Here is a 144,179-nt window from a genome sequence, read left to right as displayed (position 1 = left end):
AAAAATAAAAGGCCAAGAGATACTTCCAGGTCTATATGTCCACTGTAATAACATAGGGATCAATGAGAGCGTGTAGGGTATCAACATGAATGGAATTTTTTTTATTGGAAAGTAATTTTGTCTCTATGAGTGTCGCCTAAACCAGCACTCCCATGTGTCTATCTCTCCTCCTCAAAATAAGGGGGAAGAAGTATCTTTTCATATAGGTAGGAGAGAGATAGACTCATAGGAGTTTCAAACGGAGTTCTTTTTTTTCTATTTCATAGGAGGTAAGGTGGTAATTTTGCAAGCTGGGGAGCATATAAGTACATAAACTATGCAATCAAGCAACATTCTAAAAAAATAAAGGAAAATGTTCTCTGTGCCGTAGTGCAGGCTGTGCCCAAGCATATGGGCAGCCTGTGTAGGGTGACAGGGTGGTCATTGCGTCCACCCCATGTCCTTGGGTGCATCCTATATTCCTATGCTGCGGCACAGAGATCAGCACCAGCACCCCCAATAAATAAATAAATATATAAATGTAGTAGTTGGTTTGAGTTGCAAAGAGGGGGAACATGAGAATGGTTTTTTTTTTTTTTTTTTTTTTTCTTGACCATTGGAAACTTTGGAATAGACTAGGAGAAGACAAGTGAGTTATGATGAAAGTAAAGTCTTTTCTCTCTTTGTTGGGTGATGGGTGTCAACATAGACGAGATTTGGGGAATCCATTGGCATGGTCTTATTGAAAGTGAAAGGCTCTTTTGGCATTTATATATATAGCTTCTTCTCATGATAATAAAAGGGGCTTAAGGTGTTTAATTCTAAGCATTCTGAATTGACTACTCCAAACGCTAATCCCTCGACAGGTGGTCAATATCTAAAGGTTGATGCTGCTTTTGATTGCTCCATCTCACAAATTTCTGTACGTTGGATTTGAAATACCATATCATTTCTACGTGGCTTTATGTAAATGCCCACAACTGTCCGTTCCTATTTCGAACAATTTAGAAACCCTCGATACTAATGAGGTGTCATTTATTCGATTCTATCGATGCTACGATATTGTTCGCTTTGACAGTTAGTCGTATAATTTTAAAATGTATCATACAAATAAAGGAGGTCAACCATTGGCTCTGCGCTAAATTAGGGCCCCCAATATTTGTTGCTTGTCATTTGGTGAATAGGCAGATCTCTAAGTTTCCTACCTATATGTTAAGGTAGTGTCTGATATGCATTATTAAAATGCATTCTAAGTCAATTTTGTATTCTTGGATGATAAAAATAGTTGTTTTTATCGCCTGAGAATGCAAAATCGACCTAGAATACATACCAAACATAACCTAAGTTTCAATCGAAAGAGAGTTAAGTTTAGTGGGTACAACATAAAATACATAGATATATGAACATAAATGGAAATTGTTTAGTCTTATATGTGGATTTGTTTAGTCTTATAAGATCATTGTTCTCAGATCTCCATATCCCTTATTTTCATGTTATTAACTTATTATTTGTATTCGATTTATGAATAATAAAGTTTGTCGGCATTGTAACTATCGAAAACAACCCCATCATGAATAGCTGATGATCTATTTCATTTTCTTTTGATGACATAAATTAAGCAATGGTGTCTTTCTAATGAACCTTATCAGTTTAGGAATATTGTTATCAAAAAGGAAACAGACTCTCCTTTGTTTTTTTGTTATGAAGCCACCATCACAAGTAGGGGTGTCAAAATCTAGTCCTAATCAGTAAAATTAATGTCAATAGATTGAAAAAACCCGGATCAAATTGAATTGGTTTTTTTATAGGAACTCTTTTCCTATTTATAGGATTTTACCAAAGGTTTGGCCTTATCAGTGCATGCAGTGATAGATGATATTAAGCATCTTGTTTCCTATTTTGATGTTTGCAAATTTGCATGTATTCCAAGGGGTTCTAATGAAATGGCAGATATCTTGGCAAGGAGGGCTCAGTCCGTAGCGGGTAGGATTGTGTGGCCTAATTCCAATCCTTGTTTCTCTGAAACTCCGTTTTTGGGACACAAGAGTTTTACCCGTTTTAATCAATAGACTTTCTTCCTACCAAAAAAAAAAAAGGTTTTGTACTAGGGTATGATGGGACCCGTTGAAAACTAGACCACACTAAATCGATCGATATTCAAACCTAAAACCAAATGAAACTAATAAAAAATAATTGAGTTTGAAGTTATGAACATGTGAATTGATTATCCATTGATTTCTATATTAGTGCGAAGATTTTTTGTTATAAGGGGAATTGTTACAAATAGATAAGTGTGCGGTTATATGAATGATTTGATAGTAGGGTTAATTTTGTGATTTTAATTTCAATATTATTTATCTTCCGAGTGATTAGTTATCCATTGATTTCAATATTAGTTATCTTCCCCTAACAATGATAAACAATGAATTTGCTTCAAACTCTATTTATGCACTGAGTTTAATACTAGTTATTTTCAACTTACAGTTTATTCATCTTTGTTCTAATTATAACATGAACACATCAAATCAATTTCTCTATTTTTGGTTATTATTACCAAATCTTTCGTCACAACAAGTTATGAATGTAAGCTTTTATTGTGGTTCAAGCCTGCATACAAAGTGATCTAAATTAGTATTAACCTGATATTGAAAAAATCGAAATAAACCAGAATCATATTGTATCGAACCCAGAACCGCCTGAAAAATCGAAGTCCTTCAATGATTTAGTTTTGGTCTCACTCATTTCAGACTGAAACGATTCAACCTGACTGAAACCGAACCAAACCAACCTTTTTTGATATCTAATCACAAGGAGTGGAAAGGATTTTGAATTCCTCGTCCAAACAAGTTTATTTATCGTTTAGCTCTTATGTCTGCTTATCTTTTTGAAGCTTTCAGCCGAGAGAGAGAGAGAGAAAGAGACTTGGTGGTGGTCATTGGGGTGGTATTTCTGCCATTCAGGGGGTGGGATGGTCATTTCGCCACCCCCATGTATCTGGCACAACCTCCGCCCTCGGCACAGAGAACATTTTCGTATTATTGCCTTCGCAAATCACAAAGGATAGAGACATCCTTTGCAAATTGATAATTTAGGTTGCAAGTGTAATAACATATCCCTAGAAATTTTAGAACTTCTGTGAAAACACATAAGTTAGAAAACATGTTTTTGATTCGAATGAATCATCTGAAATGAGTGAAAAAAAGGGAAAAGGCTGGACACATCTGTGTATCGTAAACTAGCACCCATTGTTTCTATCTCTCTCTTTGCCCTTTTGATATGGTCCTTTTGCCTCTCTTGTATGATACCCCATCTTGTACCACCATAGGTGTCGCTTGTTAAGTTACCACACATAGGCAATGTGCCTATCCCTCTCCCCCACCTCTAAAAAAAACTAGAAACTTGATTAGGAGTCATGTAAAACTTAACCAAGTTTAAGAGATGACTAAATCAGATCCAAGTTTGTTCGAATTTTTATTGACTCGGTGTTTTTGTTCCAATCATATGAAAGTCAATGATTCTATCTTCTTCTTTTTTATAATTAGGTCATATATTATTCTTAGACCATAAATTTGATCTACAACTAAACAAAAAGCAGTAGAATTTTTGTTTGTTGTCTTCAATATTAGCTCAGTTTTTTTCTTTTCACCTTTGAAGAAATCATAGCCTCAGTCCTCTTCACTCGAAGAAGGAGAAGAAGGAATATATAAAAAAAAAGGGTAAAAGATTTGCACAGTACTAGCTTAATTTCAAAATTGCATGCGGGCACCCCTCATCAGATAGTTTACTGTATTACCAACCCCTATAAAATGTCTAATATATCCCCCTATTTTTAATGTTTTCCTATAATACCCCTCCTTCAAGGCATGAAACTGCACACTGTCAGTGTAGGGAAACCTCTCCCATAAAAAAACAAAGGAAAAAACATGACCCGCTTGAGTCCAAAAACTTGGTTTTCCAACTATGGTAAAAATAGTAATATTTAAAGGAGATGGTTTCATACACTAGAGTGCCATTTTACACTAATAGGAGGGAAGGGTGATGAATCGTCTAATAGGGATGATTATTTAATGACGAGAGAGGGTGTTAAACCCATGTGGAATAGTCGAAAACTTAAATTCAATTTTCATTTGTATCCGTCTAGGGAGTATTTGTATTTGATTAGAAGGTATTCAGATCCAAATTTGGATAATCTAGAATATAATGTATCTGATTCAAATAGATATTCAATTAAGAATAAAATATTGCTCTGACCATAAAGTATTCATTTGTTCTGGACTGACCCTTGGGTTCCCTCCATCCCTAAATTTACCATTCAACTGGAGGCAACCCCAAGATCCCACCCTGAGAAGGTAAGTCTGTTTAAAAATGGTCGTTTGTGGAATGAAGATTTACTAAGAGCAACTATCCTCTCCTTTACTTCTAACATCATCAATATTCCCACCTCGGATTCTCATGATAGCTGGTGGTGTACCCTTGCTAAGGATGGTCACTTTAGCACTAAACGAGCGGCTACCTTTCTTCACTCTTTTTTCACTTCTCATGATTGTACTCTTTCCGCAAGGTGGAGTTTTTTTTGGAAACTCAAATTACATCCTAAGTTTAAAATGATTTTCTAGCGTGTATTATATGCAGGGATTCCAGTTAAAGATATTGTTTCAAAATGGACTCAGATCAACCCCACTTGTGTTTTATGTGACACTTGTAATGAGACCCTTTGGCATATCTTCTTCTCCTATGATTGGGTTAAACATAACTGAAAAACTGGTCCTTTGGGTCTGAGAACTGATTCTATTACCCATTCTTCTATGGAACAATTTTGCATTGCTACTCTTTTGCACAACAAGCTTGATAAGCCCACTCTCAACTGGTGTTTTTTGTTTTTTGTTTTTATTATAACTTGTTATCTTATTTGGGAAGTCAGAAACAATTTTACTTTTAATTTGATCAAACCTAATCCTATCTTGGTAATGCGAGGATCGCTACTTGGTTGAATGATCTAAATATTTTTCCTCCCCCAATTTCATCCCAGGTTGTATCTTTAATTGATGAGGAGATTCAACATTCTTCCTCTTTGCTTGATTTACCTATTCTGCATTTTCCTGTCTTGTTATGCGCAAGGTTTTATTCCAAAGACCTAAAATCATCTGGATGGGCATTTGGCTTTTTGTTAGATGGTAAATTCATTTTGCTCAGTATAAGTCGAATTAAAAATCACCATGTTTTGGAACCAAAGCTAGCAGGGATTTTCGCTGGTTTAAGTTATGCACAGAAGAGAAGGTTGAAGTTGAAAGAAGTTTGGTGTTCAAACAAGCTGCTGCCTCAACTTCTTCAAACTCCATCCAATTCTTCCTAGCCTTATGAAGTTCTAACATATTTTTTGAATATTGCAGACCTTTCTAAAGATATGATCAACCTTCAAGACAATACCATGCAATGTTTTGTTATCCTTTATGAAGTCTCTAGCTCAGAAAGCCACTTTAACAAACCTACCGTATGTTTATGATCAGTGTAAAATTTGCCATCTATAATATAAATATTTTCTTTTTTCATCAAAAAATAAATAATAATAAAATAAAATATTGGGAGATGATTCCACACGATTCTAGTGTGGGAGGAATCTAAACATCACACCAATGGTAGTGCAGGTAACAATATCATTCACATGAGACCTACATAGTCAGAATAGAAACGAGAAAATAATAACTAATAAAAAACCCCATATGAGAAAGAAGTAATAAATTGGTTTCACAAAGAAGTTTTTCTCATGATAAATACAACTGTTGCAAGTATGTATAAATTGTCCATGACTATCAAAGATAATGAATTTGATTTAAGTTCAAAAGCTACTAGCTACAAGGAAGGTAGTGCTCTCAATTGACAAACATCTAACATATGTAGGTGGGTCTATGCTATAGAAGCTCAATTTCTCACAAAAAACTTTAAAAAAAAAAAAAAAATTCCCCGGATCAAAACTTGTTCAAAGTTAAAGATATTAATTTTCCAAAAAAGGGTCACTTAGGTCGGTGATACTCTTGTAACTTCTATACAACTTTAGCTGTGCTTTCGGCTCACCTAGCAACAGTTGTGGCTGTAATTACTCAAATGAAGGAATGATATGTCCTCTTTCACATGAGACTATGGTTGAATATTATCAAACTCATCCAATCTAATTAAATGTTTGTAACACTTATTATATTATGAGCAAGAGAACGCTAACTGGTCGTGTAATACTGTACTAGCGTGGTAACCAATGAAAGTGTGCACAGAGACATTGTTTTGGATACAATTTTTTATTTCACTTGGGGATAAATGGTCTTTTCACATATAAAAGTAGGTTTGTGTCTAAATGCAGGAACCACGCTAACCACGTGACCAACTAGCGTCCTTTTTCCCTTATATTATTTATAATTAAATAATATTATTTGTTTATAGTTAAATAAATATTTTGTATATATTAATAAAAAGAAAAAATGGGGACTTCAATAGAGTTGGAAGCCACATTAGTTTGGTTATTTTTGTCACATGTATTTAATAATTTAAGCATTTCGATCATTGGATGTATAAGAGTGATTCACATGTTGAATTTACTAACCTATGTCAACTTTAATTTTATATTATATAATTTTTTATTTATTTTATACAAGAACAACAACAACTCAGCCTTATCCCAGATAAATGGGGTCGGTTACATGGATCCTTTCAAAACAAAGTGAGGAAAACTGAGATCCTCATTATGAGAAAGAAAAATAAGAAGAATGAAAAATTAAAAAGAAGAATGAGATAAGAAAAATAAGAAATGAAAATTGAAAATAAGAGGAAAGAGGATAGCTATAATAGAAACTCGTCAACATGTGTGTATATTATTATAGGGTTTTCAAAATTATTTGACAAGTCAATTCTATTAAAGAAAATTTGTATGGAGCTCAAAATTATTTGAAAAGTCAATTTTATGCAACAGATAATTTCAAACCGGATAGTTATCCATATAACAATGGAAGATAATGTTTTTCAAAATCAGAAAACATACCTGAGCCATCTATTTATATGTTTATTTTTTAATAATATGAACCGTCTATTCTCATTTAGAGTTAGGAGAATGCACAGTAATGTCTAGAGTACTGGTACACATGCATGTCCATATACGAGATGCATGTTAATACAAAATGAGGTATTTGATTAGATTACTGTAAAATTTGACATTTGGTTAATATATACCATGTTCTCTCTATCCAATGGTCGAAATAGACATATAATCTGTCCACGTGGTAGAATAGATGTCTTGTAACATTCAAAAAAATAATTAATCTTATAGTATGGATTAAGTTTTTCCTTCAATGGTAATATAATGCTATGATTTAAGTTTGATTTCATTATTAATTCTCATCCGTTATTGTTCATGATTTGAAATACCTTTTTGTAATTCAATTAAAGGATTATATGAATGAATGGATAAAGAGATTCTCTCTTCACTATAGATGGAGTGAAACTTGGTCCATTTAGTATTGATGACTTGAGGGCTAAGGCATGGATTATTTATTTTATAAGCACAACTGAGGTGAAGTGAACAACACGTTAGGGACGCATGAACTAAAGCTGCACCATGGAAGAACATTTTGACCGCCAAGTAAGGATGTAACGGATCGGATTCGGATCGGATACGGATCGGATCGATCGAGTCGGATATTCCGACCGAATTCGGATACCTCTAACGGATTCGGATGCGGATCGAATTTGGATTTTTGACCATCCGTTTACATCTGCCTTGTGTAACTCGGACCTTCCTCCCCTAGTGGATACAATTCACTCTCAATCCATATCTCTTAGATCATGATTCTCTTTTCATCATATTCTAGAACCTATTGAATCTTCAAAACCGTCGAAATCATTATTTATTTAATTTTTATTATTAAGTATTCGGATTTTTTTGGACGGATTTTAATCGGAGTATTCGGATTATTTCCGGATATCTCTAACGAATACGGATGCCCCTAAACGGACACGGATGCAGATTCGGATTCGGATTTCGGTTATCCATTTACATCCCTACCGCCAAGGTTTCTTTGCTGGTGAGTCACCTAGCAAACGATTTGACCATGAATTCGTGGCTATCACAAATTAGGTCACAGGTGTGGTCCGGTCAACAATCTTCATCCCTACACCTCCTAACCAGAGTTTTTTTTATTTTTTTCTCTAATAACCACTAAAGTAAGTAGATAATTATATAAAGGAATAATGTTCTCTGTGCCGCAGCGCAGGCTGCGCCCATACACATGGGTTTACCATTCAAGGAGCCGGGTGATGATCAGTACGCCTTTTCCCATTTGCCTAGGCAAAGCCTTAGCTACGGCATAGAGAACAACGCCCCTTATATAAAATAAAGCTGTCTTTTAACATAAGATGACAGAAAATTAAGATTTGATTCTACTATTAATAAATAAACTCATGTAGGTATGGGTCATATCTGAGAGTATGAGGTTTGATTAATTAGTAAAGTTTAGAATAATCATAAAGTAAAGGAAGGTTAAAAGATTAGAATAAGTTACCCAACCTAGCTAGGTGGTGTAAGATATGTTGATTACTTCAAATGTAATACATGTCAACTAGTGAATATAATAACCAAATCCACAGTCTAACATTAAAAGTTAAAAAACCTAACTACTCCCACCTTGCCCACTTGTAGTCTTCCCATAATCAAGTAAGAGAGACAAATAGATAGAGAGAATGAGAGAGAAAGAAATGGACAAAACCATGTCATCTCATGGGAATTGTGAAGAGACTTAGTTGCAACTCACTCTTAAAAGCTAACTGTTTAAGAGAGTGCTCAAGTCCTTCTAAGCTTTCACATCGCATTACTTACATCTGAAGTGGGATCGGTTGTTTTCATATGAAACCCTAATCTATATGAACAATGGTGAGAAAGCTTGGGTTCCTTCGCTTTCGCTTTTGTATTAGAGAATGGAATCCTAAACTAAGTTTTAATGAATCGCCCTGGATCCAGATCCTCACCAATTATTTGGGTGTTAAACTACTCATCAATCACTCATCCAACGGTTAGGAGGATTTGGACACAGATTCCAACATCTATCAATATTTGGGGATGTATGTCCAAGTCCTTTTAGCTGTTGGATGGGTGGTTGGAGAGCAGTTGGAGTTGGAGATGATCTTTTTCTTGCCTTCTGGTGTGAAGCCTCTCAATAAAAAGCAAACTCTTTAATTAAATTGTGCTTTAAGCTAAATCGCCTAGTGGGGGAGGCTTAAATCGCCTAGGAGCTGGAAGGTGCAAATTAGTTCAATAATCACAAATTTAATTACTTAATTGGGATGCAAATCGTTTTAATAGCATGAACTTGCATTTTGGAGATGTCACCTTAATTTGTAGCAACATTAGTACCTTAATCCATGAAATTATAGATTAATGGCTTGACTTAGCAACTTGATGTATCTTCCCGGCTTTCTTGTATTAATGGGGATCACCTTTGAGATTCATAGATGAGGTTGGTTGGGATTTAGTGTTGGTAAGCTTTATTGGGTCTACTGTTGGGCTTGGCCCATCAGCCCATTTATTAGTGTCTGGGATTGGATATCCCACCAGCCCATTTCAATTTTAGGACACCAGAACAGAGATGAGATGGTTGGTTGTATATAGTTTCATTGGTGCATAATCATAAAATTGAATCAGATTTAAGGGTGTCAATTGGTTCGGTTCAAGATAGAAATATGTACAAATTGTTGTCACCAAAGTGGTGATCGAACTAAGAAGTTTAACCTTCTTTTGATGGATCGAGCTCCTCTATGGCGCGGGGTGTGTTGCGCATAAAGATGTAAACGGATTAGATTCGGCTCGGATACGGATCAGATGTGATCGGATCCGGATATTCCCTGGCCAAATACGAAGGATACCTCTAAACGGAATCGAACGGATTTGGATGTGGATCGAATTTGGGTTTTTAACCATCTGTCTACATCTTTGCCTTGTGTAACCTGGACCTTCCTCTCCCTAGAGGATACAATTCACTCTCAATCCATATCCCTTAGATCATGATTCTCTTTTCCTCGTATTCTAGAACCTATTGAATATTCAAAAACCCTCAAAATCATTATTTACTTAATTTTTATTATAAAGTATTCAGATTTTTTTTTTCCCGATGGATTTTTATCGGAGTATTTGGATTTTTTTTCTGAATATCTCTAAACGAATATGAATGTCCCTAAACGGATATAGGTGTGGATCGGATTTGGATTTTCGATTATCCATTTACATCCCTAGCCGCACATCTTGTGGTGCTACACCACAGCTCGCCACGTGTATGAGCTCCCCTTTGGATGGCCTAAATCGAGCTGGAAAAACTGAGCATGATGCACATACGATGTATAGGAGGATTTCTACATTTCGAAGAAAAGCTGAGTGTGGTGCACATACGATGTACAGGAGGATTTTGAAATCCGGATATCCAGCTTGATTAAGGCCATCCACAGGGGAGCATGTACATGAGGCGAGCTATGGTGCTACGCCACAAGATGTGCGCCATAAAGGAGTCCAATCCTCTTTTGATTGCCCATTGTTTTATTCCTAAATGTTATTTAATGCAGTATTATTGTAGTATTTATTGTGAAATGACAGGTTTTATTCGTATTGAGAAAATGTATGTTATTGGGGGGGGGGGGGGGGGAAGTTACACCTTCTTAATTAACAAATTGGGTTTCAATAAAATTTTCCCATTTCTATAACATCGATGGTTGATATCATTCTAAAATTTAGATAGGTAAGCTCCTGCTTAGATTGCTCACGTCTCTGCTTTAGTAACCTATCCTAAATCCCATAAAATGCTGCCTTGCCCGAGGCCCATGTGTAAGCCCACCCATCAATAAATTTAGATGGGCTGAGCCTCTGAATCTTATCGGAGGCCCAAAACAAAATAAAAGAAAAAGTACCAAAAGCAACAAACAGAAACCACTTGAGCATATCTACTTGTCGCTGTCATTTATGAGATTTTAGCGAGCTCCCCAATAACAAAAAATTATGGTTAACAAAACTGAAGCATAGGAATGAACCTCTAACCAAATGGAAGCAATCTTGCATAATATGCTTAAATCTCCTTGGAACCTAGTTGATCTTGCTGTTTAAGATATTGATGATAAGTGGGCAGTCTCCTTCCATAATTATGTTATGAAACCCCTTCTTAAGCAATTTTTGAAGAAATTAAGTCTCGGAAGCAATCAAAGAAGAATAAGCCTCATAGCATAAGATTTTATTATTCAATTTGTACATAAAAAAATAACCCCTTAATGACTGTTGTGTTTTCTAAAACAGGAGATTAATAGAGTGTTGTGTCAATAACTCGGCCGTGAGCCTCATTACCGGCCAATACAACTTCTCTTAAGACGTTGTCGATGGTGTCACTTCCTTTTCTCAATTCTCTTGGAATTTGAGACATTTCCTTGAATTGTTATCCTCTCCTGTTACAGCACGGTGCAGTAGCGCATCGTGCAGTGCTGCTGAGGCCATGTAGCACAGCGGGCCTCACATGGTGCACATGGCCTCTGCAACCGCCACACGATGTGTTACAGCACGGAGAGGATAAAAATTGAGAAGATTGTGCCTACAAAAACCTGAGTTAGCAACATCCAAGTTTCTACAAAGACAATAACCAATAAATACAACATAAATACTTAGCATCTTTTCTTCTGATTATCGATCGGATTGTTATCATTCCCTACCCAACAACAATACGAATCGCCTGCTATGGTGATCATCATAGGGCTATGGTGCTATGAGTGTTGTGCATTCCAGTGATTCTTTATGGAATTTTCAGTTTTCCCATTCATCTTCTTTGGAATTTCTGTCCAATCACGCAAATCCATGTTGTAGAAAGGTTGAATGAGTAAAATAATGACAAAAAGTAGGAAGTAATCAAGTGATTTGGCAAAAAACTGTAAGTTTGTCGCAACCCTACTTCAATATAAATATACTGCTTAAATAAGCACAGAATGCCATAAGGAAAAAAGATAGGCACAGTAAACTACCAAAACAGCAAGTAAAAGGAAAGAAGAGACAAGAAAAGGACGAAGAAGAAGAGAGAGAGAGAATAAATTCTAATTGAGAAAAGAAAACATTGATTACAGTACATAAAAGAGAAATAAACAAACCTTATAATCCCCCGGTAACTCGTTGATCCGATTGATGCACATATCCTCTATATCGTTGATTAACTGAGATGGAAAGTTCATAATCACTTCCATGTATAACAAACCAAGTGTTTGATCAAAACCAATATTCAGAAGTACCCTATCATTATCTAATGTACGTACTTGTTCAAAAAAACATAACTCATTCTCATATATCAATCCACGCAAAAGGCTTATTTTCAACTCTATGAGTCATAGTCTGGGCTTTTCTGTTAATTATTATTTGTATTTCTTATGCTAATCTCCTGCCATATTGGAAAATAGCATTAAAAATATGTCGGCTCAAAAATTACAAAATATCAGAATCAGGAAGTATAACTTTTCAGTTTATTCCTACTAACCTTGAATTGCTAAGTTAAGGATCTTTGCAATAGGGTTCATTGAAATAAGAGGTCATTAATTGATGTTATAATAGAGACTTTTGCTTCAAATGAACTTTATGGTAATTTACATCATGACTAATAGAAAACTAAAGAAACTATCTAATTAAACAAGAGAAGCACTTCAGAAATAATGTTCAGAAAAAAGACAGATATATTCAAGTGGGTCTTTTGTTGTTGTTCTATTACTACAAGAATACTTTTCATAAGAAAAATGAGGGCATAGCTCTCTTTTTTTATTTTTTCTTAGAGGCAGAGTAGGGTTAGGTGCTCCAAAATTTGGGAGGAAGCCCTGTTTTTTTGTCTTTTTGATAGAGAAGAAGGAAAAAGAGGGCAAGGCAAGGGGGGTCCCCTAGTATGAAAACTGTGTACATAACCCTGATTTGGTTTTGCTTGTGATCAGCAATCATTTAAATAGTTTATCAGCTAAATAAATTGAAACCTGTATGGGCATACAACAAAACATAAGTAAAGAAGTTGTTCTTAAATTTAAAAAATAATATAAAAGTCCTACTAAAAAATCCAGAGCATTCCAAATCCCAAACTATGTAAATATCTTAAAGTTAACATATATACTGGTCTCTTAATTAGTCAGTAAAGCCCATGAACCACCTACATACTTAACAAGTGATTCAATCAAATACAAAACTATCATGTCAAGATACAATGTAGAATTTAAAAACTAATGAATTTGGTGAGTAATATAGGTTTGTAGGATATTAACATCTCATTGTAAGGACCATGTACCTGAACTAACTTGGTTGAATATAAACTTGTGGGGAAGGGGGAAAAAAGGATGTTATTTCTGATTTCTGAATATAAACTTGTGGGGTTGTACTGCAAGAAATATTTTTTGGGTGAATATTGTATGAGAAACAGTTTTCTAACCGGGACTGTGGCATACACCAGCACTCCCATTTGTCTATATCTCTCCTCCACAAAACAAGGGGGCAGAGGTGTCTTTTCACATGGGGAGGAGCGAGATAAACTCATGGGAGTGCTGTCGTAGGCCAAACTCCCAGACAGAGTTCTTTTACCCATATTGTATATACCAATGAATCATCCGTCAAGTCCTATACCCAGCACATATTACACATACTCTATGGTTCAGACTTTAGATCTCCATCCACCATTTGGGTCCCCCTGCCCCATCCTATCCCTTGCTCAAGGGAAACCTTTCATAGCACATTCACATTTGCTGAGCCTACTCACTCGACCACTTGCCAAAAGTTTATCTTGCCTAGCTTGGATGGTCAGTTTTTTTTTTTTTTTTTCTATTAGATTATTGGGAAAAAGAACTGTCTGGGAGTGTGGCCTACGCCAGCATTCACATGAGTCTATCTCTCTCCTCCACATATGGTTGCTGTTAAAATAAACCGCTCTTAAAAACACAGCTGCTGATAAAGTAATTGTCATTTAATTGAGAGGGACCAGAGAAAAAGAGATTGAGATGGGAGATCAAAGAGAGACAAGACCAAAAAGAAAGAGATTGAGATAGGAGATCAAAGAGAGACGAGACCAGAGAGAAAGAGATTGAGAGAGAGAGAGAGAGAGAGAGAGAGAGAGATTCTGAGTTGTAGAAGGGTTTTGTGGGGAAAGAGCGTTAATAAAATTCGGGCTTGTAACAATTAGCAACAGTTAAATCTAACCGCTGCGAATAAATACTTGCACACACAGAACAAGTAATATATTACCGCTGTTAAAAACATAAAACAAATAGAGGTAGTTACATATTACCGCCGCTAAATATAGAATATCAAATTCACTCCAGTTGTTGTTAAAATAATACCACTTTTAATCAAGACAAATCAGAGGCGGTCCATAAAAACCGCGGCCAAATAGAAGAGGCGGTTATGTATTACTGCTTCTACATACTCACATATAAAGCGGTGGTAATATAGTATCAACATTAAATATAAAAAATAGTTCCCTCCAGTTGCAATTAAAACATTACCACTTTTAATTAGAACCAATTAGAGGTGGTAATTTAATGTCACTTCTAACTCCTTACAAAATAGCGGTAGTAAATTATTATGCCATTAACTATATATAACAATACATTCTCTTCCATTGCGGTTAATGCTATACCACTTTTAATTAGGACCAATCATAGGTGGCTTATCATAACCACTGCCAAATAGTGCAAAAACGGAGGTGGTAATACTTATATATAGTGGTGGCAACATATTACCACTCCTAAAATTTTCTATATACCACCACTAGATACTCCACTTAAGTGCAGTCGCTGCCCCTTTTCTTGTAGTGGATAGATCCTAAAAAAGTGGCTGAAGGGATTCTTTTTCTCCTACGGAAGAATGGTAACTTTTGCATAGAATTTATTAGATGTAAGAAAAACAGAAAAACAGCCCAACACACACAAATATACAAACCATTGGTAAATCGTAAAACATTGATTACATAAAAAAGAAATATACAAACCTTATAATCCACTGGTAAATCGTTGTCGTTGCGGTTGCGTTTGCTTTTGCGTGTGCATGTTTGGTGGAAAATTGAGATGACATTGTATAACCCCTTGAAGCAAAAAAAAGCATTAATTCATTTAAACTCAAAAGAAAATCAGAAAAACAACCCAACACACACAAACACACACACAAACAAAATAAATTCTAATTGAGAAAACATTGATTACATAAAGAAGAAATAAACAAACCTTATAATCCACTGGTAAATCATTGTGTTGGCGTTGGCGTTGGCGTTGGCATAGGGCATGGGCGTGGGTGTGGGCGTGGGCGTGTGCATGTGCGTGTACGTGTGCATGTGCGTGCTGGAACATTGAGATGAGATGACATTCCATAACCCCTGAAGCAAAAAAAAGAAAATTCATTTAAACTCAAAATGAAAAAAAAAGAAAAGGAAAACAGTCCAACACAAGCACAGACAGACACACACACAAAATTAATTCTAATTGAGAAAACATTGATTACATAAAAAATAAATAAACAAACCTTATAATCCCCTGGTAAATCATTGATCCGATTGGTGCACATATCCTCTATATCGTTGATTAACTGAGATGGAAAGTTCATAATCACTTCCATACATAACAGTATTTAATGACTAGATTGAGTAAGGATTTAGGATGGATTAAATGAGAACAGCCAATACCTTATAATTATAGTGCAAGGGATATGATCGTTCTATGGGAAACGTTGCATCAACAATAACTACAATGCGCCAATTAATAGAATGGTTTGGCCCCATAGCTATTTGGCTTTAAATTACCTGCAAGACAACAATCAAAGGGTAACTCATTCTTGAAAATAAGAACTGAATCTTCCACCAAATACATTTTTTTCCACCACTCCCATCCTTCCAAACAAGATGCCAACACACAATTGTTGTTTTCAATTAACTGGGCACTCTAATTTGCCTTAGATGAAAATGGCCATGATGGTTTCCCCCTTCACAGCCTCAATGCTAATACATGAAACTCAAACCAGTTTATTAGGATGAACTGTTGTGCTTAAGCAGCAATCTTTCTTTGCTACGGGTAGTCATTTCAATTGGGCAATAAAATAGTTTAGGGTCAATCCCACCTTGTAATCTCATGGTAACCCAAATATTGCAAGAGATATTTAGATTCCATAGAATATGGTAACCCAATATTGCATGACATATTTAGATTCGATAGAATATGGTAACCCAATATCTCATGTAATCTTTCCTTGTAAATCCAGTAAGCTCTCTCACTCTGTGAAATCTCTTTATATACTCCAATCGGAGAAATCAAATATACTGTGTAATATTGCATCTCTAACAATTAGGATGAACTGTTGTGCTTAAGCAACAACAATCTTTCTTTGCTACGGGGAGTCATTCCTATTGGGCAATGCAATAGTTTAGGGTCAATCCCACCTTGTAATCTCCATGGTAAAAGGACAAACATGGGAAAGACAGAACACAAAAAGATAAAACGAACAACCAAAATGATTCAATATTTCCATATGAATTCTATTTGCCCTTAAAAAGCCAAGAGGCAAACTCAATTTTAGCCGTTAAGGACAGCAAGCTATCGTAAATAAACACAATTAGCTAACTACTGTAGTGCTCTAAATGACCAAGATAAATAAGTACAACACTTGGATTAAAGTAAAAAATAGAAGAGATCATTCTGGTTCCATTAGCAAATGGGCACTCTTAAGGCCAACAAACTTTCCTAAATTAGACTTACATGCATTTTTTTTTCATCCCAAAAAAATTAATATGCTATCACAAATAAAACTAAATTGCAAAAGAGAAAAAGGTTGTTCCAACATGGATGAAACTCTCCTTACCCTACCAAGGGGGTTGGGGGTTCTTCTACCAACAAAAAAAAATGTCACATGAATGAAATAAAGGTAGAAACAGGGGCAGAATTAAACCAAACAGATGGATTGCCAATAATCAGATTACTATATCGATTTTACCAAAATCTTCACTTTTCTTATAATAAGAATCATGTATGAAGGAAAGCAAAAGGATGGGAGGATTTACAGAAACAATAAAATCAAATAGAACAGTCATACCTTGATGTTGTTGAAGCTTCAGGACAAAGAAAGACTGAAGAAGAAGAAGAAACAGACTAAATACCACAAAAGAATAGAGAGTTGCAAGAAAACTTCCTACAGACAAAGCAAGGACCGATGGTGGTGACTGACACAGCAAATCTAGATTGAAGAACCTCTCACAATCTTAAACCACCTTATATCGGCTAGGGTAGAAGGCGACATTCCCTCTTCTCAAAACAACATTTTATAGTTAAAGGACTAGGGTTAGAGGTTAAAATAGTGAGTATTTATCAGGCTCAGCTGGGCCTACCGTATAGTCCTCATATTTAAGCCCAGGTCTGCCTTGTTTTCGGGCCTGACTTGTTTATCTTATGATGCAGGCCCGTTCAGCATGGCCACATTAGCCATCGAAATTTGGTTTCCAAAGTGTGAACACAATCGGCCACTTTCCTATTATTTTGAGGAAGAGAATGTTTAAGATATATTGTTACTTTCCTATTTTGTAGGAAATAATTTTGAAGATGATATTTCCTATTTAATAGCAAAGGAGATTGAGGAAGATCAGCCCAACCGATATTTTAAGTTTTTTTTTTATTTAATTGGCTTTAATTTTGGAATATCTTTTAAGCCAAGAAATCCACAGCTATGGGAGACGACTTTGAAGAAAGGAGAGAGAGAGTGTGTGAGTGTATTTTGATGAAGAGTAATGGCCAGCTTTTCTTAATTTAGTTTTATTAATTTTAGTATTTCTTAATTATTAAGATTTCTAACTTTAATGAGGATTTACTTTGATATTTAATTTTCTTTTGATGTAATTTGCAGTTAATCTTAGCCGTAGGATTTAGTAGTCTTAGAGATTAGAATTAGGTTTATTTTCTCTATAAATATGTAAGAGCTATGCTCATTCGGTAGTGAAGAATGGATTAATGAAAGTTTACTCTCTTGAGTATTTTAGAACCTTGAAGTGTTCTCCCCTGTAACCCTGGAAAGTTACGTTACATCCTTAAAGAGTTTCAATTTTCCCGTGTCCTTGAAGAGTCACGTTAAACCCATTATGGTTTCTTTGTTCTTGTATTCGTGTTGTTCTTCTTGACTCTCCCAATCCGTATCTTCCAACGAGACTGCATTACCTTGACTTTAAAGTACAGCTTATGGAAATATTTGGGTCAAAACTCAAGAGTGATGGGTTCGACCCTTACCTCCTAAACGACAATACATTCCCTTTTTTATCATTATTTTATCAAAATTTGAATTAAAACACAAAACTAGTTTTTTTTTGGTAAAACACAAAATTAGTTTGCCAATAAGCTAAGGTAGAAAGGACTGGCATCTCGTTGCTACATATCCTGATATCCAGCCTTCATCATACAAAGGGGATGGAAGCAGTTGAAAAAAAATACAGTATAAATCCAAAAGTCAAATATTGTTTAATTTTGATATGGGGAAAGCTGGGATCTTTATCCTCTCGGGTTCCTTGTTCGGTACAGTTCGTACGGTTCCTATCATAGGAGGCGAAAATGACCACCTTATCCCCTGCCCGGGTGGGGTCCACCCCCTTCTTATTAAAGGCACTAGGGAACTATACCAGGGAGGAACCTAAGAGGATAATTTTCCCTCTCAATTGTGGGGGTAAAGTGCTAGCACCGTCTATCTCTCTCCCTCTCACATGAAATGACCTTGAAGCTTTTCTAAAAGGGTATCAATTTGGAACTCAAACCGAATACTAAAAACGAAACCAATCGTATAAATCGTACTAGTTTCGGTATGGGAAAATAGAATGTCTCAATATGGTACGGTATTGGTTTCTAAGACAAAATTGTCGGTATATACAAATACCAAACTACCATACCAATTCCCTATGCTGTACAAAATTTGTACCGAACTGAGACTAAAAAGTGTATAACCAAAGTACCAAACCCGCAAAATCAAAACTCTTAAGTTTTATTTCTAATTTGTTTTGAAGCATGAAAGATATATTTTTCTTCCTAATTTGCTACTTCTCTTTTCCTACATCTAAATCTACAATTCTTTCGATCAGTGGCCCTTCTCTCTATTGATATCCTTTAAGAAGAGCTTGGTTCAAACCCTGAATCTATGGCATCCACAGTTTTGAGCGGGTATAAATCAGAACCACATGAGGCAAGTGTTCTTTCAAACTGCTTTTCATATCTAATAAAAACAGTATCGAGTCGGTACTGTATCGATATTGGAAATACAAACTGTATTTGATACGATACGATTTTGGTATATGCTTTCTATCTTCTGTACCACACCGGATTCCGATTACCGACTGAAACATTATAGGGTGCAACTCATAGCATGCAGGGTGGAGTATATAAGACAATTACCAAAATTAAATATTTTTCAATTCCTTCTTGTAGAACCGATGCAATGTAGGACGAAGCAAAACAATATAGTTACAATCAGTATGAAATGAAACTGCATTGCAATATATGGAAGGAAACAATTCAAATATTGATTTGAATACCTTCAAATCCAATCCAACAGCTCAAATCGTTCTCTACAAGGATGGAAGGCTAGCACAATTGATTGACAAAGATTACAAAGATCTCAAGGATCCTAATCACCCAGCAAAGATTTTGGAAATCAGAGAAGGCAAGTTTTTAAATAAAAATACTGTTGAAAAAGCTAATGGAATCCTCAGAGATAAGAGTCAATCTCAATTCAAATTATTTCCTTGTAAAGAACAGACACAATCTTTGATTGATTCAATTGCTTCCTATAAAGACTATGGCTGTAGTCATATAAAAATACATTAGTGAAACTTTCAGCACTGTGGACGTAGGTTCAACTAGAACCAAACCACATTAAACTCTTTGTGTCTCTCTCTCTCTCTCTCTTCTCATTCTGAAATTATTTCTCTTATATGGTATCAGTCGCCCAGGCATTAATGGAGAATTCCACTGCTCTTCCTACTGCTACAGCTCTTCCACAGAGCCCCTTTACCCCTTCTCTGAATCATGCTGTTGCTATTAAGCGCAACGATTCCAACTACATGCTATGGCAATCTCAATTCGTCCCACTGCTGAAAGGTTATGATCTTTATGATTTTGTTGCTGGATCAAAAATATGTCCACCCCACAATTTCTTCCCACAGAGAATGATGTTGCTGCTGCCTCAAGAACGACTATAACTTCTGTTAATCCAGCCTATCTTCTCTGGATTCGACAGGACCAGCTCATACTAAGTTGGTTGATCTCCTCTCTCTCTCTCTCTCTAAATCGGTGCATGCCCAGGTTATTGGATGCTCAACTTCTGCTGCTGTTTGGAGTACCCTTGAGCGTACATATAATCATCTCTCCAATGCACGCATCCTACAATTGCATCTTCACCTCCAAAACACCAGCTGCAAAAAAATAAGGCACATAAGAATATATTCAAGTGGGTCTTTTGTTGTTGTTCTACTACTAATGAATGATAAGACAGAAAACAAAGGCAAACATTAGATAATCAAAGGGCATGGCTTTTTTTTTTTTTTTTTTTTTTTTTTGTGTTGGAGGCAGAGCAGGGTTAGATGCTCCAAAATTTAGGAGGAAGCCCTGTTTTTTGTCTTTGTGATAGAGAAGAAGGAAAAAGAGGGCAAGGCAAGGGGAGTCCTCTAATATGAAAACTGAGTACATAACCCTATTTTGGTTTTGCTTGTGATCGATCAGCAATCATTTAAATAGTTTATCAGCTAAATAAATTGAAACCTGTATGGGTATACAATAAAACATATGTAAAGAAGTTGTTCTTAAATTTAAAAAATAATAATAGTCCTACTAAAAAATAAAAAATCCAGAGCATTCCAAATCCCAAACTATGTAAATATCTTAAAGTTAACATATATACCGGTCTCTTAATTAGTAAGTAAAGCCCATGAACCTCCTACATACTTAACAAGTGATTCAATCAAATACAAAACTATCATGTCAAGATACAATGTAGAATTTAAAAAACTAATGAACTTGGTGAAAAAGCTCCATTAATTTGGTGAGTATTATAGGTTTTTATATTAACATCTCATTGTAAGGACCATGTACCTGAACTAACTTGGTTGAATAAATCACTGCTACAGTACTGTAACAAAGGTTTGGTTGATGACGACAACAATGATGATGATGATGAGAGAGAGAGAGAGGGAGAAAGGGAAAAAAAAAAGGATGTTATTTCTGATTTCTGAATATGAACTTGTGGAGTTGTACTGCAAGAAATATTTTTTGGGAGAATATTGTATGGGAAGCAGTTTTCTATCTGGGACTGTAGCCTACACCAGCACTCCCATGTGTCTATATCTCTCCTCCACAAAATAAAGGGGCAAAGGTGTTTTTTCATATTCATGGGAGTGCTGGTGTAGGCCACACTCCCAGACAGACTTCTTTTACCCATATTGTATATACTAATGAATCATCCTTTAAGTCCTATACCTAGCATATATTAAACATATTCTCTGGTTCAGACTTTAAATCTCCATCCACCATCTGGCCCCCTGCTCCATCCTATCTCTTGCTCAAGGGAAACCTTTCAATGCACATTCACATTTGTTGAGCCCACTCTGTGGACCACTTGCCAAAAGTTTATCTTGCCTAGCTTGGATGGTCAGTTTTTTTTTTTAAATTAGATTATTGGGAAAAAGAACTGTCTGGGAGTGTGGCCTACATCAGCATTCATATGAGTCTATCTCTCTCTCTTCCCCATATGAAAAGACACCTCTACCCCGTAGTATTAAGGAGAGAGATAGACACATTGGAGTGTTGGCATAGGCCACTCCCGGACAAAAAACTACAAACCAATAAATTACTTATAAAGGTGTATTCTGTCATATAAGACTGAAAAGTAACAAAATATAAGAAGACGATTACATTATAAAAGAGGGAGATGAATGGCCCATACAAAGAATCTTGTATATTGTTCAGAAATAAAATATATTACGATCAAATTTAATATTAAAAAAACTATTTAAATAGAACCACCTTACCACACCCATGCATGAAATCCAATACTAGCTTAATTATAATACAAAATCAATTCCATAAGCTAAGTCTATGAATCAAATCCATACTACTAAATCTTCTAAAGAAAAAAAAAAGAAGTTTAAGGAAAGCATAGAAATATACCTTATTATAGATCTCTATAATCTATTGACCCAACAATTAGATGTTGGCACACATTAGTGGATTAAATGCATCAAAATATTTTAGACAAAACATGAATAAATATTATAATTTCCAGAGATAATAATATCATGTGCATGTAGAACAAGATTTATGAAACCCCAAAATTGGGACACATTCCTCATCTGAATTTTGTCTTCTTTTCTATCAACCTCACCTAACTTTGATTAATAATTCTAATTACTGTCATCACTAATGGCTCAAATGAAATATACTCAAGCTGGTTTCTCCTAAAATGAAAATCACAACTTTTTGGGCATGTTTTGAGTAGAACGAACATGGGCTCATTTTCTTATATTATTCTACTTGGATTAAAGACTCAAAGAAAAGTTTCAACAAATAACAATTAATTAAAAACCTATGAATGGAAGGATAGTAAACTTCATCCAGTTGGCACCCAATCGAGGATATAAAATTCCATACCTCGGCTTCACCAAATAATTTAGAAATTTCATCCATTTGTATTTTTGCGGGAAGGAAAAGGGGGGAAGGGGAGAAGGAGGAAAAGGATTTTACTCACGTGTGAGAATTCGACCTAAAAACAAAGTTTATCTGTAATAGACCGAGGTTTCACAAAACCGTCGATATAAAATGATATATGACTCTAGTTATAAAACACTGCCATTAAATATACAACTACAAAAGATGATGATATAAACTTCCCTTAAAAAATCACATATGGTTGCTGTTAAAATAAACCGCTCTTAAAAACATGGCTACTGATAAAGTAATTGTCATTTAATTGAGAGCGACAAGAGAGAAAGAGATTGAGATAGGAGATCAAAGAGAGGGGCAAGACCAGAAAGAAAGAGATTGAGATAGGAGATCAAAGAGAGACGAGACCAGAGAGAAAGAGATTGAGAGAGAGAGATTTTGAGTTGGAGAAGGGTTTTGTGGGGAAAGGGCGTTAATAAAATTAGGGCTTGTAACAATTAGCAACAGTTAAATGTAACCGCTGCGAATAAATACTTGCACACACAGAACAAGTCAGATATTACCGCTGTTAAAAACATTAAACAAATAGAGGTAGTTACATATTACCGCCGCTACATATAGAATATCAAATTCACTCCAGTTGCTGTTAAAATAATACCACTTTTAATCAGGACAAATCAGAAGCAGTCCATAAAAACCGCTGCCAAATAGTGCCAAACAGAAGAGGCGGTTATGTATTACTGCTTCTACATACTCACATATAAAGCGGTGGTAATATAGTATCAACATTAAACATAAAAAATAGTTCCCCCCAGTTACAGTTAAAACATTACCGCTTTTAATTAGGACCAATTAGAGGCGGTAATTTAATGTCGCTTCTAACTCCTTACAAAAGAGCAGCAGTTTAATATTACGCCATTAAATATATATAACAATACATTCTCTTTCATTGCGGTTAATGCTATACCACTTTTAATTAGGACCAATCATAGGCAGCTTATAATAACCGCTGCCAAATAGTGCAAAAATGAAGGTGGTAACTGGTAATACTTATATAGTAGTGGCAACATATTACCGCTCCTAAAATTTTCTATATAGTGATGGTATTTTTAAACTACCATTGAATGATTTATATTACCGCTCCTAAAATTTCTATATACCGCCACTAGATACTCCACTTAAGTGCAGTGGCTGCCCCTTTTCTTGTAGTGGATAGATCCTAAAAAAGTGGCTGATTGGATTCTTTTTCTCCTACGGATGAATGGTAACTTTTGCATAGAATTTATTAGATGTAAGAAAAACAGAAAAACAGCCCAACACACACACACACATAGAAAGAGAGAATGAATTCTATTGAGAAAACATTGATTACATAAAAAAGAAATATACAAACCTTATAATCCACTGGTAAATCGTTGCGTTTGCGTTTGTGTTTGTGTTTGCGTGTGCGTGTGCGTATGCATGCTTGGTGGAACATTGAGATGACATTGTATAACCCCCTGAAGCAAAAAAAAGCAGTAATTCATTTAAACTCAAAAGAAAATCAGAAAAACAACCTAACACACACACACACACACACATAGAAAGAGAGAATAAATTCTAATTGAGAAAACATTGATTACATAAAAAAGAAATAAACAAACCTTACAATCCACTCGTAAATCGTTGTGTTGGAGTTGGAGTGGGCGTTGACGTGGGTGTGGGCGTTGGCGTGGGCGTGGGAGTGTGCATGTGCGTGTGCGTGTACGTGTGCATGTGCGTGCTGGAACATTGAGATGAGATGACATTCCATAACCCCTGAAGCAAAAAGAGAGTAATTCATTTAAACTCAAAATGAAAAAAAGAAAGAAAAGAAAACAGTCCAACACAAACATAGACACATACACACACACAAAATAAATTCTAATTGAGAAAACATTGATTACATAAAAAAGAAATAAACAAACCTTATAATCCCCTGGTAAATCATTGATCCGATTGGTGCACATATCCCCTATATCGTTGAATAACTAAGATGGAAAGTTCATAATCACTTCCATGCATAACAATATTTAATGACTAGATTAAGGATTTAGGATGGGTTAAATGAGAACAGCCAATACCTTATAATTATAGTGCAAGGGATATGATCGTTCTATGGAAAACGCAGTGTCAACAATAACTATAATGCACCAATTAATAGAATGGTTTGGCCCCATAGCTATTTGGCTTTAAATTACCTGCAAGACAACAATCAAAGGGTAACTCATTCTAGAAAATAAGAACTGAATCTTCCACCAAATACATTTTTTTCCACCACTCCCATCCTTCCAAGCAAGATGCCAACACACAATTGTTGTTTTCAATTCAGTGGGCACTCTAATTTGCCTTAGATGAAAATGGCCGTGATGGTTTCCCCCTTCATAGCCTCAATGCTAATACATGAAACTCAAAACAGTTTATTAGGATGAAATGTTGTGCATAAGCAGCAATCTTTCTTTGGTACGGATAGTCATTTCAATTGGGCAATGCAATAGTATAGGGTCAATCCCACCTTGTAATCTCCATAGTAAAATGACAAACATGGGAATGACAGAACACAAGAAGGAAAAAGAAACAGCCAAAATGATTCAATATTTTCATATCAATTCTATTTGCCTTTAAAAAGCCAAGAGGCAAACTCAATTTTAACCATTAAGGACAGCAAGCTATCGTAAATAAACCCAATTAGCTAACTACTGCAGTGTTCTAAATGACCAAGATAGATAAGTACAACACTTGGATTAAAGTAAAAAATAGAAGAGGTTATTCTGGTTCCATTAGCAAATGGGCACTCTTAAGGCCAGCAACCTTTCCTAAATTAGACTAACATGCTTTTTTTTTTGTCCCAAAAAGATTAATATGTTTTCACAAATAAAACTAAATTGCAAAAGAGAAAAAGGTTGTTCCAACATGGATGAAACTCCCCTTCTCCTACCATGGGGGTTGGGGGTTCTTCTACCAACAAAAAAAAACGTCACATGAATGAAAAAAGGTAGAAACAGGGGCAGAATTAAACCAAACAGATGGATTGCCAATAATCAGATTAATATATCGATTTTACCAAAATTTTCACTTTTCTTATAATAAGAATCATGTAAGAAGGAAAGCAAAAGGGAGAGAGGATTTACATAAACAATAAAATCAAATAGAATAGTCATACCTTGATGTTGCTGAAGCATCAAGAAGAAGAAAGACCGAAGAAGAAGAAGAAAAAGACTAAATGCCACAAAAGAATAGAGAGTTGCAAGAGAGTTTCCCGTAGACAAAGCAAGGACCGATGGTGGTGACTGACATAGCAGATCTAGATTAAAGACCCTCTCACACTCTTAAACCATCTTATATCGACTAGGGTAGAAGATGGTGTACCCTCTTCTCAAAACAACATTTTATAGTCAAAGGGACTAGGGTTAGAGGTCCTCTTACTTATGGACTCACTACTTATGGAAATATTTGGGTCAAAAGTCAGGATAAAGATCCTCTCCAATTCTTTAATCTGGCAATTTCTGGCAATACCACCTTCTCTATGCGACATGTGGCATTAAAAGATCCTGTGGTGGAGATTGAATTGCTCCATTTTATGAAGCCCAACCCAATTTGGCAACTGGATTGTCTCAACCCGATTAGAATGTAAACCCAAAACAGAGAAAAAAACACAAAAATGCTTTCAAAACGCGACTTTCCCCCTCTCTCGGTTCATCTCCTTCCCTCCTTCCCACCATTGGAGAGTTTCAAAAAAAAAAAAAAAATGCAGAGAACAAAAATCTTGGGTTCATTGAAAACAGAGAGTAGGTTCCGCTCAAACACCCAAAACTAAAAGCAGTAGCTCAATCTGTTTTAAACTGTAAACCATAGACAAACGACTATCTGTTTTAAACTGTAAAACCATAGCCAAACGACTACATGAAATGCAAAATGAGAAAAACCCATCTAATCAGAATCACCGAATCTCAATCCAAAAAATTAAGGAGAAAAGTAAAACGGTGAAGAGAGGGTGAGAAGAGAGTGAACAGGAAACCAACAACAGCTAAAGAATGCAAACCTCGTCGAAACGCAGAATAGTGAATACCCATCTGAGAAAAAGATCCCAATGATGCGCTACCCATAAAAAACAAAAGACTCAGAGCTCGTTTGGTAACGCTTCTGTTTCAGAACAGATGTTTTTTATCTTTATCATTTTTTTTTGTTTCTGTGCTGAAAACATGTTTCTGGGCCCTAAAATAGTGTTTGGTAAACATGTTTCAAAAATGTTTTTAGAACAGAAAAACAACACAAATCCGTTTGGTAGAATCTATTCTAAAACACCTTTTACCAAATTAATGAATTATTATAGAAATGCCATTGCTTGACTAAACTTACTTTTAATTAAGATGAAAACATCCACCATGATCATGTATGACAATGCAAAAAGGATCTTGGTGGATTCGAACCACCATCCCCTTAGAACATGCTTGAGACATGTGCATGTTCCAAGTGCTCTACCAATTTGAGCTAAAGACCCAACAAGTAGAGTTTGAAGTTTACAAGTAACCCAAACCTAACCCAAATCTAATGAAACAGATTCAAATGAAATCCAAACCTCATTGAACTACAAACATAATATGAATAATGGGGAAACAGTAACTTATGAAGAAGAAGACCCATTCTCAATCCTCTTGAAACATGGAGAATCAGTCAATACTTTGGTCATGAAACAGTAACTTATGAAGAAGAAGACCCATTTCTCTTCCCTAACCAGCTCTCCCCACTTCACTTCAGGTATAGCCCCTACAACACACCCCCACAGGCCTGTTTTACCCCATCCAGACTACTGCACAAATTGTCCAGCAAAGACCTCAAGCAAAAAAAGCCAATGTGAAGCATTTTAGAAGCCATACCATGGGTCATTACTCAAATGAATGCTCCAAGGTTCAGCAGCAGTTGTATGTGCAAGGGGTGGGTAAGTAATTATAAAATCCAATTTAGAAAGAGGTTCTTGGGTGCTCACAAGGACCATCTTCTAAGTTGGAGGTTTGGGAGGAGGGGGGGAGGGGAACAAGTTATATATTGTACCATGAATATATAATTATACCAATCTACTGCTGCAAGTTACAAATAATAACAAAGGTTGATGACAAGTTTTTCAGTACAAACCCCAAAACCCAATTCCCAACTCTAGTGGACCATGAAATTAATAGACTTCATAACAGTCAATCTACTACCTTAACTTCTGAGTTCAGATTAACTTCTGACCAGAGGTACACCAACCCAGGTCTCAATCCTTTTCCTTTTACCTTCTTTTCTATTCCTCTACGAATTATAAATATTCAACCTGGCTCCTCAAGTCCAATGCAGGAACATGATCAAACGATTTCATCAAGGTTTAATATATTGGAATCAGCTAGTGACTAAAAGAAAGAGACAATGGCTAAAAGAAGAGATCACTGTGCACTTATGGCAGTGGATTCCAATCTGATATTTAAACCCATGGATTTCATCCAACTTCTTCCCACTTGTAGGCTAAGAAAGAAAAAAAAAATTGATTTCACGCCTGATCTGCAATCACAAATGATTTTGGTCTGCGAAGACAAAGGGACACTTATACCTGGGCATTTGCTTGTTCTTGCTTTCATCATCAATTATGAATAAACAGAGAACCAGATCGGAACACTTCCATTAAACATTACACAACTTCCATTAACATTGCACCACAAAAAAAAAAAAAAGAGAACCAAATCTGAAGACAAAAAAATCAAACAAAAAGGGTGGTTTTTTTTTTGACAAATAGGAAGAAGCAGAGAGGAGTTTTACCTTCTGGAGATTAGATCAGTATGTGGAAGGTCAGGGCTTGTGAGTAGACAGAGGGGTTTTACCTTCAAAGCCTTGGATTTTAAGGGTTTCTGCAAAAATCAGAGTACAATGCTATAAATCGCAAGCAAAAAAATTAAAAGAAGAAGAAGCTGCGCAGAGGAAGAAGGAGAAGATGTTGCGCAGAGGAAGAAGAAGAAGAAGAAGAAGAAGAGGATTTACCTGAGTAGCGGCGGAAGGCGATGTCGCAGAGTGGAGGAGACCTTCGGATCTTCACAAATGGAGAAGACGACGTCGCTAGGGTCATTTCTCGCTGGAGTCCAAGATTTTATCGGGCACGGATTTGCAAAAGTCCTTATTTTGTTTCAATTGAAGTGTTTCCTTGTTTCGTCAAAACGTGTTTTTGTGTTTTTTTTTATCCGATCTGTTTCATTGGCACATAAAAATAGACCGATGCACCCAAACGATAGATTCCGTTTTTCAACGGACTCTCAAAAAACTTCCTCAGTTCCCTCAAACCTAAAACGGGTAAGATTATAAATTAAAGGAAAAATTACACTATCACCCCCTGAGGTTTATACTAAATATAAAACAATCTCTTGTGTTTCTAAATTATACAGCCGCACTTGAATGGACAATGTTAAATAATACAATATAAACTACCAACTTTGCCCTTTTCTAATATCTTTGTTCAAAAACTGTTTAATAATACAATGTAAAACACCAATTTTACCCTCTTCTAAGATCATAAACCAAAAATTTATTCAAATGACAATTTTACCCTTCAATTCAAATAACCTTATTCTAATTTTTTATTTTTCTAACATAAAAAAGTAGGACCCACCACTATTTCTTCCTCTTCTTTCTTCTTCTTCAACCACCGCTGCAATCAAGTGAAGCTCTATCAGAGGGGATAAAGCTCTTAAAATTTCAAATCGATCTAATGATTCAGTACTGAGATGTGAGAAATCTTGATCTAGGGCTCAGTTTAGGGACATTTGGGTTGGAAGAGGGAGGCAGGATAAAATGTTTACCCAATATCTATTACTGTTAATTATTGATATATTTTTATGCTGCAACGTTTGAACCCATTTAACTTCCACGAACAAATAAAGTTTTATACAATTCAATGGATTTCTTGAAGCACAGAATATAGATTCCTGTTTTTTTATTATGAAACTGTAGCTGCAAACTCAGATTTTCCTTGTACCGGTAATGAACACATGCACATAGTAACCACACAAATGTAACGGTATCTGATAGTGCACATGGTCAGCACACACAAGTGTACTGGTATCTGATAGAACATATATCATCCCTCTTCTTTGTGCAGTAAACAAACCAGATCTCAGATCACCTCAAGACTCCAATCGAACCCCCTTCTCTAGGTGCATAATCGATCCTCAAACTTTGGTCTTAAACATCTTGCAGGTTGGGCAGATCGACCTTCTTGAACGTGCAGGAATTTCTCTCCAGTAAGCGAGATCTTGGAGCATAACTCCTCGGGAGACAAGAATAGTCGAAATCCTTGGCGTTCATCAATGCCATCGAGGACATATCGGCTCCTGACACAGCCACCACAGTCTTCCCTCTAGGAGATTTCTATCCATTTATGCCCTCAAGGTTTCTTACCATCGATTGGAGCTGTGCTAGAAGCTGCGTCTTCTGAAAGACTTTGCCGCAGATTGGGCATGGGAAGCTATGTCTACTGAAAGACGAGATGTAGTAGAGGGCGAGAGAGAGGAGAAAGCTTTCACTTCTTTGTTGAAGTACGATCGGTACTTGGGGATATGAAGCAATCCAAATGGAAGAGGAGAAGAACCAGAGAGATGAAACAACCACTGAAGAAGAACCGTACAGCCGCCATAGCTAAGGGAGCTTATGCTCAGGAAAACCCTAAACCCTCTTTTTGAGTAACTGGGGAAGAAGGGGGGTGTGAAGTTAGGGATGTCCTATGGGCAAAATAGTAAGTTCATACCTGAAAAATGATATATTAGTCATTTGAAAGTAAATTTAATCAATATTATAACACCTAACTAACGGAGTGGGACTCACTGTAACAAATAATCAAAACTTAGAGAGTGTAGCTGTATAATTTAGAAATACAGGGAGTCATTTTGTATTTAAGACAAATCTCATGGGGTCACAATGTCATTTTCCCTAAATTAAAAGATGAAAACAAAAGAGTAGTTTTTGGGATTTAAACCAAAGAACTGCTACAAGGGAACCTACGATCTTCTTCTCCTCTTGTGCTGGTTTGAAAGTTAGAAAAACTCTGAAAACGAAGGGATGTACTTCAACTATCTTCTTGTTTCGATTATTTTACTGGGTTTCCTTCTGATCTTATGATGTTTTTTATTTGGGTCAGTTCTCTTGTTACCCAATTTCATCCAATAAGAAAAACGTAGACAGGGGAGAACCAGTTAGGGTTCAAACTAACAATAAGAATGAAGATCAAGTGTAACCTCTGCATGATCAATTTGAAAGTAGGTCCGGTGTAACCTCTGCAGCTCTCCAATGGTGGGGCAAAGAGAAGAAGATGAAACGTAAAGCAATTTAATCCCCATCACAGGATCTTTTAATGTCACATGTCACACAGAAAAGGTGGTATTGCCAGGAATTGCCAGATTTAAGAATTGGAGAGGATCTTTATCTCAAAACTCGAGCGTGATGGGACCAACCCTTACCTCCTAAATGACAATACATTCCATTTTTTATCATTATTTTATGGAAAAATATCATCCCCTCGCCTAAAAGTATACATTTCATTTTTTATCATTATTTTATGGGAAAATATCATCCCCTCCTCTAAGTATCCATAATATGAATCCAATACCCAAGTTTTGAATAATGATAATGCTCTCTCCTACATTTGAAAGATTCTATCAACCGTACCCTAATGATTAAAAAACATCATTAAGTAATGACATGGGTATTTCCAATTTATCTAAAACCCCAAATTACCATTAAGTATTTTATTCCAATTCTGCCCTCTTCCCATCTTCTTCTCTTCTTCTCTTCTTCTCTTCTTCTCTTGCAACCAATGACCTAACCCATCTGCCCACCACGAATCCGGCCGGTTTTGATCTCCATTACTCGCAGTTCAACTTAGAAAGTAAGCAATCGAAAATCGAATCTCTTGTTTGCTTCAGATCTAAATTTTTTCTTCTTTCTTTTTTTTGCTTTGAAGCAATGGCAATGGTTCCACTCGTTGCAGAGAAGACCTCATCAGGTTGGATGAGAATTCTGATTTTAAGAAAAGAAATAACTTGATAGCTTAAAGAGGAGGTTTCCATGACTAAATGAATCAGAATCCTTTAATTGTAGCTTCCTTCATCTCCGAAACCAGATGGAGGGGCTGTAATCGGCAATTTCCCTAAATTTGGGTACACTTCTAAGGTGCACCTTCGTCCCTTCAGAGTAATAACAATATCACCCCATTCTCCAATAAAACGTGGCACCACTTTAACATCCTTGATCACTTTGTAAGAAAAATCACTCCGGTCTTGGCCCATTAGACCTGAGATAATTGTGACTCTCAAATTGGTGAACCTGTATCTCAGAAAGAAAGCCCTTGAAATATCCGCTAATGTCAGAGGCAACCAGAGAAGAGTGAAACCCAAAAGGAGGTTAGCGACGAGATCTCCATAGTGAGCGTAGAACATGCTTCAAACCTAATCCCCTTAGTAAGAACCGATTTCAGTCGCCTTGAGATCGAGCTCGTCGAGGTCGAGATGCCTGGTTTGATGTCTTGCAGAACCGAATTCGGCTCTGCGCAACCCTTTAAAGGAGCTAGGATCACTGGTTCTCTTCACATGACCATTCAAATTGCCGTTCTCATGGAAACCCTAACTGCTCTGGGTGCTGAGGTTCGCTGGTGCTCCTGCAACATTTTCTCTACACAGGACCATGCCGTTGCCGCCATCCCTTGCGACAGTGCTGCCGTTTTCGCGTGGAAGGGTGAGACCCTTCAGGAGTATTGATGGTCCACTGAGAGGGCTCTTGATTGAGGCCCTTATTGTGGTCCAGATCTCATCGTTTTCACTAATCATGTCATTTGTTTTCACGATCCAGATCTAGGGTTCATCTGATCTGTCGGCAGTGGTGGTGCTAGCGGTGAAGAGCATCGGCGGCGACAGTGGTGGCGATGGTGGTGGTGCTGGAGGGAGAAGAAGAGGAAGAAACGCAAAGAGGAAGAAGAGGAGATCTGTGTTGAAAGAAAAAAAAAAAAAAAAAAAAAAAAAAGTTAGAAAACCAGAAGAAGAAGAAAAAAAAAGTATGAGGTTAATATCATCATTTGAACTGCTATTTTAACACTGTTAGTCACATTATTATCATTATTCAAAATTTAGGTACTGAGTTGATATTATGGATACTTAAAGGGAAGGGGATGATATTTTCCCAAATTTGAATTAAAACACAAAACTAGTTTGCCAATAAGCTAAGTAGAAAGGAGTGGCATCTCGTTGCTACATATCCTAATATCCAGCCTTCATCATATAAAGGGTATGGAAGTAGTTGGAAAAATAAAAAAAATTAGAATAAATCCAAAAGTCAAATATTGTCTAATTTTGATATGAGAAAAAGCCTTCTCAGCTGGGATCTTTATCCTCTCAGGTTCCCTAATCGGTATAGTTCATACAGTTTCTACCATAAGGGGTGGAAATGACCACCTTATCCCCTGCCTGAATGCATTACTCAAGTGGGATCCACCCCCCCTCTTATTAGAGGCACTAGGAAACAGTACTAGGCAGGGAACCTAAGAGGATAATTTTCCCTCTCAATTGTGGGGGTAAAGTGCTAGCACAGTCTATCTCTCTCCTTCTCATATGAAATGACCTTGAAGCCTTTCTGAAAGGGTATCAATTTGGAACTGAAACTGAATACTAAAAACGAAACCGATCGTATAAATCATACCAAATTCGGTATGGGAAAATAGAATCTTTCAGTATGGTATGGTATTGGTATCTAAGACAAAATCGTTGGTATGTTCAAATACCAAAGTACCATACCAATTCCTTATGCCGTACGAAATTTGTACCGAACCAAGGCTAAAGTGTATAACCAAGAATCGTTATCGTCTACGGTTCCCTGACCGTGCCTCTCACAAGAGGAGGGTGGGACCCACCCGGGGCACCTGACCGAGCACTCTGCTTGGGTGGGGTCCACCCTCCTCTTGTGAGAGGCACTAGGGAACCGCACCGATCAGGGTACCACATACGATAAAAATTCGTATAACCAAAGTACCAAACCTGCAAAATCAAAACTCTTAAGTTTTATTCCTAATTTGTTTAGAAGCATGAAAGATATATTTTTCTCCCTAATTTGCTACTTCTCTTTTCCGACATCTAGATCAACAATTGTTTCGATTGGCATCCACAGTTCTGAGTGGGTATAAATCAAAACCACATGAGGCAAGTGGTCTTTCAAACCGTTTTTTATATCGAATAAAAACAGTATCGAGTCGGTACTGTATCGATGTTGGAAATACAAACTGTATTTGGTATGATTCGGTTTTGGTATATGCTTTCTATCTTCTGTACCACACCGGATTCCGATTACCAATTGACACATTGATAGGGTAAAACTCATAGCATGCAGTGGAGTTTATAAGACAATCACCAAAATAAAATATTCTTCAATTCCTTCTTGTAGAACAGATGCAATGTGGGACGAAGCAAAACAATATAGCAGAGATGCAAGTTTGACTCTTAGTGAAGAATACACAGCAGAGAATACAAAATGAATTCCTACCTAACAAGGTGTGTGCTAAGAGACAAACGAATATGATAAAATAGTTCATGCGGAAAAGAGTAAACAAATAAATCCAGGGGTGTGATTGGCATACCTGGATCCATGGTTATGGAAGTCGAACTCTTGATAGTTTTTGTCGCACACGAACTGCGTTGGTCTGGTCTACCCTCTTCCACTCAACTTTAGGTTTTCTTAGAGAGGTCACTTACTAGTGACAACTGCTTATAGTGGTGAGGGTAGGGTCCAACCCTGCATAGAAACTAGGGTTTCCTTCCCATTAAAGAAACAATACTTTAGGTCCACACAAAGTAACTGGACTCATACCATTAAGGTAGCTCCCATCAACACAACTAAACCGGATTTGTTAAAATAAAGTGAGACTTTACCAACCCACCTTATGAAAATCTTATAGAATAATGATAGGAGTTCTCGCAAATCTTAGATGGAACTATCCCAGGTGGATGAGCATTTTTTGTTGGAGGACCCCATGGATGCTGGTCATGCACAACTCCACAGGAAGCAATGAAGATACTCAAATGAAACTAAGGTTGGAAGTATGAGATTCCTTAATTTAATCTGAGTAACGACCATAATGGTAATTGGCTTTGCCTAGGTTATTTTAATTTGTTTTTGTTGTAATACAAGAAAGGATGGGGGGTAGTTGTAAGGGGTGACAAAATATCTACCAATTCCGCGGTATGGTGGAGGCTTGTTGAGTTAGGAGCCAAGGGTGCAGTGTATACTTGGGGCAATAAACAAAAGGGATTTGGAAATATAAGGATTAGGCTTGACTGTGTTATGTCTAATGTTGAGTAGCAAACTGAATTTTTTGAAGCAGTGGTCTTTAATAAAACAGTAGTGAGCTCGGATCATATGCAGATTCTGGTGGACAATAAAACTAATCGAATAGGGGAAATTGCCATTTCAGATTCCAGTCCCTGTAGCTCAAGCATCGTGATTGTAGTCGAGTGGTCTCCTAATCCTAGGAAGCCCATCAGCTTGGCCCTCCATCCGCTACTATTACATTTCAATGCCATGAATCGTTACATGTTTGGAACACACACATCTTTGTTCATATCCAAATTACAATCCAATGTCTGAAGAATGAGTTGGTTGAGCTTTAAATTTTACTTGCTCAATGGACAAGAAAAAGAGGTTTCTTATCATATGGTCCTCTGATGTCTATCCAGTAGTTTTGGAAGAGGATAATCATCGACTGGCTTATGCTCCAACGTTGGAGGAAATGAAGTAGACCTTATTTTTATGAATCCGCTTAAAGCCCCTGGCGTAGACAGTTTCCCACCCCTTTTCTTTCAAAGGATTTGGGATCTAATAAATTCAGACTTGTTTGGCTTTCTTGTAAGTTTATTTGCCATAGGTATGCTGTAACACCCCCAATTGCAGTGGACCAGGTGGGGCCCAAGACACCTAAATCCAACTGGGACCGCACAAGGAAAAACTCTACTCTACCAATTATAAAAGAAAACAGTAGAAACAAACACTAAAATAAAAACAAGAATAACTAAATAAGAAATAGGATTTGATGGCCATTCTACTCTAAAATATTATATCATTGTTCAACGTGGCTATTCACCAATAGCACACCAAAATATACAACATTGTCTCAAAACCTAAACCTGAACTGCAACATCTCTTAAAACTTCATCGGTTAGCAAAATCCAACATAAACAAAACATAATCATAATGTTGAACAAGTACAACATCAAAAGTAAAGGATCACACATCCTCTACGCCTCGTCGATTTTGACGATACCCTTTCCTTTCTCTGATTTTCCATCATCTGTACATGGTAAACATAAAGAAATGAGTTTCAAAGAGCCCAGTGAGCAATGTAACACAATCATGCTACAATCATCAATCAAATAAATAATGTATTGTATATCAATATGAATTCAATCTCATAATGATATATAGCTTTCATTTCTCTTTAAGGTTCTATTAATAACCTCATTCATTCATTCCTTCAGTTCTCTTATACATTCTTACTCTTTATTCATTCTCTTCTCTATATGCATTTATGCATTCCTTTCTTTTTGGTTGACCTAAATTCTCAATGTGGATATGTACATATCTATGTGATTGGAATACCTTCTCTATGGATGTAAACATCCTTGCGAGAAACCATCCTTGGTAATAACCTCAAGAGTCTGGACTTCTCTATGCCAAAAACATTCCTTAGTAAAAATCTCATGAGTTTGGACTTCTCTTATGCCGGATCCATCTCAAACTCAAGCCTCAGGACCAGACTTCTCTTCATTTCCACCCCCTATGAGAAGAATCAGACGAACTGTACCAGGCAAGGAAGCTAAGAGGATAAAGATCCCACCTACCTCCAGCAGGTTGTCCCATCCAATGGGTTTCAGATGTTATTCTATAGGATACCAAACAGCGGAATGTGGATCTTCTTGATGTATGGTGCAGCCCCTCAAACAAAGAGGTGATTCTGAAGATTCACCTATCCTTATTTACAGAGGATGATTGCCTTGTGTGGAGAGCAACAAAGAATGAATGTTATTCAGTAAAATTGGAGTACCACTTGCTTACAAATATACAGAATTTTTCAAGCATTAGTAGAGACCATTGTCCTTGTATGTGAGTAATTGGGCTTGTATCCTATCTGTAGTCTGGAAATCAGTATGGAATTGTCACAAGCTCCCCAAAATTAAGTCCTTCTATGGAGGACATGTGTGACCAGCCATGCTACATGGGAGGGGCTAGTGCACCAAAGAGTTCCTCTAGACCCTCAACGTCTGTGATGTGGTGCCGCCTCTGAAAATGTTGATCATGAGTTCCTCAATGTGCGTTTGCTCAAGCAGTGTGGTTCGCCTGTTCCTTGTCATTTAAGGTTCCAAACCATAGTGACTTTGGAATTTCCAAATGGATGGAGGATTGGAGAAAGCTACAACACCTTGGCAAAAGAATTAGTAGGGAGTCAGTTGGTGTTTGGAAAGAGAGCCTAGACTCCTAAAGAGTCCATACATAATTAATTTCAACCAAATAGGTTGGGTAGTTGCCTCTCGAATCTGATCAAATCATTGAATGGATTCTTTCTCTTGAAATATCTTCAGTTCCTATTTTTACACACGTCTTTTTTTTAGGAGGTCTACACCCATTATGTGGCATAGGGATTACGTTCCCTATGAAACTTAATACTACTTATCAATACAATTTCTTTCAAATTCATTAAAATTTCATGAACCATCTATGGCGCCTAAACATCTCTCCTCTTCTGCAAAAGTGGAGGCCTCCGTCTCAGCTTTTTGTCAAGTTTAATTATGATGCAACTTAGAGCTGCAACCATGGCAATATGGTGTAGGGGTTGTTATCCGTAACTTCAAAGGCGAACCCTAACTAGCTAAATCTGAGATGATTAGATTTCAATCAATTCTTCAAGGAGAAGTATCGCCATTCGTAGCGAATTACTTGAAACAATCTCGGGTGGATGGGATGCTACTGAGGTCAAGTTGGACAGCAAAAAAGTTAATTTCTTACCCGCTAGCTCAACATCACAGTGCCCCTCTTCTCACCATTCAACCCATTGTCTCAGACATTCTACATGTTTCTTCTTACTTTTACAATTGTAAATTCCTAAGGAATCCAACACAGTTACAGATTATTTAGTCAGGAAGACTGCTTATGATGTGTATGACAATTTAACTGAACTCTACTCCATGGTTGACGGAGAATTGTACTCCAACTTCTATGCCGTTCCCACATAATGTGTACGATAATTGTACGCAGCGGATTGTTAGGAGCAATCACCAAATGTTTTGATCACATTATTGTGGAAACGGATTGCAAAGAGCTTTGTATTTTCATCTCTAGGGGAAATACGTCCATTCCTTTGAGCATCCAATCGGTGATTGAAGATATACCTCATATTGCCTTTTTTTTTCCCTAAATTGTAGTTGACTCTTTAGCCAGAAAGGCTCTGTCCATTACGAGCCAGATGGTTTGGCTATATCCACTCCGTGGTTGATGGAATCATGTAATTCTACAGCTAAGAGCTTTGATCATTCTAATGAATAAACTTTTGATTACCAAAAAAACCCTTTCTTTACAGATTACACACCTTTAGAGGGCAAATCCTCTTGCTGCAAAGCTGAAGGTATTTTGGTCCTTTTCAAGGTTACGCCGGAAATTTTTTTGTTTTTTAGTAAATGGTTATGCTGGAATTCACAGACAATAAAAACCAGAACTTCCTATTCTGTAAGAGAAACGACCGGCGCAACGGTCAAAACTTCACGACTTACAACTCGGAACAAACAAACAAATAACACGCGGCTCAAACGAAGCCTTCTTCTTAAAAGGTTTCTTCCAGCTGTGAATTCCTTCCCACACTCCTTTCTCGTAACCTTCCTTAATCTCTCTCTCTCTCTCTCTCTCTCTCTCTCTCTCTCGATTCTCATTCCACTTTCTATATTTAGGACTCGTTAACCCTTCAACCCCTCCGTAAACCCTAAATAGATCGAACGATTTTCCCTCTAATTTTGGCGAATTGCAACTCATCCTTCGTTTAATCTGTTGATCCATGTCTGCTCTGGTCTTTCGAAGAGGTTCACTGACAAACCATGCCTCTTCCATCGAAGAAGTGCCATGTCGGTTGGATTTCTCGCTTGGTCACTGATCTCCGGTCTTCTCCCAAACATGGAGGATCCCTTGTGGTCCAGACTGGTTTTCCGACATCCCTTATAGATCTGTTCGTCAAGAATCGAGATCGGTTGAAGAAGAAGAATAAGAAAAAGAAGAAGAATGAGGCATCTTTGGAGGAGTGGGAGCCTATACCTCTCTGTTTGGATTCCTCTTCGGATTCCTCTTTGGATTTGGATACAGTTCCTGTAGTTTCAGCTCCTCAGATTGACAACTCAAAGCGGCCGCCGACTGGTAAGGAAATTCTCCCTTTGGTTGCTAATTTGGCCCCGAACGTGGCGTCTAGAGGAGTTCCGTCTGTTGGAGCTATCCCTTCCAGTCCCACTGCCTCTTCGAGTTTGGCGAGTTTGAGCCCTTCTACGGGTCCTGTGGTTTCAGTTCCTCAGATTGGCAACTCAAAGAGGCCGCCGACTGGTAAGGAAATCCTCCCTTTGGTTCCTAATTTGGCCCCGGATGTGGCTTCTAGAGGAGCAGTTCGGCGTGTTGGAGTTATCCCTTCCAGTCCCATTGCCTCTTCGGATTCCTCTGCGAATTTGGCGAGTTCGAATCCTTCTACAGGTCCCTTGGTTTCAGCTCCTCAGATTGACAACTCAAAACGACCTCCGACTGGTAAGGAAATCCCACGTTCGGTTGCTAATTGCGCCCCGGATGTGGCGTCTAGAGGAGTTGTTCGCTGTGCCAGAGCTTTTATCCTTATTGTCAAAGTCCTTTTCATGGTGATTCTGGCTTTCGCAACGAAGAAGCTCGCCATTGGGATAACAATATCAACGTTCCTTCTTCTGTTTCTTGAATGTATTTGTATACGAGTTTTTGGCTTCCTTAAATTATTTCCGAATGCGGAGAAGAGCTTCGACTCTTTTGCAAAAAGGGTTCTGTTCTTATTTGCTTGGCCGAGAAGAGGACCAGAAATTGTTTTTGATTCGCTTAGTAGCGAAAGAAGATGGGGAATCGGTATGACTGATGTTTATCATTCCCGTAATGAACAAGTCCAACTCTCAGAACCTTGTTTCGATATGATTGGTAGAAGATGGAGTTCAGAAACAGAAATGAATTTGCTTGAGCAAAGATGGAGATCAAAAAGTGGTTTTGATTCGAGTAAGATTGATCAAGCTCGGGGCAAAGACGTTCAATGGGTAATGCCTGATTCTGAATTGTTAAGTAGCGAGAAAAGATGGAGATCTGATTCGCTTGAGAAACGCCAAGGTCGAAGCTATACAGCTGGTTCAGATTTATCCAGTTATGGGGAGAGTTTGGGATCCGATGTTAGTGAGTGTGGTCAAGCACGAAGCAATGAAATTCAACATGTAGAACCATTTTTTAGTGAGTTTAGTCGTGAGAAAAGATGGGGAGTTGCAGCTTCTTCCAAAAAGGGGAAGAATTCGGAGAAAGATGAGGAAATTGTTCGAAGTCCAAACCTCATAACTCAGAAGATAAGCAATGGGAAACTCAAATCGAAGAAGTTAAAGAGGCTGCTCCCAAAGAAATTCCGTGGCTCGAAGATAGAGAACCAGCAAGACTCAAATGATGAAGAACAGAGAGTAGCCAGAGGGAAAGAAGGACAAAAGAAACAGAAAGAAGAAGCTAACCCAGATCCACTTGAAGGATATGGTGGAAATAGAGCGGGTAGTTATGGGAATATAATTATGGTTTTGATTGTTCTTGCCGGCCTTGTTCAAGGTCGCATAATGGCAATTTTGCTAACCACGGTCTGGTGTTTCGTGGTAAAATTAGTTCAAACCTTGAACAGAAAATCCTGAAGATATCTTAACATCAGGTCATCCCTCAGAGATGTCAAATGTGAGATCTTGGTGAAAGAACCCTTTTGTATTTATGCTGTTCCTGGGTTCTTTGGGAATTCCTCCCAAGCTTCAAGTTGTATAATCAGAGCTCAGTATCCTTGAAGGTTCAACTTTTTGTTGGCAATACAACTTCGATTTGTTGCACTCTGTAATGGTATACTGTAAATTTTCAGATACAGATTGTAACTTGTGCCTAAAGATGCCAAATTCTCTTTTATGTAACAATGTTTCCTATTTGGAAAAGAGTGGGTGGTAGCAGTGCTACGGGTATTTTTGTTAAACGCAACGGCTTAATATGAACTATTTATTTTTTTACCTTTTAATCATAGCCGTTGAATAAAAAAAGCCATCAACCTGCTCACTGTGAGAGAAGGTTTCTTCTTTTTCCTATTCTTCTTCGTTGCAGGGGAGTGCTTTAGGTGATTTGGGGGATTTTCGATTTTGTCGACAAGGGGGCGATTGGGTTCAGAAGAGGGAGCTCGACTTGGGTCACAACAGTTTCACGGGTAAAATCTCAGAGCAGATTTCCAGATTGAAATCCCTAAGGTCACTATTGTTGAATGACAATCGCCTCTCGGGTGCAATACCAGATACTCATGGATGCTTGTTCTCCAGATTAGGTTCTAGAGATTTAATAGTGTTTCTGTCGGACTAAGTGGGAGTTCCAAAACCAGATAATGGTTTAATGTCAAGAATTGAAGTTGGGCTCACCACTCCATCTGTCTAAGAAAAAACCTTTGCAGCAAAACCTGTAAATTGCCTTGGAGAACTGAAGAAAGACGAAGCATGGCTGATGTATTTGTCCGTGGGAGATGGAAGAGAGGCATGATCAGCCATGAGAGCTTGCTTACTGGTCACTGATCTGGATCTCTTCCTAAGCATGGCTTCGTCTGTCGGATTCCCCCAAACTTATTATTCCCCTGTGTAGCAGAAAATGGAAAATAGAGAAAACATTAGATTTTTGTTTAATCGTTCAAAGATAAGAGTATAATTTCGAATTCGAATTCACTTACAATATTTGGGAGGCTACAGCAACCATTGAACCTATGAAACCGTCATGTAACACAGAAGTTGAGATTGGAAAACTGATTTCCAACACCGCTTAACATATAGAAAAAAAAACCGGGATTTCAATTTTAAGCTTTTTATTATCCAGTACCTAGAAACTAGGAAACCTGAAATGGAATCTCTTCTCTTTAAACCTCTAAAACCTCCATGATCAAAGCAAGAAAGAAAAAAAAAACTTGGCCTTTCTTTTCTTGTTTCTCTTTAAACGAGAGGTTAGTAGCTTTCTTCTAACAAGAATCTCTTCTTAACCAAAGCACACAAACAAACAAGGTTCATGATCAAAATCAGATGGGAAGAAACTGTCGTGACTCGTCATGTTCAACAACAAGCTCACATACGCAGAGACATTGGAAGCGACAAGGCAGTTTGATGAGGAAAACATCAAACTGCTGAAATGGAAATAGTCAGGAGCCTTGCGTGCATCTCTTCCCTCTTCTGATTTATTCTTCTTGTCCTCTTCTTTTTCTGCTTTTTCTTCTGTTTTCTCTTTCCATGCTATGTTCTAGATAGTAGTAGCAGCCCCAGATATTCTGGTTCGATCTCCTCCCTCACCAATCTTTGTTCCTCAAGCTTTAGGGTTAAGATTCCCCCACTTTAGGGCGACTCAACCCCAAGTGCTTGTTGCATAAGTCTTCCTCTTCTATGAGATTCGACCCCTTGATGAGCCATGAAAATGTGATGTCGCCAGATGTGATTTCAAAGCTTCAAATCTCACTTGGTTGTTGTTGATGCTTGGTGATGCTAAAGCTTGTAATCAGTGGAGATCAAGTCATCGTCCTTCACCTGTAATCTTGAGCTGATTGTCGAAGAGATGGAGAGCCGTCGGAGAATTGTCGAAGAGATGGTTTGCAGTGTTGTGAGAGAGGAGAGAGAATGGAACCCTACTTGGTTGGAGAGCCGGTTACAGGTTGAAAACTCAACGGTTAAGATCGACTGGTTAAATCTGAACGGTTGAGATTTAATCGTTGCGTATAACGGTGCGCTTATCCAACTTTATCGATCGTACTGCGACTTTTTTCCCTTTGGAAAAAATCTCCCTTCATCACCTAAGATTCAAGAGTAAAACGGTGTAATGTTCCCATACTCCTCTTCTGTATGTGTGAGTGTTTGAGGTAACTAATGGATTCAGATCCTCTGCAGCGTGCATCGGATGGCTGGGCATTGTCCTTGGGGTGCTTGTGGCCCACCCAGCCTTCAGTTGCGTGTTGTATTGGTGTGCTCGCGCTGGCGCGTTGGAGATGATCCAATCCGGTAACTGATTGGTGCATCAATTGTACTGGATTTTCAGGGTGCATCGATTGTTTTGGATTTGAAGGGTTGAGGTTAATTATGATTGAATCAGAGTTGGAATTGGCCGATGCATATTATTGAGCCATATAGTTGAGATAATCTACACAATTTGCTTATAAACTACTTCAAATGAGAATAAGTGTTTGCCATGGAAAATAGTTTTGCGTCATCAAGAACAAACTAGGGGTGTAAGTTTGGCCCTGTCAACCCTAACCCGTCCTCAGCCGGAACAAGACCTGGGCCCAAATTTTCAACCTGAGGGTGGGTTAGGGTTCGATTTTTCAGACTCGGGGTCAGGGTTGGGTTGGGCTAGGGTTGAGGCCTCAGGCTGAGCCCAACCCGGCTCTACCCGGCCCTGTATGTATATAATTATATATATTATATATTATAAACTTTTTTATTTTTGGTTGAAGGTAATTAACTTTAGGGAAGTAACTTTATAAACATAATATACGTAACCCTAAAACGATGTAGGACAAAATCGTGAAATAAAGTTCATTTAGGTTTGTCCTCTCCTCGGCCGACCTCACATCTCTCTCACTTTTCCTTCTCATTTTGTTTCTCACTTTCATTTTCTGTTTTAGTCGCCGCAACTTCCTTCTTTTCTTAGGTTTTTTTTTTTTTTTTTTTTGGTAAATTCCTTCTCTTCTTAGCCGGCGATCGCAGCCCAGTCATAGGTACTTTCTCTCTCTCTCTCTCTCTCTCTCTCTCACACACAGTTGTTCTATCTCGCGATGCCTCTCTCTATTCCCCTCCCTTGAAATAAAATCACCATCTACCAAAAAAAAAAAAAAAGAAATAAAATCACCATGGTATTTCTCTGGTTTCGGTTCTCCTTCCCCATTAGACTTTCGTAGGTTCAGTTCTTTTTCTTTCACTGCTTCCCTTTCAAGATGGGTTCACTGTCTTAAAAATCAAAATTGATATTATGGATTTTCGTTAGATATTCAGATTTATCCTTTTATTACCGTACCCAACTTTGTTTTTTGTTTGGGTTATCTTTCTTTTAATTGGTGAACATACTTAATTAGTCTTCTTCAACATTTCTTTTATTCTTCGCCCCGCAAAAGCTCTGTTTTGTTTGGCCTTGGTGTTATAAGTTTTCCTTGGGGGAAGGGTTGGGCTTGGGTTGAAGTTTTTAGGCTCTGAATCAGGGTCAGGACGGGCCTAGGTTAAGCTAAAGGTTCCAGAATTGGACTGGGGTTTTAGAAAACCTGGCCTAATCCGACTCTATTTCAGCCCTAGAACAAACTACCGAACCACACCCGACTCTATTTCAGCCCTAGAACAAACTACACGTTGAGTTCTCTATATGACCATTCACCACTTGCAACATGAGTGTTGGATATAGCCAATGGCTTGTAACCTCTATGACCATTCACAACTGCCAACATAGAATACTAATGAGTGTTCGATATAGCCGATGGTTTGTAAAGTCAAGATTAACGACCTTTATAGACTACCCAATGAAGGGTACAATGGTTTGCAAAGTCAAGATCAGCTACGTTTGTAGTTGAAAAAGACAGTCATTTAGGAAATATGTGGACCATGTCAAAGAGATGCCCTATTTTTAATGCGGATATTTTTCATATGTGGTCCATTTTCCATTTGGCACTAAAATCTGTTGTGGTAATAAGTTAGTTCAATCTTAAAATTGGTTGGCATGTTGTCCATATCATAATAAATTCCAGACCAAGGTTCCTGCAACTCTCCTATGAAAGGTTCCTATTTTTCAAGTGTAGATTTCTTAAACTAAGTACAATTTGGGCGGGTACTGCAATAGGAGGTCGATTATTTTTTTATCTTTTTGGGAAAAAGATATATTATATTAAAAAAAAAGGAAAGAATACAGATATTTACAATCTAAATAATTTCTTCTCATTCGCATTCATCCATATCATAATAATAAGAACCTTCGGGAGACTATCTATACACAAATGAATTTCCTGGCATGAATGTAGAAATCCAGTCAGGTAGTAGGCACATCTGTTGATCTCTCTCACATGGTGTGCGAAGACACTTCTACGAAAGCTCCCGCACAAATCATAGATATCCCCAATCAAACCAAGAGTGTACCATGGGATTTGGAATCGATCAGTAATCATCTGTACTGCCAACGAATATGATCGAACTTGAATCTTAGTGTGATTCCATGATCTAGATTTCATAAGACCTCGTTTAATTGCCAGGAGTTCCATCCGCAAGGGTGTTGTCATCCTCTGTCGTGCCTGTAATCATGATTATCGGTTGCCCAGAAGCATCATGAGCAATAGCACCATAACCCCCAAGTAACCCCTGAATTGATCTGTCACAATTCATAGCCACCCAAGCAGGTGGAGGGCGAGGCCATACATGTGGAATTGATCCAGGATGAAAGAAAGAGATCCTAATCTTCCATCAATGAAAGAAGTCCATGTTGGTGTTGGAGTTAGGAATGCGAATATCCATTCTCATGAAATGAGTTCTCGTCTCTCATATGATGGGGTGAAGTACACAACTTGAACTGCTCTCTTGTTGCCGAAAGGCTCTAATCCGATACACCGTGGAAACAATGTTGAACCTTCTAATATGATTAATGAGTGAGTCTCATTTACAATGTTGGGTCATCCATGCAATTTCCTCCTTCCAAGAGAGCACAATATTTCTTATATAACCTCCAAGCTGAAAAATGCTCTTCCATATTACCACAGTGAATGGGCATTGAAAAAACAAGTGGTCTATTATTGTTTCTGAAGAACTTTTGCATAGAAAACATGTTGTATCATTGGTGATACCCTAAGATGTCATCTTAATCCTGGTGGTGAGTCTCTGTTGGAATGCCTACCACGTTAGAAAAGAAAACCTAGGTTGTGTAGTGGAGAACCAAACAAGATTGTGCCAAGTTACTTTATCCTCATGCTCCCACACCACCTCCCAGGCAAATCTGAAGGAACAAAGATTTGAAAGACATACCTTAAATCTCAAGCAAGAGTTCGTGAAGAAAGAGTGCTTCAAGACCGTCAAGAAGATGTTCGCGCATGCACATAGATACACACTTGCATACTTGTAATTGCATACATATAAATGAAACATCATATGCATCATGTAGAGACCTTAGGAGGTTGATATAGAAACCCTCTTGACCTTAGTATAGGTTAACAAAAGGTTGGAACGAAATCCCATAATCGAACCTGTCGAAAAACAGGCAATACAGGGTGCTGGACAATGATCTGGTCTACCGGATCATTCAGCCATTTTTTCCGGATGCTAGCAGAAGCACAACTGGTACGTACCAGTTGGTTGATCCGGTCAACCAAATCAAACTGGATGATCATCCGATCGATCGGATATCGACCAGATCATCCTTCAGGTCTACCGGATGGACAAAAATAGATCTGTTAAAGCACATTTTGCACATGTTTTTAGAGCCTTAAATGAGCCTATAAATAGAGAACATGTCAGTCCTTTGCACCTATCCAATACAATCCAAAAGATCATTATTGAGAAGTGAAAAAGTCTTCTAAAGCTCTATTGATTGAAGTCTACTAGTCTCCATCAATATCATTCAAGATTGAGTTCAACATTCAAGATCTTCACAAGCTTTCATTCTAAAGAAAAATTCTAAAGAAGGTCAAAAGTCACATGCATTCATTTCATATCATTTGACACTTGCAAGGAGTATATGACACACTCATTGCCTAGGTAACTCTTACTCTTTTTCTTGTAATTGTTTTTGTTTCTTGCTCTTGAGTCAGGTGACTCTAGATGGACAAAGTATTCTTGCATTAGTCTAGACTGTACTTAGGTGTGCAAGGGATTCTCTTATCCTTAAAAGATTAGGATCTACTTATCTTAATAAAATATTGTAAAGATATTTTTCCCACCTATTGTATTGAAAGGAAGAGACTAGTGAAATTCTTTCAAGGTTGAGAGGAGTGGATGTAGGCTGGGTTAGCCGAACCACTATAAATCCTGTGTCTTTTTACTTTGAGCACTTTACTTTATTACCTTGCTTTTAATTTCAAGATAAATTGAAAAATTATAAAAAAACCTATATTTCACTAGTGATAACATATTCACCCCCCCCCCTCTAGGTTATCTAACACTAACCTCTTTTGGTTGGGCTTACTGCATTTTGTAAGTTGGAAAATTCATTTTGATCACTGTAGGTTATTTCACTTCTCACCATAATCTGGAGTTAGAAGTTTTTAGCATTGCAGTAGGTCTTGATCATGCTTCTCAACTAACTCTGAAGGTGAAAGAAATTTGGTGCTTGAATAAGTTGTTGCCCGGCCTTCTTCCATCTCCAACTCAAGCAGCATGGCCATGGCCCCTGTTATCTTTTTTTTTTTTTTTCTGATAATCTTAGTGGTCCTATTTTTGTTACAACCAAGGACCCCCTTTTGTTAGCTCTAACTAATTTTTGGGCTACCAAAGCCCAGTAGGACAGACTTTCCTTTGTTCATGATATACCTATAAACTTGCCCTCTTCTTAAATTATTTTTTTTCATCTAAAAAAATGGTGAAGAGAGGAGTTGCAACCTTCTTTTGACTACCCCATGTTTTATTCCTAGAAGTTATTTAATGTAGGATTAAACAAAGGTTTTCAAAATAATTTGAAAATGTCCTTGTTATTATGTAATTATTAAATTTACCACCATTGGAAAATAGAAGTCTTCTACTAAAAGGGCAAAAATGTAAAACTAATTTTGATTACAACAAGATGTATTCTTACTTATTATGGTTAATTAATACTCAATAATTATTAAGGTTTTGGATTTATTTAATTATTTGTATGCGAAGAAAATTCTGGGCACACGGCCAAGGTACTTAGGCTGTGTCTATCTCTCTCCCACTCCCTTGCAAAAGACCACCCCACCCCTCCCCGTGCCACCTACTCATTGTTCCAGGCTACCAGGGTGCCTGGAGCGGGGAGCGGGTAGCGTGCCCATCCTTCACTGTAAGAATATATAGTTAATGGATTTTCTTATCGATATTCCTTAAGGTGTCATATAATTTGTAACCTTATTTTTTTGCCCCTTATTTTATTCCTAAAAGTTATTATTATTATTATTATTTTGGTAGAAAGAGGGTTATTCATTCATGCACGCCCAACGCCAACCAAAGGAAAACAAAATACATAAAACAGATAGAGAACATGATAAACGTAAGGTATGGATAAACGGTATCCAAAACCAAGGAGAGGAAATTGACCCGATCTCACGTGTCATTGACTAGGTCATCCAAAATAGGGGTTGGGTCACAACTACTTCCCTAGATAACAGGCTGTAGACACAGCAAATTTGAAGTGCATGCACATACGTGCCAATAGAGGGGGCCCCATACATGCCGAACAGCCCAACGCCACACTGCCCACATGCTACCACAACCTACTTTCAAACAGACTTGCTGGATCGGCAAAGGTCTGCTGAATTGACGAATGGAGTTTTGATTGACGGCAAGAAGACCACCAGAATTGCCGCCACAACCGACTTTCGAACAGATCTGTAAGGATCTGCTGGATCGACGAGTGGAGCTTTGTCCGACGACAGTAAAGGGTTGTTGAAGATTGAACGACGGCTGGAGCTTCGGAGCCAATGATAATCTCAATGCCACCAACATCTGAGTCGAAATCACCTGCAAACACAAACAAAGAAAAAAGAATAACCTCCCTTGATTGGGAGCCCCTTGGTGTTGTCCATATACAACCCAGAAACTGAAACATAAATTTGGAGCACATAAACTGTGATTGTCTGCCGACGTTGGCAAAAAAACCTAATCAAACACAGAACAGGGAGCTTCAGGAGAGGGGGAGGGGAAGGGGTATGGCGAAAAGTATTGGCAGTGATAGCCATGGTGGGAGCAGAGCGGAAGGGGTGCGGGCGCAGAGGGAGGTGGAGCAAGACACAGTGAGGGCGGGTACATAGAGCAGTGGAGCAAGGCGGAGGGGGGCCAGCCACAGAGGGCAGTGAAACAGAGTGGAAGGCAGGGCAGTGATGATCCATGAAAGGGGGAATGCTTTCCTAGGCAGATTTTCCGTCATCGTTATCATCGTCGTCATCATCAGCATCGTATTTGGTAGCGGTTCCAAGGATCATGCAAAAGAAGCTAAGGAGGAGATGGGAAGTTTGGATTACACGCACTAACAACGAAGAGACCTAACACGCACAGCGGCAAAAAAAAACCCTAATGCACAGTGGCGGAAAAAACCCTAACGATCTTCAATTGATTATTTGTGCAATAGCGGAAAAACCCTTGATGCACAATGGTGGAAAACATTGTAATGAAATCCTTTACGAGCCAGAAGAACAGAAAAGGAAGAACAGCAAAGGAAGCAATTTAACAGAGAGACTGAAAACCCTAATGAACGAAAGGACTAAGGAGAGAAATGAAGTGCTTACTAGAGTCAATTCTATCCCAAAAGTGACAGAATTTGTACAATCGCATGGAACAACCGACAAAAAACACAGGAATAGAAATCAATAATAAAAACGTGAAGACAGATTCATAAGAGAAAGAAAGAGGGAGATTACAGTCTTCTTCGCGGTGACCATGCTTGCCGCTCTAACAAAAACAATTAATTACATTTCCATCCTCGCACCTCATATTTATGCAAAGCCATGAAAAATGCATTTTTTTTCCTAAAAGTTATTTAATGCAAAACTAAAGGGGAAAGTTTTCATACACGGTCGTGTAAACTGTGTATGTGAGAAGGTGGGAGTTTCAAGGCATTAATTAATGGGTGGGGATTTATAACTTTTCCAACTCTTTGTGAGAGGCCCTCTCACATACACGGTTTACACTCCTGTGTATGAAAACTTTCTCCAAAACTAAATATTGGGGTAAAAAAAAGGTTTTCAAAAAATTGAAAGTTGTAATACAACATTTAATGTTGTTCCAATGTGAAAGGACATATTTAACCTTATTGATATACTTTTGGGAATATGAAAAAATGGCAATTAAATGAATATGTCAAGTTCTAAAATACTCTTATAGAGGTGTCATTCAATACTCCCTTAAGACAACACACTTCTTGTAGATCCTTGAGATTTGCTCACCTATCATGTAACCCCCAAATTTTTTAAAACCTGATTTACAGACCCAGAAAACGGAATACATGTTCCATTAGAGTCAACAGTTAACTGCTGATGTCAGACAACAACCCTCTGCCTTAATCGATGGGACCCACTAACGCTTAAAAATGAACATTTTTTTTTCAATTTTTTATTCTGAACTTCATCTTCTTCGTCTTTCTCTAGCGCACACACCTGCCTCTCCGCCCTTCCCCACCCCCCCTCCCCCACCCCTTTCCTTCCCTGCAATCCCACTCTGTTTCTCCTGCAACGCCGCCCCACCACCCTTTCCTCACTCCCCTGTACGGTGAGGATTTCTCCGATTCTGCATCCCTCTCCTCCTCTTTGACTCTTTCTTTGTCCGAGTCAGTTTTCAGATCTGGTATTTGTTTCCGTTATTTTTTATCGATCTGTTCACGTTCTTACTCCTCGTGTAGCTGCTGCTGCTGCCCTTCTCTTCCCTGCCCCGCAAAATCCAGCTTTTATTCTCCTATCACTTCCTTTCCTCTCCCAAAACAAAAATCCCTCTGATATATATATAAAATCTTCCTACCTTTTGCTTGCTTCTACTTGAGAAAGGGATCTGGAAATAGAAAATTCATAAAAGAAAATAAAAAACAAGAAAAAAATCTGAATGGAAATTAGAATTATAATCATTTAGGAAAGGATAGATGGACTATGAAGGGGAAACGAAAGATTGGAAAAAGGAAACGAAAGATTGGAAAAAGGAAAACTCTTAAATGATTAAAAGCACTCACCAGTGGAATTGTCGTTTTTTTTTTTATCTTTCTAGTATGGGATTTCTCTTCTGCACGATCCCACATCTAGAGCTTGCAGGAAGAAAGAAAGAAAGCTCTCACTACAATGAGGGTCGGTGCCTTCTTCTTTGACCAGGACGACTCAGAGCCGAAATAAGACAAGCCATGGGCGATTCAAGAGGGGAGAAGTGAGTGCCGCCTTCTTTTTGTGGCTCTCTTCTGTTTTCTGATATTCAAATTCAGATCTTCGACAAAAAAAAATAACGGAAACAAGATCGATAGCAGCGGAAAGGAAAGAATTTGTTCAAAAAGATTTACACGATCGAAACATCGTAACGTTGAAATGAAGAAGAGGATGGCGATGGCGGTTGTCCTGCCACGGTAATGGCGGTGGTCTTCCCTCACAGCGATGGCGATTGTCCTCTCTCACGGAAATGGCGGCAGAGGGTTGTTTGAGATGAAGAAGAGAAAGAAGAGTAAAGAGAAAAGGAAAAAGCAATCGATTTAGGATGCTTTTTTTTTTATTTTTTCCGTTTTTATGGGTAAAAGATTGTTTGATTTCCTCATTTACGGTCTACTACATCAGCAGTTAACCACCGATTCTAATAGAACATGTATTTCGTCCATGTTCTGGGTCTGGAAGTCAAGTTTTAAAAAACTTGGGGACTCCATGATAGGTGAACAAACTTTAAGGTCTACGAGAAGTTTACTCACATTTTTTTAATGAGTATAGTAAGTCTTATCATTTCATTTAAAAAATACATTAAATAGCTTTTAATTTTTATCTCTCTCCTCACACAATAGGAGCGGATATATCATTTCATAGGAAAGAGGAGAAAGATAGACATGGGGAGATGCCAATGTACGCTACATAGCCAGACAGAAAACAATCACGAATTTTTTACTTACCCATCAAAGATTAAGTTAAATAATTTTTAGGAATTAGACAATGGCCAATGTGTTTTTTTTTTTTTTTTTTTTTGTTAAAAAGACAATTAACAAATTACAAGAATGGAAAAAAGAATGATGCGCAGTCCCGTTCCCCTATGCCCTCTCACAAGGAGCTATGAAATGATCAAGCGAGTCCCTTAATGGATTTCTGCGTGAGAAATTTTGGACTTATTTAAATCTTAGAGAAGAAATCTCTGTGGAGAGCGTGGCCCTTATGCACGCATGAGGGCCAGTAGGAACATGCGTTGAAGCATAACAGGGCAAGTATTTCCACCTTTCATGGGGTAGGCGATCATTTCACCCCCCCCAACCCTTTTCTCCTTTCCCTCTGTGTCTGCACGCAAGGACCACGCTCCCCACAGAAACCATTTCCCCATAAATATTTGAGACATTTGAATATCCAACACTAGGGGTGTAACCCCAAGGGATCAGCTCAGTTGGCAAAAGACCAACTCCTCAAATAAGAGGTCATGAGTTCAAATCACATTGGGGCCTATCCCCCCCCCCCCCCCCCCCAAATTAAAATCTCTCCAATTCCAAAAAAACAAAACTAGGGGTGTAAGCTTGGCCCTGTAGGCCCAAGCCCTCCCTAGCCCATCCTGAGCCCAAATAGGGTTTGGGCTGGATTTTTCAACCCTGAGGGCGAGTTAGGATTGAGAATTTCAAGCCCTAGGTCAGGGTTGGGCCAGACTAGGGTAAATAACATCTAACAAAAGTATTTAACATTTGATTTTTTTTTGGTTAAACTATAAGATAACATCTCAACAAAGGCTTTCATTTTCTGTAAAATTGTAACACAAAGTTGTACGTGTTCAAGATGTGATGCTCATCATGTGTCTCTTTTTTTTAATGCATAGAATCAAGGTCAATCAGGACTAACCCAGCCCGATGAAGGTCAATCAGGGCCGACCTGAGCGCAATAGGATTGAGCCTACGCTGAGATATCTTAGCCCAACCTTAGGGCCGGGTTGGGCTTGGGCTGAGCTGAGAGTTCTCAGGTTGGCTGGGGTTTTAAACCCGGCCCTGTTTCACCCGTATCCAAAACCATTGAGGAACCAATACCAGATTGTCAAACCGTCCCTAAACCAAATTTTGTAACCGTCTGACGAGAAGTGACAAGCAACCATCTTTTTTAGATAATCAGAGAAGGAATCATCTTGATTATCCGCAACCGTCCAGTTTGACCCCTTAAGTCGTGATGTTTTGTTTGACACTATTGACGCAATTGCGAGTTGCGACACCTTTACCTTACCCCTACTTATGGCACGGATCTGTAAGTTGAAGAATCTCCCAAAGTCCCAAGTGCCTTGTTCGAACGCACCGCCAATAAAACGTGCAAATGATTCCGTATTCCGTACTCATTTGTATTTTCCATCTCAGGTACCCTCTCCCTTCATTCTTATCAAAAAAAAAACTCTCTCACTTCATCACAACACGACACCTCCGTTGATGCGATCAAAAAAATAAAGGATAATTTACACATATCATCCCTGAGGTTTGACAAAAGGATATTTTTACCCTCCAATTTTAAAAAATTCTACGTACCCCCTTGAGGTTTGCAAATAGCAACAAATAAGCCCATTCCGTCAATTCATTACTAACAGTGTTAAAAATAAGAGATGAACTGACAAGATTACCCTTGCAAAAAACAGAAAAAAAAAAAAAAAAAAAAAAAAAAAACCTGCAACTCATCTTCCCCAAATGGATTGGGGAAGATGAGTTGCAGGTTTCACAACCCTTTCAACCCTTAAGGAATTTAGGGTTTCAAATTGGAAAAAAATCCAAGGCTGTTAGAATCCGAGCTCAGCAGATATTACAACTCTGCTTCTTCGGTCCGATTGGAGAACTTTCGTGGAGGCAACCGGACATCGGCATCCAAATGATTGAACTCACAAGCTGAAAATACCCATCAAAATATATTCCTGCTAAATCAGAAAGTAATCAAAACCTATATTCCAAAAAAAAAACCCGTAAGTTCATCGATGAGAACGGATTAGTCCATGTAACAATCGTCGATTAATTTGTCACTTTTGCAGCACTTCAATATGTTGATCCACTCAAAACATCATCTACCAATTGACCAATCGATTGGGTCAACTCTAATTGGAGCACCACACTTGTAATCTGGATTCAGAACACCATTGATTCTCTATTTTGGGGGAGGAAATAATGCAGTTCTGTTCATATCAAGTGGGATCTTACAAACCTGTAATTGGAAGATATCTTTGGTTTTGATCTCGTCCATGGTGGTTGGTAAGAAATACTATTTCGACAATGGAATGACTAGTTTCCAATTTTCTCATCTTTGGCTTTATCAGGAGGAAGATCAGATATCTTGCCCTCTTCTTCTTCCTGGTTCTCTTATTCTACAAGGACTTCGATTTAAGGCACAACTAACCCGAGCATCTCTGCAATTTCTTCTTCTTCTCTTCTTCTTCATCGAAGAACGAAGAATAGTAAAATCTCTGTCAACTCTCAGCTCTTGAACCGCGCACTGAGAATACGTACACGTTCTCACAACCAGAGTAAGCTTTGTTCATTTGTATTGCAATAAACCAATCTTCAAAATTGATTTCTTCGCAATTAAAAAGAGTGATACGAGCTATCCATCCTATTTTGTAATCAGATGAAATGTGCAAATTTATACTAACTCCACAGTTATCAGCACAAGGTAATGGATTTGGATTTGGGCATGGTAGGGATTTGAAACCCTAATTTAGGGCAGAAGCAGAAGTGGAATGGGGAGGAAGATGAGTTGCAAGTGAGCGAAGGGTTCAGATTTGGGGTTTTTCCCTAATTTGAAACCCTAAATTGCCAAGGGCAATTTCGTCAATTCAAATCTAAATTTTAACACAGTTAGTCATGAACTGACAGAATGGGCTTATTTGTTACCATTTGCAAACCTTAGGGGGGGTACGCAGATTTTTTCAAAACTGGGGGGTAAAAATATCCTTTCGTCAAACCTTAGGGGTGGTATGTGTAAATTACCCAAAAATAAAATAGAAAAGAAGACACCTTCACATAAACCCCTGGATTGGCATCGACATGTACTTTTGAGTAAAATCTAAATATGTAGGAAAGCGGTGGAAAATAAGGAAAATTACATGATTAGCTACTTTTGGGTTTTCATTTACCAAACTGTCCACTCTATGTTTGAGTTAACAAAAATAAACAAAAACAAGTTAAGGTTTACAAAACTAGACAAAATAGTGTCTCTCCCTCCCACGCTTACTTTTTTAGACATTTTTACCCCTGTCATTGCCTTCTCGCCCAGGCATCCTCCATTCCCTACAACCCTACCCTTGTCCTAGCCACCACCATTCTCTGCTATCCCAAGTAATAGAGGAAATAAAAAGAGATTTTTTCAAAGGGGAATTGCCGAAGAAGGAAGGAGAGTAACTGTTTTGTCTAGTTTTATAAAACTAAACTTGTTTTTGTCTATTTTTATTAACTCAAACATAGAGTGAACAGTTTTATAAATTTTTTTTTTTTTTTGGTAACTGAGCATTTATTCAGAGGGACGGGGTTTACACATGGTATCACCTTTGCAAAGGTTGATTAACCATGAAGAGGAAACCGCCAAGTTGTCATACCCGTAATAGACAACGCCTTCTTGGCCAAGGTATCGGCACAACATTGCTTAACCTTGGAATATAAACAAACCGGCATTTACAAAACATAGTAGACTACGATGTCCTCAACTATGGGGAGAATGTATATGGGAGGAGAGGAATCCTTGCCACGAGAAAGAAGATCCAACAATTCTTTGCGATCCGACTCTACCATGATGTCCTCAATGCAATCACCCAATGCGTGTAGTAATCCGGACCTAATAGCCAAAGCTTCTCCTTGAAGAGGAGTAGTGAAATGCGGGGATCCGATACCGCCAGTGCAGAGTCCAGTTGAGTTTCTTACAACAAAGCCAATACTGGATAGCTTACGTTCTCCATGAATAGACGCGTCGCAGATTCAGCTTCATAGAGGGGTAAGGAGGAGGGGTCCACCTTGTATCTTGTTGGCGTGCTATGAGGTGAAGCTTGGTTTGGCAATGCTGTATCTCTTTTTGAGCTCCAAAATTCCTCATAGGCCTTGACCGTCATAGAGCAAACTGCGAAGGAGAGGTAGTTGTTTGATTGAAGATGGAGTTATTCCTCGCTTTCCGGATGAACCAAGAGAGAAAGGAACAGAGACTAATGACTAAATGACCATTAGCTTTATCCTTAGCGAGAAGTTTGGTCCACTAGATATCCACTCCACTAAGGTCATATTCTCACATCCAAAGTTAATAGTAAGAGGGGAGCGAACCGGATCGCCGAGCAAACTCACATTGAAAGAGAATGTGATCGATGGATTCAATAGGTTCACTACATCGATGACAAGTGGGTCCACGGTAATCGCCGATGGTGGAGGCCTTCCCTGTTGCTAAGCCAAAACCGCAGGCCTTCCAAAGAAAAGTCTTAATCTTGGGAATGCTCTTACAACCCCAAATTAATTTCCATACCGGCTTGGGCACTTGAGGGATAATAGTACCGGAGGGTGAGGCTTTAAGCTTGTCTTTGAGAGCTTGTTGATTACACAAAAAGTGATAAGCTGATTTAACTGTGAATATCCCATTTCGAGTACCACCCCAAATTTGAATGTCCTCTTTTGGAAATAAAGGAAGTTGGACTTCTAAGATCACTCTGATATCATCTGGATGGAACCATTTATTAAGCTCTTCTTCTTTCCAGACCATGTTGGTAGGATCAATAAGTTGAGAAACCCAAATAAGAGGGCAATCTTCGGGTTTCCGATGTTGCACTTTAAAATCTAGGTTACTAGGTAACCAATTATCATCCCAAATCGATTTGGTTGCCTTTGCCCACCACCCGGAGAAGACCAGCTTTAAGAACATCTCTCCCTTCAATTATACTTCTCCACCCCCAAGAGGGTTTTGAACCTGCTTTTGCCTGAAGAAAGGAGCATTTGGGAAAATAGATTTGCTTCATTAAATTCCCCACATTGTGTTTGGTTGCTGCCACAGCCGCCAGCCACCTTAGCAAGCATAGCTTTGTTATGCAGTTGAGAATCTCAAATCCAAGCCCCCCGATTCTTTAGAAAGGCACATCCTTTTCCAAGAGATCCACTTGAGTTTCTTATTCGCATCTTGGCCACCCCAATAGAAATCGAAGCCATCTTTTAAGTTGGGTGTGATGAGTGGTTGGTAGCTTGAAATGAGAGGCAGTGAAATTGTTCATTGAAAAAGCAACCGCTTTAACAACACTTCCTTACCGCTTGAGAAAGAAGATGGTTCTTCCATCCTTGAAGTCTCTTGCTGGTTCTTTCCCCAAGCTCTCTAAATAGCTGAACTTTAGACACTCCAAACTCGGTTGGGAGACCTAGATATTTCCTAGGGCCATCGCCATACTTAATATGCAAGATCTTAGAGAACCATCTCTTGATACGTGGAGGAGTGTTGGGGCTGTATGTAATCAAGGATTTGTTCAAGTTGATGGCTTGTCCGGCGGCACAATAAGTATCAATGCAGTGTTTTAAAGTATGGATTTCTTGCACTTGACCTTAGAAAAGAGAATACAATCATCAAGAAATAACAAATGGGAAATGGGGCTCATACGATTTACGATCTTAATGCCAGAATGGTACCCAATGCTTCACCCTAGAGAGAACACAACTTAAGGCTTGAGCACAAATAATGAAGATAGAGGCCTTTGGAAGGGGTGATTGTGCCTCTAGTAGCTCCATTAATTAACATATGATATCTCACGAGGTTATGCAACTCATCACCATAGATATCCAATGATCCGAAAAGCCCAAAGCTCTATGCATTCATCAATAAAGGTCCAGCTCATGCGTCATAAGCTTTTCTCATGTCCATCTTAATGGCAATAAATTTGGTCTTCCCTTTCTTTCTTCCCCGAATGTAATGAAACAGCTCATGCGCTGTCAAAATATTATCTGAGATCATACGGTCGGGGACAAATGCTGACTGGGAGGGGGATATGACAGAGTTAAGAATCAGTTGCAGGCGGGTTGCCATAATTTTTGTAACTAATTTCATAATTACACTGCATAAGCTTATGGGGCGGTATTGATCAATGGTTTCTGGGTTTGCACCTTTGGGGATCAAGCACACGAGAGTGTCATTTATATCGGGGGAAGGGACGCAGTGGTAAAAATTCCTCTACGAATCTAACAATGTCGGCCTTGGTCATATCCCGAAATGTTGGTAAAAGAGGGGAGGTAGACCATCGGGGCACAGGGGATTTCAAAGGGCCCATGGCAAAGACTGGTTCGATCTCTTCTAAAGTGGGAATGGAGCAGAGGGTGGCATTTGTGTCATAATCAATTATAGAGGGGACCACGAGAGAACCTCCTCAATGGCCGGTTGATAATAGGATCAGCGAGTAGAGAGAGTTATAATGATCCATAACTTCAGTAAAAATTTCATGTTCATTAGAGGACCATTACACGATGAAAGAGCGCTTAAGTATTTTGTTCTGTTGCACGGGATCGGCGTTGAAGCATGAAAAAAGCGATGTTCTTGTCTCCATCTTGCGGACCAAGCAATACGAGATTTCTGCCACATCGCCGCTTGCCTCGCCAGTTCTTCCTCCAACAACTTGGAGATTTCCACCTCCTTGGCATGATTCGCCTCATTAGTTGGGCGGTCTTGAAGTGTTTCCGCTCTTTTAACAAGGATTGGATCTTAGCTTGCACCTTTCCAAACACTTCTCTGTTCCACTTGTTGGAACACGGGTTTACAATTGTCATTTTTCGTTGGAGAGATTGAGTGCAGTCCCTTTGCCCTTGATTGCCCAAGCTTTCTTTGCAACTGTTGAGACATCCGGGTGTCGGAGCCACATGGACTCGAACAAGGGTCGAGGACCGAGAGATACCTCCCTCTTCATCTATGAGCGGTGGATTATGATCGGACCCAATAGCGACCTTGATACACACAGTGGCGTCTCCATGGATTGCACGCCAAGCATAGTTTGCTAGTGCTCGGTCCAATCGATGCGAATTCTGCATGTCCTCTTCGTCTATTACTCCATGTATATTGAGGTCCGTGAGCTCCCAGATCCATGAGGTGGCAAGCATTGATCATATTCCTAAAATTAGCACTGTCTCTAGCCCCTTTGCGATTGCCCCCAGTTTCTCATACCAAGCCATATAAGAGTTGAAATCCCCCATGCAAATCCATGGCTCATGCCTTTGGTGACCAATGGAGATTAATTTATCCCACACCTTTTGCCTATTGCTCTTAACTGGGTCCCCATATACCCCTGTGATGAAAGTGATAGAAGAGTCCGGATTGGTGATTTGAGCATCAATAATCCGATCATCAGCAAACAGAATTTCCACCATAACCTGATTAGTCCACAGCAGAGCTAGACCTCCAGCTTTCCTTTGGGGTACAATCGAAAAGAACAGTTTTATAAATGAAAACCCAAAAATAGCTAATCATGTAATTTTCCCTCGTAAATACGACTATCTTTTTGAATGGATAACCCCGCGATATCCCCGATGATGTTCTCTGCACGGTGGGCCCTGAGAAGATATTTTGAAAAGCCCGACCGACCGTCTATGAGGTGGGGTACACTGCAATTACGTGTCAAACTGATGACCGTCAAACCTTTTGACAGATTTGCAACTCCGCGTATTATATTTCCACATGTTACTCTCAAGGGCTCACAGCTTGCATATTAAAAAACAATAAAATAAAATACCTTAAACAACGGTGAGAGTTCAAAGGAGCTAGTCGTCGTCCTTGACTAGATGCCACGTCATATGGGTCCCATATAAATCCGTACTTCAAAGCTATCAATCAGATCATTGAGATCGCAATCATGTGCTGGTGTTGAGTGAGTGGTGACAATGTGACACCTCTACCTCACCCTACTGTTTAATCCGTAGAGATACGAAAACGGCGGTGTTACATTTACATAGAAGAAGACATTCAAAAGACTGAAACACCCCTGAAGCATGCATGTAGGAAAAGGGTTGTTGAGATATCTCTGTTATGGGCAAAAATGGTGATTGTGGATAAGTTTTCCACGTCACTCTTGACTCAGTCAGCCCTATCATATCGGCTAGGGATTACCATAAAAAAACCAACAAATCTGTTTTGACGATAATAACGTTTTCTCCTCCACCTCTAAACCCAAACGATAAAATAACCACAGCCAATAGCGTACCACATGTTACATTACTAATTACTAACTTACCAAGTTTATTACAAATCACTTCACCTATTGCCAGATGCTAAGAACCAAACCTTCTAAAATCTAAATCATTGGCTCCTTCCCTGTACTAAACATAAAAATAGATATGGATTCTGATTCTCTTTAGGAGGACTCAAATTCCTTCCAAATTTCAAGGAAGGACTGTTGAAACTAAATACCACCCCATTTTACAACTTCCCCTCCACACCCACTTTCCCAATCCTTTTCCCTGTCTTCTTACCTTCTTTTTCCCTTTTTTTTGTTTTTTTTTTTTGTGATTCTGCTTTTCTTTTTTTTTTTGGCTTTCAACATTTGATCTTCTTTTTCATTTTCCCTGAGAAAATGACAGTCATCGTTGAACAACCAGCAGTTGGTAAGATTCTTATTATCTGTCTATCTAATTTATTAGATAAAAGAGTTTTTACGCTTATTTGATTTGATAAATGGGGAAGAGATCTGGTTGTTATTTTGCAGGAACCCAAAACCAGGATAAGAATATCAATGAAGAGACCAACAAGTTGGTGCTTGATGGTGGATTTGCGGTTCCTGGATCCAACACATTTGGTCACACCTTTAGGTATTTCTCTCAATCCCCTGACTAATTTTCACAAGAAGAAGACCTTCATTTCTGATATGGGCCTCAATTGCCTGAGCCCAGAGGCCCAAAATGACCCATTTGGCCTCATGGGTATATTGGCTCTGTTGCATTGCAAGCTAGTGCTTCAGATTCACTTATTTGAAATGGATTCAACAGGGCTTATGATGCTGAAAGCGAAAGGAAAAAGAGTGTTGAGGAATTTTACAAGCAGAATCACATCCACCAAACAGTTGACTTTGTAAGCCCAGACTTTTGATGTGAAATTATATTATTATAAATTAAGGGTTTAATTCCCTTTTTTTTGGAGTTTCAAAATTGAAAGCATAGAGTTTTGATTCTATAAGTTTATTTTGTATGGGTTCAGGTGAAGAAGATGAAAGAAGAGTATGGTAAGCTGAACAGGGTAGAGATGAGCATATGGGAATGTTGTGAACTTCTCAATGAGTTTGTGGATGAAAGTGACCCTGATTTGGATGAGCCTCAAATTGAGCACTTGCTTCAGACAGCTGAAGCAATCAGGAAAGACTACCCTAATGAAGATTGGTTGCACCTGACTGGCCTTATCCATGGTACATACCCACCCACCTATAATTCCTAAACTCTCTCTCTCTCTCTCTCTCTCTCATCACCTTGTTCTTGTATGGATTTTAGATCTTGGGAAGGTACTTCTACACCACAAATTTGGAGAGCTTCCTCAATGGGCTGTTGTGGGTAAGAGTCAAATTTGTTTATGAAGTTTATTTCACCTGTATATGGAACTAATCCTGCTTTTGTTGTTTCAAATTGATCAAAATATTCATATTACAGGTGACACATTCCCTGTTGGGTGTGCTTTTGATGAATCAATTGTTCATCACAAGGTAATATCATCTCACAATTTACAATTACAGAACTGCTTAGATGTTATGTTGTTAAAAGCAAATCACTAAACATTAACTTATCTTAAATCCATTTTGTTGTTGTTAATACAGTATTTCATAGATAATCCTGACCACCACAATCCTGCCTACAATACAAAGTATGGAATTTACTCTGAGGGATGTGGCCTTGACAATGTGATGATGACATGGGGACATGATGAGTATATGTACTTGGTATTGCCTATACACTCATTTAGATTGAGTCTAAACTCCTAATGTCTTAACACTGCATTTTATAAATGTTATAATTTTGCTCATAAGAAAATGGTAAAAACTAACTAAACTTACCCTCTATAGGTAGCAAAGGAGAATAAGACAACTCTACCTTCTGCTGCACTGTTCATCATTCGATTCCATTCCTTCTATCGTAAGTACTTAAGTTAAATGCTATTCTCTAATTATCTAGTCATACAGAAATACAAAAATATAGTAATTTTTGTAATGATCCATTTGATTGAAAAAGAATTTCAACCTGTCATTTTGCAGCTTTACATAAATCTGGAGCATATAAACACTTGATGAATGAAGAGGATCATGAGAATCTGAAGTGGCTTCACATCTTCAGGTAAGATCTCTCTCCCCCCCCCCCCCCCCCCCAAAAAAAAAAAAATAAAAGAAAGAAGAAACCTTCAAGTTCAGAATTTTTTTTTTTTTTAAATTTAATTTTTCATATTATTTGCAGCAAGTATGACCTTTACAGCAAAAGTAAAGTGCGGGTTGATGTGGAGAAAGTCAAGCCTTACTATCTATCCCTCATTGAAAAGGTGAGTTTCACCTACTTTTATTTTCATATTGCTTTTCCTTTGCCATTTTTCCTCCCTTTCTTGTCCTAAATTAGATGAATGTTGTTGCAGTACTTCCCTGCAAAGCTAAGATGGTGAATGTGATGGTTCAGCCTTGAAAAACTGATTGAGCAGATAATGACGATAATGAAGGGCTGTGTGGATACTAGATGGACTATCTTTTTTTATTTTATATTTTCTTTTCTTAGGAGAATGTCAATGGGTTGTCTATTCTCCAGTATGTTGCAAAGATGTAACGAATAATAAAATATTATGATTTCTGTGTGAAGTATTCAAATTTCTTTCTCCATTCTCTGCTCCATTGCCTCTCTGCTTTGAGTATTCTAATCAGTAAGTTAAGCCTAAAGAAATTTGTTTTCTGGGCTAATTATCCTCCATATAAATAATCCAAAATAAATAAGGAAACAGAGACAGAAATTATCCTTTTACAAGAACTCTCAAGTATATTCAAATCTAAAATAAACAAGGTCATAATGTGTAGAGCATAATTTTAAGACCAAGTGAGGAGTGAGGACAGAGAGTATCATGAAAAAAATAATTTATTTAGGTCTTTATAAATTGCCTCTAAACATGGTTGCAGGATATAATTGCACCTGATGTTGGCTTATTAAAAAAAAGAATGATCCCAGGTAAATGGCCACTATTAATAAACAGAGGTCATCCAGGAATGCATACTCTGTCCTTTATTAGCTTACAGGAGAAGAGACGGTCAAAATAGTTGAAGTTCATTATGTGCCTGCAACAAGGGGAAAAAAAATGTAAAGGTTACCTTAGTTCAAACCCAGGGATAAAACTGCTAGAACTACCACAAGTATACCACAACTAAAAACAAAGAAAAAGACGAAACAAACAAACAAAAAATAATTTATTTAAGGCTTTATAAATTGCCTCTTTAACATGGCTGCAGCATAAAATTGTACCTGATGTTGGCTTATTAAAGAAAAATGATCCCAGGTAAATGGCCACTAATAAACAGTGGTGATTCAGGAATGCATATTCTGTCGTTTATCAGTTTACAGGAGAAGAAGTGGTTAAAATAGTTGAGGTCCATTTTGTGCCAGCAGAAAGGAAAGGTTACCTTAGTTCAAATACAAGGATAAAACTGCTAGTACTTGAACTGCCACAAATATACCACAAAAACAAAAACTAAAAACAAAGAACAAGACAAAACAAACAAACAAAAAATCCCATCCCACCCATTTTAGAACAGGCAATCAAATACACAGGATGTTGAAATCCTAAACGAACAAAGTTGACTAATCCAGGATGCCTTGAAGGTCTTTGTCAAAAAGGACATCCTTAAAGATCTTGAATAAGGAAATTGAGAGACTATAATTTAGTTCAACTCAAAGTTCATGTTGCAGTTTGTGAAGTGAAGAATAATCACTAGAGTTAATTTTCCATTTCACTTTATTGATTTGCAAAGTTTTGGAGCTCAAATTTCCAAGTTAATAAAACTACTAGATTGTTACAGTAAATAGTTTGTTCAGTTCATAAATCCCAAAAAATGAAAAATGTGTTTCTGCAGGCAGTTTCAAACAAATAACTGACTGGTTGAGTGGGGAATGTGTGCTCTGTAAGACCACAAGGAAAAACTTGAATTTGAATTTTCACTTCACTTGTCTTGGCTAAGTCTAACATATGAATGAAGTCTAGTGCTGATAAACTAGGCCTGAATTTCCAGCAAATGACGAAACAAAATACAAAGTACAACCTCAGTAAACTGATTCACAAAGATCCTGCTTGACCAACCCCTAAAGCACAAACCATTATGCTATATATCCGAAGTTGATTCACCACACAAGGACGGGTTTCAAGTCAGGCAACAATGCCTAGAGCAATATACACATTCAAATGAAAGCTACTGATTGTTTTCCACATCAAGGGGATGCCCATAAGATTTAAGAATCAGTTCCAGCAACATGTGATGTTTGATGTTTGGGTTTCACACTTTCACCCAAAGATTTAAGAATCAGTTTCAGCAATAACCTGACCAGCACAACAGTTAAAATATGATAGTAGGGTTTGTGGGAATCAAGAAACTCATATAAATTATAGAAAGTGGTTATTTAGGTCCCTATAGGAAAGTTTTCTCTACTTCCAATGAAGAACTACATGACTAACAGAGTGAGGCTACTTGAACGATGCAGTTCAGAGTGCCACTCACAGACATGAAATCATGAAGCATTTACACGAGACTGCCTGACAATGTAACGCAGACTTCTCATCAGCACCTCCTTACTCCTTAGCAGGAAGACAAACTAAGGTACGAGTGCTGAACTGCCAAACTGAGATTTAACATTAAACATTTCCATTTGATTAGTTTAGAATTCATGTTTGGAGCCAAATAGCCAATAAAGGGAATTGGGGTTAGGAGACTACGATAACTCGTATAACATCTTCTGGCACAAGAACGGGGAAGTGGAATCCGACCCCAATGTCTTGTACACATTGCCTACTGACCCATCATCCAAATTCCAAGGAGAGGAAAGCTGACGTTTCTGAGGAATTTTCCCAAGCATATCATGAGCAAGTAGAGGAGCAAGTTAGAAAATACATTTACTTGCGAGCTGAGCTCCATCATCACCACCATAGCCGTCGCCATCGTTGTTATAAAGTTACAGTATTCTTGAATGTTTGCTTTTTAGATTCTTGAATGGGTTGTAGACTTTAGCTGTGCAACTTGTGAGTGCAGAGTTCGTTGAATGAAGCCGACCCATTGTCCTCCAGGTCATGTTGTCGATGCTGCGGTTCTCCAATCCAAATTCAATCTAATTCACAGCGAGGATTGAAATTTGGAAGTATATGATTATTTGAGGGAGAGTGTCGGTGAGGGTTACGAGCCATCGGAACAGTATCGTATGATAAAAGGCGCGGGGTCGTTTCAATTTTCATGGTTCGTAATCTCGGTATCGGTTCGGATACGCAGGTTCGGCTAGATTGGATAGGGATCGCCCAAACTCGGGCCAAGTAAGATACTTTTACCCTTGGTTTTTTGTGCGAAAAATATCCAATTTTTTGACCTTTTACTCTCATCTGTACAGGTGGATCAAATCAGTATCGGTATTAGTATCGGTATTAGGATTGATCTCAGTCGATACCAATTCGATCTAACCAAAATCGGCCAATCTAATATGAGATTACAAACTGTGCAAAAGAAAAAAGTAAGTTATAGCGTATCCTGCTCCAACAACTCAAAAAACCTTTTCCCTTATTTTAAATGGGCAAAAGAATTTATACATGGCATAGACATATATGGTCATACCTTCAATCATTTGATGGGAGAGAGATAGCGGATGTGTAATTACACTTATGCCTCTTATCCCCATCCAACGGTTGTAAAGCACGACCATGTATATACACAGCCATGCATAAAAATTGGCTTCTTAATTTTTTTTACGGTCAATGTTCTCTATGTCTCAACATAGATTACGCCCAGACACATGGGGTGGTATTTCTGCCATTTAGGGGGTGGGGAGGTCATTTCGTCCACCCCCATGTGTCTGGGTGCAGCCTGAGTCCCCAGCAGAGGGAACATTTGGCCATTTTTATATTAGGTATTTTGACGAGACGTAAAAACATCATGCTTGTGATGTGATAAAGTGTATATTTTTCAAAGGAAGGGGTTCCACGGTACTCGTGTGGGGGAAATCTTTCATATCATGTCAGTGGTGGTACAAAGAATGGTATATTTACATGGTAAAAAAAACTTTTTAAGAGGACAATGGTACACTGAGCATGTGGTGAATTTTTTCCCTTTTTCAATACTTCATTGCTAATACATGGGAAACTTTGTTTGAGCCGATACTTGACATATTAGTAGGGATCGTCATGTGTCCTCCACCTCATCCCTCTTTAGGAAGAAGAGAGAGGTGAATTGAATGTATGGAGTCACCACCTGGAGTAGGGTCTCGGACTCGTAATGTGAATGACTTTCTTAAAATGCTCTTTGGGGAATTGATCCATTGGTCTAGGTATGGGTCAAGTTACGATCTAGGGAAGGTATTAGTCACCCCCTGATCACGAAAGGAAGTGAAATCAAAGCTAAACATGACAAGTTTGGGTGTTTCGGATCTGCATAGAGTCAATATTAAAGTGAGGTCTAGTCGACATCGAAGAAGGAGTATGTGATATGTCGACATCGAACTGCTGTCGATAAACAACTGTCAACATCGATGGAGGTATTTTTGGATGTTGGTTAAAAAGGTCTCAGTGTCGAATGAGGGTAGACATTCAAGTGGTTTTGTTCGACATTCAAGAGAGTTGGGTCGATGTCATGGAAGATGTGGTCGATGTCAACTCGAGGCCTTCGAGTTTTGGTTTTAGGTTTGAGTATTGACAGGGGGATTTAGGCTGTTTGGGCTGGTTCTAAGCTAGGGTAGGCTGGTTCCAAAGAGGACTAGGTTAGGGCTAGCCCTTCTAGGGGTAGTTTGGACTGCTCAGGGGCTCTGGTTTTGGCTCCAATGAAGGTTTACAAGGTTTTCCTTCTCAGAGATATGGTGGGTGAACAATCTGGGGACGAAGTCAAAAAGTGCACACTTGCTTTAAATCTGCAAATACATCGGATCTACATCTTGGAAGGTGCTCATCATCGTCATGGGAGACCTTCGGAGGTAATGAAAAAATGAGGTGTCTACATTACCTTATTGAACTCATCCAAATGCACCTCAAATTTCACTCCCTCTAACAACTAGAGGTCATATAATGGTTTTTTCATAAACAATCGATTTCAATGACCTGAACTTGTACATGCTCTCCAGCTTTGCCCAAACTTCCTCTAGATCCGCTAACCCGATAACCTCACGAAGAGTGTTATCCTCAAGATACAACTAGATTGTGTTGATTGTTAGATCCAATAACTCTTGCCAGTTGTATTCCTTCATCTTCTCTGGCTTTTCTAATTTCTTTGTGAGAACCTTGATTGTCCCCTCCCACATATGAATATTCTTCATCCATTGTTGTCACATAATCAAATCATTGTGGTCATTGAAGTGCTCATTGGAGAAGCTTAAAGCTTTCACCCCCATCAAATTTACTTAATCTGTGCCCTTTGTACTTGCCATCAACCTCAACAAACTTGATTATGATTGATCTTTGTATGAATCTACACAATTTATACCAACGGAGCGAAATCTACTCGATCCCTTCTACTACATTCAAAACATCGAAATACCTTAGGAACACTTAACCTTTGTAGTATAACTTATGGACAAAATCAAAATTTTCTTATAGAAGCCAAACCCATACAATATCAACTTGAAAAACACTTAAAAAAATCCATGAAAGCTTGCGTACTTTCTTCTCAAGGAAAGTACGTGTCTCTCTCTCTCTCTCTCTTCACTTTTCCATCTTCAATGTGCGAATCACTCTTCTTCTTCTTCCTATTCTAGACTCCCTCATATCTCATGTACTAATCTGATTCTGGAAATTTTCTTCTTCTTCCTCCCTCATGTATGAAATTGGAATCAAACTTCGGAATCACATAGTGCTTCTCCATGTATGCCTCTTTCATCTATTTCTATCTCTTTCCTCCAATAATTCCATGGATGTAGAGAAAAAAAATTAGGTCCGCGCACTATAGTGAAAAAATACCTTATTCTGATCTCTTTGCGTATTGCCCTTTCCTCAAATCTCCATGCATGCCCTACAATGATTAGTCGAGTCTCGCTCTAATACCACTTGTTGGGAACGAATGCGCAACCACAGGAAAAAAACCAAGCAAATCATCACATACAACATGAAAATTTTAACGTGGTTTGCCACAAATGCATACTTCTACCCAAGAGAAATAGATATTTTTTACTAATCCAGAAAAGTTCTTTACAACACCCTCCACCTCACAAAGTGATCTTCTCTTTTACTTGTGTTTAGGTTTTTCCAGCAAAGTAAAACCTTAATCCCTCCGCTATTACAATTTAACCCTCGTACATGCAATGGGCCTAAAACACGACCCAATTAAAAATACAAACCTAATAATTATTTGCACCCCCATAATACAAGACATGCCCAACCTCAACAAGTAGTAGTACACTCGACATAAAATTTGTCCTCCCATTAGACAATAGCATATATAGGATTAGTTTTGTGGAGGGTTTTATATATCAAGAGAATTTCTATACCAACGGCTTTTTTGCCAATGGAATTGTCTATTGTGGCCTAAAGTTGTCGATCCCATTAACTAATTGTGGATTAAATTTCAAAGACAAAGGAGTTAACAGGTATTGTCAACAGGATCAGATCTAGACTTTCAACTTGGAAAGCTAACCATCTTTCTTATGCAGGTCGAAAAGTGCTTATCTAATTTGTTCTTAGCTCCATACCTGCTTATTTAATGTCCTCATTCTTATTTCCTATAAAGGTATGTAAATCCATTGACTCAATTTGTCTCAATTTCTGGAATGGCAACATTGATTCTGGTCAACATCACAACCCTATTGCCTGGGATAGAATCTGCTTACCTTTAGCTTCTAGTGGTTTAGGTCTTAGGAAATCTGAAATTCAAAATAAATCTTTGATCCTTAGACTTGGTTGGAGACTCATTAATAATCCTAATGACTTATGGGCTAAGGTTTTAAAAGCAAAATATTTTCCCAATTCCTCTATTTTTTATCAAAAAATTATCATCAAAAGGGGATATTGGTCTTGGAACAGTATTGCCCATTTACTTCCCATCTTAAAGTCAATGTCTTTTCGCATTATTGGTGATGGGAAGAACTCTTTTTTTTGGATTGATCCATGGGTTCAAACAATTCTAGGTTTTTGTCTTACTGACGTTATGCAAGACTTTTCAGGGGAGATATGGTTTGTAAGTATTTCGAACAGAATAGACTTATTGCTGGCTTACTTCCCCCTCAATTCCCTATTGCTTTTGTTGTTGCTTGTGCTTCTGTGTCTCTTAATAATAACTTTGATTCTTGGGTATGCTCTGTATCAAAGAGTGGTAATTTCTTCACTCAAATTGTAGCTAAATTTCTTACATCTCCGTTGAGATTGTCTTCTCATCCTAGGTTTGCTGGTTGGTGGCACTTCCTATGGAAGTTACCCATTCACCCTAAATTTAAACACTTCTTTTGGTGTGTTTTACATGCCGGAATCCCGGTTAAAGCATCTCTCTCAAAATGGATCACGATCAATCCCCTTTGTGTTTTATGTGGCTCTTGTCCTGAATCCATATGACATCTTTTTCTCTCATGTGACTGGTCTAAACATATCTGGATGGCTGGTCCTATGGGGTTGAGAACGGAATACTTCTCCCATCAATCTTTACTTCACCTTTGTAATTATATTCTCAATGATAATCTCCCAAACAAGCAACTTTCCAAATGGTTCTTTTCAATTTTTATTATTACTTGTTACTTTATATGGCATGTCAGAAACCAAGTGGTCCATAAATCTATTAAACCAGACTTTGTCAAAGTAATTTCAAACATCCATAAATGGTTGATAGACTTAAATATCTCACCCCCAACCCATACTTCGCTTTCCTCTATGCATTGTTCTACTACGAGCAATCTGCCTATAGATCTTTGTTTCAAATCCTTTCCCATATTAGACTACTATGTTCTGATTTGTGCAGGAACTATTCAATTCTCCCGAAAAGATCAGGGTGGATGTGTTCTATTTTGTTGGAAGGAAAATTTTTACTAACGGCTGCTGGTTTCCTAGGTACTAACGGTTTTTTGGAGACAGAAAGTTTTGACCTTCTAAAGGGTCTTCAATATGCAGCTCGGCTAGGTTACAACATCAAGGAAATCCGGTGCTTCAACATGGAACTCCCTCTTTTGCTTCAAGACCCAACTTTCGTGGTTCAACCATGGATATTGATTCCTCTCTTGTCTCAAGCAGCTGAAGGAACAAGAGGCATTCCGATCACTTGCCCATGGAATACATATGTTTCTAGTTTTGCAAATTTTATAACAAAATATGTAGCAGTCCACAAAGAACAAGTTGTTCTCCATCATAATATTGTTTAGGCACTCTTATCCTTCCAGTAATATATTTTCCTTTTTTCATCAAAAAAAAAAAAAAAAAAAACAATATGGGCAACCTACGAATGAGAGGCCTTAGTATTCTGCTTCAAGAGATTGATAACCATCAGATTTTCACTTTCCAAGATAATGAACTGAAAGTTTATGAGCTGCAACAATGGAGAGTGCTTTTCATACTACAAAGATCTCAGGCTAAGGGTGTTAAACGGTCTCAATTTTGAAACCATAAATGAACTATTTATTAAACAGTTGCACGGTTTCAATTTAAATAGTTCGATTTGGCTTCAGTAAACAGTTTCTGTTTGATTTTGACATATTTATGTACATCTAAACGGTCTAGTTCGGTTTAAATCATTTAAATAAATGGTCTCAATGTTGATACCATAACCGAACCCTTTATTAAACGGTTCGATTCAGTATCGATAAATGGTTTTGGTTTGATTTTGACACCCTTCTTAGCCACATATGGAAAAGTAGATCCAATGAACTTCACAAAACCACCGACAAACCTGTCGTGGCAATCGCAAAAAACACCAGCAACATCAACGTTATTTTTTATGTATCCTGGAGTTAGAGGAATCCGTCTAATATCCAATGTAGTACGTGTGAGAGCAAAATGAAAATCCCATGTATCAATATAATGTTTGAAAGGGCAAAATTTCTTTGAAATACAAAGTCATTAAATTTACACAATGGATCACATAATTGAGATCAACATATAATTAATCTAATGTATTCTCCATCTATCCAACAATTAGAATGATTAAATCATTTACCCACGTGATAAAACAAGCTGTTGGTCTATGCAAGAAAATTATATTTTAACATAATCTTTTGTCCTAAACACAATATATAACGCTTATAAGGGGAGTGTACGTCTTCCCGATGGGCGTGCAGATGCATGGTTGGGATCCATGTTACACAATGCTTCATGTTCAAAATTTCAAATACAGGGGGTAGGATGGTCATTTTCGCTCCTATGTGAGAAATTGGAGGAATTGGAGCGGAGAGCGAATTGGAGGTGATAATTATTCGGGTCACATGCCGTAAGAGACTGGGTCACTATACTCATTTAGTATGCATACGTATTGCAAGCGTGATACCATAAAAAAATTAATTGGTTTATTTTTAAGTAGAAAGTTTTCCTTCATCCACGGTGAATGAAATCAATAGTCAAATATGTCTTTAAGTAGAAAGTTTTCCTTCATCCACGGTGAATGAAATCAATAGTCAAATATGTCCATCATCATATTATTAGAGTTGTTCATACCCTTGTCCCTTGGGAGTCTGATTCAACGATGATTAAGGTAGGGCATCCTTTCAAGGCAGTTTGATCCCATTTTAATTTTATAAAAGGTTTTTAAATACAATCATGGAAGGTACACTAATACCCTCTCTCCTCTTTCATGAAATGATTTCTCTATCTTGATATATACCAAGGATTCAGATCTTCTCTTTCGAGCCCAACGCCTAGGGAGTGCCCAGTGAGGCATCCAACAATGCTAGATTGCCGGGCACACCAAAATGTGTAATGGACCCATGCAAGTACACATCCCTGCCCGCCTAGCAGCCCAATGCCGTTGGATGTCTCACTGGGCTCATAGGAGAGGAGCCTGATCCATATAACAAACTTTTTTGTTGGTCCGTTCCTGTGCCGCTTGCTCAGAGAACCTTCTCTCAACCTTTAAAACCTACCCATACATTATGACCTAAGCTTTGTCGTGTTATATTCATAAAAAAAACAAAAACAACAACACATTCTGCCATCCCATTGACTGTGATGCAGTTTGCTGCTGGTAGAGATGAGAATGGCTTCTTCCATTCCATGTTGGAAATTTTCTATATATAGATGCATTTTAACAACTTACATTGGTCAAAAACATACGGCAGTATTATTTAGCTGTATCCCATGTCGTACGTAATCTTGCCATAACTACTTCCTCAATTCTCATGATTTTATAGTTTAAATTAGGGATATGGAACTGGGCCGGTCTCTCCCATTTGAAGTTTTTGGATGACTTTGTGACTTATTTCGGCTTTTACTAACTTAAATTTGTATTTCAAATTTTTTTTTTTTCTTTCTACTTTGAATATTTTATAGGCAAAATAGAAAGAAGAAATGACAAGGAAGGGCGGCAAAATTTATTCCTTTTGAGTGGTCCAACATACGAAATGGAACCAGAAAATTTCACTTTCAAAATTTTTAGAAATCTTTGTTTCTTTTCCTCGTCTCAAACATTGGTTCCAACTGATTCTAGGTGGGTCAAAGTTGGTGGAGGTATATCTCATACCCGATTTCGTGTACTTCAACCATGGTTGTCTCCATCCCTTGGCATCTCTAAACCGGACTAATTCTTCCCTTTGGAAAAGAGAGAAAGTTTCGTTGATTATTATAATCTAATGATGAAGATTGCACACCTAGGCCTTGGTCTGGCGGTTTGGCAATTGGATCAACTCTTCTCAATATGCACGGGTGTTTGACATATGCACTAATTAAGTATTAGTTTCTAACTTTCTATGAAGTGTGTGTTTTGTGGATCCTTTGTATGCCCCTTATCGACCCCCTTCACCGAAAAAAGAAAAGAAAAAAGAAAGAATGTTTTCTGCATGGGATGCAGGGGTCACGCCCACGCACAACAAGGTCAAAATGACCACCATGCCCTCATGTATGGTAAAAATTTCACCCCCTTTTGTGCCATCGCATGTGTTTTCATTGGCTAATGCACGTGGCATGGCCCCTGTGTCCCACCCAGAAAACAATGTCCCAATAAACAAATACAAAGATCTTCAATTAGGTTATTAGTTTCATCACAAATTGACAAATTCTTTAGGCCCCGTTTGATTAGAAGGGACTTAGGTGGGATGGGAGAATTGGGATGGAAAAATACTGATGTGTCACTTCAAAATCTCACTCCAATCTTATTTGATTATCATGGGATGGTGAACTTACAAAAGCTAACGAAACATCATTAATGACTTTGTCTGCTTATGTGGAACTTTGGTTACTATTTATGAGAAAAGTAATTTCACTTCAACATTTTCATCTTAATAAAACTCCATCAACATGTGGGTCCTATTTTCCCAACAATCCCACCCACCTTCCCTTTCGAACAAAAGGGGCCTTATGGATTATCGAGCTCTATAGAAAAAGGGGATCCGACTTTTCTCTATGGAGCTTAGCGCCCAGGGCACACCCAGGGGGCATCAAAGGGTGGGGTTGTGCTACACACATCTCGACACACGCCTAAACATATGTGCAGTACAACCCAACGATTGGATGCTCCCTGGACGTGCTGAGCTCCCTGGAGACGAGCTCAATGCAAAAAAAGGTGACTTGCCCACCCTTAAATCTCCATCTAACAAGTGATGGGGTCCATAACCTTAGGAGCATCGATAGTGTTAGGTTGTTGATTTAATACATAAGACAATATACAAAGTTGTAAATAGGGGGAGATAATGTTTACTATTGGAAACAGTTATCATATTAAAAAAAGGTTACCATATTAAATATTCCCTCTTTAGGGCATCAACTATACAAGATGTAAAGAGTGAGTATGACGTGAGGTTGCGTAGATGTGGTGTGGACTATGGACCACCAGTTTTATTCTCTTACGAATCATAGTATGTGCCGCACGAGCCCTTGGGGAATGTAGGCGTGGCGCGTTCTAAACCTAACCCTAACCCTAACCCTAACCCATTAATAACAAGAACGGACCAACACCATTTCACCTGTCATTGCCAATCAAAGTTCTCTATAATAGCATAGGTGGGTTGGTAGGTAGTGCTATACAGGGTTGGACCGGACTCAGTCTGGTTGAACCAATTTATGGTTTGGGTTCGAACCGTCGTGATGGATAAGAGGATGTTGTGGTCACGTGGCAAACGGTTCAGTATTTCTAATTACGCGTATGTGTGTTTTGCAATAACGAAAATGTCGTTCTTTTGACACTTCATACATAAAGATTCTTTCTGGCCAGGCTTTTGCTCCTCTGTCGTTCTTCTTACTGTTTTCATTTCTCGTAATATTAAAACAACAAACTGGAAGAAAAGAAAAGAAAAGAAAAGAGAAGAAGCTCCTCTGTCGTTCTTCTTACTGTTTTTGTAGATTTTATAGATTTCCTGTCATTTTTGATTTGGAGGTACGGTTCTTTGTTCGTTTCGAGTTTTGGTATAAGTTTATAACTAACGATAACTAATAGAAACAGAGATTCGGAGAGAGTAATTTAGATTTGCAGAGCTTTTTTTTTTCATGGTTTTATGAGAGTTCTTACTATCTGATTGAATTTAGGGTTTTTGATTTGGGCGTTGGAGGGATAAAATGTTTTTAGTTTCAGATTTAAGGTTTTTGTTGTGATGAGTACCCACCCCTGTGGATGGCTGCTGCTTCTTTCTGGTTTATCTATTTGTTTGTGTTCCATGGATTCAATTTCTTCGTCAACCCTAGCTTTTTCTCCCAAATTTGGTTGGTTAAAGCTTCGAAGGAGGATTTCTCAATCCTTCAGTACGATTTGGATCTGTTTGTTCATGATTATTCACCTCCTTCACCGCCTCCGAATCCTTCGCCACCCAATCCGCCATCCGTTTCTTGTGAGAAGGATCTCAAAGGAATTGGGTCACTGAGTACTTCTTGTAAGCTTAATACCAGTTTGCAGCTCGAGGATGATGTGTACATAGAGGGGAAAGGCAGTTTAGAAGTCCTTCCCGGCGTATCCTTGCGTTGTCCTGTCGCTGGATGCTCAATTATCGTCAACATTTCTGGAGATTTTAGTTTGGGCCAGAATGCGTCTGTTGTGGCAGGGACAGTTTTTTTGCTGGCACGCAACGCGAGTTTGCTTGATGGTTCCATTATCAATACTACAGGTTTGGGTGGCGCTCCTCCATCTCAGACTAGTGGCACTCCGCAAGACCTTGGTGGTGCAGGTGGGGGTCATGGGGGCAGAGGTGCTTCCTGCTTGACTGATAAGTCAAAGCTTCCGGATGATGTATGGGGTGGTGATGCGTACTCTTGGTCATCACTATCAAAGCCTTGGAGTTATGGGAGCCAGGGTGGCTCAACTAGCAAGGAGGACAACTATGGTGGTGGTGGTGGTGGACGGATTAAGTTGGATGTTGTGGACCTTCTTGAGTTGAATGGGACAGTTTTAGCTGACGGAGGTGATGGTGGTCTCAAGGGTGGAGGAGGTTCTGGTGGCAGCATCTACATCAACTCTCGTAAAATGTAATATCTTCTTTTATGGCATACTTCTGTTTAAAGCAAAAACTTACTAATGCATACAATCTCTCATTATAACCTTATGCTCTGTTATACATCTCTGGTTCTCTGGTGAAACTTTTTTCTCATATTGCCTGCCTGTTGCTTGTTGAAATTGATGGAGCAATTTAGTAAATTTAAGTGTTTTTCTATTGTTCATATGGATCCTGTGTATTGCCGGTTACAACAACTAAATGATTGTGAAAGAGACATATTTCTACTTTCTTACTATAATTTACTCCTTCATTATCTGGAAAATTTACTTATTATAAGTCACTCCTCCATTGTCTGTAAAATTGTAGATAGTTTTTTCTGCTTGGGCGTGTCTGTAACTAACAGTCTCTTTCATGAATTTTATGAAATTATTATATCCATATTTTTTCGACTGGATATCCTTTATGCATTATATTGCTTGACAAACTACATAAATGGAATGCTGGCTCAAATTATAATTTTCCTTTTCGGTGGTGGGAAAGTTGGTGGTTAATGGCTCCCTAACTTAAGCTTCTCTCTGCTTCATCCATCCCACTCTATTCCTTTGGACAACATCCTCTTCTACATCTCCTTCACTGTTTATCATTTCCTCTTTTTTTTTTTTTTGTTTCTTTCCTGCTCTGTTTCCTTCTTCAACGGTATAATTGCCTAATTTATGAAAGATAGCTCATCTCCCTCCTCATCCCCTCATAGATTGTTCATCAATAGCGAGGATCCACATTATATATATGTATATGTAGCCTTCTTAATTCCAAATATAATTGTCGTAAACCCTTTAGATTTTAAAGCATTCCTTCTTAATTATAATGTAGCATTTACACTTCTTTGGTCTCACCCACCAAAAACTATATCATTCGCAATCATGCACTTTGGGACTTCATCTTGCTTGTGTCTAGTGAACTCATCTATTGATCTGTAACATTTATGAAGTGTTAAGGAGTGAAAACTGATCCCTAGTATATGCCAAATACAACTTAACTCATGTAAGCCTTATCCCAGGTTATGGGATCGGCTGCATGAATCCTGTTTTGTCACATTTAAAGTCATATTTGTTGTTGACCTTAGTATAGAGCTAATGTGATTGGAAATTTGCTTCTCTCCATGAATAGTTCAAATACTGGTTTTAATTCTGTGGTCTTAGTTTGATAGATATATCTACTTGAAGCACCTTTTTTACTCCTGGCTTAAACAAGTAATCCCTCTAGGAACCCTATTTAATGCTTTTTATTAGTTAATAAAGACATGGAGTTGGGTATAGCAATTTGTAATTGTTGGTTTAGTGTTGGGGAATAAAAGGTGAAAGGGATAACAATTTTGGTCATCAGGTTGATTTCTCAGAAATTTGAGTAGTAAAGGTAAGAAAAGGAAATAGGTCTGGGGTGTCCAGCCGCTATCAGCCTTACCACGATGTGTGGCTGAGTTTGAGCCAGATGTTGGCAAATATAGGTTGTAGCCAATCCAAACTGTTGGATGGATAGGATTTGATGCAGATCATAGACAGAAAGAAGAAGAGGAAAGGGTCTGGTTCATCATTGAACCAATTTTGACCCAAACCAGGCCATGCAATTGGGTTGTCTGGTTGCCTTAAGAAAACCAGGATTGTGGTAGCTGTTGGACTCCTGGTTTCCTTTTATTTTATTATTCTATTGTTCAGTCATGCTGGGCTACCTCTTAAATGTCTCCAGCCTTCTTTTGATCTCCTTTATTAGAGTCCTGTTTTGAAGGATCCTTCCTTTCTAGGCTACGTATGGGAGTTTCCTATTTTATTTATACTTTATTTCCTTGGAACAATATTGAAGAAATTGAGTTTTGCTGTGGTGTGCTAAGGCGTAAGCCTGCTGGCCAATTATACTCCTCCTCTTGTTTCTTTTCTACCTATTCTCCCCTCCCCATCAATCTTGTCCTCTCTCCAGGTTTGTCCTGTATTTATTTCTGTTCTTCTTCTCACTTCCCGTATGTGCGATTCCCTGATCTGGGTGACCTAACAGATGAGGACTTGGGATTGATTCATCTCATTCCTTCTCCCCTCTCTCTAATATTCTGGGAATCAGTTTACCAGTCTAGGGTGACTCAACCCTCGAGTATCTTCCTCTAAAACTCCCTCTGCAGCGATCTAGTAACCTGAAACCAGATCTGATATCACCTCTGCCGGTAGGTTCAGGTTCGGGTTCAGACCTTAAATCCTCTTTTTTCACTTGCTGTTTGGGATAACCATTAGTTGCGTTCAAGAGGGATTGGAGTTGGCAATCATACCCTAAAATTTCACGGTAATCAGAACTTGGATGAGGGAGTTCTCTTGATTCATACCTTTGCTGGTTATCGTAAACCAGTGCTGTAACAAAAAGTAGAAGAAGATATCTTCTTCTTTGAGACAAAGTTAAAATGGTGAAACCAGAGAACCAAGAGTGATGGGAGGGAAAGGAGATGGAGGAGGGAAAGGGGGACTGACTAGAGATGTTGGATCGAACAGCAGTCCCCCCCCCCCCTCTCATAATGTCTTTATTTATACTAAACCAGAATTACATAGAGAGTTTCCTAATCTTACTAGGAATAAAGATTAGAAACATAATTACAGTAGGAAATTAAACTAGGTCTAGGACTGAAGCTAGACTAACTTTAATTAACAATAGTAAAGGGGTTAGGAAGGTATCTCAATCAGAATGAGGAATATTCTAATCGAGATACACACTTAGCACTATCTAATCGAGATACATACTTAACACCCCCCTCAAGCTGGAGCATACAAATCACCTTGGCCCAGCTTGGAACCTTTTTGATAAGCAGGGCCAAACAACGGTTTGGTAAACATTTCACCAAGTTGGTTAGCAGTCGAAACAAATGGAGTAGAAACCAACTTTTTCAGAACATCACAAAGTTTTCCTCTCTTGAAACACTGGATTGATTGCAATATAAATAGCAGCTTGATTATCACAAAACACCTTCATAGGTTGAGTGATTGGAAACCCCAACTCCTGAAGTAATGACTTTATCCACATTAATTCAGCTGTAGTATGTGTCATCACCTGATCCTCAGCCTCCACACTTGATCTAGCAACAATAGTTTGTTTCTTGCTTTTTCAGGTGACTAAATTACAACCCACAAAGGTACAATAACCAGTAGTAGAATGTCTATCACCATCAGCACCAGCCCAATCAGCATAAAAACACCCTATCAGATTAACATTTTGTTTGGGTCGATAAATAAGTTCCTTACCAGGAGCTCCTTTTAGGTAACGTAACACATGGTATGCAGCATCCTGCATCCCAATGGATTTTCTTTGGTGTCTGAAATTGACTAATGGCTCCAACAGCAAAAGATATATCTGGTTGAGTAATGTTAGAGATCGAGAATAAGGGTCTCGGTATTAGCGCCTAGTGCTAATACCGAGACAAGTTTAGTAGGGGTATTTTGGGGTTTTCTCCTCTTTGTATTAGCTCTTCCCTATTATTTATTCATATTGGTGAAGAGGGGAGAACAATTCATTCGATTGTTCTCCCCTAAGGATTACAGTCCATCGGCTTCTTTTTCTTCCCTCTCTTCTCCCTTCTTCTTTCTCTTCTCTTCTTCTAATCCATTATTATTTGCATGGTATTAGAGCTAGGCTCTTAGGAATCGATTTAACTTCCTAGGACCTACTCTATCACTTTCTATTCTCATTGAAGTGGTGATTTGAAGTTTCGTTTCCAGGTTTGAAGTTTTTCATGGGACTTGTTTGAAGGGGAGGCAGCACCCTATGCTGCGATTTTTTGAGGGTGTTTGAGACTAGTTCATGAAGATATAAGAAGAACTATGTCTCCTTTTTGGTGGTTGATATCGATTCAGGAATAGCAAGTGAAGTTGTTTGGAAGAGAATTCAATTTCTGGTTTCGGTTTTTTGGCAGCATTGTTCGATCTTTTTTTTCTCCCTGGATTGATTGTTGTTGAGGCTCGATTTTGACTTGTTGAAGATCTTATTTTTTTTTGAAATCAGTGTTTTTCTCCTTGGAGGGACGTTGTTTGCCTGCTGCATATTCCTTTTATTTGGTCGAGATGGTTGATACAAGTGATGAATCGAAGGAGGTTGTTGCCGAGGTTATCTCGGGTTCTTCCAAGTCTATAACAGAGAAGAAATTGGAGGATGTTAGTAATTTCCAGCAATGGAAGAAAATTGTCTGGGTGGTTCTAACTAGTCGTGGGCAACAAAAACATCTTACCAAAGACAAAGCAGAGGATGATGAGGCTTGGGAAATTGTTGATGCACGAATTCTGGGCCAGATGCTGAACAATATGGCTTCCCAAATCGTTGATTTAGTGACTCACATAGATACTGTGAAGGAGTTGTGGGATTATTTACATATTCTGTATTCTGGACAGAATAATTTGTCTCGTATTTATGAACTATTATAGGAATTCTATCGTGCAGACAGGATGGTCGTCCATTGACCCAATATTTTGCTGATTATAAGAGGATGTTTGAAGAGTTAAATGCACTGCTGCCTATCAGTTCTGATGTGAAACAAATGCAGGACCAACGGGAACAACTGGCTGTTATGGGGTTTTTAGGTGGTTTGGGTCAGAAATAGGACTCCATACGGTCCACCATCCTTGGAGGAGATAGAGTTGCCTCCCTTGCTGAAACTTTTTCTCGTGTTCTGCGTGTTTCTCGTGATACTTCTCATGAACCAACACCTGGTAATGGTGAGAGTTCAGCTCTTGTTGCATTTAGCCAGGGGAGAGGCAATGGTGGCTGCGGTGGTGGCATTAGTGGCTGTGGTGGTTAGAGTGGTGAAATTTCTGGGTCTGTAAAGACCTGTAATGATTGTGGTCGCCCAGGACATATCCAACGTTTTTGTTGGAAGCTTCATGGTAAACCCCCATAGTAACAATATGCCAATTCAGCAACTAATACTGAGTCTTCTATTCCATATTCTGAGGGTAAGGTGTTGAGGTTGTCAGATGAAGATTATGCTCGGTTCACTCAGTTTTAGATATCTTAACCTTCTACATCCTCCACTGCTACTTTTGCCCAAACAGGTAATGCCACTACGTGTTTCCCTCTTCTCGCCCCTAGATCATTGATTCGGGTGCATCTGATCATATGTCTGGTGTGTCATGTAATTTTTCTTCCTTTTAGTCTACCGAATCTACTGTTACCTTGGCTGATGGTTCCTTTGCCAAAGTCATTGGCTCTGGCACTGTTTGTCCCACTAATTCTTTGTTCTTGTCTTCTGTTCTTCATTTGCCTGACTTCCCGTGTAACTTACTTTCTGTCAGTAGACTTATTAAAGCCCATAATTGTTCTGTGATATTCTTTCCTGATTCTTATGTTGTTTAGGATCTTACGACGAAGAAGATGCTTGGTAGGGGACATGAGAAAGGGGGGCTGTATCTTCTTGACGTCTCATTCCGTTGCTTGCTTCAGTGTTTTGTCTCCACACCAAGTTAATTGTCGGCTAGGCCATCCCTCGTTGCAAAGCTTACAGAAGTTGGATCCTCGTTTTCGTTCTCTTTCTAGTCTTGAGTGTGAGTCGTGTCAGTTTGGAAAGCTCCATCGTGTGAGTTATTCCCCTAGAGTCAATAAATGGTCTGTGAACCCTTTTTCTATAGTGCATTCTGATGTATGGGGACCTTGTCCTGTAACTTCTAAGTTGGGATTTAAATATTTTGTTACCTTTGTTGATGACTATTCTAGAGTCACTTGGATTTATTTAATGAAGCAAGTTATTTGGCATTTTTTGTTATTGAAATTCAGAATCAGTTCAATACCCATACTCGTGTTTTGCATAGTGATAATGCACTCGAGTATTTTTCAGCACCTTTTAATTCCTTTATGGCTGGCCGTGGTATGTTGCATCAATCTTCCTATCCAGCTACACCCCAACAAAATGGTGTGGCTAAACGGAAGAATCGACATCTTATGGAGGTGACTCGCTTTATCCTTTTTGAAATGAAGGTCCCTAAAATATTTGGGGCTAATGCTGTTTTGACTACCTGTTTTCTTATAAATCGTATGCCATTTTCTGTGCTACAAGGGAGGGATTCCTCATTCTCTTTTATTTCCATTTGAACCGCTGTTTGTTTTACCACCTCGTGTTTTTGGCGGTGTTTGCTTTATTCGTGATCATCGTCCAGGTCTGTCCAAGTTAGATCCCAATGCCATTAAGTGTATTTTCTTGGGATATTCACGGACTCAAAAAGGTTATCGGTGTAATTATCGTGTTCTCCAAAATATTGTCACTGCCGATGTTTCCTTTTTTGAGTTCACCTCCTATAGTGGTGATTCTTTTCCATTTTCTGAGTCTTTTGTTCCCTCTGAGTTGGATGATGAGATACCTTTGTATGTGGTTCAGCGCTCTATTTCACAGGTCCCTACGGCTGCGGTTTCATCACCACCTCCCCCATGTTCACCTCCACCTCCGCCTCCACCTGTTCGGCCAGCACGTCCTTCGGTTCGGTTCACTTTTATTTGTCCTCCTCATGTTGATGCAGCACCCCCGGCCTCTACTGCTCCTCCGGTGCCTACTTTGTCTACCGATCTAGCTTCTTAGTTAGGTAATCCTATTTCAGATCTGGATATTCCCATTGCCCATCGTATGGGTGTTCGTAGCTGTACTCAACATCCTTTGTCTCATTTTGTGTCTTATGCTGGTTTGTCTTCTAACTTTTCTTCTTATCTCTCTATTACTGAGTCTTATCCTACTCGTAAGTGTGTTTCAGAGGCATTATCCTATTCTGTCTGGAGTACAACTATGGAGGAGGAATTGTCGGCTTTGGCTGAAAACCATACTTGGGATTTGGTGCCTTTACCTGCTGGTGCGAAGGCCGTTGGTTATCGGTGGGTGTATGTTGTGAAGGTGAATCCGGATGGCTCCTTGGCTTGTTTGAAGGCATGGTTGGTTGCAAAGGGTTATACCCAGGTTTATGGGGTTGACTATCTTGATACTTTTTCGCCGGTTGCCATGCTTGCCTTTGTTCATCTCTTGATTTCTCTTGTGGCTTCACATCACTGGCCTCTTTTTCAGTTGGATGTGAAGAATGCATTTCTTCATGGTAATCTCCTTGAGGAGGTTTATATGGAGCAACCTTCGGGGTTTGTTGCTTAGGGGGAGTCTAGTCTGGTTTGCAAACTCAAGAAATCGTTGTATGGTCTGTAGCTATCTCCTAGAGTCTGGTTTGGAAAGTTTTCTGATGTGGTTTTGGAGTTTGGGCTGACTCGGTGTGGTAGTGATCATTCAGTTTTCTACCGACATAGCAAGGCTGGTAGGATATTTTTGGTGGTATATGTTGATGATATAGTCATCACTAGTGATGATGCTAAAGGTATTAAGCAGCTGAAAATATACTTGCAAAATAAGTTTCAGACCAAGGATCTTGGTAGGTTGAAGTGTTTCCTTGGAGTTGAGGTTTGTCCCAGAGAAAGTATGTTCTCGACCTGCTTGCAGAAACAGGTATGCTTGGATCTAAACCTTTGGATACTCCAATAGATCCGAATCTGAAGTTAATAGGTGACAGTGGTGATGCTCTTGATGATCCGAAAAAAATATCAAAGACTTGTTGGTAAATTGAACCATCTCACTATGACTCGACCGGACATTCCCTTCCCGGTCAGTGTAGTGAGTCAGTTTCTGTCCTCTCCCAGGACGTCGCATTGGGATACTGTGGTTTGGATTTTGAGATATCTCAAGAAGGCCCCTGGCCGTGGTCTACTCTACACTAACCATGGTCATGAGCGTGTTGAGGGGTTTTGTGATGCTGATTGGGCCGGTTCCCCTGTGGATAAGAGATCTACTACTGGGTATTGTGTCTTTGTGGGAGGAAATTTGGTGTCTTGGAAGAGTAAGAAACAACCAGTGGTAGCCAGATCTAGTGCAGAATCAGAGTATCGGGCCATGGACCAGGTTACTTGTGAGTTGATGTGGATGAAGCAATTGTTGGCTGAGTTGAAGTTTGTGGACAAGACACCTATACAGCTGTGGTGTGATAATCAAGCTGCTATCCAAATTGTCTCCAACCTTGTGTTTCATGAAAGAACGAAACACATAGAGGTCGATTGTCATTTTATTCGGGAAAAACAACAAGAAGGTCTTATTGCCCCACAACATGTTTGTACAGGAGAGCAACTTGCTGATGTTTTTAGTAAGTCTTTGGGGAGTGTGCGAATTGATTATATTTGTAATAAGCTAGGCATGATTAATATATATGCTCCAGCTTGAGGGGGAGTGTTAGAGATCGAGAATAAGGGTCTCGGTATTAGCGCCTAGTGCTAGTACCTAGACAAGTTTAGTAGGGGTATTTTGGGGTTTTCTCCTCTTTGTATTAGCTCTGCCCTATTATTTATTCATATTGGTGAAGAGGGGAAACAATTCATTCGATTGTTCTCCCCAAAGGATTACAGTCCATCGACTTCTTCTTCTCCCCTCTCTTCTCCCTTCTTCTTTCTCATCTCCAGTATACATGTTCAAAATCTTCACTCTCACTTGAATCAAACGTTTGATGAGGATCCATGGGAGTATCCACCGGTTTAGAAGCAAGCATTCCAGTTTCAGATAAAAGATCAAGTACATATTTCCTTGGTGATAGACCAACTCCTTTATTGCCCCGTAAATCTTCAATACTAAGAAAATACTTGAGAGTTCATCTGAAGATGTTGATGGAGATAGAATTTAATTTAATCAATACCAGAAGCATCGTTCCCAAATATAATAATATCATCCACATAAAAACCTTCACAACAACTTTTGAATTCTGGTGGCGAACAAAGACGGAATGGTCAGAATAACATTGTGAAAATCCAAACTGATTTACCATAGATTGCCTTATGAAGCTTACATACTTTGGAATGGTCCGTATAGACCTCCTCTTGAAGATCACCATAGAAAAATGCATTTTTAATATCCATCTAATACAACTGGCAATCTAAGTTGACAGCCAAAGAAATAAGCACACAAGCATAATTTAAGCGGGCGATGGGCGAGAAGATTTCAAAATAATCAATGCCATAAGTTTGAGTATAGCCTTTAGCAACCAATCTTGCCTTAAGCCGCTCAATAGAACCATCCGGATTGTATTTGATAGTATAAACCCTTGACATTTGACAAGATCCTTCCCAAGTAGATGATGTTACCAGAGTCTTAAGTCTTTCTGGACAATAAAGCATTCATCTCTGTGACCATTACTACCTTCCACCCAGGGTGAGAAAAGGCCTCATGGTGGGTTTTGGGAACAAAGTTAGTAGATAAAGCGGAAGCAAGGGTGTGAAATTTGGAAGGAAGATGAGAAATAGATATATACTGTTCAATAGGGTAAACAATCATGGATTGTGAGATTTCTGAATACAAGAGCGAGTACCTTTACGGACAACGATTGGTAAGTCGGTGGAGACTTCAGCATCCGGATCAGATTGAGTGGGTGGAGGAGCGATACTTGTAGTAGTGGGTGGCATCTTTAGAACATTGGTAGAAGAGGGCAACTCATCGGGAACATCAGTATTTGGGAAGCAGCAGTGGAGGATGGTAAGTCAGTCTGTCGATGCTGCCGATAGACCTAAATTGGTTTAGGAGATTGTAACGGAATAATAACTGGTACAGAGGTACCAGTAGAATAATGAGTATTTTCAAAGAATATGACACCAGCACTAATAAACTGTTTATTAGAAATAGGATCAAAACATTTATAACCTTTCTGTCCTAGAGTAGCCAAGAAAAATACATTTAATAGAATGAGGAGATAATTTGTCGATGTTAGGGTGAAGAATATGAACAAAACAAACACAATTAAGACTCATGGTGGCAAACCAAACAAGGAAATATTAGGTTATAAAATAGAAAAAAGGAATTTTGTCATTTAAAACAAACGATGGCATACAATTAATAAGGTAATAGGCAGTGGGGACTGCATTACACCAAAAACGTTTGGGGACATTCATGTGGAGCATAGTAGATCGGGCTACCTCCAATAAATGCCTATTCTTGTGTTTAGTCACCCCATTTGTTGTGGAGTGTACGAACAACTAGTTTAATGAATTATTCCATGAGTGAGGCAAAAATCAGATATCTCAGTTTGAGTGTATTCAAGTGCATTATCAGAACTAAATATTTTAATGGAAACATCAAACTGAGTTTTATTTCTTGATAAAAAATTTTGAACACTAAGGAATTGAGATCTCTCTTTAAACAGGTAAACCTAAGTTGAACGGTAATCATCCACAAAACTAACAAAATAAGAAAAACCTAATCTATTACGAACTTAACAAGGACCCCAAATGTCAGAATGGACTAAATAAAACAATGAAACTTCTAGGTGCACTATGGGCAGGGAAAGAGGCACAATGATGTTTTCCTGATTTGCAGTTTTCATACTCCAGACGAGAAACTGATCTGCAACTAGGAGCCATAAATTGGAGCTTAGGTAGAGAAGGATGACCAAGACGTAAATGCCGGGAGAAGGTAGTAAATGTAGCAGCAGTAGAAGGTCCGGTGCCATCCAGGTAATACAACCCATCTCGCTTCAGCCCTCCACCAGTCATCTTCTTTGTCTGAAGGTCTTGAAAAGACATAGTAAGAACGATAGAAGGTAACAAAACAATTGAGAGATTTAGTAAGTTGACTGACAAATAAAAGACTTAAAGGTAATTTAGGAACATGAAGAATAGGAGAAAAGGTCATGGAGGATGTTGGAGAAACAGTTCCATGACCAGTTACCTGAGTAGAGGATCCATCAGCAAGTATAACTTTGGAAGAGGTTTCAATTTTATTCATTGAGGAAAACAATCTTGACTTACCAGTCATATGCCATGATGCACCAGAATCAATAAGCCACGAGATAGAGAAAGTATGGAAAACAGAGTTACCTGTGTAAGCTAGGGTGGCTATAGAGGTGGAGGCAGATGCAGCTTCAAGTTGTTGAAGTCGTATGAGTAGCTGGTTATAATCATCTTGAGACACAGTAGATGAACCAGATGTAGAACTATGATTCATTTCACCAGTAGAGTTCTCTGTGGAAGTATCGGTTATGACTGTATTGGCTAGCTTATTCACCCACTCAGGCTATCCATGTTTAGCCCAACAAGTATTTTTCACAGATTGGTAGTCAAGATGTAGTCCAGCTAGTGATTTTGCAACATGGAACTCAGCTCTTTGTTGCTTCAACTGATCAAGATGACTAGTCAAGGGCTGATGTATCGGGAGTTCTTCAACCATGCCTTTGTAACTGGCAAAATATTCACTCAAAGATTTATTTCCCTGTTTGAAATTGAAAAGTTTCTCATAGAGATCATACATTCGGGAGATATTCTTCTCTTGAGGAAAACTTTCACGCAGATCTTCCTAGACGTCTTTAGCAAGATTGTGAAACATCATATTGGAAGCAATAGCAGGTTCAATGCTGTTTCATAACCATATTTTGATAATAGAGTTCTCACGCATCCATTCATCATAGGCTGTGATGGTGGAAGGATCTTTGGGATCAATAGTGGGAGGATCATCAGTGATATACTTTAACTTTCCTTTGACATGAATGTATGCCTGTACGGCCTGAGCCCATAAGAGATATTTGGAAACTCCAGAGAGTTTAATAGTAGTAATTTGAACTTGGACACTGTCCATAGGTGGCTTAGGATCAGCCATTGAGGCAACTTAGCAAAAAGAACCAATAAAACTAAAGCCAGCAGATGTAGAATAAGCAAAGAAGAACCCTAATGTTAGGGTAATTCCAATCTTCAAAATAAAGTAGGTCTAATAGACCCAATACTGTATTCGATCAGGTAGGTAAAGTAGCAAAAATCAGCCACAAAAGAAGGGATAAAACCCTAAAAGAGATCGAACAAGGTACAGCCTCAGTGCCCCTCTTAGTTTTTTCTGGGGCTTGTATCTTTCTCCCCCCCCCCCCCCCTTTCTTTCCTTTGTATATTCCCCCCCTCTTTTCCCTCACTTTTGTAATAGATTTTTATTCACCAAAAAAAAAAAAGGTACTGGTAGATAGGGATCAAACCCTAAAATCTTGTATTGATCAAGTAGGTAATCCTAAAGTAACAATCAACCACAAAGAGGCTCAAACAGAGCATCTGCCAGCAGTAGAAGTAGAATAGGATCAACCAGTAGAAGAATCCAATCTATGGATCGTGTGTACCTCTTATATGGAGCAGTCGATCTTCAAAGATGCAACCATATTGGATGGCTGAGCAGAAAATAATTGCCAACGTCAGAAATTATCCAGAAACTTGAATCCGCAAGAGTAGTAGAATCAAACTTGAATCAGTTGAATGATGTGCTCATGCAATAAGATGAATAATATGCCCCCGTTTATTGTTATTTTCATCAACTTGGGCAAAATCAACCAAATACTGGCAGCATGAAAGCGGTGATCAGAAAAAAGCTTGAAACATCTGGAAGACTCTCAAACCAGCAGTGAAATCCAAACTAATTGTTGATATCAGTGCTCTGATACCATGTGACAAAGGTAGAATGGTGAATAAGGAATATTCTAATCGAGATACATAATATTCTTATTTGCTACTGAAGACCCGTCTTGTGTTATTTTACCAAATACCCCTCCTAATGGTGAATGGATGGCAGGTTCTGCTGGTGGACCGGTGGTGAGAGCACAACTGCACAAGTGATTGATGCAGATCAAGTAGAGATATATGTGGTGCTACAGAGAAAACCAGCAACAGAATAGCAATATTTCAAAGCCTACTAAGCAACAAAGAAAAGGGAAAAGAGGCTATCGGTTAGAAGAGAGAGGGAGGATAATAGGGACCAAAAAGGAGAGGAGAGAGATCGTAGGAGAGAAAATAGAGGAGAGAGGGAAGATCATGGGGGAGGGAGAAGAGAGATTCCACTAAACTTTCTAAAACAAAAAAATCCAGATTTCATACCATTGTCAAATTGTGGAGGGGGTGGTTGGTTACATTGCTATTTATAAAAATAAGATAAAATCTTCCTAATGGACTCCACTAATGACTCTTAACTGTCCTAAACTATCCTAAATACTTAACTTACAAGGACTCTTTTAGATTAAACTAACATGACTAATTAATAGCACATGGGACCCACATAATCTTATCGATGTTCTTAATTCTGTGTACCCCTTTAAACCCAAACTTTTGGACTTATAAAAGAAGCCCATTACGATAAAAAACAAAAAAATAACAAGCCCAAGGCCCATAGAACTCAACTATACCAAAATAAAGTATTCTAAGGCCAAATTGGCCCGATTGGATACCGTTAACTGCATCACCTCCAAATTCTGAGTCCTTTATGTTTTGTCCTATTCTTAATACGTGATTCTAGATTAGCCCTATTTCATCCATTTTAATTACGTTCCATCCTATGTCCCATTGTAGTCATAATGTCTAGCGATTAAAGGCGTTGGAGGGGGCTTGGACGCAAGGTGACACCAGTAAAGGGACCAAAACATCCAAGGCACCTGGACGCCAATGCGTTGCCTTGACGATGATGCCAGGCCCTGTTTGCCTTTCAAAGAAAGGGTCCTAAATTGTTCTAGAAATTACGAAATTGCGACTAGCCATATAATTTGATTTCTCTCTTTCCGAGTGGGCCCATAGTTTGGCCCAACAGCAGGGTTTTTGTGACACAAGGTGATCCAGTTAAATCATCTAAATAGGCTTATTTTATTAGAAATAAGCCTTGGGCTGGGTTATATATGTGTTGGGCAACCAATGAGTTTTCATTGAATTGTACCACTTTAGTGGGTCTATAATATGGGGGTAGAGGCTGGGCATACGAGATTAGTGAAGTTAGTGTCTTTTTTTCTGTATTTTAATTAGTATTAAGTGTTTTAGTTATGCTGGATTAGGATTCTACAAGTCGAGTCCTGTTTTGAGTTAGTTTCCTTTATTATTTCAGTTTCTAATGGTGTCCAACCCAAAAGCCCGAGTTTCAGGATGGAGAGGCCCTTCCAAGGTCATAAGCCATACTGCCGCACACTACCCAACCGATGTGGGACTAAACTCCCCTCCTTTTCATGGCCATGGAGCACATTTACTGCATCAACTCCCCCCCAGTTTTGGGCCATTGGCCCCCACATGGCCGGTGCACGGACAACCCGCTTTGAAACCACTTAATGGCGTCCAACCCTAAAGCCTGAGCTTCAGGGTGGAGAGGCCCTTCCAAGGTCATAAGCCCAATTACCGCACACTACCCGACCGATGTGGGACTAAACTCCCCTCCCATTCCTGGCCATGGAGTGCATTCATTGCATCAGTTTCCTAGTCAGTTAATGTTACCTTATTAGTTAAGGATTTCCTTTTTAGTGTTTAAGTCTGTTTTTCAGTTTTCTATATAAGTTTGTAAGGGGGGTCCAACATTGTGCACGAATTTTGATTAATGAAAAGCTGTGTCTTTACTGCTCTCCTGCCTGTGTGAAGAATCCCTTGTGTTTGATCAAGGATCCTTGTGTGTGATCAAGGTTGGAAGGTGTTCGATCCTTCCAACCACCTTGTGGTGGGAAGCCTCGGTGTTTTCTCTTGTTATTATTTTTCTCTCCTTATTCTTTTCCATTAATTCAAGTAAATGCTCTTCTGAATTTTCTTCAATTCCTAGTTTGATCTAGAATTCATATGGAGAACTTTTTGTTACACGAATTTCAATTGAGGGAATCTGGCCGTCAAATCATCCTCTAATTTTAATGAATTGTTCTTAAACCTAAAGGAAGCCTTTGACCAGATTTTGATGTAGATCAGACCTGCTGATCTGGATTGATTTCATCATTCCAATTCTGCCCTTATTTCTTAATTGATATTCTGTGCATCAGTATACTGATTTGAGTTCTGGTTTTACTAATTTGTTATTGCTGAGTTTTATGGTCTATGTTCAGAATCGATTTCTCATTATATTCCTATTTTCTAATTTCTATTTTTAGTATTGGATTTATGGATATACCCTTCTTCTAGTGCTACTAGGAATGTCCACCCTTTGTTTGCTGAACTCGATCTGAATTTAGAGACCATCTGAGTTCTTGATTTTAATTTATGCGACTTCTCCCTAATCAAAATTGAGACCACATTGTTTGAAAGGAACAGAAGGGCGTTTGAAAATGGATTGGAACCGGCTTACCTATACTAACAGGGTGAAGGGATATAATCATATTTTGGTATCTCATTATAACGAATTTAAAGATAGGGATGTGCAGCATATACAGAGTAACTGGCACAACTTTTGTGTGTAGTTGTTCTGCTTGCTAACTTGCTCTTTTTAAATTTTGTTGTAGCTCTTGGGTCTGGTGAGGATCTTAACCCTTAATTAAATGTCTCGACTTAATAAAAAAAAGAAGCTATAAAAATAGTTATCAAGGCATCGCCTAGGCGTCCAAGTGGTTTTTTGAGGGTCTAGGTGACTGTCGCCTTAGTGCAAGGTGCTGGTTTAATTTTTTTATTCCATTTATTACGTTTTCATTGGTATTGAACCAGGTTTGGCACTGATTTATTTCAAACATCATTTGAGTAAATGACTGTAATTATCTCTCTATTTACTTAAGATATTATTCATAAATAAGCAACCACCCCCAAATTAATCTAATAAAAATAGTTAAAAATTCTAATTTCAAAAAGATAAAAAGTCAACTCCCTTGTTGAAGAAAAAAAAATGAATTTTCAGTTGTAGGGGTAATTTTCAACTTTCAAATGCTAGGGTTTTTCTCAAATCTACAAATTTCACAAATCTTATTGTGATAGAACATCACTGAAAGCCAAAAGAGTGGCAAAATAATCTTCTGTTTTGATGTGTAAAAATTTATTTCCATTCAAGGCAATTTTAACTGGCTCCAATCCATTTTCTAGTCTCCCTAAAATTTTTTTTTGCTGGTTCCAACTGAAAATTTCTAGTAGTGAATCTGGCGATCACAACTTGGTAGGGTTAACTTGATCTTGGATAGGTCTGCCATTGCACTCTTCCCTTATGTACAACTGAGTAGCTGGGAATGTCCTATAAAGAAACTTCTCCAGCTTCGCAATTGAGGAGTGTCGCCAAAACATCAGCCAACCACTTCAACAGTAGTAACATATCCAGCAAGAGAGCAATAGAAGACTAGATGGTTGACAAGTTCTCTTTCCTCCGTACATGTGAAACAAACAATGAGGGAGGCCAGCCCGCCCCCCCTCCCCCAATCTTGCCTCCTTTGTGGCATGTTAGCAATGCAGACTTTGCTATCTCTCAAGCAAGTGCTCGACATTTCAGGGGAGGTTAATTATGCCAAATTACTTCATGAGGAATAGTTATCCCATCTGTATTAGTGTGACGAAGTGCAGAAACATTGATGTAGTAAATCGATATTGTTGTCCTAGTGTACCCTGCAATTGGCTGATTTCCAGGTCCTGCTGTCCTTCCCATGTCGCAACTGAATAGAATTTTCTCAAATTTCTTTTAACAAATAATCTGATTGATAGATCCATAAAAAATTGATCTGATTGATAAATATTAATCTAAGATGATGAGTCATGATGAACTCTAGCATATTTTTTAAGAAACAAATGGCTTCCTGTTTTGGATTATTTAGCTCTCTTACACTTTTCCCTTAGTTTTGATACTTTTTTTTAATGTAAATTTGTAAAGTGAAATTTAATAACCAAATGTGGAATGATTTGGAGTTAGTGACATAATCATGTGGGTTAATGATTACAAAAGTTTGTTTTTTAGGTTTGAAATTTGCATTTTTATTCCCTTTAATTTCCCTTGCAACCAAATGGAACTTTAGTTTATACACATACTTTCGGCAATTAATTAAGAAAGAGAAGGAAAAAAAAAGCTAATTTGAGAGGGGATCAGATCACTCCAAGGAGAAAATTGGAAGATGCCGCAGATAGTTGTGACAGCAGCAAAGCTGCATTGCAGTACACAAACAATTAAGATTGGCCCAAGGGGCTCCCATAAATAAAAAAAGGAGAGAACTATTAATACAAATTGAAGCCTAAACTTAACTATTCTCGTATTCCTGCTTGGTTCCAGTCCTCCATCAACTTCTAATTCAAAGACTCAAAGTTCTCAACTTCTAAATCTAAGACTCAAACAAGAAAAAAGGCTCTTGTTAAAATTGATATGATGAATTTTGCCTATTGTTTTTGGGCTCTCATATTCTCGGTTCCTCCTCTTAAACGTGTAACTGTTTGAAAAATCTCCTGATGCAAAAGAGGAGGTGTTCTCACCCTTTGGTGGGATTATACAATGATTTGGATTCTCTCCCTCTATATTGTTGAAGGCTCTGTTTAGTTGGAAATGAAGTAAAGGGAAAGGAAAATAAGGACTCTGTCTTAAACGTTTAATTACCATATTTGATAAGATTTTAAGGTGCTCAATCATGATTGCAAGAGTTTCACTTCATTTTATTGCCCTTCACTTTGACAGAGCAGAATTGAATGTAAGATTCCCCCTGGGAAACATATGGCCACAACTTAACTACCCTATTTCCTTTTCTTTCATCTTCAACTTAGGCACATATAATCTGGACTGCTTTGTTCGTTGATAAAATGTGGATTTCTTGGGTTTGCATGCTCCTGCATGCAATTGCAGAAGCTCTTCTGTGCACCTTGCAGTTCCAGAAGCTCTTCTGTATACTGCCTGACGAGAATTCTACCTGATTCTGCGTGTATTGAAGTAGCCATATTTGTACTTTCCATATCGTGATGCAAATTTAGGTGTTAAGAAGTCTGCTTGAATATACCTATTCTTGTTGTTTCTTTCCCAAGTACGATGGAGTATCATATTTTTCGTTCATTAACACATCTTGTTAATGTACACAGATACTCTTTATATTTAGCATTTATCTTGCTCGCAATGTTTTCTTCTCTAAGTATTCCTTTCTGTCAAGAACAGGATTGGATATGGCTGGATAAGTGCATCAGGAGGTGACGGTTGGGGTGGAGGTGGTGGTGGTAGAATTTCTATTGACGTCTACAGCAGGCATGATGACCAAACAATTTTAGCTCATGGTTAGATCTCTCTCTCTCTCTCTCTCTCTCTCTCTGTTGTATGTGTGTGTGTGTGTGCAGAAAATAATTTGTTAGAGTACTTCCAATCAAGTATGATTTGAATGAACTTATTGGACATCAAGTACTGGTAAAGGTTCCTTATTATTACTATCCAAGTGCAACCTTTATTTCGGTCTATACTTCCAGCTTTGTCCCTAAAGACCCTTCAGTTCCTTCCATTCCATAAAGCCTCACAAGCAAAAGGCAGTAAATGCTATACCAGGGTAGCTTTTTTCGGAGATAACCTGTGATAATACCAACTACTCAGGTTTGAAAACTAGGCAAAATCTCTCTGAAATTTCCAAAATTTCGGAGATTTCGATGTAGCCGAGTCAAAATGCCACACAAAACAGAGAATCGACACTGTTTCGGTAGAAATTTCGGTGTTTCACCAAAGTTTCGACCTTATATCGTATTGTTTTGGCGATACAGTTCAACAGGGTATTTTAAATACCTTGTTTCAAATGTGCCTGGTCAAAATTTCGACCGAACTTGAGCATCTCGCTTGTTTCGCCCCTTTTCTCTGCCGGAAGAAGTAACACCCACATTTCGGCCTGATTTTTGCCATCTCACCAGTCACCTCTACATATTGCTGGAATACGATGCTGAGGGTTTCCACGTCACTCCAACAACATCATTTGCTGCATATTGGTGAAGATTTAGCCACATTCAACAGTTCAAGGTATGAACTTCTTCCTAAAAATAGTTTTTTAGCAAAAAATATGATGAATACCCGAAAGTTGGTGATGAAATTTTTATATGTTAGACACCGAAGCTAGATCTACGGGCTCACTGTGTCGATTTTTTTCTTCTTCCCAAAAATAGTTTTTTGAAATATATATTGCTGGGACTTGGGTCCCTATGTAATGTAGTCCTAGACTTGTTTTTTCAAACTAGGAACCTAATCAGGATCTTTTAACAAAAGGTGAATCGGTTTTAGGGTTAAATCAGGAGAACAATGGGACAAGAAATTGTATGAGGAAACCTAGAGAACAATGGGAAATAAATCATATGAGAAAACCAAGAGAACAATGGAAACCCAAAAATATTAGGTTAGGGATGGGGTAATAAATCATAGATTTTGTTCGCAGAAGAATTACCGCCAATCTCAACCATAGAGTCAAATTCAAGTAGAACAATAATGGAGAGCTTCAAAAGAGATCCAAAACAAACCACCTGGGTTTTCCACCGTAAGGTGTCAATCGGATCAAACACTGATTCCTTCAACGAACCACCAGGGCTTCCCACCGCAAAGTGTCAATCCGATCAAACACCGATCCCATCATCCTTGATCAAACACAAGACAAATCTTCAATGGAAGAGAGCAGCAAAAAGCTTTTTCATTATCAAAATTCGTGTTCAATACTTGCCCCCTTTACAACCTTATATAAAAGACTAAAAAATAGACTCCTACACGAAAAAGGAAAGGCCTAATCCAATCCTTAACCTATTAGGTAACTTAAACTGACTAGGATACTGAAAGAGACTCAAAATAGAGTCCTAATCCAGCCCCACTAAACACTTAAAAGAAAACTACTAAAATCACTTAAATTGATCAATTGGTTGAACCGGTTCAATTATGAACAAAATCACCAAAATAAATCTAAGTATGGAACTAAAACAACTAATCCCATATGCAACCCTATTACCCATACTTTAGGTCCATAAAAGTGACCTATTACTTAAAAAACCCATGAGATCAAAGGCCCACATGTATAGAACCCAACCCTAGACTTAATCCTAAAAAAAAAGCTTATTTCGGTGATGAATCTGCATCATTATGAGTCTATGTTACGGGTACTTTGTACTATTTCATAATTAATCAAGGGATTTTCTGATTGACAACCCTCAAGGTGTCAAATGATTTGTAACCTTACTTTTTTCTCCTTTTAGTCTGACATACATTTTTTTTTTTTCAATGAGACATGTGTATTGGAAAAATGTGCATGATAAAGACATAATGATATGTCACTTTCAAATTATTTTTGAAAATCCTTTTATACCCCTTTCTTAAACAACTTTTGGCAATAAGACAAGAGGTAATTAAAAGGTGTTAAGTCCTATACACCTATAGAGGTGTCATTCAGACACTCCCATTAATTGATATTATGTTTCTTCATTCATGGTGCATAATTTATTTGTTTTAATTGCCTTTTCTATCTTCTAGTACTAAAACAATTTGTAGAATAGGAAATATTACACAAGGTATGCACAACAGGGTTCGGAGTATACTGCCAACCAACAACAACAACTCAGCCTTATCCCAACTAAATAGGGTTGGCTACATGGATCCTTTTAAAACAAAGTAGGGAAAGCTGAGATCCACACAAAAGGAAAGGGAATTAAAATGAATGAAGAATAAAAATGAAGAAATGAGATAAGAAAAGTGAGAAATGAAAAAAGAGAGCAAGAGGAAAGAGGATAGCCCAGGAAATCAGGAAAATTTCAGCTACGTGGTGTCGACAACGTGGATCCTTGCCCACCAGTAGGCTCTATCTGAGGTCATACTTGGCATAGGACCAGACTATGCATGCCATTCTTCACAACCTCACCTATGGTCATTTTAGGCTTGCCCCTAGCTCTTTTAGCTCCTTCAATCGGAATCAGATCACTCCTCCTTATTGGGGCGTCTCCAGGCCTCTGTTGCACATGGCCAAACTACCTCAATCGACATTCTCGGAGCTTGTCGCTGATCCGGGCAACTCCCACACCAGCTCTAATACGTTCATTCCTCACTTTATCTTTATCCTTCCTAGTTTTGCCGCACATCCATCTTAACATCCTCGTCTCTGCAACACAGCTTCGCTATATGGCACTTCTTAACTGCCCAACATTCCGCCCCATACATCATAGCAGGTCGTACAATAGTCCTGTAGAACTTTCCTTTAAGCTTTAAAGGGATGTGTCGGTCACGTAATACTCCGGTCACACCTCTCCACTTCATCGATCCCACTTTAATTCTTTGTAAAACATCATCATCTATGTCACCTTTTGGTATGATAGACCCCAAATATCTGAAGTAGTCACTTGGCGGTATCCCTCTTCTCCTCAATTTTCACCATGTCATCATCCCATCATAATGTGATTAAAGTTACATATCATATACTCCGTCTTTGATCCACTAATATTAAATCCTCTTGTTTCCAACGATCTCCACACCTCTAACTTAGCATTAATCCCTGCTTTTGTCTCATCCACCATGGCAATATCATCGGCAAAGAGCATACACCACTGTACCTCATCTTGGATGTTCTTGGTTAATTCATCCATGATAAGCGCAAACAAATAAGGGCTTAGGGCTAATCCTTGATGTAACCGAAATGTAATTGGGAATTCCTCATCTTGGATGCCTCTTGTGGCCAAGGTCAGATCAGGGGCCAAGGTCATGTGATGACCTCTTGAATGGGTGCTAGTTGGATTGAAGTTTGTTAATACTCCTTGAAAGATATTCTAAATCTCACATTAAAATATCCGGCTGGCTAACTACCTTTGTTTTCTTGATTTCTTGGTATTATTCTTCCCCCTTTCCCCCTCAATTTTTAATTGTTCATATTTGTTATGAGAGTTGTAGCAACTTTTAGTTGGCTGTGAGATTTGATTGCCCTTCTATATTTGCTGCTTGATCTGAAAGGCTTAAAGATATGACATCCTTTTATTCCCCTTGGGTTCTCGTGGATGGTGCTTCTATCCCTTCCAATTTGCTTATGTTCAATCTTATTAGCAATTCTGGTATGTTGTTTGCAGGAGGAAGAAGTTTTGGCTGTCCGCAGAACTCTGGTGCGGCGGGGACTATTTATGATTCCATTCCCCGAAGCCTCATTGTCAGTAATCACAACAGGTCAACAGATACTGATACACTTCTTTTAGAGTTTCCAAATCAGCCACTTTGGACAAATGTTTTTGTGCGAAATCATGCAAAGGCTGCTGTTCCTTTGCTTTGGAGTCGTGTTCAGGTGAAATTAGAGATCTACTCTTATATGCTTTGTAACTGTTTATTCTTTATTCAATATTTTGGCTGCTATTCATTTTTGTTTGGGAAAAATCTCTTGGTTATCATTTTCTATTCTGTTAAGATTGTAGAAGTATCATGCAAACACTCAATAGATGAAGGAAGAAGAGAAGAAAAGGAGGAGGAGAAAGAGGAAGAGAAGAGGATAATGATGGAAAGAAAGGAGACTCACGATTAGGTTGAATTACTTGCAACTGTGAGCCAGTATACTGTTATATAAGGTGAAAAAACAATTACAAAGACTAAACTACCCAATATTAGCATAAAATAGGACAGCTATACAAATAACGAAGCCCCAAACTACTCTTACTGATAGGTGTATGCAAAACCCCTATCGGTAGGAGGGAAAACACAAATAACTCCTCCCCCCTCTCAAGCTGGAACATATACATCTCCCATGCCCACCCATGCCCAACTTGAAACAACCATCAAGAAAAGCTGGACAAAACAAACTGATTCATAGAAAGTAACAAATGGAGTTGAGATCAGTTCTTATCATAGCATCCCGTACAAAGTAATAGTCCGTTTCAGTTTTTTTTCCGCTCATAAAAAATAGGGTCATTGGCAATGTAGGTGGCGGCCTGATTGTTATAAAACATATTTATAGGTTTACTAATGGGAAAACCAAGAACCTGTGAAGTGATTTCAGCCACATCAACTCAGCTGCAGTATGAGCCATAACACTATACTCAGCCTCAGTACTATGCCTTGGCATAGTAGTCTGCTTTTTGCTCCATGTGACAAGATTACCACCAACAGATGTGCAATACCCAATAGTTGACTTCCTATCACTTTCAGCACCAGCACAATCTACATTTGAAAAGCCAACCAACTTAATGCTTATTAGGTTTATAAATGAGACACTTTCCTGGAGCATCCATAAAGTACCTCAAAAGCCGACATGCAGCCTCCCAGTGAGTCTTCTTAAACGATTCCATAAATTGGCTTATAGCACCCATAACAAAGGATATGTCTGGCTTGGTAACAGTAAGATAAATGAGCTTAGTAATTAGTCTTCTGTACCGATGCTTATTAGTAAGCTCTTCACCATCATTAGCCCCAAAATTTTGATGTGGATCCATAGGTTATTATGGTTCAAGGTCACACGAGATCTTGGCAATTGTCTTGGTTTCGACAAGGGTCAAGTCGAGATAGAGTGCGAAATAAGAATACATTTCCTCGGCTGAAATTTGGTATCTCGCCAAAATCTCAGCTGAAATTTCAGTATCTCGCTGAAATGTCACAAAATCAGTTATATAAATACCATGTTTCGAATTTTCTTGGTCGAAATTTCGAGCTATTTTCGGTAAACTCGACTGGTTTTCCCAGTTTGTGAAAAAACAGCTCCAAATCTTACCAAAAAAGCTTGGAACACTTGGATTTGATGCTCAATAACAACATTTGGAGGAAATTTGCTGCCCAACAACCTTCCTTGGAGGAGATTTGAACTTGAAGGCCTGGCACTCGTTCAATATAGTATGAGCATATACGGATAGGGGTGACTTGGTACTTGGTAGTTGTTGGCTTGTATTGTTAAATGTCGACTCAAAATATATTTGACTCTATATAACAAACAATGTTAGATTTATGATTTATGAAATGGTTCATAATTTGAGGTCTATATATATATATATATATATATATATATATATCGTAACACTACCAACCTAGGATCCTAGGTCAAACTACCATTTTGAGTGTGATTTTAAAAAAACAAAGGTTCTACCATGTTTATAGGGCCTAAAATAGGCTGTCCTGCAAGTTTTATGACCTAATTAGGTCATATGGCCACCATAATCGAGGGCCAAAATTTGACATAAAATATGCACCAAATTGGTCGAGATCTTGCCGAGTTACCAAGACACATCAGTTTTTTGGCTGTCTGAAACCAGCCGAAGAACAGGAGAATAACACCGATACCCCTTCTGAACACGAGAATTACCCACAAAAATGCATTTAATAGCTTTGGGATCTAACTTCGATAACCTTGGAGTATGGTCTCGAATGAAGTAGACATACACAAAGACACGTGGTGGCAATGGAAATAGAGATTCCGAAGGGAAAAGTAAAGCATGAGGAATGCCACCCCCTAAAATAGAAGAAGGGATACGATTAATAAGATGACAAGCAGTTAACACTGCATTAGCCCAGAAAGACTTGTCCGCTTTCATTTCAAAGAGAAGGGACCGAGTCACTTCCATCAAGTGATGGTTCTTCCTTTCGGCCACACCATTTTGTTGGGGTGTGTCAGAACAGGCAGACTGATGAAGGATCCCACGAGTGGTCATAAAATCAGAAAAAGGGGCAGAAAAGTATTCCTGTGCATTATCATTACGCAAAATTTTAACATAACAACCAAATTGATTCTTAATTTCAGCAATGAAAGAGGAAAAGATGGAAAATAATTCAGACCGACGTTTCATCAAATATAACCAAGTAACACGAGAATAGTCATGAACAAAAGTGACAAAATACTTAAACCCCAGTTTGGACGTTACACGACAAGGACCCCACACATCAGAATGGACTAAAGAAAAGGGATGTGTGACTCGTTTATTGACACGAGGGGGATGACTCACACGGTGGAGCTTCCCAAAATGACACGACTCACAATTTAAAACTAAAATAGAACGAAAACTAGGAAAAAGTTTTTGCAAACTTTGTAAGGATGGATGACCAAGCCGACAGTGGATCTGATGAGGGGAGGTTATGCTCAAACAAGCAACCGAAGATGTGTCCTCAAGAAGATATAACCCCCCAGAGACCCTGCCTCTACCAATCGGCTTCTTCGTTTGCAAGTCCTGAAAGACACAAGAATCAAGGAAGAAGGTTATGGAATAGTTGTAGGAATTGGTGAGTTGACTGATAGATATCAAATTAAAAGGAAATTTGGGCAAATACAATACAGAAGATAATGACAAGGAATAAGTGGGCTGAACAGTACTAGTGCCTCTAACTGTAGCAAAGGAACCGTCAGCAAGAGTAACACTTGAAGAGGTTTGTAAAGAGAAAAGATACTTGAAGTTCCAGACATATGGTTTGAAGCCCCTGAATCGATAATCCAGGGCCTAGAGGTGGAGAGACACACAGTGGCATTACCTATCTGAACAAAAGTAGCAATGGAAGAAATGTCCTGAGAGGCCTTTCCCTGGCTGTATCGAGCATATTCCTCCTCCGTCATGGTTAAAGTCACACGACGGTCCTCCATAGGCACAAATGGGGCTGCTAGTTCAACACTAGTAGTGTTGGCAATCTTGGACTGTGGGGTTTTGCCATGTAATTTCCAAAAAAAAAAAACGCTGAATGTGGCCAAGGTTGCCACAATGATGGCAAGTTCTCATAGGACCAGATTTCTCAGACTTATCAGATGAGTCAGGAGTACTAACAGGTATTGCAGCTGGGGAACTTTTAGCAGGCTGACGGCCCCCACTGTGACCACTACCCTCCAGGGCAGTACTATCACCAAAAGAAGCTCTAGTTGTGACACGAGACACACGGAGAACTTGAGAAAAGGTATCCGCAAGAGATGGGACGGTAACACCTCCAAGAATCTGAGATCGAACAAATTCGAACTCGGGGCCCAAGCTGCCCAAGAAACCCATAACCGCCAACTGCTCACGTTGTTGCATTTGTGTCACATCAGATGTAATGGGCAGCAAGGCATTCAGTTCTTCATACATTCGTTTGAAGTCTGCAAAGTGTTGGGTCAGATAACGATCCTTCCGATCAACCCAATAAAACTCTTGGGACAGCTCATAAATCCTGGAGAGGTTGTTGTGACCAGAATACAAAATAGCTAGGTATCCCATAGGTCTTTGACTGTATCAATTTGAGTCACAATCTACGATATTGCTGTCCATAGAGTTCAACATCTGGCCCAAAATATGGGCATCAGTAACCTCCCAAGTAGTGAAATCCATGCCATCGGGTTTCTGCCCAGTCAAGTGATGCTTCTTACTTCCACCTGTGAGAACCAGAGACACAATCTTGTGCCACTGCTGAAAATTCTGACTGCCTTCCAACTTCTTAGAGGTCAGAAAATTTGGTGATGAGGAAACTACCTCAGTCACAATCTTAGTATCCTTTGATATCTCACCCATGAAATCTACCCAAGAGGAACACCGAGGAAATACCAACCAACAATAACAGCCTTCAAACAATCACCGGAAGGCTAAACAGTCCACAAACAGTTCACTAAAGAACCACCCGAAAGGGTATAGTAAATCAACCAAACAGTGCTCAGCCCAGAAAATCACATCAGCAACATATCAGTCCAACAAAAGGCATTCCAGCAGCATAACAGCCCAATAGCAATCCAATAAAAGTATTCCAGCAGTATAACAGTAGCATAGCAGCTCAAGAATAGCCCCAAAAATCGATTTAAAGATCAATATCAATATCAAGGTCAATCCAAGCAGCATAATATCTCCAAAAAATTCGACCAAATCAACCAGAAACTAATACAGCAGACATCGAACCTGAGATTTAACTATGAATCGATGTCTCTATCTCATCGTAGCAGTCAGCCAAGACCTTCAAGGTTTCAGAAATGGGGCAAAATACCCCTACGGCAAAGAGGAACCCTAGAGAGGCTTCAAAATTTGATGAAGTCGATTACACCTTCTTTTGGTTGTAGAGATAAGAAACGGACTGAGATAAAGGAGTAGAAGCGTGTCCTTCTCAATCAGATGTGCTCTGATGCCATGTTAGTAACAGAACAATAAAGGAAGAAGAAGAGAAAGAAGAGAAAGAGGAAGAAGAAGAGAAGAGAGTATGGGAGGAGCTGAACTCTCAATCGTTAGAGGGTCCAGAAAAATATCTCACATATATGGGATGCTTTAAAGGGGTAGAAAGGGAAGACATAAAACAAAAAAAGGAGAAGAGAGGGAACCCTTCTCGGTATTAGTGCCAGATTGCCTGATGCTAATCCCGAGAAAGGCATTGCCCTTTCTACCCTTCTAATTATCCTACTAACACACTGAAATGGAAGAAATGGCACCGAAATATGGTCCATTTTGGTGAAAACTGAAACATTGAAGGCCCCTCCATTTGCATGCCATTTCGTTTTGGCAAGTGTTGAAACTGAAATATTTCATCAAATTTTGGTGTTTCGACCAAAATTTTAAACTATGCTGTTGCTTGGTGAGATGTTGTCAATCCATGATATTCTGATAATAGTTATAGCTTGTCAACACCAGCATTAAGTGATTTTAGAATTGAACAAATATTATCTGTTTGTTTTGAATTTTATTTTTCATTATAATATGTTTGGTGGTGAATTTGAATTTATAAATATTTGCAGGAAAGTTTTGAGGGTTACGAATTTATGTAAGTTAACTAGGGCATGTGGGTGGGAAAGTTTATTAATAAAATAGGTTGTTATTTTGTTGGTTTCCAATCCCACATTTGTTTTGTTTGCGTTGTTTAGTCTATCATTTGTTGGATGACACTTATGTGTCGGATCATGCCCTTGGTAAATAAATAGAAATCTTTACGTCTTGAAGGAAGGCATCAATTTTAAGGGTGCAGTTTTTTAAGATTGAAAACAGAATTCATTGGTTACAGAATTCATATTAGGATTTTTTCACATGACCTCTATTTTATTGCTTCGATTTGTTTTGTTCTTTTGGAATCATTCCACTTTCTTCTTCCTCCTATGAGAATGCTCTTTTTCTTGGTATCTTCTTTGATTGATGTTTCTGCACCAGGTATTTCTTGGGTTTTGTTAACGGTACTCTGTATAATTTTCTGAAATTCCTATTTTGTGTGACCATTTTCTTCATTTGCTGATGCATTATATAGGTTCAAGGACAACTTAGTTTATTGTGTGGTGGAATTTTGACCTTTGGACTCACTCATTATCCATCATCAGAGTTTGAGCTTATGGCAGAAGAGCTCCTTATGAGTGATTCAACACTTAGGGTAAGTTGCAAATATTATTTGTTGATTTGTATTTGAATGACGTATAGTCGCTTATGTCTCAAATAAAAATCACCCCTTGAATTTGTGATCAGTTTAAGGGATTCACTCATGCAACTTTTGATTCACTTCTGCATGGAGGTTAAGTAACTGTGCATTTTTGCATGTTTACTTGCTCGTCTGTGTTTATTGGTGGAGGATGTGTGTGTTAGAATTTGGCGTAAATGGGCTAATTATGTCAAACCTAACATATCTTCATTTTTTAATATGTTGAAATAAGCATTTTCTATATGAGCTTTAGTTCATAATAAAATAGGGAAAATCACCGATAAGAAGACTGAAATTAGGAAAATAGTTCATTGAGAACTCTAGAAAGTATAAAATATGGTGAAGTACTCTTTTTATTCATGATTGCTGGCGAAGTTTAACTACAAAGTTTCTCTACACATGGATTGAAAAAAAAAGGCAATATTTTTTAATTCTTTGTACTACTGTTATAAAGTAATTATAATTCCTGATCATGGATAACTTGATTTGTTTCAAGAGAGCACATTTAGACACTGTATTCATAGCTTATTTCTTCCAAAAGAACATATACTGATTAGTGACTAAACTCTAAAGGATATGTCATTTACAGTGTGCTATTTATTTGTCAGCGCCCAGAATGATATGATCTTTATAAGACTTCCCCCCTCTTCTTAGTTTTGTAATCTTCGGTTTTTGCGATATACATCTACGAATGTATTTCTGCCTTTGATGCAATTTTGATGCATATTTTTGTTCTATATTTAATTTCTTGCCACTATTTCAATGAAATTTAGGTTTATGGGGCACTGCGTATGACTGTAAAAATGCTTTTGATGTGGAATTCCAAAATGCTCATAGATGGTGGTGGGGATGCAATGCTTGCAACTTCCATGCTTGAGGCTAGCAATTTAGTTGTTCTCAAGGTATTCCACTGCAGTATATTTTCAGTTTCCTACATAACATTGGTTGATGATGTGTGAGATTCCTTATCATATGTTCTTTTCAGGAATCGTCTGTCATACATTCTAATGCAAATTTGGGAGTTCATGGGCAAGGCTTGCTGAATTTATCTGGACCAGGAGATCAAATTGAAGCTCAACGTCTCATCCTATCACTATTTTATGAGATTCATGTAAGTGGGAAGGCTTCATTCTTTGCTGTCTGTTTTTTTTTTGACTCAATGATTTCATTTCCAATCCAGTTTCTCTCAACTGCACCCATTCTTTCAGCCTGTATTTGTTATGTATTAATTGAGTTATGGTATTATTTGTTGTGGTTTCTTGAGTTTCTCCCTTTCAATTTTTGAATTTCTTTAGTTTCCTTCTTCCAAACTATCTTTAAATATCCCAACTGCGAAGATCTATTTCTTTAAAATTGACCATGTTGAGTTTCTCCCTTTCAATTTTTGAATTTCTTTAGTTTCCTTCTTCCAAACTATCTTTAAATATCCTAACTGCGAGGATCTATTTCTTTAAAATTGACCATGTTCCTGTCCCTGTTGCTTTTGATATAAAAATACATGCAAGCCAATAGCTCCACTGTGGTTTAAAGCCTTCTCTTGGATGGTGGGTCTTGAAAAAATATTAACTTTGAAATGCTTCAAAGGAGAATAGAGATATGCCATGGATATCACCTTTCACCTCATTTCTTACTGATAGAAACTTGTGAGAGAGAATCAAGAAACTGCTTTTTTGTCCATTTTAAAACGGCGAGGGGAATTTGGGAGCATGTGTTTTTGTTGAGAAGGCTCCTATGCCTCTCTGTTAAAGCTTGTGAACTCATTAACCAGTGGAATAAGAGGCCTTTCAGAGCTTGGGGATGTATGTCTTGTAAGTTGTTGCATGGAACATTATGTGCTTGTTGCGATTTTTAAGGTGGAGTGAAATTGTTTTGTTATTTGCTGCTAAAGGGGCTGTATATGTTGGTTTTTTCCTCTTTGGCCTTGTTGGAGGGGGGATTTTGTTTCTATTCGTTGTTTTTCTTCTTTTTTTTCTCAATAAATTCCATTATCTGTCGTTGGCTTTTTTTTGTGTGTGTGCGGTGGGGGGGGGGGGGGAGGGGGTTATTAAAGAATCTGCAAAGATAAGAGGATATACATACTTTGATTGACTGTTTGTAGAGTCACTAAAGGTGAAGGCCCCATTGGTGAGTGGCAGTGGGTGGTGGTGCCATTGTCAGTCAGTGGGTCAGCAAGTAAGTGGAGGCGGCATGTTTTAGTTGACATGCTCAGCCTTGGGAGGCTGAAACCTCAAATTCGTGTAATGTAGTCCTAGATTGGTAGGAGACCAACTAGGAGCCAATACAACAGGATCTGCTATGAACTGTTAATCCAATTGGGGCAGAAAATGGTTTTAGGTCAAAATTAGGGTTAGGGTTTGAGGTGTTGGTTATGCTAGGCAGGTGTGGGGGAGTCTATCAGTGAAGGTCCTGAGATGGTTTGATGAGCTGAAGTGTGTAAACTAGAATGGCAGCAGGTTAGGGCTTTGGGTTTTGGGTTTTTGAAAAGAGGAAAGTGGAAGGATCTAGGGTTTAGAATGGGAATTTGGGAGAGGGTTTTGGATCGAACTTTTCTGATGGTGAGAGGAACGCTCAGCCAGAATTGGAAGGTTTTTTGATGATTGGAATTAGCTGTGCAGAAACTTAGGGTTTTGTGGAATGAAATCAGATGGAGGATTTTAGGGTCTGAGTGGGTGAATGTGGCTAGGGTTAAGATCAAGTGTTCCAATGGGTGAAAGGAATATTCAATCCAATTTTGATGTGGTTCTGTTGGCTGGTTAGGTCTCTGGAGATTTTAGGTTCTAGAGAAGTGAAAATAAAAAGGGGGAAAACTAGGGTTTGGGCTGTGAGAGGATTAGGAGAAGAAGTATGGGGTTGGGAATGCTTTCAGACTTACTTGCAGTAGCAGGGAGTATTCGGCAGCAGCTTGTAGTGGCAGTAGCTTGAATAAAAATTGGATCTTGGAACTTGAAGAGAACCACTCGGGCTTCACACCGTAGAGTGTCGATTGGATTAGACACCAATCCCACCAACAAACCACCCTGGCTTCACACCGCAAGGTGTTGATTGGATCACACACCAATCCCATCAGCTTTGATCACACACAAAGCAAATCTTCAGTAGAAGAACAGTTGCAGCAGCTTGTAGGAGAGAAATTTCATAAACATTGAGGTAAAGAGGAGCCCCACGGTTAGCTTTATTTCTATTGGCCAAAGGCCTAAATTCCTATGCAGCCTAGGAATAGAAAATCCCAGGCTGAGTCTAAATATAAAACACTCCCTCTCTAAAATTCGTGTAGAGGTGTGGACCCTAAAATATGACTTAAGTTAAAAAGATTCTATTCTAAAAGAATATTCTAAAATCACTTAAATTGGACCAGTGGTTTAACCGGTTCAATTTGAAACACTAAAACATTAAAATAAACTAAGTATAGGGCTAATCCCGTATGCAACCTATGTACCCCTACTTTAGGCCCATAAAAGTGGCCTATTACATAGAAAACCCATGGAATCAAAGGCCCAACATATATACAATCCAACCCTAGACTTATACCTAAGCAAAGAAACTCAGTTTGGTGATAAACCTGCATCAGCTTGGGGCCGAACTCTTCTTATGATAAAAAAAAATACCCAACATATTTGGGCTCTGATACCAAGTTGAGAAGAAGAAGAAAGGTTGAGAAGAATTGACTGGCTTGTCTAGAATGACAGAGGCCTTATTTATTTATAGATACGATTACAAGAGTAAATAATATATGTAAGATAAGGCTGACTCACATGTGCTATGTAACATACAGATACATCGAACCTAGACATCCTTAACATTTAATATTGCGTATTTGACAAAATTTTGAATCTTACACCAATCTTCTACAAATGCAGCAAATCATCACTTTTGATTCATTCCACTACTGCCCTACAACTTGTTCCACGCTTGCATGAGAGTGATTTGGCTAAAAAACACTAAAAAACTGAGTTTCCACAACCTTAGAGTCAAAACCAGTGAAACCAACAAAATGGGTCGAAACGTTACCTGGAACCAAGTTTCCAAAATTTTGAATCTTGCACAAGTTTTCGATCCATTGAGTTCAAAACTATACAATTTGTTTGCTACCGTTTCACCTAAAAGATCAAACTGTTAGGGAAGGGTAGCGTCAATGTATACATCAACACTCCCCTGCACGTGCATGTTAAGATTCCATGGTCCTTACACGTGGAGCTCACGTGGCATTTCCTTCGCGTGGCACCGTGGGACAACAAATATCTGGAAACCTCTTCTGAAGCACTTCCCAGGATTTGAACATTTGACCTCCCTACTTTGATACCATGTTTGCTACCGTTTCACCTTAAAGCTTGAACTGTTAGGGAAGGGCAGCATCAATGTATACATCAACACATTTTATATTAAAGGTTTGTATCGTTCAGTTGAAATGATACTGAAACCACACATATCGTCAAAATTTCAGCGAAACAGCAAATTTAGACCAAAACCTTGCACTTTTTACATATCTTATGGAGTTCTGTTTCTACATTTTGCGAAACCAAAATATTTCGTGAAACCTTGAACATTGATTCTTAGTCCGAGTTCATGTTTTGTTTTTTTTCTTTTTTGGACGATTTGAAATTAACTTCTTGACTTGTGCTTTGTATGGATAAAAGTTTTCATTATGTGTTTTCTCAAGTATGGGAGTGTAAAAATATTCTGTTTTAAGTTTTTTGGAGGTTTAGATTCTGTTTTGTCTGGTTATTGGATGCACCATCTTTGATCCCTCTTTTTTTTTAATTGGTTTAGGTTTTAGTTGAGATATGCCATTGGCTCTATGTTTGTTGTTTTGTTAGTTGTTGGACTCAAAAAATTGGTTGCTCCAAACAAATGTAGAAGATATATTAGTTCCTCCCCCTCTTTCTCCCCTGTTGACCGGAATATTAGGTGTTATCTGAAATAGTTGGCTGCTTGTATACTTTCATGATTTCCTACATGTGCTCTGAAAATATTTGGCTGCTTGTATACATAACTTGATTTCCTGTATGTGCTCTGTTTGAGATTTCTGAACTTCAAAATGCTTTAACTTGCTATATGCTTCATTTTATTTGCCCTTCTATTGCTCAGGGATATGTTTCCTAGTGAATCTTTTCTATGTTGCATGTAGGTTGGGCATGGATCTGTTTTGCAGGGTCCCTTGGAGAATGCAACTACTAATGATGTGTAAGTTAGAGTTACAGGTTTTCACTCAAAAATTTTCTTCTTTGTTATTTGTTTATTTATTTAGTTCTTTTCTTTTGCTGTATGGTTAGGACACCAAAACTTTACTGTGAATCCGAAGATTGCCCTATGGAACTTCTTCATCCGCCTGAGGATTGCAATGTGAATTCTTCTCTAGCCTTCACTCTTCAGGTATTTCTTTCATTAGGTTAAATGCTGATGAGTGACACTTTTGATTGAGAATTAATTCTATTGGTTACTGTAGGCTTACAGGTTCAGTACACTGTGTTAGCTACTTAGCTTCCATATGCCCTTATGGTAATGATTTTGGTAGTTTCCATGCAGATTTGCCGAGTGGAAGATATTACTGTTGAAGGCACCATAAAAGGATCTATTGTTCATTTCCATAGGTTAAGAACTGTTGTTGTCCAGTCTTCTGGAATAATAAGTGCATCTGGGCTAGGTACTTTGGAGTTCTTTAAATGTGGAGATTTATTCATTGATTATGTTTATGTCTCATGAATCATATATATATATATATAACTAAATTTCTGTTGATTTAAATTTTGAGTCACACAGGCTGCACAGGTGGTGTCGGTAGAGGTAAAGTTTATAGCAATGGTATTGCCAGTGGTGGTGGGCATGGTGGTAAAGGTGGCAATGGATATTATGAAGGAAGTTTTATTGAGGGTGGTGGTGCATATGGAAATGCTGATTTGCCTTGTGAACTGGGTAGTGGGAGTGGAAATGATAGCTTAGGTGGTTCAACGGCTGGTGGTGGTATCATAGGTAAGCTTTTGATGTCATTATTTGGAAATCTTCTTCCCCCTTCCCTTTTCTCAATCTCTCTCTCTCTCTCTCTGTGCATGTGTGTGTGTGCACTTGTAAAGTTTTTGATGTGGTCAATTGGAATGCTTCTCCCTCCCCCTCTTCTCTCTCTGTCTCTGCGTGTCTGTTCGTATGTGTGTTAAATCTGTTTTTTCATAGAAAAATTGTAATGTGTTTTATCCATCCTATTTTATTATTTTGATTGATATTGGTCAAAATGGCATATGTTTTCTTCTTCATTTGATTACCTTGAGATGTTTACCCTGATAAAGAAAACCTTCAAAATTTTCAACAGTCTAGGATGATTCTATACTTGTTTATTCTTATTGTACTTGCATAAACTAAATTTGATAGCTTCTGCCAAAATAAATAAATAAATTTGATAGCACTACTGATAACTGGTGCCATATGCATCTTGATGACATCCTTATTAGGTTACCCTTTGGATATAAGAGGTCCTTCCCCTCAGCAGACCTTATGGAATGTTTAGAGATTCCTTCTAAGTGCAAAGCTTTATATTGGGAGTTCACTTATAAGAAGGTTATGACCAGTGATATCTTGCCATCGAGACATTTGGAATGTTGCCCCTCAATGTGGTACTGAATTTGAAGACTGAAGACAGTACCAATAAACAAGATCTTTAATCAAAGAAATGGTTCAGCTTAGGAAGAATTCAGATAACACAAAATCAGATGGATGTATAGGGATGAAACTCAAATCGAGTTTAGAGGCCTAAGTGTGCAAGCAGCATGTAATGAAATATTTGTTGATAAACCTGAGTCATGTGGAAAAAAGGGAATGCAGAGGAGCAATCGAAAAAATGTTATCATGGATAGGATTATAAACTGCTTTAAATGTACCTCTGTTGTTTTGGCAGAAGAAAAACACAAGGGTATTCTGGGGTTGGAATAGTTGCTGAAAGTTAGAGATTAGTCTGCTGGTTGGATCAGCAAGCAAGGGGTAATCCTAGTAGACTTAGGATAGGGGCAAAGCAGTAATTTCAGAGGTTAAAACAGAACTCAGAATTAGGGTTTGAACTTGTCAATCGATTCTGTATGCAGATCAGAAAACAGTAGCAAAATGGATCATGAAACTTAGAAATTTAATATGAGATGTACACGATTTAATATGATATTGCACAAAACAGCAAATAAGGGGATAGGGGCAGAATTGGAAATCTGGAATAACTCCAGATCAACAGGTCAGAATGGATTCAAACTTGGATCGAGTTCTTCTTTCAAGTTGAAGAACAATTGCTCAAAATTTGAATGAATTCTAATGGCTGGATTGGCCTAATCAGAATTCATGCAAAAAAAGTGTAGCGTATGAATCCTAGTTGAAATAGTACAAAGACAATCCAAGATCAGAATCTGAAATTGATTACAGAACTGGATAGAGAAAAAATTCAATTGCAGGAATATGAGAACAAATTAGAAATCAGAACAATACCTTATGATCAATTTGGCAATTTTATGGTGAATGTAATATAAAATTGCAGACAAGCAAGAGGACAGATTAAGCAATAAAATCCATTGTAGAACAGTAACATGAATCAATGGAATGGAAGAATGATGGAAGAGCAAGAACAAACAGAAATTAAACACCTGGGCTTCACACCGTAAGGTGGTTCTATTGGATCAAACACCAATCTAAACCTTGATCAGACACAAGGGGTTCTTCAATGGAGAATACAACAGCAACTTTGTTTTCAAATTCATTGGCTAACAATGAGCCATCTACTTGCTTTTATTGATAATTAAAGATAAGAGTTAGAGTTGGAATGGGAGAGCCCATTACCGACTCTAGCTAGTACATAACACAATCAGCCTTTCTGATGTGGACTCCACTAACTTATTAGCTAATAAAATCAATAAACATTGCAACTTAAATTGAATCACTTAGAACTGGTTCAATAGGACTAAACCAAAAAACACTTAAAAAAAAAACTAAGTTAATAAAGAAAATCCAGTATGCAGTCTTACTACCCATATTTTAGATCCATTAAAGTGGCCTATTACATTAAACCCAATGGACAAAAGGCCCTACATGTATAGACACCCACCCTAGGCTTATTCCTTTTAAAACAAGCCCATTTTGGTTATGTATCTGCATCATCCTTCCTGCATTTGCTTCTTGCATAAAGAAGATGAGGACTCTGTAGAACTATCTCTTTGTTTTCTCCCTCTTGCTTCATAAGTTTGAAGGCATTTCTTGTTATTGTTCCATATGGATTAGGCAACTCATAAGATTGTGAAGGAGTTGGTTAGGTTGGTTGCTTAGCCACTCTTGGTGAAAAGGGCTGGTTTCCATGGAAGATTTTGATTGCATTGTTCTAGTCTTAATGTGAGGAGTATACCACTCAGCTGTTTTAGGGAACATTCCCTTGGGTCTCCTTTATTAATGCCAGATCCCCTTCTGTTCCTGTGGTGGCTTGGTCTCCCCCACCATTAGGGGTTGCTAAACTGGATGATGATGGCTGATCTCTTGGCAATTCTGGTGGTCTGGCTAGGTATTATGAAGAAGTTATGGGGGTCTAGTCAGGTCCTGTGGGGATGTACTAGAATGAGGTCATAGATCGTTTTATTAGCTGAATAATGTTGGTCTGGTTTGAAAGTGGGAAGGGCAAGTTTTGGGGGGGCCTATTCAGGTCTAGTGTGATGGGGAGATTCAAGGAGGGTGGAGATTTTTGCAATAGCTTTGGGTTTGGCTATATTCTCATAAAAGGTACTGTAGATGTGATTGTAGAGGGTGATTCACAATGTGTCAAGTATTGATATTTGGTAATGTATCGGAAAGCATGTTTTAAGTGACGTCTCGTAGATGTATTGGAGATACGTTTTGATACGCATGGATATGTTATTATACATGCCAAACAAGTATTTGTGCATTATAAATAAGCATTAAATAATGATACCCAACCTATGTTAGGTTATCTCTATCTTCACGGCATCTATGTGATTCAAATTTTTGTTGGCCAGTGCACTATCAAATTAAATTAGGTTATCTCTATCTTCACGGCATCTATGTGATTCAAATTTTTGTTGGCCAGTGCACTATCAAATTAACTAATAAGTAATAAGAAGCAATTAAGCAAGAAGATTTGAAAAATAAAATTCTATTTACGTATTTTTATATCGGATTAAATTAACACCTAAAGGTCCAAACCAAACAAGCAAGTTTAAGTATAAACATACTACTAAGTATTAAGTAACATTAATTAAGTATTTACACATTAATCATACTACTACTCTACTAGTAACATATTAAACAAGCTTGATGGTTGTATGTAACTATTAGTAATAAGTATTTATCAACAAACAAGATCAGAAATCATTCTAGATGATCCAAATCTAGGTCAGTTTTCCAATTCAGACGTGATACTTAGCAAAGAAAAAAAAACCAAAGTTTCAAGATACTTCAACCTAGGGCTTTGATATTCGATCTCCACTTTACAACAACAACAACAACAACAACAATAACTACTCAGCCGATAGTTGTCAAGGCGGCAAAGCGACCCAAGGCGCTGGAGGGGTGTCTAACCGCTTAGGCAACAAGGCGCCCGCCTTAGGGACCAAGGCGCCCCAAGTGTTATTTTTTATTTCCCCCTTTTCTAACATTATTTAGTATGCTACAAGATATACCTTATATCATAAAAAATCAACATGAAGCCTTCTCAAGTTATAAAAAATCAACATTAAGCCACATTAAGTCACATCAAGTCATCCAAAATCAATATTAAGCCACATCAAGTCATCAAAAATCAACATAGAACCAGAAGACAACAGAACTGAAGAAGCAAGCTATTGGAAGTTTGAAACAATCAAACATACATTTGGTTTATACTAGTCTCACATTTGGTTTATATTTTTTCTTAGAAAATATGATCTTATCTATAAGTAAATAAATTGTTCTTGATTTAGAGAAATGTTCTTGTTCTCTAAGAAGTTTGACTAGTCAAATGATTTTATTTTTACATGAGACTTTTAGTATTAGGTAGAGCACAAAACCAGCTTTCCAACAAATCCAAAATTGCTTAAATCTGATTTATATTGAAGAAGTTATGTTCCGGTCAAACCTTATTTGGTATGTGTGAATGCTGTCAAAATCACTCTGAATGAAAATAATTTTTAGATATGAAAACAAATGAATATTTTACCGCACTTTTGGTTTTTAGCAATATTTTACCATATTAAGATTTATAGAATTTTTAGATTTGAGAAAACCTCAACATTAGAAAGTTGAAAATTTTACCTACCGACAAAAAATCAAGTTTTTGTTCTTGAATTGGGGAGTTGACTTTTTATCCTTTTGGAATTTGATTTTTAACTATTTTTATTGAATTCAAATAAGGGATATTTGCTTATTTATGAATAATATCTTAAGTAAATGAAATACCAAATGGCATAAAAAAAGGCCAATACCGGGTTCGATACCGATAAAAAACAATGCAAGGCACCTTACAATAAGGCGGAGGTCGCCTAGGCCCCAACAAAACCGCCTGGACGCCTAAGCGGTGCCTTGGGGATGCCTAAGCAGCGCATTGGCGACGCCTTGACAACTATGACTCAGCCTTATCCTGACTACTTGGATTAATGCCCTCCAATCAAGCTCTATTCAAGGTCATACTTGATACAAGGCCTAAGCTATGCATGCCTTTCTTCACCACTTCTCCTAAGGTCATTTTAAGTCTGCCACTGGCTCATTTAGTTCCTTCAATCTGAATCAAATCACTTCTCCGTATTGGAGAATCCAAAGGCCTCCGTTGAACATGGCCATGCCACCTCAAACGACTTTCTCGTAGGTTATCATGTGTAGGAGCTACTCTCAAACCAGCTCTAATATGATCATTCCTTTATCCTTCCTAGTTTTGCCACTCATCCATCTCAGTATCCTCATCTCCGCTTCACTGAGTTTATCTATATGATGCTTCTTAACTGCCCAACATTCTTCACCATACATCATAGCTGGTCGTATGACTATCATATAAAAGTTTCCTTATAAGTTTTAAGGGAATACGTTGATCACACAACACTTTGGACACACCTCTCCACTTCATCCATCCTATTTTAATTCTTTGTAAAACATCATCCTCTATATCACCTTCTTTATTTATGATTGAGCCTAGATACCTAAAATAATCACTTTGTGGAATTTCCTCTCATCAATTTTCACCATTTCATTATCCGTCTTAGTGTAACTATAGTTACACACCATGATAAATGCAAACAAATAAGGGCTTAAAGCTGATTCTTGATGTAACCCAATTGTAATTGGGAATTCACTACCATGAACCCCCCCCACACAGTTCTTACACTAGTTACCATCATACATATCTTTAATTATGTCCTCATATTTACCTGAAACATTTCTCTTCTTTAGTACTTGCTAGATTAACACTATAGGAACTTTATCTTAAACTTTTTCAAGGTCAATAAAGACCATATGGAGATCCTTCTTGCAATCTCTAAATCTTTCCATGAGTCTCCTAAGTAAGTAAATAGCTTCTGTCGTGGATCTTCCAGGCATAAAACCAGAATGGTTCTCCGTAATTGTAGTTTCTTGCCTCAGGAGGGTTTCAATAACCCTCTCCTATAATTTTATAGTATGACTTATTAGTTTTATGCCTCTATAGTTATTGCATCTCTGAATATCACTTTTTTTTTGTAAATTGGAACCCCAATACTTCTCCATTCATCTGGCATTTTCCTTGTGCTCATAATCTTATTAAACAGCTTGGTTAGCCAAGATAAAGCACATATTTCTAAGCATAGTACTAAAACTCACGAAATTTCGGTCAAGATATCGAATATTTCGAGTATCTCGACCTGTCCGAAACAAAACGCAAGTCCGATATGAAAAAATGCAATATTTCGGAAATTTCGGAAATCTCGTTTTGGTCATCTCGTTTCGAAAATTTCGGAAATCTCGGTCATTTTTGGCATTTTACACCCACAGAAAAATACCATGTTTCGTCGAAATTTCGTTATCTCGGAAATTTCGGTTAGACCGAAACACCGAAACGAAACGAGATTTAGTACCATGTTTCTAAGCCCTTCCACACCTCTATTGGGACCTCATTTGGACCCTTGTGCCTTGCCTACTTTCATCCTCCTTAAAGATTCTTTTACTTCAGAAACCCTAACTTTTCGTATATGTCTACGTAGTATTCTTGGACACTCTTACTCAAAGTGTCATCATTTAGTAGGCTGCAGAAATAACCTTTCCATCTCTCCTTAATGTTCGATCTACACTTCGATGAGTTTCACTCGTTTTATTATTCCTTCAATATTGTTTTTTAGTGTAAATGAGATCCACAGGTTCTTGGGAAAAAAATCGGAAGTTTTCTTTCAAAAATTGGGATTTTTTGGTTTTGGCAGCTTGTATATCAACTGTATCGATCCGTATTGGTTCTATGCATGCTTTTTCTGTATCGGTTCTGTATCGTATCGATATGGCCAACCTTGATATGTATCGTTTTGATACTTCATACCATCTCAAGAAATGTTTTCCGTTAGATATGCAAGCTGGACGTGTAGACCAGACTAGGCTTTGTTTTGTGGGAGGTCTTCCTTTTTAATTTATGATTATTTATCTTGTCTTGATTGTTATTTTGTGTTTGGCTGTCTTGGAGTATATATATTGTTGTACATAAATCCTTATTCAGTAAGGGTTGTTACTTATCAGTACCTAAAGAGGGGGCAGTGAATGATTAAAGATTTGGGATCAACTTCAGGAACAAGAAACCCTTAAACAAGGGCCGATGTCTGTGTAGAAGGTGTTTGATGGTCCTGAGTGGATAATTAGGGTTCTTACCAAGTGTTACTGAAACACACTAGTTAGGTACTGTGAACCTTGTGAGTTACAAAATTCTGAATAATATAATCAGAAAGAGAAATCCATAAATTTTATGACCGTATGGTCAGCAGAAAGTAGTTGTATTCTTTCGATGACTGCTGCCATGATGCTTCTCAATTTGCTGAATGCGAATTCTCTTCTTTCTTGTTCCTTTACTCCCAGCTTTCATATATTTAAAGTTATCTGCTGCTTATGGTTTTGAAATATAGTCTTAATAATATTATTTGGATTATTATTCGTTAAAAATCTTATTTTGATTGTAATAGATTCTATTGTAGTGACGTTTTCATATGTTCCAGGAATAGTAATGCTGTTGAGATGTGCCTTCGCTGTTTCTATTCTGAGTGCTTTATTTGAATTATATGTTGTGTTTGTGTTCGTTCTTTATTTGAATTATATTTGGTTCAGAATATGTGTGTGTATGTTGAGGGGGGGGGGGTGGGTCTGTGATTTCCATTCTGTGGCTACATCTAGGAATTTTTATTTTTCTTTCCTGATGGAAATTCATAAAGCACAAGCATTATGGTGTTTGTACGTATTACAATCTCGAGCTTTCATTTCATTGTTTCATTTATTTTTGTGATTGTTCAACTGATGATCTTGTTTGTGTATGTTCCAAAGTTTCCTTAGATATAAATATAAGTTAACCTTGTGTTTGTGTAGCATGATTCCATCAGCAGAGTGATCTTTTCTTTTTCTTTTTTTCTTTGGGGAGGGGGGTAGGTGTTGCAGGGATTTGAATTTTTTTTATTTTCATCATATTTTCTGAGAAGTTGCTACATTAGCTTGCACACATCAAGATTGTATAGTCTTAATGTTTTATTTTAGACATCTCACTCCTTTTTGGAGCTCCATCTCCCTTTGAATTGTATAGCTCTCTTATACTCAAGATTTATATGGTTTCTGTTATCCATCGAGAGTTTTCTTTTCTTTCTCATGAGACATCCATCTGTCTTTTCTGCTTTATTATTCTGGTAAATATATTTCAATGTAACTTCAAAATGCACCCTCACTCACAATGTGAACCATGCTTGTGAGTCCATGGGTCAAGTATAAATACTGAGGGAAAGATGGCTTGCATTTTCATGGGCATGAATATTTACTTGTGCCTTGTGTATAATGCTGGATGAATCTTGATAATTTCCATTGGAGCTGTAATTTCAGTACATTTTGGTGATCCTTTTGTTGCCAGCAGGGGGTAAGGCTGCGTACATTTGCCCCTCCCAGACCCTGCAGTAGCAGGAACCTCGTGCACTGGGATATTCTCTCTCTTTTTTTTATTTTGCTGATCCTTTTGTTGCTTTTCTATATGGGTGAAGTTGCCATATTATAAACTGGGGTTTGTATTTTTAATATTTGTTAGTCACTCTTTTTCTGTGTCTTCTACTGAGCAGTGATGGGTTCGTTGGAGCATTCATTGTCAAGTTTATCAGTTTATGGTTCAATTAGAGCAGATGGAAAAAGTTTTGGACAGAATATTGGAATGCAAGATGATAGGGTCAGATTTTCTTCAGATGGAGGCCCTGGGGGTGGATCTGGTGGAACTATTCTTTTGTTTTTGCGTACACTGACGCTTAGTGATACTGCTGTTCTTTCAAGTGCTGGAGGACATACTATGTACAATGGCAGTGGTGGAGGTGGTGGTGGGAGGGTTCATTTTCATTGGTCTGATATTCCCACAGGTGATGAGTATCTGCCTCTATCAAGTGTTGAAGGAAGCATAAATACAGGGTCTGTATCTAATGGAATAGTTTTCTATTTAATAATGTGTTTCTTTATGTTTTTCCTGCCAGTGTCTTTATGAGTTGATAAATAGAAAAAGCAGTATAATGCCTATGAATTTGACCATTGCATCTGCGTGCTGTGCCTTTGATTATCTTTTTGTAGTGTGTGCATTATCTGCAAGTATTTCTGTCTATGTTATTCTTTCCTTTGTGCCTGCAACTTATCCCACCCTCCTTTATCCACTAGCTACACCATGAAAATATATTAGCCACATTCTAACTCCATCTCAGTTCATTCCCCTCATGGCTCCACCTCCACCTCCCTTTTGGGCCCTAAGCACCACTCAGCTCAAGTAAAATCTAAGACTAAGACATGATGCAGATAAGTCACCTAAAGGACTTATTTTATTCGAAATAAGCCTTGTGTTGGGTTATGTATGCATTGAGCCTTTGATCCCATGCGTTTTTATTGTAATGGACCACTTTAATGGGCCTAAAATATGTGTAGAAGGATTAGGCTGAGTTAGCTATTTAAGTTTTCCTATTGGGATCATGTTTCCTTTTTCAACTATATTTTGTAATTAGCAATAGGATTTGAATTCATAGTCAAATTAGGATTTGCTTTCATAGTTGATTATGATTCTGGATTTTAGTTAGCTATATGAAGCTTGTAAGGGTCATTGGCTCATATACGATTTATGATGAATAAAAGAAGTTTTCTTCATGAGTGCTGTGTGATTCAGTCACGGTGAGAAGCCTTGGACAGTAAGATCCTGATCCTGTTGGTGAGAAGCCTTGGATGGTGTAATTCTGATCCAGTTGGTGGGAATCCATTGTTATCCTTTCTTCTCTTTCTTATACTCTGTTTTTTTAACTGCAATTAAGGTACTTTTATTCTGCTATTTTCTCCACTAATCTGGCCACTAAATGATGTAGATCAAATCATGAAGAAGAGGCCAAAAACTGTTCACGTGAACAGTGTCACAGCCCATATTTTCCTTGTGTGGGGATATTTTTTAGAAGATTTTGTGGGCCCATCAAGTGGAGAAAGATTCTATCCTAATGCTGTCATAATTTAGTTTCTATTTTCAGTTTTAGAAAATATATTAGGTAGTTTCTAATTTCAGTTTGGTACTATTTTTGTTTTGTTCTCTAAAATAGGAGTTTCTATTTTGAAACAAGTCAGCTAGATTTTTTTATGAAGTTTCTATTTTGGTTGTAAGCTACTTGGTAGCAAGTTACTTTCTATTTTCTATTTACTTGAGGGGCAAGGTATTGCTGCCTATATATGCAATGGCTCTTAGTAGCCTCCAGACAATTAATGAAGTTGATTATTATTGCTTTGAGCAAGTTTTCTCTTGTCCATGTGTGTGACATGAAGGGTAAGAGGGCCTGGCTGAGAGAGCCCAAACCTTAGGGCTGCTGAGAGCCGTCTCCTTATCCCCTTTTCTCTTCTTCTTCTATCTTCTCTTCTTATCCATCGATTCCCTTGTGTACTGTTCTCTGCTGCTCAATACCATTGCTGTGAAGATCAACTGAAGACTGCTACCGGTCTCCAAACACAACCTTGCTGTTTCCCTCATTCGATTGAGGCTGCTGCTGTTCCTGCGTTTCAGTCCTGCTGCTGCAACTTGTGAAGATCGTAACTCAGCAACCACTGATCAGAACTGGCTGAGTTTTGGAGGGCTAATCCCTGTCAAAGAGACCTACACTCAATCCCAACCTGAGACCCTGCTGCTGGTTGGTTTGGCCTGTAGGCCTTAACCTTCTATTTTGGTGCAACTTCTATATCTCTCAACCTCACCATCCGAATTGATTGAAACTCTCAGCATTGACATTATGTTGGCTGGTTTGGTTCTTATCCACTAAGTTACTAATTCTAATTTGATGTTCTGCTGTAATCTATCATCGATTCTACTGTAAAGTGGTTCGTAGCTGAACCTCTTCTACATTACTAAAGTTCTAAAGCTCCGTGCGGTTCCTATTCCTATTCCTACCATCGCTAGGACTTCAATTTGAAGGTGACTTTATGATTTGATTGAAGTTCTGTTCAAGCGTTTTCTGCAATCATCTATAAAAATTATCTGCTTTCAAAATTAGTTTTTTATTTCTGTTTTTGCTGGTTAAATCTAACAATCCTACTCATACTAGAAATGCTTGATTGTGAGGTTCCATAATGCTGATTTTGAATTTGATTACAGAATACTGAAATTAATAATTTTCTCTATTCATCCCTGTTTTTAATTTCTGATTCTGGCAAATCATTATTGGAGCCCTATTTCAAGTAGGACTGCTTGCCACCTTTAATGGCCGAATCGGTTCTACGACGAAAACAGCAAAAACAGCAACAACAACAACAACAACTCAGGCTTATCCCAACTAAATGGGGTCGGCTACATTGATTTCCCTGTGTTTTGTTGGTCCATTATTTCTGGAATTAATATCATAATATGAATTCTGTTTTTATATTATAAATCTGTTATCTATTTATTAATCTGATTTGTGAATTGACAGTTTTTACCCCTCTCCTAGTCATAGTAGGATTCTCTATTATACTCTGATCTAAGGGTGTCAATTGGGATAGTTCCCGGTATTTAGGGCGGGTCCGTACCGGTACTAGTACCAAAGGTGTCAATCCCAGTACCGTCCCATTTAGTAAACGGGACCAAACCTTGGTCCCAGTCCCGATTATTAACAGGACGGGATGATGCCGGTTCCTAAACGGTTCTAAGCCCGTTAAAAAAGGAAGAAGAACTTTAATGGTTCTGAGATGGTTCCATTATTAGAAAACAACTTGGAATACGAAACCAATATAAATTTCATGGATTTACTTCTTCAAATTCCTCCCTAAGATCATATGTAAGCTTCCTAAAGCAACGTCTAAGAATTAATGAGGACGAAATAAACAAGCCCATATATGGTTTTAGTGCCATCACAAAACAAGTTTATAGAAATAGAACTAAAGGTCCATTAGCTGAAACGTCTAAAAGAAAAAATGCCACTAAAATATATCAAACTTCAACGCAAGAACATGAAATATACCCTTTGAAAGGGTACTCATAGTTCCGGTACCTAACCGGTATTTCGGTATTGATACCATTGGGAATCCCGTCCCATTTATTATTCGGTACCAAAATCAGATCCCAAAACCGTCCTGTTTATTAATAGGATGGTCCGGTACTGGGTTTTAGTGGGACGGTTCCTGGTTCTAGTCCCAAATTGACACCCTTACTCTGATCCAACCATTGGATCCTGCTGAAATTTTCAGCAAGGTTCTCATTCACAATTAGGAGATCTCAACCAAAACCTTAGGTTGATCTGATGCTCTGATTTTGATTAATTAGACATCTCCTATTTGCTAGATTTTCAATTTCAGATTTGAATATTCTTCAATTACTTTTAATCCAACCGTTGGATCAGTACCATATCTGAACATGTATAATAATTATTTGTGAGTGATTGTCAGAGTTTGACTTTCATCTGAGAAGGTTGGCTTTTGTTGACTTTTTTATTTGGGTTTGCTTGGGATCCTGTCCGTGGGGTGTTTAGCCTGAACCTAGGGTTCATCCTACCTACTCCCTACCACAAACCTAAAACGTTACATTTCTAGGAAACGATAGATTTGAGCTTTGAGGAGCCAGTATTTAAGATTCATCAGGGTTTCGCCCTTGCAAGTTGCGAGTTGTGACCCCTTTGCTTCCCCGTTCCTCTCATTGCAGAGCCATGGGTACCTCTTCCACAAGGAGGCAGATAGGTGACAGCTCTATTTAGAGCCTGATTACCCCCTCCACTGGTGTGGATGGAGTCCTTTGGGTGATTCTTTATTGGGCATGGGTGAATCCTTATTTGATTTTGATCCCTGCCAAGTAGTCTTGTACAAGTGTTTCTACTCATATTTTTCCCATTCTTCCTAATGAGTAATGAGTGAAAGGTTAATATCTTGCTTCTGAATCCCTGGGAAGAAAAGTTCCCAGTTTTGACTTTCTAAAAATGTTAATTTACTTTATCATCACTCAAGGGGCTTCCCCAAGGATAAAGATTTCGGTTCTGACGTAGGTTTCAACCAGCCAGAAACCAAAATTTGGTCGAAACCTGTTATTTTTTGGGTAAAACTCGACATGTGATGGGCTGGTCAAAACTGGTCGAAACTACCGATACTGGGTTGGTTGAAATTGGTTAAAATTGGTCAAAACTTAGTATTTTTTGGTTGGAACTGGTCAAAACCAGTCGAAACTTGGTATTTTTTTTTAACTCCCCTAAGGTTTTGTCTCGGTTAGCTGCGAAACCGAGTTGTCTTGGTCGAAACTTGCAACCGAGATTTAGCTCCATGAGCTTCATGGGCTTCTTTTGATCTCTTGTGTCCTCTTAGTTCTCAGTTTCTTCTGCTGTTTTCTTTCCTGGTGAGACTGATCACTCTCACAACCAGTAAAGTTATTTCCATTCTCCAATTCAGATTGTGCTGTTATGCCAGCATGCTTGGGGGTGAACTTACAATGGGACCAGTGTTTCCTTATGACCTCTTCTATTATAGAAAGACAAAGCAGGAGTCAGGAAGGGGAGTGGATTACCTGCGAACAATACTGTTATTGGTTTGCCTTAATATATTTTTTGTACTGGAACTCTTTTCATAACTTGAAATATCTTATTCCTATTGGTTTGCTCTCTGCTTGAAATAGTTAAGCAAATCTAGGAGGAAGGCTATTATATGCTTCATATTATGTTGTATGTTTTTCTGTTTTTCTTTTCATAAATAAATCTTCTTATGTTTTCAACCTCTATGCTGACAAGACTTCCAGTTTCAATGTTCAATAAAAAAGGGCGTACCCAGTGCACGAGGCTCCCGCTACTGCGGGGTCTGGGGAGGGTCATAATGTACGTGGCCTTACCCCTGCTTTCGCAGAGAGGCTGTGTCCAGACCCGAACCCGTGACCTCCAGTTTCAATGTTCAATGATGATGTTAAATTTAATTCTGATCAGTAGCTCGGCATATCTTCTTGTCTTTTTGATTATTTAATTTAGAGTTCTTGGCTTTTATGGCAGGGGTGGATTAGGAAGGGATCGAGGCCAATCTGGAGAGAGCGGAACTATTAGTGGAAAAGCTTGCCCAAAAGGCCTTTATGGGGTGTTCTGCGAGGTAGTTCCAGCATCTTACTCTGTTTCCCCTAACCGTCTCTCCTCCCCCCCCCCCCCCCCCAGAGGTTTTCCTCCAGCAGTGAGAATCTATTAAACCATCTTAAGCTTTATACTTTTATTTCAAAATTGTGGATATGATGAAATGCATGAACTCTAAATTCCAGGGATTGAATGTGATAGTGCTGCTTTAAAACCCAAGAGGTGACCTTGATGCGTTGAGATATTAGGAATTATTTTTCAAATTATGTGATAAGAATGAGGCATTTTCATCCAAAAGCTTTGTCACTGAAATAATTAGATTCATGAAAATCTCAAAACTGGTTGAGACCTATATTTCCAATTGTCTGCAAGATCGTAATGGCTTGATGCGTTGTTTTTTCTTCCCCTTTTTATTTAGTTCTTATGTTTACAAGTGAGTTTAAGTGAAAAATTGTTGAATTCTTGTTTTCTACACGATTAGGGTGACTATTTTTTTTATGCAGGAATGCCCAGCTGGCACTTTTAAGAATATAAGTGGATCTGACAGAGCTCTTTGTCATAAATGCCCACCTTATGAGCTTCCACATCGTGCTGTCTACGTAAATGTTCGAGGTACCTGTTCGAGGCCTTTGTATGCTGAACTAAACTGATTGCTATTGATTGAGAAAATACCATGGTTTTTTCTTAAATCCTGATTTTATTTTCTTTCATTTTCTAGCCACATGTTGTATGCAAAACCTATGACATTTTATAATCTGGTAGACTTTGTGAGTTTTCTTCTGTGATAAATATTCAAATTTGTTACATAACCGCTGACTATTTCTTTTGACAGGTGGTGTTGCTGAAACTCCTTGTCCATATAGATGCATTTCTGAAAGATATCACATGCCGCACTGTTACACAGCTCTTGAAGAGTTGATTTATACTTTTGGCGGGCCTTGGTTATTTGGTCTTCTTCTCTTGGGTCTCCTCATCCTGTTAGCCCTAGTGCTTAGTGTTGCTAGGATGAAATTTGTTGGCACTGATGAATTACCAGGTCCTGCTCCAACTCAACAGGGATCCCAAATAGATCACTCCTTCCCTTTCCTGGAGTCATTGAATGAGGTTTTCTTTTCCTCTAATATTCTGTCCTTGCACTATCAACTATTTATCATGAAATGTTTGTATCCTGCTTGGCTATTTTCATGTTTGTTGCTTAGAGGTGACATGTTTTGTTCTTTCTCCTCCCCCCCCCCCCCCCTCTCCCAAATAAAAAAAAAAGGTTCTGGAGACTAATAGAGCTGAGGAGTCCCAGAGTCATGTTCACAGAATGTACTTTATGGGGCCTAACACTTTCGGTGAACCTTGGCATCTTCCTCACACTCCTCCAGAACAAGTGACAGAGATTGTGTAAGTCCTCTTTCGTGGATGGTGGATAAAAATTGTGCAAGTAGGATTTTCATTGATTTGTTACTGTTATGTATGTCCTTTTGACTTGGGCAAAGAGAGATCATTTTCCATCTTGGGCCATCTCTTTTTCTTGGATAAATTGTATCCAGCTGCTGTCTAACCTGATGATGTTTTTTCTGTGCTATTGCTGACTAAAGATTTATTCTTCTCTTTTGTTTTATGTAATAATTGTACTCTAATTTAGGATAACAAAAGTGACTTATTTAATTGTTTGGTTGTTTACTTTTTTCTTTTTAATGGCAGATATGAAGATGCATTCAACAGATTTGTTGATGATATCAATGCTTTAGCAGCTTACCAATGGTGGGAGGGATCTGTCGACAGCATACTCTCTCTTCTGGGATATCCCCTTGCATGGTCATGGCAGCAGTGGCGCCGGAGGAAGAAATTACAACGATTGCGTGAATATGTTCGATCAGAATATGATCATGCCTGTTTACGATCATGCCGTTCACGTGCTCTTTATGAAGGGCTAAAGGTTCATTTCTGTGGAACATCTCATCAAATCGTAGTTATGAATCATTGATATTGATGATATTATTAATTCTTATCGAGCAATACAAAAGGAACTCAACTACCAATTTATGGAAATATCTATAAGAGATGAGGGCGGGCCTTGGTGCAATGGTAAGGTTGCTCCATTGTGACCAAGTCACGGGTTTGAGTTTGGAAGCAGCCTCTCTCCTCCTCAGACCCCGCAGTGGCGGGAGCCTCGTGCACTGGGTTCGCCCTTTATCTGTAAGAGAAGATAAAAGAAAGAGTATCCTGAAGGAACAAAAGCTAAAACAAGAAGTGGTCCAAAATATTCAAATAAGACTACGAGGTACATCTCTAGAGAGGCCACCAATTCATTTGGGGTGGAGACCCCAAATAAGCAGCCATCAAAGTTTAACTCCTATTTCGTCCCTACAAGGAATGCAACAATTGTGTGTTTTAGATATGCAATGAAGATGTTATTGCACACCAATTTCTCTAAGATGTATCCATAGTCGATAAATAATAGCTTTAGCAGTTTATCTTTTCAAATATTAATTTCTCTTTTAGAACCTCTGTAGGATAGTTTGCATCACTTCTTTTCAAATGTCCTCCCACAATCTAGGAGACATCGCAATCCGCGGAGGGAATAACTTTGAAATTTTAAAATGACGTACCCATGCCCACCAATTCATTTATGGTGGAGATCCTAAATGAGCAGCCATCAAAGTTTATCTCCTATTTCGTCCTGACAAGGAATGCAACAATTGTGTGTCTTAGGCATGCAACGAAGATGTTATTGTACACCAATTTCTCAAAGATGTATCCAGAGTGAATAAACAATATCTTTAGCAGTTGAGATCTGGTGAAAAAGCATTACCTTAGCTTGACTTACCTTTTTTTTTTTTTTTTTGTGGGAGGGGGAGCAGAACTGCATCTTTTCAAATATTAATTTCTCAAAGATGTATCCAGAGTCAATAAACCATATCTTTAGCAGTTGAGATCCGGTGAAAAAGCATTACCTTAGCTTGACTTACCTTTTTTTTTTTGGTGGGAGGGGGAGCAGAACTGCATCTTTTCAAATATTAATTTCTCTTCTAGAACCTATGCAGGATAGTTTGCATCACTTCTTTTCAAATATCCTACCACAATCCAGGAGAAATTGCAAGCTGCGGAGGGAATAACTATAAAATGTGCAAACGACATATCCATGGTATATCAATAAGCTTTAGAGATGTGATCATGTACCACCATGGCATTCTGGGAATTTACAAGAAAGGAATATGGGATTAATGTGCTGGTGCATGTGTATGTGTGTGAGTTTTCAGTCTTTGTTTTTCCTTTCCTGCAGTTAGATTATTCTTGTGAACTTTTTCATATTTCAATCTTTACCTTTGTCGTTTGGCTACAAACCTATATTCTTATATACGATTTTATCTTGTATTATGTGTTGGACAGTTTGGCTTTCTCTCTCTTCTTGTACTAGTAAGCAAATACACCACCAGCAGGTAAACAAACAACAGTTAATTGAAGATAGCTGAATTAAATGCACTTCTTGCACCTTATTTTCAATCCATAACAACCAATAATACTCAAATAAGATTACTCTTCAACCAACAGCAACTATTCAACACATCACAAGGCTGCAAAGATGAAATAGTACTCCAAAGCACTGCTGGATCAGCCAATGAGTATTAGGATATCAAGCCAGGGATTGAGTGTAGCCTTTGGTGATCTCAGTCAGTACTCCACAGCACTGCTGGATCAGATTTCTTGTTGCTGAGAATTTGGAGAACAAAGTTGCAGGAGAAAAACCAGCTGCCAGCATTGTTCTTCTTGGCATTGTACACCTTCACCAAGGCACCAGTTGCTTGACTCTTTTCTCTCTGCAGGTCCAAGATGGGTTTGGAACCCAAAACTGGAATCCACTACGTTGGACGTCAGTTGAGGTGCCGCTTTCAACGACGGAAAGGGTATCGATGCGTTCTGGATCAGCTGAGTGACCTGGAGGAACAATGAGATTGGAGCGTGATGAAATGGGTTTTCTCCTGTGTCCATAACATTAATTGTCTGTTTAAATGTTTTTTGGTCAAAATCTAATGTCATAGACAGTCAGGATGTCCATTCCATCTAAAATATTTTGATTTGAGGCACTGCTCTAATCTTTAGAAGAATTGATTGGCTCGGACCAGACATTTCAACGGTCCAAAACAGCATCTGTTTGCCAGCCAAATGATCCGTGAAACAATTTTTTGTTTTTCTTTTTTAAAAACTATATGGGAGTGCTTAAGAAACTATAGTCTGTTCATGTTCAATAGAATCAATACTATCTTGAACAATTGTCTCAGCCCTCACTGTCTGGCCTCTGTGTTCTGGAGGATGAGTAAGGATGATGATCAGTTCTCTCCCCCCCCCCCCCCCCTCTCTGAAAGTTCTGTAGCAATGAAGTAAGATAAAACTACTAAAAGAATGAGGACATCTATTAGCCCTTTCTCAAGGTCTTGGTTTCCATGATTTAATGAGAGAGGGGCATGAACAAGTTCATTTCAGACAATCTAACACCTAGTTGAAGTTGAAATCCACATTGGAAGTATGACATTAGAGTCTCTTGCTCCGGAAACTCATCAGTACTTACTTTAGCGAGATACTTTTTAACTTGCTTATCTGCACAGTAATATTAGTTCTCAATTCTTCCAGATCCCTTTGTGGGCCAGTGTTTTGGTTCAAATGGTTATTGATTAGCCTTCTAAATCAAATTATGATTATTTATTATTATTTTTTTGCATTACTGCAGGTAGCTGCAACTTCTGATTTGATGCTAGCTTATGTAGACTTTTTTCTTGGTGGTGATGAAAAGAGAACTGATCTTCCTCCTCGTCTTCATCAAAGATTTCCCATGGCTTTGTTATTTGGGGGTGATGGAAGTTACATGGCTCCTTTCTCACTTCACAGTGATAATGTTCTCACTAGCCTTATGAGTCAGGTTTACAACTCATTACTGTCTGGAAAATTTCCAGTTAAAATTCCGTTATGTGACTAGCTCCCTGCTTATGTAGTTTTGTCACTCTTTTGTAATGTCTTCTGTCACTAGAAGTTGTTCTTGACTGTTATGTATCTTGACTTGCCTTGTAGTCTGTCCCACCTACCATTTGGTATCGACTGGTGGCTGGTCTCAATGCACAGTTACGCTTAGTTCGTCGTGGTCACTTGAAAGTGGCATTTCAACCTGTCATCAGCTGGCTTGAAACACATGCTAATCCTGCTTTGAGCATCCATGGTGTGCGTGTCGATCTAGCCTGGTTTCAGGGTACATCTTGTGGCTATCGCCAATTTGGACTCATAGTATATGCTGTTGAAGAAGAATGTGAGCGTGCATCTGTTGAATGCGTAGATGGAGTTAGAACAGAGCAACAATCATGGTAAATATTTTCATGAGGGCCTTTTGTTGTAGTAGGTTTTTTTCCCTTCTTGGGAAACAAGTTTTAACATTCAGCTCAACTATATTTAACTGTAACATGCAGTGCATATAGTATTCACAGATATATTGGGCGTGACCAAATAAGAAACACCGAGAATATTATGGTGAAAAGAAAGATATGTGGTGGGATTTTGAATGCTTACACTCTACGAATGTTTGAAGAGAAGAAAGATTTATATTATCCCTTCTCATTTATAGTGCGTAATACTAAGCCTGTGGGCCATCAGGTATCTCTTTCTTTTAGTTGACCAATTGTATTACTTCTCTTTCTTATAGTTGACCTATTGTATCATTTTTGCTCAAAATCATTTTACAATTACGTAGTTTCTTTTGCATCCTTTATGTGTTTGTTATTTCTAATATGATTTTATGTCATTGCAGGATCTTGTTGGTTTAGTTATTTCAATACTACTTTTAGGAGATATTAGCTTAGTGTTGCTTATGCTGCTCCAGTTGTATTCTATTTCATTGGTGGATTTCTTTCTGGTTTTGTTCATTCTCCCTCTTGGGATACTCTGCCCATTCCCTGCTGGAATCAATGCTCTGTTTAGCCATGGGCCTAGGAGGTCAGCAGGTCTTTCGCGTGTATATGCTTTGTGGAACATAACATCCTTGATTAATGTTGTAAGTTGCATTCTTACCTTCATGTAATTTGATTTTGTGTATCATGTACTTTTTTATCTACTTCCTTATGAAGAGTAACAATATTATTAGAAGCTGAAAAATATATTACAATAACCTGGCCAAGGGAGGCCAGGGGTTGCCCGAAGCATTGGGAAGAACAGGAAGCAGCAAAGAGAGAACAATAGAATACACTAGGCATTTACGAGGAAAAATCAGGCCCAGAACAAACTGGGCCTTACGACACCTTGTTTCCTCCCCCCCCACTCTGGCAGACACATGTAATGATTTGCATGTTTTCTTATCTCGAGTTGAAGGGGAGTTACTTTAAATCGTTCTTTTTAGTCTTGAGCATTCTCTCCACTGGTAGGTTTTCAATAATTGTATCCTACAATTTCAATACTTACATGTTCTTAAATAGATTTTTGAAGATAGGCCATTGTTGGAACAGGTTGTTGCCTTCATTTGTGGATTTGGTCATTATAAAACTCAATCGTCAGGTAGAAGACATTCATACTTTCAGCCCTGGAATTTTAGCATGTGAGAAAACTCTCTCTCTCTCTCAAGATGTAATACTAGCAATAGCTGCAATGTAGTCTTCCCTAATTGATTCCTTTTGTTTGTTGAGTTGCAGGGATGAAAGTGGATGGTGGATGTTTCCTACGGTACTGGTGCTGTGTAAATGTGTCCAGGCACGACTCATCAATTGGCATGTCGCTAATCTAGAGATTCAGGACCGCTCACTGTATAGTAATGACCCAAACATTTTCTGGCAGTCATGATCATCATACTCGTTAACCAGGTATTTTTGGATTAAGTCCAGTTTTTTTTTTATTTTATTTATTTATTTTTAAACTTGCCTTATTCGATATGTTGGCAGAGAGGGGTGAGTGCTTGGGCAAAGAGAGAGAGAGAGAGTGAGTGAGGCTCACATTCATGTATCCGTTGTGAATCATGTGCAGTCTGACAGTTTTTGTATTAATGTAAATATAAAGTAGGCCTGCCCATTCTTCACAGGATTTTGTTGCCCTTAATATTCTCACATGTCTAACATTTTACAGACATATGGTTTTTATTTTATATATATATATAGTTTTAATTTAATTTTTTTCCCGTTTCAAGCTCTGTTACTTGTATATGATATGGTACTCTCTTCTGGCTCCTACATCTTTTTGGTGCATGAGCCTCACAAAAGTTAGGATGGTCATTTAGAGTTAGTTACTACTTACTAGTGCCACCGGAGCTATCCACATTGTATTAAAAATGACTCCAATCTCTTCTATGTTATATACTATTACATCGTTCATTGTGATTACTTTAACCATGGAAAAGGATCATAACCATCAGTTGATACAGTTTTCTAATACGATCAGTAACCATGGGGGTTCAGGTATTCAGAACCCTGGGTCCGGTCTGAGTTGACCAGGCTGATCTGTCACCTGACTCGGTGACCGATTTTGCCTAGCGTGGATGGGTTCGTTTCCTCGTCAAATCAATATTGGAACGTCGGGTCGGTTATAAATGTTGCTTGGCCTTACTGGCAGGGTTTGATTTTTGACCCAGTGTTCGGTTCGGCCTGAACCGACCTGTGATGTGTCCTCTGTGGATTGGTTGGTACCGATTATGGTTCATCAAGTCCTATCTTGCTTAATAAAACAAATTGCAGGAAAACATTTGAGCCCATCTAGCTTGAGTTCTATCCTGCTTAATAAAACAAATTGCAGTAAAACATCTGGCCAATTCCCTATATTCCCCTCCAACCATTCAACTAAACATTTGCAATCAATTCAAGCGTCAACCGTGTGGCCCCTAGCTCTGTTCCTTGCAATCCGTCATGACTCTTGCCTCGGACTCATGTGTGTCCCTATAAAACCTGTGGAGGATTGCTCAAGTAATTCTCATATTTCACATTAAATGAATAAAGGTCCAGTTACATATATATAGTGAGACGGTTACACATCTACATCAATCCATATACAAGTGGACTCTATTCCTATGTAACCGCTGATGAGCTGGCGTCACTAATAGGTGGACTAGTATCACAACAAAACCAAAGTCCAAGATAACATTGTTAAACTCGTCATTACAAAACAGAGAAAAGGATGAAGGGTGAGGTCAAAATGTGAGAAATTTCTCGAGGAAATTCCCCACTTGCCCACAAGTTATCATCGGTAAACCATTGCTCAATATTTTGGATGAATGACATTGGATTTGGTTTTGAAGAGGATACACTGGTTCCTAGAAACCCAGAGGTTATAACCAATAATAGCAAAGATAGAAAATTACTCTTTTCCTTTTTAAATCACTGCAAGTTTGTAAAAAAGTTTTCTATTAAAGGCACGGTTTGTTTTGGCGTAAATTTTTATTTGAAACTTTTCAGTTCAAAAAATTTAAGAATTAAAATCTCATATGTTGAAAAGTGCTTCAATGTAAAATTTTACTTTCATGGCTGCAAAATTTGCAAGGTATGAGTTTTATACTGAAACAAACGGAACCTTAAGTAAGAAAAGAGGTGTCATAAGTTCTGTTCCAAACAGAAACGGCCAGCTGTCCAAATTCGTCTTGATAAAGAACAAGAGATTTCAAGAGTCCAAGCAGAAAATACAGACATAGATAGTGGTTTAATGACACGGGCCGATGACGGAAGCTCGTGACAGAGCTTATGATGTGGAAGTCTCACGTACGGTTTTGATATGGATTTAGGGATAAGTGAAACCAAAAAAATGCTTGGTTAATGGAGATTATGGAGATTCTAGTTCCAGCAATGCGCGGGACAACCAACCCAATGGTTCAGGAATTAGACCAAAGGGCGCAAGTGAGCTTTTAGCTCTCCTTATTCTGGCGCAACCTTCCTAATAATCATGGTGGAAGGACTTTCTTCTTCGCTCATGAACTTGATTCTTACATTTTCAGCTTGTTTTGTCGTGCTAGCCATTGTATATAGCTAATCTACGAGCACCATTGCTTCTTTATTTGTTTGTATATGGTTTTCTTCGCTTCTTTGGGTTCATTCTACGATGTTGAGGGTAGTTTTGTAGGAATAAAGGCTTTAAAAGCATTGATAAAAAAAAATGGAAGGGTTGATGAGATGGAGGAAAGAAATGTGGAGGGGCTGTTAAGCGGGACCAAAAGAGAGAAAAGGTAAGATATTTTCATTTCAGATAGAAGGAACTAAGCTTCAAGTAAGCAAGTCAGATTGAGATAGCTTGGGAAGTGTTCCTTAAGGGCATCTTTCTAAGCATAAAAACGAAAGTTCGAAAAGTCCATCCTCGGATAGGTTGGATGGACCAACTTTTCCCCGAGGAAAAATGAAAAAGTATCATTTCAATTCGAGAAGGAGTACTATTTCGAGAAAGGACTCAGAATTCCCTCTTGGAAAGCTCCAAGAGATTCTCTCCACATCTGAGTTCCATAACTTTTCCCCAAGGAAAAATGGAAAAATCTAAGGATGTGGGATTTGTTCATATATTAATACTCAACACATTAAAAAACTTGTAAGTGCTTTTTCATGTCCTCTTGAAGGCCTAAGAGTGTTATCGCCCTTTAGAACGGTCAATCGCCTAGTAGTCATACCTTCTTTTGTAGAGTAGTCTGAGTTGCTTTGGTCACTAGACACGACTTTTGTTTTGTGAGCACTACTACTACGTAGATATTAACCACTCCGGTACAGACTATTCAAAATCAATTTTGAGAAAGTGAACAGTCAGTATCGTACTTCAAACTCCTAGAGGATAAATTGGGATATTTGTTTTTGGGAGAAAGAACACTACCTTGGTGCAAGCGGTGCAGTGCGTACCCACGTAGATCCACGTAGATTTTTAAGTTTAGAACTTTATGAATGTCAAAATTTCATTAAATTCTAGGCATAATTTCCACCCATATAGGTTATTAGTGTGCTTCTATTGAGAGGGGGGGGGGGAATCTCACTCCATATCACACTACAGCATATGCATAAAAATATGTATCCTTTTCCCTTTTAGGGAGAAAGAACTCTACTTGATCTTTGTAGAGGGTGCATATTCCACGCAAGCATTATTATTACCGTTGGATTAGAACCTTCCATTTATGACCGTTTATATAATTAAGGGAATAAAAAAAGACCAATTCAATTAAATAATTAATCAGATTGTATATGAATATTACTTGTACAGGTAACCAATTGTCATGGAATTAAGGTTTACCATAAAAACTGATTTAATTATGCCAAGATTCTCTCCCAAATAAAATTAAGACAATAAACAAAGAATCAATTGAATTAAATAAGGTAGTTAGATATAAGTAGGGATGTAAATGAAAAGCCGAAATCCGTTTCCGTATTTATGTCCTTATCCATTTAGCACTATTTGAATCCGTCCAAAAGCTAAACGGATACGGATACGGATAAACTATAGCTATCCGAAAAGCTGTATTTAAATGTAAACGGATAAAATATCCGCTCCGTATCCGTGTCTGTATCCGTTTAGCACTATCCGAATCTGTCCGAAAGCTAATCGGATGCGGATGCAGATATAACACTATTTGAGCCAAATCCGATCCATTTACATCCCTAGATATAAGGTAATAAAAAAAAACCTCTCTCTCTCTCTCCTCCATGTTTCTCTCTCGTTTAGAAACTGGAGAAGAGAGAGAGAAAGGTAGTAGATAAGGTAGTAGTATCGGTCAATACAATAAAACATCTTCAAAATCCTTCCATGATCCTTGCTATTTAAATGGGGTAGATAATCTCCCTTAAAAAATTCCTGTCTTTATTCTAAAACTATATCTCTTTAATTTCTTCACGTTTCTTGTCAAAAAAATCCTTCTTTATTCCCAATGATTTCTCCACGACTCCACCTCTCTCTCTCTCTCTCTTACTTGCTTAATCCACGAAGAGTTAATTGCTGTCTTTTTATTTTATTTTTCTTCAAAAATTCCTTCTCTCTCTCTCTCTCTCTCTCGCTTGCTTCCTGAATCCACAAAATAATGGAGATTTGAAAGTGAGTAAACCAGACTACATAGAAACATGGAAGATGCTTAATTTGATTTGGGAGAGAATCTTGGCATAATTAAATTATTTTTTATGGTAAACCTTAATTCCATGACAACTGGTACCTGTACAAGTAATTTTCATATATAAATAGATTAACTATTTAATTGAATTGGTCTTTTTTTATTCGATCCCTTAATTATATCAACGGTCATAAATGAAAGGTTCTAATCCAACGGTAATAATAATGTCTGCATGGAATATGCACCCTTTACAAGATCAAGTAGAGTTCTTTCCCCCATCGTGTTATTAGACTAGTAGCATTAAATCAGGATTTCCTAGTAGTTCTCATGTATTTCTTTAACATGGGAATATAAAAGTTATGGCAGAAACCAGTTCTGCTACAAGTTGGGGTGTCGCATGGATTTTGGCTCTCAATAATAATTTTTTTTCTCTCATAAGGCTCTCAAAGAAGAGAGTGCGCGCCCCTCCCACGGAGCTGTCGGATGTATCCGTTTAGGTTTTTTTTTTTTTTTTTTTTTTGTTTTTTTTGTTAGTTGGGCTGGTTTCATTTGATCTTGGACTAAACCTTATTTGAGCTGCTAAAACCGGATCTTATGGAGTATAAACTGGTTCATTTTGCCACTTAAGAACGGAATGAATAAGAATGTCTATTATTAGTTTTACAAAAATTGTTTTGTAGATGCTTTGTGATATTGTAAATAGGGAGAGGGATGGGTATGCTAGTAGGATACCATATGCTATCATCCTATGTGTTTATCTCTCTTCCTCTTTTTGAAATGACTCCCATATGCCTATAGAGGGAGGTAGAAAGAGATAGACACATAGGGTGCTAGCATGCGGTATACCGCTAGCATACTCAATCTTTTTCCTTATAAATATAACAGACCTTTCTGAAAATAATAATTTACCATTATTGTTTTGTTTGCTTTGTCTTTTTTTCAATGGTGAGTAGGGGTTGAGCACGCCCTGATCCGATAAAGAGATCAGGACACGCTTGATAACTGCCATATTGTGCTAGTTTTGATGGGACTGTAATCGCTCATATGTCAAGTTTCATTTTGATCGTTGTTTGTCAAGTGACAAAACAATGTATTGAAAAAGAATATGGGGTTACCAAGAGAGTGCACTGGACTACCTCAGGAGGATAGATCTACATAGGAGGGTACTTGTATATGAGAATATTAATATTGATTTATAATTTAAAATTTAACTTTTTTTTTTAAGGATGAATAAAAGATAGGAATTCAAGAAGGGCCAAACCGGGCGTGGTTAGAAATTGATTGGTATCAGATCGGTACGACCCTGATTGATACCTAATCGCTACGCTATGGACATCCATTTTTTTTTATTTTTTGTTTTTGGCTGAAAAGCAATGTTTGATTCCATATTTGTTTGATACGGCTGCCAATACCATAAACTAAATCCTTACAGCCGAGTTTAAACTGAAATGATATTTCGACCAATTCACATCATTTTCCTCAATAACCAATAGTCATAAATATTTGTCACATCACTCTTTCCCAAGGCAACAAAAACATAGGACATGCTGATTAGAATTTTGGCATCACTCTTGTAGGCGCTTAGAACACAAGGTGTGTAAAAACATTTTTTCCCTTTCAATAATTTGATTGTATATCTTAATTAGGGTTAGGGTTGGCTTCTCTTGAATATCCTCTTAACAAAAAGCTATATCTTTTAGAGGAAAATATTTTCATTTTTTTGGTAGAAAAGAGCACTTTATTGAATCAATGTGGAGAACACATGGATGGACTAGAACACATGTCCACAATCCATGGATCGAAAATAGGCCAAACTGTCGCACATGTTACCGACAGTGCCTTCCTTGCCAGGTATTCAACAAAACTGTTTTGCTCCCTTGGAATATAATAAAACTACATGTTTCAAATTGGTTTGACAAATAGATAATATCATCCAAGATCGGCTTGATAACCACCGGAGAAACATCAACTCCTTTTTGAAGAAATGTGATGATGTCCTTGTGATCTGACTCAATCAACAGACGAACAAAACCCTCTGAGATGCCTTCTTAGAGTGCTGATCTTATAACCAAAGTGTTAACATGACAACGCATGACTCAGTGTCAACTCCATCTTTAGCTGTAGATTGTATCTTATCCTTCGTCTTAGCTGTAGATTGTATCCATTATATTTGACTGTACATTCCTTATTTGTATAGAATAGAATAGGAAACCAATGATGTATTTATATTGTCCCTTGGGGACCGATTATAATCAAGGCAATACAATTACAACCTAAGATTGCTCCAATTATCATGGTATCAGCCTAGGATTCGTTCATTTTGTCTTCACAATGAACCTCTCACCCATTTCCAATGTCCAGCCGGTAGCCTTACTCCCATCTTCTCCCTACTTCCTCCACTCCAATGACCATCTAGGTTCCTCCCTTGTCACTGCACTTTTGGACGAAGACAATTACTCGACCTGGCAACAATCGATGCTAGAGGCTCTTGAAGCCAAGAATAAAATCGTGTTTATTGATGGTTCTCTTCCATCTCTTGATGCCGCCTCTTCTGATTATGCTCATTGGGTTCATTGCAACAGTATGGTGCGTTCATGGCTTGTCCACTCCACCGTTTCTTCCATCACTCACATCATTTTATGGCTTGACTCTGCCCACGCCATCTGGACCGATCTACAAGATCGTTTTTCTCCCAAGAATGCGCCTTGCATATTTGAAATACGTCACGCTCTCTCGACGGACATTCAAGGCACTGATTCCATCTTTGTCTACTATACCATAATCAAAGGTTTTCGTGATGAACTGTCTTCATATGACTCACTTGCCAATTGTTCTTGTGGAACGATGAAGACCCTTTAGGATTTTCTTGCGACCAACTATCTCCTTGACTTTCTACAAGGATTGAATGATTCGTATGCGGCTGTCCGCAGCCAAATTTTGTTGATGGAACCTCTACCCTCGGTCAACAAAATATATTCTCTTCTTTTCTAGGAGGAACGTTAACGTACCGTTCATGATACCCGCACTGCTCCACCCAAACAGGCTGCTATGGCGGTGTCCCCCCCCCCCTGACCATATAGCCTCTGATCTCTCTTTATTTCTAACATCTACTGCCAATACTACATCTCCTACTGTCACCTTACCTAATGGCTCTCATGTCACGGTCTCTCATATTGGTAAAGTCTCCTTATTTCCTAGATTAATTCTTGATAATGTCCTTCACATTCCCACTTTTCACTTTAATTTAATTTTTGTTTGAAAACTCACTGTTGCCTCTAATTGCTTGATTATTTTTTACTCTAAATTCTTATGTAATCCAGGGCTGACATTCAAGGAAGATTTTAGCGACAGGTAAGCGACACGGTGGGCTATATTTTCTGGCAGCCGCTCCATCATCTCCATTTGTTTTGGCCGTTTTTCTGGGTATCCATTTTTATCTTTGGCATTGGCGGCTGGGTCATCCTAGTTTGGCCTCAACTGCTCATCTTCATAATTTAGATTCCAACATCTCTTTTTCAAATAAATGTACTTACACTGTCTGCCCTTTTGCGAAACAGTCTCATTTACCTTTTAATTCTAGTCCAATAACTACTACTTTTTGCTTTGTATGTATATCCACATGAGTGTATTTGATGCAATCCAAAGCGGATGTTAATTCCTTCATTCTTCATTTTTTTTGTCATGGTTCATACCCAATTTGGGACTACCATTAGGTGTCTCCGTTCTGACAATGGGACCGAATATTTTAATAAACCTGTGATTTTCTATCTTCAATCCAAAGGGGTTATCCAACAATCAAGCTACGTATCCACCCCCAACAAAATGGGATTGTTGAGCGTTAGCACCGCCATCTCTTAAATGTGGCATGTGCTTTACGTTTTCAATCTAATTTCCTGCTTGAGTTTTGGGGAGAATGCATTTTAATAGCTACATTTTTAATAAACCGATTATCCATCTCTGTGTTACTAGGGAAGACACCATTTGAAAATTATATGGGAAACGGCCCTCTCTTGCTCATTTACGGGTTTTTGGTTGCTTAGCGTTTGGTCGTCATCACGCTACATACCATAAATTTGATAAATAGGCTTCCCCTGGAATTTTTGTGGGATACCCTCATGGCCAAAAAGGATTTCGCATCTTTGATCTTACTACCAAAAACATCTATATCACACGAGACATTTTATTTTCATGAGACAATTTTCCCATATTCCCTTCATTCCAACTCCACTCTCTCTTCTTCACCAGTTCTTCCTCTCCCTATATCCAACACCGACTCACCTTCCCCTGAGGAGTTTATAACTCCTTCTCCATCATTATCCCACCCCTTGTGACACCTCCAACATCGCCACCACCACCACCCCCTCCACCCATTCGGCTTCAACGGTCTCGTCGGCCCCCTAATTATCTTCAAGACTACCAGTGCTCGCTTACCTTATCTTAAGAATCCTCCGACTCTGTTGGTTCAGGTACAGTTCACCCCTTATCCCGTTTTTTATCTTACACTCACGTTAAGCCAACCCATTTAGCCTTTCTAACAACTCTGTCTAGCACTACAGAACCTACTACATTTACTGAAGCAGTGAAACACCAGGAATGGAGGGATGCCATGCAGGCTGAAATATAGGCTTTGACACTCAATAACACTTGGTCCATTGTGCCTCTCCCACCAGGAAAAAAAAAACCCATTGGCTGCAAATGGGTATACAAAATTAAGTGTCATTCTGATGGATCCATTGAGCGTTACAAAGCTCGTTTAGTAGTCAAGGACTACACCCAAGTTGAGGGAATTGATTATCATGATACTTTTGCACCTGTTGCAAAGATGGTCACCGTGAGAACTCTTCTTGTAATAGCTGCGGTTCGATGTTGGCCCCTAGCTACATCAAATGGATGTAAATAACGCTTTCCTACAAGGTGACCTGACTGAAGAAGTCTACATGACTCCTCCTCTTGGGTATCGACGAAAGGGGGAGACTTTTGCATGTCGGCTATATAAGTCCCTTTATGGACTCAAACAAGCCTCCTGCCAATGGTATTCCAAGTTTTCTACTTCACTTTGCAAGTATGGGTTTCAACATTCCGAAGCTGACCATTCTTTATTTCATCTTCATAAGGGCACCGATTCTGCTTTTGTGCTCTTATATGTTGATGATATCATTATCACAGGGTCCAATGAGGTTTTGATCAACTCTGTCAAGGAGATGCTCCATCAATAGTTTTATATCAAGGATCTTGATCCCCTATAATATTTTTCTTGGCATCGAAGATGCACGCTCTTCCTATGGCGTCTCTCTTTGCCAACGAAAATATGTTTTGGATATCTTGGAAGATTATGGTTTGAGTGGTGTCCGTCCCTCTGACACACCTATGGAACAAATTTTGAAATTAACAGACACATCGAGTACTTTATTATCGGATCCATCCCCCTATCGACGCTTGATTGGTCGCTTAATCTATTTAACTATAACTTGACCCGACATTGCGTTCACAATTAATATCTTGAGCCAATTTATGCACCAACCCCGTCAGCCACATCTTGATGTTACTCATCATCTTCTCCATTATCTCAAGGCTATTGTTGGTCAAGGGCTTTACTACCCTACCACATCATCACTTGACCTACGGGCATATTGTGATCCTGACTGGGCCAGTTGTTCGATGACACGACGCTCTACCACAGGTTACTACATTTTCATTGGCAATTGTCCCATACCTTGGAAGACAAAGAAACAACACACAATCTCACGATCCTCTGTTGAAGCGGAATATCGTGTGATGGTTGTCACTACTTGTGAACTCACTTGGTTGTCATATTTATTTCATGATCTCGGCCTTCCCATCACCAAGCCGATTTCCTTGTTTTGTGATAACCAAGTCATACTCCACATTGTCGCGAATCCTGTTTTTCATGAACGCATGAAGCATATCGAAATTGATTGTCACCTTGTACGTGAGAAGCGTCATAACGGTCTGATTAATCCTACCAAGATACCTACGACGTCTCAGGTTGTTGAATTATTTACCAAATCACTGGGCCATGATCAGTACCGTTTCTTGATATCCAAGTTGGGCGTTTGCAATCTTCACGCTCCAACTGGAGGGGGAGTGTTAACATGACAACGCATGACTCAGTGTCAACCCCATCCTTAGCTGTAGATTGTATCTTATCCTTAGTCGTAGTTGTAGATTGTATCCATTATATTTGACTGTACATTCCTTATTTGTATGGAACAGAATAGAAAACGAATGATGTATTTATATTGTCCCTTGGGGACCGATTATAATCAAGGCAATACAATTACAACCTAAGATTGCTCCAATTATCACAAAGCTTTGCCCACCAAAATAGATTGGAATTCTTTTGGTCGAGAAACAGCATGTAGGCAACATCCTTGATGGTTCCAAAAAATCATTCCCAAACCTCCTTTATTAGATGAGGATAAGAAACTAGCATCACAATTTTCTTAATAAAGCCATCCATTGGAGGCTCCCATGAAAGATGAAGATTAGAGACATCGGTCACCATAGAAATCGAACTTCTTGAATCTTGAATATCGTGGTATCTCTCTCGGCGTGCATGGTTATGTTTAGGGTTTTTTAAACCTAATTGTGATGATTTCAATGGTTTTTGGGTTTCTTTATGGAAACTCTTATTGTAAATCTAGCTGTTTTGATCGTAGAACGTCCTTAGTGACAAGGTATTGGTTTATGCACCATAGTGGTTTGGCAAAATACCAAAAGATTGCTTCTTCGTAGATATTATACGATAGATGGTGGCATGTGTTGGTAAGCCTCTTTTAACCCGTCTAGACTCAGGTGAGATGGGTCTTGCTCCCATTACAACTCGAGTTTAAGTTTTGTATATATAAATTAAAGAGGCCTATATATCTTTGTGAAGACCCAAATTTACAAGAATACGAGGCGGGTCCACCCGGCCACCAGACACATGACAACCCCAAAACTGAGGCTCCCCTAGCCAAGATATAAGCCTTCCTATTAGAGGTTCAAGACAAGAATTTGAAATCTATACCAAAAAATGAGGAAATTAAAGACAAAACATCCTCTACAATGGCTCTAGTAGCCTAGTTTAGAGAGGAGTCACTACTCTTAAATGCACGAATTACAAATTGAAAATCACAAAAAATAACCAAAGCTAAAAGACACAAAGACTTAGTGAGGAATATCCTATCTCGAATAGCCTCAGCTTCCATGGCAATAGCTGAGAAGCTAACATCAGTCTTCCATTAGCAATACTCTTGAGGAAGGAGAAAGGACTAGGAGAATATACTCATTTTTAGTCCCACATTGAAAATTTAAGAGAATAACAGAATGAGATTCTATAAATAAGAGGGAGAGATGGTGGAGCTGGGCCTCGATTTTCAAAAAAAACTGCAAATAAAGAAAGAAGAAAGAATCAAGAAACAGGATACCTGCTTTGGGAAAATCAAGAATCAACATCTATAATGGTATTATCATCTTCATTTTCATCATAAAGGAAGCTTCACCAGAAGAATTTGGATGATTAAGCCTTGTGATTATTACAGTTAGAAATGATGAAGTTAAGCATTATATCATGCGAGGGATCATATCACTATCTATAAACACCATCTTCAATTTCACTTGAAAGAAAAAGATTGGGACAATTTTGCATCTGATAACTTAAAAGTCATCATTGATCTCATCACCAGTTGGACAAGCTGCTATGGTTATGCATAGCTTCCCTGGTTAGTTTCAACTACTTTACAAGTGGAATTTAATGGTAATATATATATAAATCTGGAGATTCTCTGACCATCCCATTCTGTCAAAGAATATACAGACAAGCAATAGGAGCCAAAGGAAAGTAGTTAAAAAAACAAACTCAGAAGCTGAACAAATATGCCGGCTGTGGAAAGGGTGAGAGCAGGAGTCTCTACTGCAAACTATACACATTTGGGGACTTAGGCTATCGACTTCTTGGAATTTTTTGAGTTACACGAGAGCCTTTCAAAATTTCTGCAAATTTTATCAGCTCTAACTTCTCACGGGCATCAATTCCATCCTGGTCAAGCTGCAGAATGTCAGAAGGCATACCATTCTCACCCAAATCCATCCTCTTGCACACAAATGATGATCCCAAATCAGTGCTTCTCCGAATTCTTTCATCATCTCTGATATCTTCTAATCTCAGGTTTCTTGTTCTTTGGATATCCATGGAATGCCTCGAAGAACTCTGAGACAGAGAGATGTTGTTATTCAATTGTCTATCGCTCCTGGTTCCAATCCCTGTTAAAGGTGTTTCCATGATAATTGAATTTTGTTGTGATGAAGAATTGGTATCACTACTAGTTCCTGCCATGTCTTCAAATGAGGTGGAGGAGGCAGACTCATTCCTCCCTGATCCACCAGAACTTGTACGGTTTCTGTCCAATGATGAAGTCCTGTGATTACTATCCTTCCCAATTACTAGGTTTTTGAGCTTTTTGAAAAACTTTGTTTTGGATGAATGGTGGGTTCTTGTGGCAGATGGAATATCAGCAGCAGATGTATCATCATAGTCTCCTGAATCTGTGTGGTAAGAACCTTGGGATGATGACCAGTAGTCAATATCAAAATCTACAATACTATAACACTTATTGTGACCAAAACCTTCTGAATTTGCGTAATCAAGTATGAGTTGCTTGGCTTTCTCCTCAGACTTGGGGCTTAAATTCTTGCTTAGATCCCTTGCCACTGTTTTACCAGGTGGGGGTTGATAGTTCCTCAGTTCATACCTTAAGCAAGCATTAACCCACCTGAGATAGACCAGCTCCTCAACATCAGAACACCGATCTGCACGAACCCTCTCAAGTTCTTTTGTAATTTCTTCTTTTTCTTGTCTCAAACTGCTATTAGCTTCCCGCAATTCTTCGGTCTGCAACAGAAGAATTCCACCACCAAGAGAATAAATTCAATAACAATAAAAATTAAAAAAATATAAAAAAGGAAAGTTAGTCACGGATCAACTAATGAAAGATTTGAAATCACCTCTGGATCTTCCAAAATGGAAGAAGCAAGAATTTGGGTGGACTCCAATCTCCTGACCAACTCACAGTTTTCTTGCTGCAGTTTTGAATTAGCCTTTTTAAGTTCTGCCGATTCTTCCCCCAACTCTTTCAATCTCTGGAGCTTATTTTGGACTTCAGCATCATTCAAGATACCCATATGTTCCTGTTCTTGCAAGTTGGAAACATTTTTCTGAAGCACAGATAACAGTTCCTTGCTCTGTTCTTCGTCGGACCTTAGCTTCCTCTTCAACATCTTTATCTTTGTTCTTGCAGATTCAAGGTCTGCCACCACTTTCGCATAATCTGCTGCTTGTGCTTCCAGTCTCTGGTTTTCAGCCTGTAGAGACTCAATCTTAAGAGTGAAAAACTTAGCCTCCAAGTTGTTAATTTTGAGTCGATTTTGAAGCTCCATCACAGCAGCCTCTTGCTCCTTTAGGCCATAATACTCGAGCAATTGGGTTTCAAGATTCTTCTCCCTCTCTTGCAGGACTTCAACCATATTCCTCAGCTTTATAATCTCTTGCTCTGTCTCCTCCATGTTTGCAGCTCTTTTGCTTGCCATGCCTGTATCAACAACTTCTTTCTTAGGAGAAATACCGGATTTGTTGGAAATCAACTCAATGTCTTCCTGTACTATCTCGTTAAACTCCGGCAGAAGCAATCCCTCTTCTTCTCCAGAATGTTTACTGGTTGGAGAGAGCCCAACAACATTACTGTCAATGGTGATCCTCTGATGAGATGATGATGATTCCTTTAAAGGGAAAGATAGTAAAGTCGATACTTTTAGTCCTCGCAAAGTAAATTAATCTCTTGCGACATTTATCTATTCTAATTAACAGGAAAAAATAGCCTAACTTGATCAGTTAATTCTGTAAATTAATTTGCTCATACACATAGACTCAAGGTTCAACAAGTGCAGAAAA

The 144,179-nt window shown here is 38.3% G+C and overlaps 3 protein-coding genes and 2 long non-coding RNA genes across 5 annotated transcripts in view; 3 read left to right on the top strand and 2 right to left on the bottom strand.

The window, feature by feature from the left end:
• The first annotated feature begins 40,457 nt into the window (after positions 1–40,457).
• LOC122667206 lies at positions 40,458–54,599 on the top strand. Its single transcript, XR_006333773.1, has 3 exons — positions 40,458–40,936; positions 49,060–49,072; positions 54,589–54,599. It is a non-coding gene; the product is annotated as an uncharacterized LOC122667206 (long non-coding RNA).
• Positions 54,600–60,354: 5,755 nt separating this feature from the next.
• LOC122667204 (inositol oxygenase 1-like) lies at positions 60,355–79,638 on the top strand. Its single transcript, XM_043863447.1, has 13 exons — positions 60,355–60,405; positions 60,507–60,609; positions 60,787–60,868; positions 60,995–61,199; positions 61,282–61,341; positions 61,438–61,490; positions 61,602–61,724; positions 61,848–61,917; positions 62,037–62,115; positions 62,233–62,314; positions 62,405–62,446; positions 72,824–72,830; positions 79,628–79,638. Exons 1-11 carry the CDS (start codon positions 60,375–60,377, stop codon positions 62,429–62,431), a joined length of 915 nt encoding a protein of 304 aa, XP_043719382.1. The 5' UTR covers positions 60,355–60,374; the 3' UTR covers positions 62,432–62,446; positions 72,824–72,830; positions 79,628–79,638.
• LOC122667203 lies at positions 74,551–130,345 on the top strand. Its single transcript, XM_043863446.1, has 23 exons — positions 74,551–75,559; positions 93,392–93,507; positions 97,291–97,499; positions 103,358–103,477; positions 104,296–104,424; positions 104,508–104,633; positions 108,648–108,703; positions 108,793–108,892; positions 109,046–109,163; positions 109,280–109,489; positions 117,778–118,114; positions 123,148–123,241; positions 123,723–123,831; positions 124,052–124,323; positions 124,481–124,608; positions 124,912–125,146; positions 127,937–128,125; positions 128,275–128,561; positions 128,664–128,847; positions 129,002–129,244; positions 129,693–129,781; positions 129,876–130,070; positions 130,115–130,345. The coding sequence occupies exons 1-22, from the start codon at positions 74,715–74,717 to the stop codon at positions 130,021–130,023; spliced, it is 4,344 nt and encodes a 1,447-aa protein (XP_043719381.1). The 5' UTR covers positions 74,551–74,714; the 3' UTR covers positions 130,024–130,070; positions 130,115–130,345.
• Positions 130,346–138,276: 7,931 nt separating this feature from the next.
• Positions 138,277–144,179, bottom strand: part of LOC122666685 — a 12,805-nt gene continuing 6,902 nt past the window's right edge. The window contains exon 3 of the long non-coding RNA XR_006333701.1: positions 138,277–138,288. This is a non-coding gene — a long non-coding RNA (uncharacterized LOC122666685). The remainder of the gene's footprint in view (positions 138,289–144,179) is intronic.
• LOC122666683 (protein CHUP1, chloroplastic-like) overlaps positions 142,172–144,179 on the bottom strand; it is a 2,636-nt gene continuing 628 nt past the window's right edge. The window contains exons 3-4 of the mRNA XM_043862727.1: positions 143,237–144,007; positions 142,172–143,123 (exon numbers count right to left, since the gene is read on the bottom strand). Coding sequence (XP_043718662.1) covers positions 142,176–143,123; positions 143,237–144,007 — 1,719 coding nt within the window. The 3' untranslated portion in view covers positions 142,172–142,175. The remainder of the gene's footprint in view (positions 143,124–143,236; positions 144,008–144,179) is intronic.

Source organism: Telopea speciosissima, chromosome 7 (genome assembly GCF_018873765.1).
Source record: "Telopea speciosissima isolate NSW1024214 ecotype Mountain lineage chromosome 7, Tspe_v1, whole genome shotgun sequence".
In the NCBI taxonomy this organism is placed as follows: Eukaryota; Viridiplantae; Streptophyta; class Magnoliopsida; order Proteales; family Proteaceae; genus Telopea; species Telopea speciosissima.
The sequence above is the reverse complement of the archived record's forward strand: the minus strand, read 5'-3'. Positions and strand labels throughout refer to the sequence as shown.

What these genes read in the sequence shown, in the direction of transcription:
- LOC122667204 (XM_043863447.1), top strand. Translation starts at nt 60,375, where the DNA reads ATGACAGTCATCGTTGAACAACCAGCAGTTG. An exon ending in TCCACCAAACAGTTGACTTT is followed by an intron (nt 60,869 to 60,994) that starts GTAAGCCCAGAC and finishes GTATGGGTTCAG; the next exon opens with GTGAAGAAGATGAAAGAAGA. An exon ending in AAGTGGCTTCACATCTTCAG is followed by an intron (nt 62,116 to 62,232) that starts GTAAGATCTCTC and finishes TATTATTTGCAG; the next exon opens with CAAGTATGACCTTTACAGCA.
- LOC122667203 (XM_043863446.1), top strand. Translation starts at nt 74,715, where the DNA reads ATGGCTGCTGCTTCTTTCTGGTTTATCTATTTGTTTGTGTTCCATGGA. An exon ending in TAACATCCTTGATTAATGTT is followed by an intron (nt 129,245 to 129,692) that starts GTAAGTTGCATT and finishes TTGTTGGAACAG; the next exon opens with GTTGTTGCCTTCATTTGTGG. An exon ending in CAGCCCTGGAATTTTAGCAT is followed by an intron (nt 129,782 to 129,875) that starts GTGAGAAAACTC and finishes GTTGAGTTGCAG; the next exon opens with GGATGAAAGTGGATGGTGGA.